We start from the raw sequence: 121,896 nt of genomic DNA, 5'->3' as shown, positions 1-121,896 counted from the left end.
ATGTCTCGTCATGTACGCGCGTACAAGGGACACGGATCAACTGATGAGAACGATAGAGAAGAAACGAGTCGAGTCGAAGCAGAGTCGCGAGGAAGTCGGAGAGAGAGGGAGGGAGGGAGAGAGAGAGAGAGAGAAAGAGAGAGAGAGAGATTGGTCCAAGCGCGTGGGATGCTGGTTGCAGTTAGGCTCGTGCCTACTCCCTCTCCTTCGGTCCTCTCTCCTGTTTCCTCTCGACGTTTCTTCTCCTTTTTCCCCTCGCGGTCGTTCTGACTTTGAATACCGGTCGGGTCTGTCGTGCGGTTGTGTTGCGGTCGTCGAGTTAACCGCGGTACTCACACGGGTTCTCCGCTTTCCACGCACGCTCCAATACCGAGACACGGGTACAGGGACACCATAGGGAGAGAGCACGCGCGTACCAACACCGCGACAGCCTCGAGGAGACTTCTTTTCCTATGCGTGAGCGCGTATGGTATGCCGTATGTAGATAGATTCGGATGGTGCGTGGACCAGTCCCGGCGTGCGCGAGCTGTACAGGCGGACAATGCCGGAGAGAGGTTCGTGCCACACCTCTTTTCTTCCTTCTTTTCCATCTTGGACCCTCGCCGCGCCCTTGCAGTAGATCTCTCCCTCGCCGTCTTCCTTTTCCTCCTCTTCCTACTCGGTTCTTCTTTGCTTTTCTCTCTGTATATCGCTTCCTTCTTCTTCCTCTTCTTCCTCCGCGTTTCCCTTCGGCTGCTTCGACGAGGTATCGGCACCGAGTCTTCCCGCTCGTATTTCGTCGCGTCTTTATGCGCCTTTCTTGGATTTACTCGCGTATTCCCCTCGAGCCCTTTCCAAGGGGTTACGGCAGAGTTTCGTTCGGTTCCGATAAACAGCTTCTCGCAGAACCGCGTTTCGATGCCGTTGTTTGCCTTTGAACAAAGCAGACGTAGCGTTCTTTTAAACACGCGTATTTTTTTTTTCTCGGTGGAACTTGACCCAATTAACCCGATTACGAGTCAACTATTTCCATGGAATAGGACGTTCCTTTCTCTCGATAAAGAGCGTCTTGGACGCATCGATAATCGATAACGCTCAACTCAGGGAACACCTCGACCGGTAAACGAGCTGGATACGCAAAAATAAACAGCTCGTCGCGAGGAGCCGTGATTAACACCGTGGTCGATCCTGAAACGGTCCGACGAAGATCGATGAGGATCGGAAAGGTGGTCGGGCAGTGTATCACGGTAGCCGGCTCGTTATTCGAATTCCTGGGATTCTCAAGCGTCGTCTGGCGCGGCCGGCACGCAAAGTCGCTCGGCTACGCCGTGCCGGATTCCCTGACGGTGCATCCTCGTCTCGGCGCAGCGGCCGACTCGCCTAACCGGATGGCACGATCACGGGGTCCAGGACCGCGTAATTAATTGATATAATAATCGTGACGGCCAGTCTTAATTTCATCGAGAGGCGGCACGTCCGTGCTTCACCACCGACGGCGTTCGTCCTGCGTCGTACGTACCTCTCCTCTCTCTTCCATATTTCTTCCTCTGTTGTATCTCTGCTTGCCTCTTTTCCCTTTCGCGTCAGTGACTCTACGTTGGATGACAACGACGACGACGACGACGACGACGAATCATCGACGTCCGCCGGCACGGTCTTACCGATAAGTTCTTCTCAAGGTTACCATCGTTGGACTACCATAATCCGCCTCGTAGATTATTATCGACGAGAGAAGAAACTTGCGACATACACTGGTCGCGCTCCTTATTCTCTCCTTCGTTCGTCGAGTTTGCCTCTCTTCGTTCCTCTTTCCCGCTTGCTACCTTTTTTTAAGACGCTCGAAGCACGGAATAATAAACTCTCCGCGGAGATCATTAAGAAGCGTTAGCCAGCTTATAGGTAACGTCGCGTATCCGCGTTTGATTCGCGTTTGCCGGGAGAGCATATCATTCCTTATCTTAATTGACCCGATTAGCATAGCGTTGGGGACGGGACGAGGCTCGTTTTAGACGCTCGTTGCACTCAATTCTGCGTGGCCCTTTACCGAAACATCGCGTGCGTGGAAGCCGAAAGGGAGTCTGACGCTACCGGAATTTCGTTCCCGGAGTCTCCCGTTGGTTAGCTTGTCGACGATGGACGGCTTTTCGCTCGAGAACGCGCCATTTTTGCTAGATTTTCGAAACATTTCTTTTCCTTCGATCGCAAAAGTAGCCAAACGGGCATAGTTTAAATTTCGTTTTGTTTGCATGCGCGTTGGATATGGGCGAGATATAAAAAAAAAAATTACGATTACACAGTCGACGATTTAAAAATATCAATGGACCATCCGTGTTTTAACTCGTCCATGGCTGCGAGGAGCTCGTCGTCTTTCTCTGAATGGCGAACGTCTCTGTGGAACAGCGGAGGTCTGGAGACTTTCACCGCGGCGCTCGGTTGTTCATTCATAAATTGATTATTAAAGGCTTGCCGGAGCCGTTCCACCGCGAAAGATACGTAGAGCGTATACAGTGGCACGAGCTACGCGATCCCTCTCGCTTTTTCGCCGCGTTCTCGCACCGAGATAAAATAATCAAAACGACCAAACGGAGAGGTAATCGAGTTTTCCCCGCGGTCTTTTATACGAGCTACTATGACCGGTAGCCACGGCTATTAATTTGTCGGCGGTAAAGCATACTTACCGTCGGCAAAGAGGGTTTTCATACTTTGGTTTTTCTTCGCTAGCGCGTTCCGTTCACGTGTTTACCTTTTTCGTCGGGCATCCGCATCGCGATAGGGTGTAATTATTGTCATTATTAACGGTATCAACGCGAGAAGCTGTTCGAGAATTTGTTCTCGAGTTTTTTTAATTTTTTATTCAACCTGGAGTTGAGCGAAAAATACGGAGCCCCGCATACTACGCGTTCCATTTCTAGAATTCTTCGAAGCACGGATTTATGAACGCGTTAAGTTTTATGGATGCTATATTTCAGGTGGAACACTTCTTAAAATGTCGGTCGCATCTTAATTAAAGAATATATCCGGCTATTAGGCGCGTCCATCGAGAGACGGAGACAAGATATCTCCGAAGGATCGGTCTCGGTGTTCCTTAGGCGACACGTCGCGCGTCGTGCGCGAGCATAAGCCCGGAGACACCGCTTGACTCATCGGTGAGACTGTCCAACAAACGCTGATTTAGAGAAACCTAAATTATGCAATCGTAAGCACTTTGGAAAGGTTTTCTTCGGGGTTCCGACTTGTTTGCGTTTCCACCAAAGAACGGTCGCGCAACGTAACGACCGTAGCTCCATTGGCCGTAACTAACGGGTGAAAAAGGAACGCGTTAAAAGGTGTCCATCCGGTCCCGTCCGCGATCATACCACGCGGTATCGATATCCCTCTTCTTCCTTGGGGATTTACGATCCTTCCGTAGGACGACGCGACGGTGCGAGGGGAGTACTCGCGTACGCAACCCTCCGACCGAGAGACACGCATACTGCCGAGACATCTCGTAGAGGAACAGAGAAGACTGGAAGGACGAGGAGCGGGCGAAAACGGAGGTAAAAAAATTAACAGAAACAACCACCTGGAGGGGAGAGGTTGAGAGATAGGGGAGAAACGGAAAGAGTGCGAGAGCAGGAGGTGGAGGAGGAGACATGCGGGGAATCGCGACACGGTGAAGGCAATGGATTCGCGTACAGCGATACCCCGCTTTACGACGTTCCGCACTCGCGACACTTTTCAATTACGCGTACAAAGTTACGAAAGGTAACTGTTGCGCGTATCAAGACGAGCGGAATCGCGATTACGCGTAGAGGTGGCTGCGGAAAAATCGGTATCGAACGTTCAGATGCGAGCAGCCGAAAACTGTAAAAAGTCGCGATCGATTAGAGAAAAATGGCGGCCGTTTGAGGAAAATGGCGCGGAATCGAATTTGTCGTAAGTTCGGGGCAAGCCTGCTAAGCGTAGAGCGAGGAGAAAGGAGAAGCGGGCCAAGAAGAAGCAGGAACGAAGAGGAAGGCGAGACGGAGAAATGGAAAAAAAGGTCGCACACGCGCTCCCGCGGATACACACGTGTCCTGGATCATGGATGCAAATATGGCATAGTATCCTGGGTCCGTGCGTGGCTCGAGCCTGGATATATACCTACCTAGACAGTTAATACGGGTAGGTAAGTCAAGCGAGGTGGGTTGGAGCCGCACCCTGTTCCTCGAGCATCCACCGTGGTGGCTTCGACGCGTGTACGTAGACGAGCGGAGCCGTGTGGCTGTGCGCGCGTTCCAGCGGTACAGGACGACCATATACACTGTACGCGTCTCCGCGCAACACAGCCACCAGACGATACTCGTTGCAACGCCTTGCACGGAAACGTACGGACACTACCTGGACGGTGTACACAGGCTCGCGTCCACTCACACGAGCTCGAGAACCACGAGGACCCGAGATGCGAGGTGAACGCCCCCCACAATATCTCAAATCTGTGCTCGAGTGTGCCGCTTGTCTCGTAAGTGTGGCTACACCACGACCAAAGATACGCGCGCACACGATCAGAGGCATCGCGCGAGTGTGTACACGTACATACGCTGAGGAGCGTATACGCGTCGCTGGAAAGAGAGGAGTGTGTTACCTCGAGTCTGGCTGGAGTAGAACCGTGTAGAGAGTAGAACCGCGTGTGCGTGCGTATTCTCTCGCTCACCGGTGTCTTATAGGTGGTAGAACGGGCCTGTCCAGTTTTCCCATGGGAACAATACCCCACGGGATATATAATAACAATGGTCACGGGCGTGGGAGACGGGTCGATCTTTATTTACCCGGTCGTTTTTCTTTTTTTATATTTTTTCCTACGGCACGGGCCCCTCTGCCACCTCCCTCTGGTTCCCTGTGTCTTTTCTCCTTCTCGTAGAGCCGTGGAGTCGAAAGCCCAACGACGCTTCGCGTCCACCCGTTCGTTCTTCTCTCTCCGTCTATCTCCTCGGCCAGGGGGATCCTCAACCCTCGCGATTCGCGCCGAAATTACGACTCCTTGGACCCGCCGCTTCCCTGGATTCCTTCGTCCGTTCTTTTCCACCTTCGTCCGTCCTTTTCTTCCTTTTTCTGCCGATTCAGTCGTAAACGGTGATATTCCGAGGCTCCGGCACGGTCCACGGTGCACTTATTTACGATTGCCGCGATTCGATGGATAAACCAGTCGATGTAAATTGCTCGGGGAAGTTTAATCGGCTGCCAATGTAAATCCATCGGGGAACGATCGCCGGAGACGGCTGGAGCCTCGGCCGCGTGGTTTTATTCGAACCTCGTACACTCGGACAAAATCATCGATACGCGACAAACGCTCGATAGTTTTGTTTTTTCGTTATCTTACCAAACAATGGGTCCAGTTGAAGGAATAGAAAATTTCATCTCTGTCAGCTCGTCGACTCGTAGCAAACATCGACTCGGTTGTTCCGAGTTAATCGATGGGTTCTAGGTTTCTCGGGCATTGCTTGTCCCTGACGATATGGGTATCGCGATTGTAAAAAGCTACGAATTACGCGCAAGCATGACGTAACACTGATTGCGGTCTAGGAGACGAGAATCGTTTAAACCAATCAAACCTGTACTACTTTACACAAATCATTTTCTTAGAACTCGGCGCGCCGCGCGACGGCTTGCATCCTACGTACTGCTTTCCCGGTAACTTTGTCTACCGTTGTTATTTACAACTAGACCTCGCCAGATTTTAGAACCGAATAAACTTTGGTAATTTGGCGGTGTTGGCGAGTTGACGACCGCTTACAACTGAAAAGGGGATAGAGCGGATGCTTTTTAAATGAAAAATGTCGATGGGGATTTTTTTGAAACTTTGTTCACGTATCGATTTTATACTCTCGACGCGACGACAGGCGCCGCGAAATAGAGAAACGCGACGCTTCACCGTCGATGGCCGCGTAAATATACAAACATCGATTAAAGGGAACAACCTGCAAAGAGTCTCGCGTCCCTCCTGATCTTAGGTGGCCGTCGTACTCCACCATTATCGTCATTAAGCGTCATCGAGCGGCACGGTTATTAAATTATATCATACCATTATTCAATATTACCATGATCTTCTCGGTGAAGCCGATTTCGCACGGTCGCTCTCTTCGACGCCCCTAAAAATCCGCTCGTGGCTTTCTTTTTCCGCTAGATGGTGGTGGCCAGAAGAGAAAACGAAAAACGAACCTAAAGGTGGGAGCTAAAGGGGAAAGAGGAAGGTGGTTTTAACGCCCGAATTCTCCTCTCGAAGGACGAACGAATCCTCGGTTTCTCGAGTACTTCGCGGTGGGTGGTGCGTATACAAGCCAGAAGAGTTGTTCTCGAGTGGTTCCGATGTACCGTTGGAATCTGGTCTCCGAAGAATTTCCCGCTCCGCAGCCTCTTTGGAGAAAAATGTATATGGCGGCCGACGAACGCTCGTTCGCACCGACGCCGACGCGGACGACAAGAATACACCAACGGCTTATCGATGAAAAATCTCCGACGATCTTGAAACGGTTTCCCCTGATAGTTTTCGTGCTCGACCAAGAAAGAAACTACCATCCGGTCGGGAATAAACTTGTCGACTTAATTTCCATCTTAATTCCGCGTTATCTCTGGGTTTGATCGTCGCGAGAAAAAGGAGAAGGAGAGAGCGATAACAGTACCAAGCGTGATTGCTCAATTTAACTGCGCGACAAGCGTACTCCGTCTCCGACGGAGACGAGCTACTCGAATCGTGCTAAAATTTTCTTTCTTACGAGAAACACGCTTCAGAAAAAACTACCGGTAGTTTGTGTGCGCGTAACATTGTTCTTTCGATTCGCGAAGGGTGGTTCTCCGTTGCGTTCCGATGCCTTGACCTGCCTCTAGCGAAACCTACGAGTCCAAACGGATCGACGAACCAATCAACGTGTACGCGTGGACGGATAAGTCGTCATTGCTATTTTTAAGCGCTACCTTTCTATTTCTCCATAGAGGCAACGCGACCGATACCCTTCGTAGAACTCGCGAGCTGCTTTGGGACCGTAGGATTTCAAACTCGTGCGGAAGATTCTCGGTGAGTGAACGCGTTGCGAACCACGCACTATTTCCTCGCGAACGGTTGAAAGGGTTGTGACTTTAAGAGCGAACGAATTCTCGGATAACGCTTAACGAAAGAAAAAAATGTATATTTCCAAAGATTCTCCACCGTATCGAGGATTTCTCTGCTTCGGCTTAGCGTGACGCCGTAACGTACGTACATCTTGCCTCCTTCCCTTTTTCTCGGTTTCCATTTTCCTCTCTTCCTCTCGGTACTCCAACCTCTCCTTCTCTCGCGGACGTTGTTCCTCTCTGAAAGTCCCTTCGAAGAGGTAGGGCACGCGAATGTGGGAGGGAGAGTTTCCGGTCGCCCACGCGCCTCTGCAACAACCACTTCGCCGGAGAAGTATCAGGGACAAAACACAGGCCGGCGGATATGTCTCTTCTCTTCTGCGCAAATGAAGAAGTCGCTTCTCGCTGTTCGGCAAATATCGCGGAAGCTTCCTTTTCTCGACCCCTTTCAGATCTTTCCGCGATCCCGCGGTCCTATTTAACCTCGTCGGGCTCCTCCGTGGCTTCTGCTTCCTTGGTTCTCGGCCCGACGATACCTGTTGCACGCGCTGTAATTCGTAACGATTCTTGTTTTCCGAGCAGTTTCGCTTCGTGGAAACAACCATGTTTAACGAATTAAACAACGTTGGTTTCTCGAAAAAAAGCGTAATACATCATTTTGTGTACGATTACGCCGCGAGAACAGCTGATGCAACCAAACGATCGCGTGGCACCATTTGTTTACAAACGACACAGACCACGTGGTTTTAATTACGGCCGTTGAACACCAGCGGTGGAGCCATTTTCTCCAACGTCCGAAACCTGAAATGAACTTAATTGACAGGTAAATTTATCACCCGCAGGATCGATCGACCCTTTGGGCCCTAGACCACTTTCACCTGAAATTTATTCCGATCTTAACTAATGGCGCTCGAACTCGTCCACGAGTCCAGGGTAATCGATTTCGTATCGACAATGGACGAAAATGAGTACGAAACGTATCATTAATCGTACGTCCCGCCGCGCAACAACGGCGTAAACGTTCGATCACAATGGCTCGAATCAACCCCTAGCGGTCTGCTCTCTTGATGCGTTCGCTTAAATACACGATGTAATACAATCTTAATTATATTGTAAAATACATTTAAAGCAGAGATAAGAAAAATCAGAGTAAAAGTACATCTCTAACGCCCAATCGGGATGGGAAACGAAATACGCGAGTCCTATCGTATCCGATGGTCGCGGTGACCGTGTCGCGTGTAATTATACAGTTTTCTACGCGATCCCAGGAGAAATGCCACTTTTATCGCCGGCGGACTTTACGGTCCAGCGCCGTATTACATCAGCAAAGTTGTCGTTCTGGTGAGACACTGGATAATCGGGACTATTTTTTTTATTAGGGATAGCGACTGGACAGGTTAAATATGACAAGTTTATCGCCGATAGAATACGAATGCGTTCAGCACTATTTTAAACTACGCTAAAATGTCACCGATAGTAACCCATAACCGTAATCTATTCCGTTTGACACTCGATGCTCCCTGGTTTACTCTAAACGATATTTACCCTTTGGATGTTGTGGATTCCGTGAAAATTTCTGGGCACCTGGAGCTGCAACGCGACCGTTTCTATACGCCGTCTTTGTATTTACTATCTCGGGTTTCAAGGGTGGATTTCTCGAATTCGCGTACTTTGGGTCGCCAGTAGTAGTATCTGTCATTTCTGCGTCCGCTGTTGGCGAGGAACCGAATGCACGTTGGGCGATGCTTCGTTTCCTCGTTTCCTACAATTATAGGAGCAACCAAACGTATATCTAAGTTAAACGATCGACGAATATTTGATTTTTCCTTTACACCGATTTCTTTGGAACGTGGCGTTCGACTCGTTTACCGGCTCGAGGCAACGTAGCCGTCGCAAAATTGTCTTTATTTCGTTAAACGCATAGATCGTTCCACGGGGAATAAAAGTCCAGCAATTGTTCTCTCCATCTTGACTTGGCGATGCCCCACCCCGGTCGAGCCCCTCCGCCGCGGAGGTAGGGTGTTGCGCCAGGTTTACCACTCCGTGAGCGCTTGTCCGAACACCTGAATCGAGAGAATTTTCACAACACCGCTGGCTGACGCGAGAGAGCTCCGGCTAGGTTGTCGCGTGGGCGACCGGAAACCGTACCTTCCTACCGTCTTTGGTCGTCACTCGACGACTCCGACTGTAGGACGGTGGAAGGGGGCCGGGGACCAGGGGGAGGAGAGAAAAGGCAGACCGACCGACCAAGAACTGGCGCAGCGTTCTCCTTCGACGTTCTCCAGCCAGTACCCGCGGCCGAGGGCGGATCTGTCTCCTCGTTGTCGCGCGATGCTTCGACGATGCAGGACCTACAGGGGATTCCCACTTACCGCCTAGATGCGAGGAGAAAAATTCGTTTCCGGAAACGGATTATTCGACGAAAAAGATGTATCTCGTTCTCCTCTGGTACGTTGGTCGAGCCAAGGGTTGTCCGGAAGTTGCCGGAGACGCGTCGCCGGAGGAACAGTAGTCGAGGACGTTTGGAAGAGACGATGACGAAACGCGTTGAAAAGAAGAGAGAAAAAATATGCTATCTAGGCTCTTCGGATGATAGAAAGGCGATGACCTCGATCCTACGCCTGCCGCGTATAAAACGCCGTTCCCGTCTTGCACCTCGTTCCGCCTGTTTCTGCTTGCCTGTTCTGACTGGCCTGCCCACGCCTGCCCTTCTGTCAATTATATTTACTATTTCATTCATACGGCCGCCGCTTGGTCCACGAGCCGTGCCCATTCACGAGAACGGCCGCGCATGCCAGATCGCTCGCGCCCGATGGCTATCCGATAGGGCAAGCGCCTCCATATATGATTCGGATAGAAGTGCACCACGGGCAAAAATCTAATTTGCTGTAATCTAGGATTATATATGGTTGCGTAACACCGACGTCAGATATATCACGACGCAGACCGTGTACACCGTTATACGAAGTGTCCCGCGTGGTATCTATACTCTTTGTCTCGTTTCGCTGGTTCATCCGAAACCAAAACGTTTCACTCGAAGTGGACGGGCGGCCGGGGTGGGGGTGGGGGGGGTGGGGGGAACGAATGTCTTTTACCTCGGAGCATCTCGCGTTGTCTACCACTGACATTTCATAGGAAGCGATCGAAGAGACGAGAATTACGGTGCCACCATCTGTACGCCGCGTTGCATAACATTGGAGCATTCGAGGATCTAACCTGACAGGATTAGGATTCAGAAAAGCACGCAACGCGACGTGGCGAAAATTACCTATGTAGATCTCCCCGATCGGTTGGCGATGCCTTAACGGACTTTGTGAAAATATATACCACGACCGTTTCGTTCTTTGCTTTCTCACCAGTTTTCTTCTCGATACACGCTGGACCGTGAGAATTTTTTCGGGCTCCCAAAGGGTTCGGTCACTAATCGGGCGCTAATTCGTTTCATGCGGTGAGAAAACAAACGGGAGAATCTCAGTGATTCCAGCCAGTAGGCCGTAAAAACCCGCTGCGTTCGGAATAGCACAACCTCGCGATTCGTTTAATGGGGAACACGGTCGCGGTATTTACGCGAAACTTTCGGTAGATGTTTATGTTTCCGACGTCACTTTCTTCTGCATTTTTTCCTCGTTACCGTGTTAGGTTCAATTTATTTTCGTATTAATTTTCACCTGGAAAAGGTACGGATAGTTGGCACGATCGATAAGCGTCGAACGAATCGAATCGTTCTAAAGACGCTGAAACACTTTTCGTATCGCGTCGAAAGAGATGAGGTCAACGTTATTTTCTAATAGATGAAACACTCGACGAAAGCACACGCACACGCGCACGATAACCCGAATAATTAAGTTTCCACGTTGATTCTCGTATTCCTATAAAGGCATCGCTTCACGCCTACGCTCAATTCCTTTTTGACTCTCACGCTACCACGGATCCGTGATTTCGAAGCCGTTTCCTCAGCGCCTAACGATGTTTTCTCTCGTAGTACGTGTGTAAAACTCGTTAACGATCGTTAAGCCGTTATCCTTGTTGTCGGCGATAATTCTACATGTATTTCGATACACTTTTCCGTGTTTTTTTCAATAAATCGAACGATTTTCTTTCAATAAATCCTCAACGAATTACCAAATGATCGATCAAGTAAGATGTAGTATGTATATAGGGAACGTAAAGAATATGTACCGCCTAGAATTATACCGCCTAGAAAACCTAAATTAAACCTCGCCGATCAATTTAATTCTCGGTTTATAATATAATTCGTAAGTTAAACCCGACAATCGACCTATATATTACCGCGCTCGTATCACGGGGTATGTGATGGTATCGCCATCTCGCGGCGAGAGGGTCGAACTAAAATTCCGACCTCCAATCAGCGCACCACCGGGAAAACGCCCAAGTTTGTCCTCGAATAGTTCCCCTTTTCACCGCTAGATGGCGCCATTTAAATAACGGTTTACCGACACGATGGTAATGTACCGATAGGTGTCGGTAAATGCCGTGTAAATGGCGCGATCTAGCGGTGAAAGGGGGAACTATTCGAGGACAAACTTGGGCGTTCTCCCGGTGGTGCGCTGATCAGAGGTCGGAATTTTAGTTCGACCCTCTCGCCGTGAGATGGCGATACCATCGCTTACCCCGTGAAAACCTATTTTTAAATAATTTTAAAATAAACTACACGAGGGAAGTCTTTATGATAAATTTAATGTATTTGCTTTTAAGAAATGGATTTGTACGTCCAACTAAGCATTTGCATAAACGTAAATCTTTGACATTCGTTTAAATACATAAATAAATAAACAAATATATATAACGAAAGTAACGAATATTTAAATAAACAAATATCGCATGGATTGTTCTACAATTAAAATCGCGAATAAATAAAAGACACATTTAATCGTGACAAATTTCCATAAGCGAAATACGATTAGCGCGTTCTATAAAAAACTGCGCTACGGAACAGTACTTGCTACGGCTATACTTCTTTTTCACGACCTCGAAAACGCAGTGCTTGTTATCGGAATCAATGATGCGTTTCGCCATCGCGACACGACATCGGCTAATTTCGTCAGTTTGAAACCTACGCAAAGAGAACACGGAAAACGGGTTCGTTGAAAGAAAACGGATTGTTAAATAATATTGTAGAGAAAAGAACCGACCTGCCAATAAAACGGGGAGACCCAGCGTAGAGTATACCCCTCCAGAACAGCCATCGAGGACGAGGGTTTTTGGCGACGTCGTCGAGAAGCAAACCGAGAACCAGTTCGGATGCCGCGATGGCGACTATTCCAGCCGACGTTCGACAAAACTCTTCGTCCAACAGTGTAACATCGATCTGGAAGAGCGGAGAAATGCAAAAGAATTCTATCTAGAATAAATGAAAATCGGAATCGCCATACCGCGTATCCACCGCAGTAATAGAGTTGCTTGGTCATCCCTTCGGAAACGTCAAAGTACCGTCTGAAATTGATCAAGCAAAAGGTCAAAAGCGAGTACGCGTCGGCGAACACTATGCCAAAGTTCAGAGTCAGCAAGATCATTCGCTCGTAAGACTTCAGCAAGTCTTCTCTATGGATGTACAAATCTTTGGCGAGGGCCAAGACCTTCGAAGCCTGCAAAAGAAAATGTAAAATATCGCAGTATAAAGATCAAGGAATGATTAAATTTGACTGGCACTCGCTTACGGAGGGTAACCTGTGAAAGATCTCGTGCTGTTTGAGGGCGATCCACAAGCTGGCCAGGGCCGTCAATTGAATGAACGATGTCTTCACAGACATTCGGTCTATCGCAGCGTCGAATATCTTCACCGCCTGATAGATAATGTAGGACGGGTATCGGCAGTGCGTCTACGAACGATCAAATCGGTTCGAGTCGATCCAAGGAAAAGCTTTTTCACCGGTTCTCGTACTTACCCCTAGATTTATCAGAAATGCCACCACCAGTCTTCTCTGCTCGGGGTTGACGTGCCGTTTCAAGAAGTTCACCGACAGTTTCGGGGATCGTTCTTCTCTTTCCAGTTCTACGATCGGCGTTTCGTTGTGATACTCCATGTTGTAGTACAGCTCGGGGGGTAAAGATTTCATCGCTTCGGACATCAGCTGTTCTGTTTCCACGGGTACACTGCTCGGGGAAGCCACAAGGTTCACACGGCGGACCATCGCCTGAAACGTGCATCGGTTTATCGGTTTAAAAATTGTTACATTTCTCCGAGTAAACGCAAACGGTTGAATACGCAAACCTTGAGAGGAATCAACGACGTTGGCAGAGTAGCTCCATCGGTGGGGGTCATCATGTTGTCGAATCGCGTATTCGAGGGCAAACATCTGTTAGAAAAAATAAAACCAATGGAATTTCTTTCAAGAGACATACATAGATACGAACGGTCGTACCTGTTCATCCTAGTTTTGAATTCGTTTCTATTGATCCCATTTCTAATTCCCTGAGCTTTTGTACTTAGACTCCGCATCTGACTTTCGAACGATACGAATTTTCCATTTTGCTTGGTCGCGACCTTGATCGAATCGATGCATTTTGTCTCTTTCGACGACCGAGAACACGACCTGCAAACGATGACCGTCGTTGTTACATTTCCAGGGAAGGCATAGAACGGAAACTTACGCGACGCGTCGAGGTATCTTCGACGGCAAAGGCTTTTTCGAGGTCCATGCTTCGTCATCCACCGAACGTACTCGAGAGATGTGACTCGGCGCGGGAATTTTTTCATGCGTCTAAAAAATGGGTCAAAAGTTGTTACCACGCAAACTAAAAACTTGGAAAAAGAGTCGTTCGATCGCATACCCGTTCGTTCTTCTTGGACACGATATCCGGGTCGCGATGGATGTGAAACGGAGTTTTCTTTGTCGCGAACGCTCTCCTTGACGAGGGACATCCACGTGCCGCTTGACATCCGTTCTTTGTTTTCACCTCTAAGATTTTAGTTTTGTTTAAGTCTTTAGCCGTGGAATTGGTACCGTGAAACGTATTTTCCTTTCCGTTTGAAATCTTTTTTGACGGACACACTGTTTTCGCGGTGGGCGTGTTTCGCGGTTTAACCGACAACTTGGACAGCATCGTGCGTTGAACGCGTCCGTCCATCTTCGTTTACGACGTTGAATCGACGCTTTCTAAATGGTACTGGGATCGCGAGACTACTGGGAAACGATCATTGCGTACAAACGATTTCGTCCGTGTCGTCGCAGACGTGCGTTCCGATTTCCGATTGGTGTAACACACGTCAACAAACTTGTTCGTTCCGACTCGTGGACAGAGTTTTTGCTTTGTTTGCGTCCTTGTAAACGATCGACACGGAACGGTTTCTGATTTATTTCCATGCATTTAGGAGGCTTTGGACGAAAGATTAATAATAATAGTAAAGAGAAAAATGGCTATTACAAAGCGTTTTATTAAACATGTTTACGAAAGGAACGAGGTCGCGCTCGTTCGAGCGGTCGTTTACACGAGTCAAGGTATAATACCGTTGCTACGTTGCGTCTCTTGCCATTCGTTCCACTTGTTCCACGATTTGTCGATGGAGACGAGACCCTTGGCGTCGTTCTGAAACGAAAGGAAAGAGTTAAGAAAGCTCGTCGTCGATCGAAGCGGTTGTCGGAAATCTCGACGTTACCCTGAACAGCGCGTCGGACATGCCCGCCCAGATGCCGAAAAGATTCAAGAGATCCGGTCGTTTCGCGTACAGAGAACTGGCCGCCAATGTGCCATGGGTGAGTTCATCCAGGGCGTTCACAGATTTTCCGGCGGAACTGAGAATCACTCTGGGGGGTTCGACGCCCAAGTTGCATCGCTGCCATTCGTTGGAAGGCGCGGTTCCGCCATCGGGACAGAGCAGCACCAAGTCCGAACTTTCCTTGCCCTCTTTCCGATTCGTTTCCTCTGAAAATTCACGAAATCACCGTGAATACATCCTTGCGAAATTTCAACGGAGAGTTTCCAATGAACGAACCGTACTCACCTAGGCTCGATAAAGCGGTCAGCGGTACGAACGCCACGTCTCCCTTGTTCGCGTTTAGGCACCTGAAACCGACATTTGCATACGATCGTTCGAACAACAATTGAAAAGTGTACTCGATACTACTCACGCTAAGGCTCCCTTTCCACCGCTGAAGGCTTCCCCGCCGTTACGTTTGCACTTGGCCGCGTTCTGAAGTTGATCGTTGTTCGATGCTGAGTTTCCGATGCATTGCTGACACAACTTTGAATCGATAGGCGCGCCCGGCGCGCAGGATCCCGAGAAAAAGTCCTCCGTGTCGTCCTCGGAGTTTATCAGTCCTTTTTTCTTCAATGTATTTACGGGAGCCGCCCAACCGGCAAAGTCGCCCTTGTATCCGCTGTGACAAGACTTCTTGCCCCTCAAACCATCTGAGTCGCGTAAAATGAAACACGTAAAAGATTAACAACGACTCTCGACGATCGAGCATCGATACGCCTACGAATTATAGGAAAGAACGCGTAAGCACCGCTTACCGAATCCGGTGATAGTGCCTTTTTTGACAACCGCGACCGCGGGTCTCTCGCCGAATTCCGTCGAGCCTGGTCCGTACGATTCCGCGATTATAGGTATGGCGTTGAAATCTTTGACCGCTCGGAGAACCGTACCGCCCTCGACCACCGTCATATCGGCCTTGTCCTCCTGGAGGGCTTTCAGGCACGCGTCCTGATCCTTTTCGAGCGAACACATTAGCTTCGGCCTTACGTCTCTGCGAAACGAGAAGAAGAATCGAGGCGAAATTAAGCTGTCGATGTATTTCGAGAATGTTTCCAAGATTTACGACGATTGCACACCTCGAGAACGCAGATTTGGAGAGAGCTTGGCATTTCTCGTAAGCTCCTTGGTCCGAGACGCACCAGCGGGCGCGTTTGCCGACGGATCCGGAATCCCTTTCGATCACGTCCAAGTATTTCGAGCTCTTGAGATGGTCCACGGGCGACACGGGTGGTGCTGCAACGGCCAAAGTTTTGTTGTCCAAAAGCATAATGTCCTTCCACCAAGGTGCCTTCTCTTGTTCTCCAAGTTTACCGAGATCCGTCAATTCCTGCGACAATTGGTAAGTGAAGCGGTCGTAACGAATCGAGAAACAGAGATCTGGAATACTCGATCTTTCGTGTACTTGTTTCGGAAATTGAACTCGAACGGGTTAATCGGCGGTACCTTTTGCAACGCCTGCACGTCACCGACGCCACCGTTGGTCATGTATCCTTGCCAAGGTCTGGCCGCCCAGGTGCACGGCTTCGTGTTCTCATCGATTGGCACTTTGCTGCCGTCGGGGCAAAAGTATCGATAGTCTGCGGGGTTCTCGGATGTGGGAACCGCCGGGGAGACGCCGACAGGCAAGCCGAAGAAACGCTTCACATAGATCACCTTGGTCCAGGCTACTTGGCCACCGTTGTGGACGAGACACCGCAGAGCACCCTCGTATCCCGAATAAATGTCCGGGTAGTTGCAGACGTCGGGTTTCTCGCAAAGAGCGCACATGTTCGAGTAGGTTTCCTCTGTGAAATAGAATCGATGGCATTAGTTAGACGCGAGCATAATCGTCGGGAAATCGAACGATGGCTTACTGAGTCTTTGGTTGATGGCGGGATCGGGCGACCAGTTGCCGACCAAGCATCCTTTGGAGAAGAGCGAGCTCAAGGCGCGCAGCTCGTTCTCGCGCGCCGAATACTGTGGATCGTGAACGTTGTTTAACACTCCCATGGCGGTAAGTTTGGTGATCGGTATCTTGTACCCGACGTTTCGTCCTACGCCGGTGTGACAGGACCTCAGTCCGCGCAATCCCTGCACGTTGTCAATGGGCAAGTCCTTGTGCACCACGCTCACGGCTTCGTATCGGTAGGTCGCGTCCGGTTCCTCTTTGGTCCTCACCTAACGAGCAAAGCCAAATCGAGAAATGAGATTCCTTTTTCGAGCTTTGATGATTCGCCGACAGCTCACCTGTTCGACGACGTTGTATCCCGCTTTCGCGGCCAACTCGTTGTTCTGCGCCGCCATGTACATATCTTCCGGATCGACGGCTACGACATCAGCCTCCTTCTTTCCAACCTTATCGATGCATTCCAACCGATCGCGTCCAGAGATACACGAAATGGGAATCCCTCTAACCGCGGACTCCTTGATCATTTCCGCGCACTCCTCCCAGTATATGTGGGGCACGCATATCGTAACTGTCCGTGAACAAAATCGAGATTAACGGAGAACTGTCGAGAAATATCGCAAGTACTTGGGCTCTGGGCTTGTCGACGCCGACGTCGTTAGGTGTGATCGAGGAGATGCGATCTAATTCGATTAGCCGTTTTCGCGTTACAGCGTTTTCGGGGACGTCCCAGAGCCCGAGTACGCGAACCGATGTTGCTTCGCTTACAGATTCGGCCAGGAGAAGCACCGCTTGTCCCAGCAGCGACGAAAGATGCGCTCGCGATCGCGAATGTCGCGAAAGCAACGAGCGAGGCGTGAAATCCGAACCGCATGGCTCGGGGCGAACAACGATCGACGCAACGGGTAGGCGAAAGTAGAGGATCGACTATGTTCGAACGCTTGGAAAAGTCGCGATACGATACACGAGCTACGAAACACCGGCACCGGTCTTATATAGGAGCGAGTATTTTTCTTTGTTGCGTTCTTGCCTACCTGGAGGGAGTAATCGGAGGAGGAGACTGATGACCTCGACGCGGCTATCGTTTTCTCTCCTATCGTCATTTCCTCTCTTTTTCTCGCGAACATCTGGTCGGTTCGCGAGTCTGCCTCTTTCGGAATTCACGGCGTTAATCGCGTTGCTTTTTTAAATTTATTTTTCCTCCTTCGGCCAACCGGGTCTATTTGTCTCCATGGTTTACGATTAGCGATGGGATCGAGTCCCCAACTAGTTGGATTTCTTTAGGACAAACGGCATGGTACAAGGTATGTACTCGACATCCCGTTGCTTTCCTGACATTAATCAAAATTGCGTATCTGCAAAATTATCGTTAACGTAAACTGTTTCTGCAAAAACAGTTCTTTGAAAACAATTCTCGAGTCAAACTCGTTTATTTATTTATTTGTTTCTTGTTATTTTTATAACGAAAAAGAGTGCAAGTTGTAATGTTATTTGCACGAAACAAAAGTGAACTTTTTCGAGCTCGAATCCATCCCTATTTACGAACGACCGCGCAAATGTTGAGAGTAGACGTTCGCTGATTGGTCCATCGAACGACGAGCTGCATGCAAACGACCTGTGCGATTCGCTGCGTGTCAAGGTTGCAACGCCAACCGAAGAAACTACTCTCTTCGATGCGACGCTATTATACGTTTCATTGACGAAAACAACAGCTGATAACTGATCTGACCTCTGGTCCACGAGGCTCTAAAGGCATTATCGCGAAGGGGATATCTGTCTTAGAGGAAAACACGACCGTCCCGTGGAAATCCCGCTAATCGAGATCGTTTACCATACGTTGACTGGGACTTCCCAGATCAACCGAGGTTAGATTAATCGCACGAATAATGGTCGAATGACCGACCTTCTATTTACTGTTGTTCGTTCCGACGTGCTCTACTCTTCCAGTGAATGTAATTGTCGAAACATCCATAACATTATTTCTCCGATTTTAATCTATGTATATTGTGAATATAAATCTCTGAGATCGACGTTACCGTGGCGCGGATGATATAATCGACCGAATAAACTGGAAACGTTCGCACGATTACCTAGCAACAGCGCTGACCTTAGGAATAGGTAATGGAGAAATTAACTGTCTTCAAAAATATAAAATGTAATCGGTTTTCAAGTTAAATTTTGAACCTCAACGTTGGGTAAGTTTTGAGCTTGGAAATTTCCAGCCTGCTGTGTAAAACCAGCAATTCTTCGAGGTTATCGCGGATTGTTTGCGCGAGACGAGTTTTCCGTCTTATAGCTCGCATCTTTTTTCGCTGAAACGCGGCGGCCTTCGAGCGAAGAGGATCGCGCGTCGCGACAACAAGCTTATCCCTTTCGGTCGTTGACCGTTCGATCTCGCGGACCAATTTTGCATTCGTTTCTCGCCACTTTCGCGCCTCGTTCGCGATCCGTCGCAATCTAGCCCTTTCTTCTTCCATCGCCTCCTCGAGTTTCTGTAAGGCGATACGATTTAATTTGCGAGTCAGCGATAAAGTTATTTTCTAGAAGTCGCTCACTGTTTGTCGCACACGGAAGTTCTTCTCGAGCGTTTCCATTTCCTTCTTTGGTATGGTCCCGCTCGGATAACGATCGACGCACTCTCGCACGATTCTGCTTACCTGCCAAACACAAAGGATACAACGAATCAAACGAGTCGTTTAGCGAGTACAAAAGTCCACGAGTTTGTAAATCACCTTGACGCTCGAAAGATCCTTCAGGCTTTCCTGCAAATCTTCCATGGTTTTTTTTACGAGCCTGTGTCGCCACTCCTCGAGAGACGTGGTTCTTTTGAGCCTCGCGACCTGTTGCAGAGCTGCCAATTTTTGCTCTCCGGCTTTTACGATAGCTTCTTTCACGCGATCGAGCTCTCGTCGCGGAATCAAAATAGCCTCTTCCCATTCGGAACTCGAGTCGCCGCGAGGTTGTTTCTGTAGCTGCCCAGTCTTCAGAACCAACGGAACTTCCCTGTCATCCGTCAGATCGACCAACGATTTTTCTAGGCGTTGCACCGTCTCTTTGCGTCGATTGACCGTCGCTCGGCCGACCAGACAGGCCTTTCGATAGAACGCGAGGCTCTGTTCCGCTTCCGCTAGCTCGATCGCGCAGCTCCTGACCTTGAAGGTTTGATTTGTTAGAGTTAGTTTAATTCGCACAAAGAAAAGTGAAAATTGTCGAGTCCACCTTGATCTCTGCTTCCACCTTCAGTCTTCTCAGCCGACAGGTTGTGCGCCAATGACAGGGGTCTATCCGAGAGGGCAGGCTGTCCGGCACCGCGTCGAGAGCTTCCAATGCCCTCAAGTAGTCCTGCCATTCTCGTGGTAAAATCTGAGATTCCCGATTACGATCTTCGATTACACGTTCGGCGAGTCCAGCGAGAAACACGAGAGACGTTCCGCAAACGGCTCCCGCGGTTCTGGGCCTTCGACGGTATTGCCTGAAGAGATGATCCACCATCGGTTGCTTCAACTCGGACTCGAATTCTACGCGAAATCTCCCTTCGAGCAGCTTGTCCCGCTTGCGGAGATTTTCGTACCGGTTTCTCAGCTCGACGATGCCAGCCTCGAACAACTCGCACTCCTCGGCGAGGCTGCGCGTCTGCTTCGTCGCGGGAATCAGTTCCATCTCGGTAACGCGTAGGATCTCGCGTCTTTGTCGAGCTATCCTTCGGTGTCCTATGATCATTTGTACCTTGGACAATTTTTCCAGAAGCACGGATCTCTCTACTCGAATCTTTTCCGCGGCGAGTTTGGCAAGTTTGTCGTCGAACGCTTTCCCACCATTCGAGAGTTGGTCTGGAACGTCAAACGTTGTTAAGTCGAGAAACGCAAAGTGCTAAAAACCATGAGCAGCACCTTTTACACGCTCGATTTCATCTTCCAGCATCGACCTGTATTCGGATCGATAAGCTTCCCGTGCTCGGACTTCCCTCTCGTACGACTCGATCGCAACGACTTCTTTCTTCGTGTAAATTGAAGGGTCCTTTTGGCCCAGACACTTGGGCTTTGGGATGAACCTCTTCGCGTTATCCTCTAACCTAGCGCGTTTCGAAATAAACGTAATAATTCTTACGATACAAAAATGAAAGTTTCTAGTACCATCGACGAAGCTTACCTGACTTCGAGGACACCGTTCATCATTTGCTCCAGCGTCTGCAATCGAAATCTAACGGTCCTGGAGCAAATTTCCTCTACCGGGGGACAGTCCTCTTCTTCCTTCGGGTTTATGGATTCGCTGCAAGGCGAAAGGAAGTCGTCGCAGTCGTCGACCGTTTCGATTCCGCGCCACCGTGAAATGTCTAGGATGTCCGAACTTGCATCGACGAGAAACATTTCTTTCAATTCGTCGACGCAACGACGCGTTTTCCCGACGCGTTCGATCGCCATTTTAGTTTCGTTCTTCTTCGCGGATCGCGTCTCCTCGAAATTTTCGTTGAATCGAATCTTCTCGAAAAAGAACAAGTAACTACTTGCATCATAAATCGATCGAAATCAATCGAATGTACCTTGAAATCGAGTTCGCGTTCCTCCGCGACAGCACACGCTTGAAGAACATCCACGTACCCGCGCCAGGGATAGAAAGGAGTCTGTTCTTTCAGTGTACCAGCCGAAATCTCCTCCTCGAATCTGAACAGGAAATGGGAAAAAATCTCGGTTAGATAAGAAACTTCTAACAACTAATAAAGTATTACCTGGACACGAGCTCCCTAATTTCCATGGAGAATCGACACCAGGATCGATGGTCGGCCTCTCTTGAGGCGATTTTCACGAGGGGATAGTTGGCGACTTTCGATTCACCGAATATAGAGGATATGGTTCTGGGTAGAACGAGCAAGGGCTCGACGAAACGTTTACGCAAAAAGGAAATCGCTCGTTCGCGACTCGCGATGCGTTCCTCGGAGTCCTTGATCAGCTGTTCTTGTATCGATTTCATTTCTATCAACTTGCATTCTCGAGCTGCCTGATCGAGATCGAACGCGCTGATCGGTAGCCGTGCATCCGATGACTCGTTCTCGTTCGAATCGAGCAGCGTCTTTACCTGTCGCGATCGTTAGAATATCAATTGCTATTGAAAATTTCAGCCACGTTGTCAACAAGTACTCACGCGACATCTTATCCCGTTTAAATCGCGAAGAATCGAGAGACGCGCCGATAGGTCTTGCTTTTTCTCGGTCATCGTTTTGTCGCGCATTATTGCTTCCATCCAGGTTTCCGTTGACCAATCGGCGGCTATCGTTTCTTGCTCGCCTCCGTTGTTCGTCCCTCCTGTTTCACTCCGAGCAGACTCATCCGAAATCAAATTCACAAAAATGCCCGGCGAGTTGGAACTAGCCGAAAGATAAAGAAAAACTGGCATTCGTTTACGCTGTATACAAATACAAGTAGCCGCACTTACGGGTTAAGAACGAATGGCTGACGTAGCCTGTTGGCGACCAGGTCTCCGTTCCTGCCGAGGGAAACGACAGAGTCGCCGACGATCGCAGCGCATCGAGTGCCCCCCTGGGTTCTGTGATGCCCAACAAATACCGCCAACACTCGTTGCGGTTCCGAGGCGTCTCTCAAAATGATCAATCCGTCGTAGCCGCAGCTGAGGAATCGGGAGAAGCTACGCGTCCCTGTGCGATGAAAGCCTATCTCGACGTTCCTCGTCAGGTGTAAAGAGGGAAGAGCATCCAAAACGACCGCGTCGCTAAAGTTTGCCTTAAACTGAATTCTATGTAGCTGCCGCGACAGATAAGGTGCTCCAAATATTTCTCCACTTCCTTCTCTGCCATAAAGAAGACTCTCAAACGAAGCCGTCAGCTTTATCGCACGATCGGCGGTCTCGCGATAAGCGCCGTTAAGTTCCGACGAGTACACCAGGATCTCGTCCCCGACTCGAGAATCCTTCGAATCGAAACATTCGACGAGAACCAAGACTTTGGCCGCGCGGCGCTCCTCCGTTTCGTAAACAAGAAAGTCGACTATCTAACAACGAATAATAGCCTCGAGGAGGGAAATTCGACCTACAGCGTCGTATCTGTACCGTTCCTACCTTTCGTTGAACGATTATCGTGGCCGTGACTTTTATGCTCGTTTCACCAGAGCATTTCGTCGCGACTAGGAGAAACAACCGCCCCGGTTGAGAAGACCCAACACCGAGAATTCGTCCTTCCTCTGAGAATTTCATGCGATTCAAGGGTTCGTTCTGCAAGTGAACGCAGCTCAAGATCTTCGGAGAAGAGGGCGCGGAAGCGTCTACGAAAACGCAGCTTCCCGTAGCGCTGCACGTTGCCAAAATCGACGTCGATGGATGCGAGATCAAGCAGACCACTGTACATTTATTCGCTTCGTTTAGGATTAAAAAGATCCAGAAATAAATCGCTTCTTTCTCTCACCGACCTTCGCCGTGATGCTTCAACGACAGGTGTTTTGTTACGGTGACGACATTTCCGGTAAACGTATCGAGAACGACCAGTCGCTGAGAGAGACCCATAGCTCCGAGATATTGATTAGAGAACGGAGCAATCGCTGTATAACTCGAACCTTCTCTCAGCAAAAAGTCGAGCCGCGGAGGTTTGTCGCGCGACGAACAAATCATTTCGAATATCTCGCCGTTCTCTCCGAGGATCAAAATCTTGTCGTCGTGCGGATGACTCCGCGCCCAGCTTGGGTACGACGGCAGCAAAGTCGTCCAGACTGCGCTCCAATTCTCGCTGCGTTCCTTCGACTCTTTTCTATAAAACTACGGAAATGACAAAGGTGAACATTTGATATAACGTTTTGATATAAAGTTTGCGTTAGTTTTTGGAAGAGAATCTACCGTTGCTCGAACTTTGTGATCCGTTTCTGCGTGAACTTGGACGATCAACGCACCTCCCTTGTGAGCCACCAGTACGGGATTCCTTTGCGAACGAAACGAGGCTTGAACGATCGTTTGCACGCGACGATTTTCATTCTCGTCCAAGTCGACGGACCAAATCGTGCCTAACTCGTCGCATAGAAGCAACGTCCCTCCCGTGGACCAAGAGAAGGCGACTGGCTTGCGGCTAGAGTCCATAGCAACCTCGATTGGAAACAGTCGAACGATCTTGGAGCAAACGAGAATACGATAGACGGAGAGAGTGCCACTGTCTGGCGCGAGTCGTCCTACCAGCTGGGGTGAATCGTTAGAACAACTATAGAGAACCGGGGGAAGAATAAATTAAATCATGTTTACGATGAATCAATGATCCAACTCACGCGATTGTCGTGCTACAAAGGTCGATCGTTCCCGCGTCTATCGTGATCACCCGATCGCCGGTTCTCCAATGCCAAAGAATTACGAGACAGTCAGGATAAATAGTTTGTCCGAGGAGATATTCGGTGCTTGTGAATGCGCAGCACGTGTATCCATTTGCATCTCTACTGTTTGCGCAGCATGCTATTCGTTGTATAGACGGATAACCGAAAATAGAGATTCTGGGATTCGGTCTCCTTTCCACCAGGGAAAAGATCGACGCTACCTGGTGACGCGGAAAATTACGTTTAGTCTCGATCTCTGATTTATTGTAACGTCTGAAGCAAACGAGTAAATTTCACCGAGTGTCCTGCGATGCAGGATGCGCCGTCTCCTCTTTCGTGGCCATCGAACCGCTCGATTCGCGACTCTCCGCTTCTCGCGTCGAAGAAACGCGCGTAAATTCCGGAGACGATTCCGATCGCGTCCCTTCCGATGTACGCGATGTCGCGGCTCTTTCCAAATATCGCCCACCTACGCGGACCATAAAGAACGAAGTAATTAAACGTACTCTCTTATGGTACTCTGATGTTTTGGGTAATACGTACGATGGCTCGACCGTCGTAAACCGCATGGTTTTGTCCGTAAACACAGTCGACGCGAAACAGAGGTGGAATTTCTCGATAACGGCAACGAAACGAACTCCTTTCCTGTGGTTGCTGGGAAACCTAGCCGTCTATCGATCACACCGCAGAGACTACGCGGTCGGTAGTAAATTCGCCACGAAGAATTTCACTTTCGTCGTGGCCGATTTATGAACGACCATTACGACTAATAAACCCTCGACTCGAAGCAAGAATGCGGGCGATGAGAGTAAGTGTGCCAGTGGATCGCGGCGAACGTAGGAGGTTCGACGAGTCGTGTGACCGTTACCGCGAACCTCGTCCAACGCATATCAATGGGCCGACGCCTTCTCGCGATCATGCGTCTACTTTGAATTTCGTTTAGACGATATCTCTGCGAGCAGAACAAGAGGCGCCAACATGTTGCGCATGGATGCTCGACACCCCTCGACAAGGTGTCTTTTGATGGGCATCGAAAACACTCGATTATGTTGTTGTTCAAGTCTACTCGAACGAACAGTGATTTTAACGAAACGTTATCCGTGATATGCTTTTCACCAGTCGTCAACGTTTGCCTCTACTTCGTTTCTCGCGATATCTGTGCAAACTCGCGGAAGTCGAAGATCGGCGTATCGATGGTCGCGGCGGATTCGAGATGCGCACGAATCTGTTTGTACTCACGATCGAATACGCGGCGAAATCGAAGATCGAATATAGGCCGAAGACCGCTAGTCGTTTAATATGCGGAAGACGCATCCGAGGGGAGGGCAAAAGCCTCGATGTTCCCTTGTTCGATGGTTCGTCGTCACTCGAAAACTTCGAGCCTCGAGGATCGTTTGATCCGACGACATTTTCGGTTGTTCGAAACGTGCGCGATACCTTCGGAGGTTTAACTAGGATTAGTGTTAAACGAGAATTCGAGCCTGCTAAGAATGTTCTTGGAGGTCGGAAAGGATTCGCGAGTTGCTCGCGTTTGCGGACTGCTGCTGTTGATTTCCGTCCTTGTCAGCGGTCAAGATTCGACGAGGACCTCTTCGACGATCGACGACGCCGTCAGGAATGCGACGACTAAGTTGGAGGACGATGCTCGTGAGTTGAAAAAACGTTGAATAATTGTTGTATCGACTATCTGCATATTTAATTTGAAATTGACAGACGAAGAGGTGATCGGCACGGTCGTTGTCGGTAAACCGGAGGCTAGATGGGAAGATTCGCCTGCGCCGAAATCGTCGAAGGGCGTCGAGTGGAAGAGCGGAAGGCAGCGGTGGTCCAAAGACAGTTATCTCGAAGCGTGGAGACACTCTCGGACCAGCACGGATCCTCGCGAAGGAGTGGTCGCGGCGGACGCGAGCAGTTCTGGATCCTCTCAGCGCAGAAGGGAATACACGCTAGGTCCCGTTTACTCGCCAAAAGACTCGGGGAGCACTTCGACGTCCTCGCGGATAGTTCACGGATCGATCGATCGAGACTCTTTCTCGATGGCCCCGAGCGACGCATACTCTCTTCCAACGCGGATGGCAGGTGACTTTGCCAGGATTCAGAACTCTTACGGACCACCGCAGCCGCAGCCTCAGCCGCCTCGGATCTCGTACGGTGTACCTTCCAACGTTCATTCTTCTTACGGAGACTACTCCGGCGGTACATACTTGCCGCCACAGCAAGGTGAGGGAAGAGGTATCGTATTGCTTTCGCGCTCTTTTTTTTCTTTTTTTTTTTTTTAAATAACTTTATCACATCAACATAAGCAGCTTGGTATCTATGCACCAAAAAAGAACAAATAGATAATAAAATACCTCCGCCGACCTTGCAGCGTACGGCCCGCCGACGCCGACGTCTGGGTACAGTCCCAGCGCTACCTACGAACACGGAGCTCCATACGGAGTATCCGCGACGCCTCAGTTCACGCTGCCGTCGATCGATTTCTCGTGGCCCTTCGCGCTCAAGCTGAACGCCTTTACTTTGGCCAAGATTCTCTTGAAGCTGGTCATCTTCAAGATGATCGTCAAGTTTATCGCGGTCATCTGTCTGCTGCTCTTCATTCCCAAGCTCGAAATCAAGAAGACCAGTCAGGGAGACATGGACGACGACGAGGGACGTCGTTTCCTCAATGGTAATCATACAAATTCTTTTGTTCTTTAATCGCGAATATGCTTTTCATCCTCTCACGTTTCTCCGTTTCTCTTTCCAGCGGATTCCAGGTTTTCGGATGGATTGAACGCTTTGACGTTGGTCGTGAGCAACGCTATGGACAAGTATCGAAATGTGAACGAGACTCGATCGCGTTCCACTTTGGACTACGAAACGTTCGAACGTCGAGCGCGAGGAGCTTTGAGCCAACGGGATACCTGGCAGGATTACGCCGATTTACTGAGAACCTATGTTTCGGAAGAGACGCGATTTGTTCGAACGAACTCTTAGCGCTAGCTCGTGCATCGCGATTGTCTACTTTTTTCGCGTATTTATACGTTTGCAGAAGCGTTCGGTTAAACGGAGAACGATGCTCACCTTTAAAGTTCGGCGAGCGGGCTTTATAGGTGCACGCTCCTCTCGATTCTTGAAACGAATTCCAGGTCAGATTATTCTCGTTTAACCAAACGCTACCGTACTTATATATCGTATTTATTTATTAGCGATGTACTAGTCTCTAGATTCTACAATAGTTCAATCATCGATGGCGTCGACGATACGTCGGCCATTGTTCTCCGTGAAACGAATAAATGGATATTAAACGCGTCTCGTAAAATCTTCCCTCTTGCCTTCCACTTCGTTCCAGTTCCAGCGAAATCGCAGCAGTTACCAATTCGCTCGGCGAGGAGCGGACGCACGGACAATTTCGAAAATTGCTGCTACGTGATCCTCTCGAGTTCTCTAAACAGGAGAACTTGGTGGGGGTGTATTCGTTTATAAGCACCATCGCGAGACGCGACGACGTTTCAGTCGTTGCGTCTTCGTACACGAATATTGTTGCAAGAATACTATCGTACTAGTACTCGTTAACCAAGAAGAAGACTATCGGCAAACTATAGCGACCATGAGGTCGGTCGTATTTGTGGGTAAGTAAAATCTATTCGAATTTCGTTTCTCGGCGGATACGCAAGCAAGGTCGTCGAGACGTGGGATTCGCGCGAGTCCCGTGACGACGAGGGGACGGATGATCGTTTAATGGATGGCCAAATTGAGGCCGCTTAAGAGACGCTTCCTCGAGACATTGAAACGAGGTTACGCGCGCGTTAACGTTGGTCGTCCGAGAGTATCAAACGAGACGTTTCGGTAATTGTAAGTTTGATTTTTCGCTGATCGTTTCTCGTAGCGTTGATTATCGCGTGCGCGTTTGCGCTTCTCGTCGAGAATGCGTACGCCAACACTTCGACCACAACCACCCCCAAGCAAGTTAAGGAACCAAAGGAGATCAAGGAGACCGCGACAGCCTCGAAGGACCTCAAGGATGCCGTCAAGGCAGCCAAAGAGGCTAAGAAAAATAAGAAAGACTGCTTGAAGGAGTGTGGAACCGAATACGAGCCGATTTGCGTTCACGACCCGAACGATGCCAACTACAAACCTAGAACCTTCGGTTCGCAGTGCGCTTTGGACGTTCACAACTGCGAGATGGGAACGAGTAAGTCCTCGATGTTGGATATGGATATTATCTAGATCGACAAATTATTTCAATAAAATTAAATTTCTTTCAATCCCTACAGAGCTGGCGGTGAAGGACAAGGGCAAGTGTCCTGGGACCGAGAACGAAAGACTTGGTTAGGACATGGCCGGTAAACCTTACCCGCTTCGCGTGTCCGCTTCCTTCGCCGCGTCGACGCTCGGACGAAGAATCCCAAAGCGATAAAACGTTGGACTCGCTTTCCGACTTGCAGCGTCGCGACGGACTACCGACCGACAGCGCTTCGAAATCATTTGATTCGCCGTCCATGTAATCGAGCTTTCATTTTGGCTTTAGCTTTAACGAAAATAAAACTCTTCAACAGAAAAAGAAACAAGAAGCTTAACCTTTGTCAGTCCTTGCCTGTTTAAACAAATCCACAAGAAGGGTAGGGGGTACGAGTTGTTCAATTTTAAATGAAGTCAACACCGCAAAAAGAGCAAAGAATGTCGCGTAGCAGGGAAGACAGAAATAGCGGGGAAAAAGATTGCGGTCGATCTATCGCGGCCGTTTCGCCATTGTTTGTCAATCTCGATCGTTACGTGAGCGTTTATGCCGAGCGTGACATCTAACGAGGATGCAGGTCGGAAGACGAGAGATAGATAGTTAACGCGAGCTAGTCGAGAGCGGTTCGCGACGAGTCGAAGGAGGTAGCTCGATTTAGTCCTCGAGAATGATCACTGCCGATCGAAGCTTATGGTTTTTGCTCCTTCTCTCGACGAAGCTGCCCGAGACTCGATCATGGTCGGAAACTTCTCGCGATTGCGCGCCCTCCGAATCGAATTTCGGGCGTACATCTGGATCGAGGGTGTCAGAGACGGAAGACGATCTCGCTCCGACGCTGCTCGAGGAACTCGAGAGTCGTTTGTCGCGTCTCGAGAGAAGACTCAGGGCCGTCGAGCAACCTGGTAAGCAGAAATGGGCAAAATTCTAATCTATCCTCAAATCTCGCGAACAAGTTGTCACACATTTGCTATACTATTCGAGTAAAATTGTCCCCATCGCTGCTGGTAAGTATAAGTTTCGTTGCGTCGAATCGACTTGACTCGACTCGACTCGACTCGACTCGACTCGTTTCCGGTGAGATTGATTCGCGGATCGTTCAGTTTGGCAGATGGGCGTGACCGAAGAAGACTGGGAGATTTGCGCGGAGGGACCGTGCAGATGTCAGCCGGAAATGAAAACTGTGTCCTGTTGGCGGCAAGAGTTGTTGGACCTTCCTGCCGCGCAGCTTGTTCCGAGGGACGTCTTAAAGTTGTAAGCCAAGTTAAGATCTTGCCAGAGATGGGCAGAATTATCCCCTATGATTACATCATTATATAATCATGTAATCATATCGTTATATAATCTTATAATCGTTTTTCACGTTAACGCGTATGTATAATTCGAAATTACGAACAAGGTCACGAGTATAAACGACGAGAGAGTCGTTGATAAAATACTTGGAAAGACATCGCGTAGCAACGATTTTGTTTTGTAATATAACGCTGCCCAACTTTGGCAAAACGCGAGGAAATCCAGTTTCCAAATCGGAGGGGTGATTTCAGAGATCTGGGTGGGAATCGATTGACGGCACTCCACAGGGATACGTTCCTGGATATGACTCGACTGAATCACTTGTGAGTAAAGACACGATCGATAACCCTTGGAACAGTTCTCATCTCGAAGGGTTCCGTTCGCTGGATCGTTTCAGAGACCTCAGCGACAATTCGATCGAACACCTTCCCTTGAATCTGTTCTTCTCGCTGCATGCCGTCACGCACGTCAGATTGAGCAAGAACATGCTCAGGGAGCTGCATCGGTCTCAATTTCTGAACATGCGAAATCTGCGCATTCTGTAAGTGACGTTCTAGTCAATTTTTAACGTTGAGAAAATTGCGTTTTCTATGACTTTCTCTTGGACGCAGCGACGCGTCTTCCAATAGATTAAGAACTCTGCCGGACAGCCTCTTCTTGAGCACCACTTCGATGATGATGCTCGATCTTTCCTGCAATCGCATCACGAGCTTAGCATCGGGAACATTTCACGGTCTAACGACGCTCGAGGAACTTTTGCTGGGAAAAAATCGTCTCTCGACTTTGGCGATCGACTTGTTTAGCGATTTGGTCAACCTAAAGTTTCTTCGTCTAGAAGAGAACCGATTGAAGGATCTACCGGACGAGGTGTTCCGGAGTCAAACATCGCTTCGGGAACTGAACGCGAGAGGCAATCAGCTCGCGACGATATCCGATGGTTTGCTGCTTCCTCTCCAACAGCTACAGTCTCTCGAGATGTCGAACAACAAGATAACTCGGGTAAATGATTCCTTTATACATGGCTGCTCGATTCTTGCATATCGAAGCATCGTTAACGAAGAGGGCTACAGTCTCGATCTAATCGTCTTTCTTACATTTCGTCGCTTATCTCGTAGATCGACCCGTCCGCCTTTCAAGGATTGCTCGCGCTAGAAGAGCTTCAGCTAGGCCATAATCAAATAAAAACCTTGACGCCAGGACTGTTCTCAACGACCGGGTCTTTGAAGCGGCTGGTGATTTACTCCAATGGCATAGAAAGCCTATCGCGTGGCGTTTTTCGTGGGCTAACCAACTTGACATCTCTGTTTCTGCACTCGAATCATCTGAGAATACTGCATCCTGAGCTATTCCAGGACACGCCCAATCTACGGAAACTGTAAGCGAAAGAGTTTAAGTGAAAGACGAGTCGAAATTTGGTTCTGGGAATGTAATACATTAATTTACTTGGTCAGGCAACTGGAATCCAATTACCTGTCCTCGTTACCGCCGCGAATACTGGACCCCGTACCCCACATCGAGCAGCTCCGGCTTGCTAGGAATCCTTGGCATTGCGATTGCGCAGCCTCCTACCTGGCCATGTGGTTGCAGAAAAAGTACCTAGCCTGCACGAATGGCTCCTCGGACGCGACGGAGAACGTGGGCGCCTGGGAATTTGGTGCTGGAGCGATATGCAGGGGTCCCGGCACTTTGGGAGGAAAGTCGTTGATGCGTTTAACGTTCCACGAGCTCTGCGAGGGTCAGTGGGCCTCGATGAGAGGTCTAGCCCCGCGAATCCCCGTCGACCACGTCGGGGGTAACAGCGGTCAGCCTCCCGGTCCTCCTGGCCCACCACACGATTTCCCATCGAAAGACTCTGTCTCGGGACAGTAATGCCGCGCGTAGCGTTAAAAAATCGTCAATGAACAACACGCAAATCACGGGTAGAAAATTTGTTCTCGGTACTGGTGAACTGATACGAACCGCTCGACAAGAACAGCCGAAAAAAACAAATAGTGGCGGGGATGAGTCCTGATCGCGAATTCGAACAACAAACTTTTATTAATATACCAGAGATTATCGTATCCACGTACCGTATTCGCTGTTCGCTCGCTTGCTTCGCAGCGATAACAAAGTTCTACGTCTCGGTTCGTTTGTGTTTTGTTTCGATGACAAGTTTTTTGAAGCGTATACGGAGACAGAGGGCAGTCGAGCGTGAAATATTGCCAGCGGATAACGTCGTTATCGCTGTTTAAAGTTTTAAAGAAATTTATTTCTCGTTGCCGATGCCGGTTCAGTCTGGTATACCCCTTCCAACGGGATTTCTTATCTGGAGCCTCTGTTACCTCTCGGTTAACGCAACTTATCTCTTTCGTGACATGTTGATCGCGTCGATTATGTCTCACCGATTACGCGACAATGTCTGTCGAAAAATGACGAACGACGTACGCGTACGCGTTGATCGTATTTTTGTGGGCATTTTCGCGGGTCGCCGAAACTTTACGAGTAAATGGCTGGGAAGCTGCCGTAACCAAACTAACGAGCGAATAGACAAAGAAAACTTGATTCGAGTGTGGTGGGGAAGGAGTTTGCTGCCTCTCGCACCGATTCGACCACGGTCGAGTACAGTACACAGCACGCAATGGACGCGACAGCATCTACCGAGGGAACTACGATGGAGCTGCTAAAACGACTGCTCGACATTCTCCAGGAAGAGCGAGCGTTCGATCGTTCGGGCAACGAACCCGTCGTGCGATTCCTTCAACCGGAGGAGCTGCAGGTAAATCTAACGATAAGCAGAACTTATATTTGCCGTCCGTGAAAGCGTTTTGCTCCCAAGAACGAAAGACTCTCACACGAGAAAGCGATGGAACTCTGCTTCTTTCGCAGAAACGAATGGCGATCGACTTGACCGAGGAACCAGCCACCGCGACGGAGATCGAGACAGCCATTCGCCAGACAATTCAATACTCGGTAAAAACGTTCAGCCCGCATTTCCACAATCAGCTCTACGCTGGGATCGACGAATACGGATTGGCTGGCTCCTGGTTGACGGACGTCTTGAACACTAGCCAGTAGGTCTTGCTACGCGTGTCGCGATTTCAATGGCTCGGTTTTGATAGCGAGACGAGCAATCTCTCGATAGAGATGTGCAAAAACTTACGAGTAATCTTGGATTTGTTAGATACACGTACGAGGTAGGCCCGGTGTTCTCGTTGATGGAACGGCAAATGATAGAGAAGTCGCTGGAACTGGTGGGGTATCCTCGGATGCCGGAAGGCGATGGTATTCTAAGTCCTGGAGGAAGTATCTCCAATATGTACGGTATGGTGTTAGCCAGGTATAAGAAGATACCGGACATCAAGACGAAGGGACTCGTAGGTCAGCCGAGGTTGATTGCTTTTACCAGCGAGGGTGGCCATTATTCGATCACGAAGGGAGCGCATTGGCTAGGTTTAGGAACCGATAGCATTTACAAGGTATTCTCTATGGCTGATTTTGTCAAAGTTTCAATCTAAACCTAAATGCAGAGTTCGTCCGTGTTTGCGACAGGTTAAATGCGACGAGTTGGGCCGCATGCGACCGGATATGCTAAAGGCCGCCGTTGCAGAGGTCAGAAGCCGAGGTCACTTACCGTTCTTTGTCAACGCCACGTGTGGAACCACGGTGCTAGGTGCTTTCGATCCCCTCCTAGAAATCGCAGCGATCTGCCGAGAAGAGAATCTATGGTTACACGTTGACGTTAGTACGAGTATGAAGGCTATCGAGGAGCTGGAAAGCGCGATACATGTAATTCGAATGGTTCCCTGTTGCAGGCTTGCCTGGGCGGTACCCTGTTGCTTTCGGAAAAGTATAGAACGCGATTACGAGGAATCGAGCTGTACGTAAACCTTGTTAATTTTCTCTTTCTTTGCTTTTTCCTTCTGTTAATCTCGACGAACGACTGATCTTTGATCGAATGATCTTTGCTCCTTTTGTTCGAGCACTATCGATTCGATGATACGTTGACACGGATGCAGCTCGAACTCCGTGTCCTGGAATCCGCACAAGATGCTCGGCGCACCGTTCCAGTGTTCGTTGTTCTTGATCAAGGGAAAGAACATTCTACACGAGGCGAATTGCGCGGGCGCGAGATACCTTTTCCAGCAGGACAAACACTACGACGTATCGTGGGACACGGGCGACAAGAGCGTACAGTGTGGGAGAAAGGTGCGAATAACAAAGTTTTCTTAATTCGTTTTGCTCGATATCTAATATTCGTGGCCTGCAGGTTGACGGTGCCAAGCTATGGCTGATGTGGAAAGCGCGAGGAACTCGAGGATTCCGCGAATCTGTAGATGTTGCGATGGCTGCGGCCGAGTACTTCTTCCAACGAATCAAAGACCGAGATGGTTTTCGACTGGTCCTTCCCAAATACGAAAGCTGCAACATTTGCTTCTGGTAAGCGGTTCAGTCGCGCGGTAATCCATCGATGCGCTATCGACGTAAAACGCTCCTGTGTTTTCTACGTTCCAGGTATATACCGCCCAGCATGCGTGGTCAAGAGGAAACCCAAGATTGGTGGGACAAATTGTACAAAGTCACCTCGAAAATCAAGGAACGAATGATGGTCGATGGATCGCTGATGGTTGGCTATACACCTCTCTCGTACAAGAATATCGGCAATTTCTTCCGTATGGTCGTTACGTGTCAACCACCTCCTACGGAAGCTTCGATGAATTTCGCTATTGAGAAAATCGAAGAATTAGCCTCCGATTTGTGAGCGGTCTATCGCGTCTAAAGATAATGTATCGCTTCGACGCGATTATACTTAATGGCCGTCATTATATTTTTTATCACACTTGATATGCCGAGACTTCCACGACGGCATTAACTTTAAAAAAAAAGAGAGAAAAGATCAGTCCGATCTTGAAACGTGCTCGGTTAATTTGTCGACTACACTTGAATCGAATCGGAGTCGGATATATCGGATCGTCTTTTTATTCCCGGCTATTCTTCGTACATGTAACTTGACACGATTCCGCGACTCAATGTGAGCCAATAAACAAATGCGATTCACGCGTATGTGCCTTGAACACGCAATGCAAACACACACATACACACACACACACATGCACGTGTTACACTCATTCCTAGGTACAAATCGATTCGCACACGCATTCGACGTAGTTTTTAAATTCATGTCATGGCACTAAATCGTTCGATATGAAACTCGAAGTCATCTTTCCTTAAAATAAAAAGAGTATACTGTTCTCCTTTGCGTATATTCGTTATATGCGCGCGTAGGTACGTATGTCCAAATATATGTACATCCTCTCCTCTCGCGTATTCGCCAATTCGCCAATTCGCCAATTCGCCACGGCACGTTTCACGCGAATTATCCTTCTTTAAATTATATTGCATCTTTCTCGAGGAGCTGGTGCGAGACGTTGCTTGCTTCTCGAATTTCGCTACTGGCTCGATCGCCTTCATAGCGTCGATTGTCGTCGATACAGCGACGTTCGATCGCGGTCTCGCGGGAAAGTAAAACATTGCTTGTCTTTATTATCCCGTGCATCATCGATCGGTACGTTCAATAGTATTTCTCTTGATCCAAGTCGACTCGTATGTGCTGTTGACCGTGGCTGTTCCGCTTCAACGTTGCGGACTCGTAATCGAGACTTTTAGGATACAATTTCGGACTACCGAGACCGTTCACGTTGGGATTGTTCTTTCCGCGAAGAGTCCCATTGCCGTTCGTACTACCGGAGAAGCTAGGCTGTCGCTTGGCGTTGGCGTTGGCCTGCAGAAAAGAACGAAATCGTTTATTAACACACCCCCAGCAGCTGATGTCATTTTTACGATATTTTTAAATTCGTGGCTGCTCGTCGCTGACGTATTTTCACGTAATTTTAAAGATATAGAAAGACTGATGACATTATGATCCCGCGTTTACGATTACGACAATTATCTGGTAATAAATTTACTTCAAGTTATCGAAACGAGCGTTTCAACGGAGATGAAATAATTTAGCTCGGTTGATTATGCATATTTGTTTACGTGTTTTTTGGTTTAAAATATAGAGTAGTCTGTTTCAATTTTACGAGGTATGCGATTACAAACATGACGCGACATGACGAACAAATTTTTCAATTTCTTCGAGAGACTGGCGCTCACCTCCTTTAACGGAACCGTGACGTAAGGGTTTTGCTTGCTGACGTAGTGAGGGCTGCCAGGTGCGCGTTGCTGTCGTCGCTTCAAATAGTAGAAACTCAAGACTGCCGTGAGTGCCAGGCCAACCAGGAATCCAACAACGCAGCTGCCTACTACCGCGCCGATCGTAACCCCTGAACGATCTATGCTCGATCGTAGAGCATTCACGTCTGAAAGATCGAACAAAAGATCGTTAAAGCTCTGGAGTTTTGGCGCACGGTGCATCGTCTAAAAGTGCTCGACTCACCGTTGTCCGTGCAATCGGGCAAGCAGTCACGAGTTTCTCGGTTCGATCCTTGACACATTCCGTTGCCGTGTCTAAGGCACTGCCGTTTTCGATGTTGTTGATGATCGTCGTCGCAGGGCGTCCATCGCGACCAAGAGTCCCAGCCTAGGAGCGACTCGCAGCTAGGCATCTCGCACGTCTCTCTCACGAGTCGCGGACCCTCGCAGCTTTCAGGACCCAAACATTCTCTCGTTCTGGTGCGGACGCCGACGCCACAGGACACGGAGCATTCGGACCAATCGGTCCAACAAGACCATTGACTTTCAGCACTCGCGCCAGTAGCAGTTGGAGCGGTGCTCGATCTGCACGGATGCGTGTTGCAGACTTTGGTTTGAAGCGTGACGCCGCCATCGCAAGGCGGTGATTCGCATTGCCTGACCTGTCGAACAAGTGTAACGCATTTAATACACGTACGATAACGCATTTCTTCAAAGAAAAACCAAGTTTTGCACGCTTACTCTATGTTGCGAGCCTCCCCCGCATGGACGATCGCACGCTCGCCAGGGTGACCACTCGCTCCAGCCGGTTTCAACAGCCAGATCCCCGTATCCATTTTGATTTCCGCTTCCTTTCATACAGGACCCGTCGTTTCTGCAGTAACGTTCTTCCTCTTTGGCCAGTTGCACCCTCACGCTCGACGGATCGTCCGTTTGGGCTCGACAACTAAATCGAAAACGTTTCTCGACGTATCCGACGTAACCGACGTTTCCACTTTGCAAAGTAGTGGCATTCGCCGCCAACCACGGCGTCCATCCCGAGTATCTTTTCGTCTCGACACACTGATGGGTATTGCACTCTTCGACCTGGAAATCGCATCCGATGCATTCGACGGTACCGGATTTACGCTGAGATTGGCTTTCGCACGTTCGCTTTCGTACTCGCATACCTGCGAAAAAATACATCCGTTATTGTCGTCACTCGTTGAGCGAAATAAATTTAATTTCGATGGTAAAGATGTTTTACCGCCGTTGCAGGATCGATTACAAGAGTTCCAGTTACTCCACGAGGACCACTGGCCGGTCTGCGGGGGTGGCGCGACTTTGGTAGGTGTAGGACACGGCGGTAGATCTATGCAAACGATGTCGTCGTGATCGTGACCGACGCAGACCCGACCTCCAAAAGCGGGCGCAGGATTCGTGCAGGACCGTCGACGGGCTTTCATGGCGAAACCACAAGTTTGCGAGCAGGCAGACCAAGCCGACCAGGCCGTCCATCCACCGTGCACCGTGCAGTTCGTCACCCTCACTTTGGCTCCCGAGCAATTTTCTCCGCCGTGCTGCGGTGGTGGATTGTTGCACTCTCGAGTTTGGCATTGGCAATTGTCCGTTGCCGTCTACGACAAAAGAATCGACGATCGGTATTTCCAGCACAAATACTGCGCACCATGGGTCGTAAAATTGTTGTTTTTCGATTAACCAACCTCCGCGTGCTCCGAATGCGAGTGAACGTGCGCGTGGGAGTGGGAATGGGAGTGAACGTGTTCAGCTGTTCCGTGCTGACAGGCCGACCAAGCACTCCATGCGCTCCATCCACCGTCGACGGGATCCGTGAGCACTGGACACTTGGTGACCTCTTGATGCCAATGATTCGCCAAGTGGTTTTGCTTCGGAGCCGGGGCGCACTTCATCAGATGCTCGTCCCAGCCACAGTATGGCTCTTGAGCGTTCAAACAGGCCTGACGGTTTCGATGACGATGACATTGTGCTGCGGGTAATCTGAAGACGTGAAACGTACAGTTACATCGAGCCGACGAGCAGTAACGTATTCTAGTTGTTTTAGCGATTTCGTACCTCAACAATCCAATCTCCGTGCCAACGTACAGACTCTGCGTGTCCTTCAAGAACTGCAAAGTGAGAGGCGGCGAAGGCATGGGACCCCAGACCTCGACGATGCACGTTTCCTGAGTTCTAGGCAACACGGAGATCTTTTTCACGAGTCCAACGTCGGTGGCAACGTACAGCACCGTGACGCCGCGATGCAACTTGGTCGGAGTGACGTCGAGCGCGATCAGCGTGAATCTCTCGAGAATCGCGGTGTGAAGCGGTTCGAGGTTCGTGCTTTGAACAGCGTCGTCCATCAATTGATACCTTTGGTTATCTATGATCTGATAGGGGGCGATATTCGACGAGGACCCGCACCGTTGTCTGTCCTGATGAGGGACGGACCTTCGTTCCCAGGCGGAGCCCGAGTTCTCCTGATGCTTGAACGGTCCGTTGAAGCTGGCTGTGATCGCTGACATGTTGAATGCGCAAATCGCCGAGCCGGCAATCCCGTTGCTAAAAATACAGCGTGGGGTTCAGAGTATCGTCGGGGCTCGCAGCTTCGGAGCGACGTAATCCACGCCTCCTCTAGGCCTTTAGTCACGCGACAAAATTCCGTAAATTGCGCGAATTCGTTACCTACCGTTCTCGTCCTCCCGTCTAATCGATCATCGAAAGCACAGACATAAAAGATCGTGAAAATTTCGAATGCTTGTCGATCAGATAAGATATTTGCCATCTCTGATGTTGATCATGCTTTTCGTAATTTCTGTCTCGATACTTACACGGGCGTGGTAAACGTCGCGTAAACAATGCCCTCCTCCGGATGATAAACCGCGCCTTGAATTTCGTCGTAGTAAAAGGGAAATTCACCGGGCAGGGAGCAATTTAAACGAGCTTTACTGAAAGTCGTCCAAACTTCCTTCATCATGATCTGTCCGCCGCGATCGTTCTTGCATACCCTCGCTATTCTCGAGTAAATTTTCTGAAATCACCAGAGACTCGGTTTCCGATGGAACGAAACGAAGAATCGATCGCCGACGCTTCATAGGTGCGAACATCGTCTTTCTTACCTTGCCGCAATTGATGTACTCGACGGCAGATTCGCGAAACAAGAAGTAGACGTGATCCTCGGTCTCGAAGCTGCCGACGAACTGTGGGTCGTTTAACCATCTGAAGATGCGCGGAAATTTCAAGTGGCGTTGCAATTACGATACTATATCGAATCAAGTTTATACGTCCGTGTCGCGTGTTGTTCGTTACCTGGAATCGTATTGGTGCGTGCGAAGATTCGGCGTGGCGAGTGTCCTACAGATCGCGGAATCAGCCCCGGAAAAGTCGGTCGGTGTTCCGGTGAAGAGTCCTCCGGACGGTCCTCTGGCCAACAGCGCGGTAACGTTCGCGTGCGGCGAGTAAGGACACATCGCGATGCCAGACATTTCGGTGGTAACGCTGCTGATGTTCTCGATCTACGCAACACGGAAATCGTCGGTCACCTGGTGTTTCGATTCGCCGACTCGCCGAAACCTACCTCTCTCCACGTGCACCAGGGGCTGAAGGCGTAGGTGCCGCAGGTGAACAGGCTCTTTCCATTGCTCAGGAGCACCTTAACGTAGTTGTGACAGTCCTCGACGCTCTGCCCCTTGTTTTGACACGTGTTGGTCTTGTCCTCTGGCGCGGACCAGCTGGCATGCTCGAGAGCTGTTAGCGACGTCAGAGTCAGCCGGTACAGGTTATCCCTGAAATAAAAATCGACGAAATCGTTTAGACGTATCGCGAGCGATGATAGCTTTTTCTAACGGATGATAGCCGCGGAGGTAACGAGACGAGAAAGAAGAATCTGGACGGAGAGTAAATAGTGGCGAACGAACAGTGGGTAAACCGAGCGTAGTCGCGATTCTTTCGTAAGAGTATCCCGTCGTCTCCGTTCGAATCGAAAGTTTCTGCGCTCCGCGAGCCGGAGCGATCTAGTCGAGCGTCTTTGAATTCGAAACAAGCCTAGGTCTCTCGTATCGATTGCGGACCGGTTGACGAGGCGCGTGGGACGCTCGCGGTGCCTATGGGATACGCGTAGAAAAGTCCTCTCGAGCGCAGACCGGTGCGAGAGCGGGCGGGACGAGATGGTAGAGAACGATCGCCGTCGCCGTCGCCGTCGCCGTTCCCGTCGCGAGATCTAGCCCCAGGAAACTCGCAGCGAAGCATAAACGGCGCCTACGTGGGCGCCCGCCGCGACTGCGCGCGATACTTTGACCGAGTAATTATTATTATTTAACCGAGGTGGAAGCATTGGTACGCTGCCGCGCCGAACGATACAGAGCCCTGGAACACCTGGACCAAACGATGAGGTTTCGCGCTTTACTCTCGTTCCAGCCGTCCCTTCTCTCTCGTATTCTCGGGGATCTTCTCCGCAGAAGCTCCCGTAAACCTTCGAGAGGATGTAACCGACTCGTAGATTCGAGTAGGTACACAAGTACTTGCGAACGGCCGAGTCGTTCGAGCAATCCCATTGAAACAGATTGTTTCCTGTTCGCTAAACGAACGACTGGCTCCCTCGCGCGACGACCTCTTTGTACGACAATTTACGACCATCTTTTCGCTCGAACAACGACCATCGCGTCCTGCCGTTCCTTCTAGAATTCTCTGCTCCCCTCGTGGCTAGAAAAACGAAAGAAAGAACGATCGCGGACCGAAGACGCTTTCTCTTCGCTGTAAACTTTAATTCGAAGTATAGCAGAAATAATAGTTTCTTGCATTCCTTAAGTCGTCGAAGGAGAATGATCGCAACTGTGAAAATCGGGCGGAGCAAGATAGAGGAAACGAATCGATCGTAAAAAAACAAAGTCAACCGATGTCGCGCGCGAAAGATACGAGGCGAGATAGGGTCCGTCGTCGAGCAGAAATATCGCGCAGAAGGCGAGGCGTGTTCGCGCGATAAATGTAATTATTTACGGCGGTGCAGAGGTTCGTTTCAGCGGGTTAGACACACGATCCTGGAAAGGAACGAAGAGGCGGGCGAGGCTAGGCTCTCCCCCTCTTCCTTCCTTTCCCGATTTATACACACAGGATATCTTAGTATGTGGGACCTACTGCAGCAGTTGACGAAGAGGGTCGCAAAAAGAATTTTAAAAAATTAGGTAAACTTGTACCTCGGTTTACAGCGTTACGAGCCGGTGCAGAGAATTCCATTAAATTGTTTGTTTATACGATGATCGATAACTCCTCGATCTCTTTCATGGAAGATTAACGAGTCAACCTTGCGTCTATTTCTCGAGCAATCGATTGCATAAGTTATCGGAATCAGTTTCGATAGATGGAACGCCGTCATTTCAGCTGTCGCATAGTTCTCGATCGACCGATTTCGTAACAGACGAATAAATCTAGGGCGGATATGTTTTAAAGATATCGAATTATCGTCGCGCTAATGTCTTTTCACGTTTCTGCTAGAATAAATTAATTTATTTCGAGCGACTAGTGTATCAGGTCTGTGGTAATGCCGTCGCTATTGTAATTTATATCGATATTTTTACGCCCTCGAGGGGTACGTACGACTATCGCATGCCAATAAATCTGTCTATCTACCTGTCGCGGTACGCTTTCGATAATCTCCGACTCGGTGACGTCACGATTGCCGCGCATGGGAATTAAAGTAGGAATGCAAATCGTGGCGCCGTGTCGCGTGCACGCGCCCAGATCGCCGCCGCGCTTTCCCTCTTGCATCTCGTTCAGCTTCCACGCTCGCGCTTTTGCTGCTCGCCCGCGAGCGAAACAAATGTTCGCGATGCAGATTTCCCAACTCAACGAGGCGACTGGCGTCTTGGTCTTCGTTTCTTCGAGGGTGGTTGTCGACAAACGTCGTTGGATTCGCGTCACGCGCGCCTACTCGGATCGCGCCAACGATTCGTTGACGTTTAGTAGATAGGATCACGAGTACGATCGTGTAAGCTACGAAGATATAAACAAAAATTACGTGGAAAGGTTTTAATTTTAAATGAATTTTGTCGATATCGATTTGCTTTTTCCGATAAAAAAGAAATCGATCGAGTCTCGAGCGGTTATCCGAGAACAAGAACGATTGCGTACGCGTGCGGGACACTTTGGCGCCGTCCCCGACATTCGCCTGTCTCTCCTTTCGCTATTTTTCGAGCGCCCCTGTTCGGACGAAAGAGATTGGAAGCAATCGACCCAATCCGTGCAAATTTCATGTCCAAATCGAGCAGAGATCGCCGGCACCAGCTGTTTCCACAGCGAAGGCCGGCCAGCGACGCCGATTTTTTGGATTTTTATCACGACCGAGATAAAAGGCCATACGAGCGCGTTCCTTCGTACGAGGCGCGAGCTCGTACGTAGGTCGCGACTAATAACTACCTTCTATTAATAGAAAGAGCACGGGGGCGTATTACTCTCCTTTCCACGGTCCGTTCGATCTTGGATCGTTTGGAACCAGAGATGGGCAGAGTTTTATTCGAATAACAGACGACGAAAGATACACTCTGCAAGGTAAACGTTCGGAACGGACGATCTTCCTTTTCCAAGCGGATTTCTGATGTTCGCGCGGACTAGACTGCGACCTTGGTAAACGTGCCAAAGGGTATCTACTCATTTTCGTTGAAACAGAGTGGTGAAATATCAGAGAAATTATCCGGCTGCTCGAAGCTCGCATCGCGCCACGAGACGAATCAAAGTCACGACCAATTTGGCAACCATCCAAAAAGAACGTTGCTCCTTCTAGTTCGTCTGGCGCGTATGTGCTCGCGATCCTAGGAAAAGCTTTCCGACGCGTCTTGTTCGCCGAGAAAAAATTGGCCCGACGACGCGACGGCGGCACCCTGGCAATATGCCAAGTCGCCTTCCAACGTTAGGACAGTTCGCGATTCGCGGTACCTCGGTCGTCCTCTCGGCGCGTTTCCGCGTTCGATAGGGGTCGTTCCTCGCATAGTAGTACAAAGGTTAAGCAGTGAAAATCGTTCAATTTACGCGACAAGAATGCGGTCTGGTCGTCGACGCGATTATCGTACGTACCGTGCTCCGACGACGACCTGTTGTCTGGCGACGTCGAACAGCAATTGGGAGTACGTCGTCACACCCTCTTGTTGGAACAGTTTGGTGTCCGCCAAATCTGAAACACGTTTACGTTGTATTCAGTTTTCGATCCACGATCGAACTATCGACTTTCCCTTGTAAGAGAGTTTGATCAAGGGTTAGGTCTGGGTCACTCTTCTAAACAAACGAACACATAGACCTAATATAAGAAATCTAGCTATATCGAGTTGAAACTCTGGACATTTAAAACACCCCAATTCGAGTAATAATTTTAGACATAGACGGAATAAAACTCCGGTTGACATTTTTCTGCTTCTTGTCTCCCGTGTTCTGCGCGCGGTCGCATCCAGGTTCTGCGAACCAGCGGACTTACGCTGAATCTTTCTTCTCTTCCGGACAAACTAGTTTGGCGACGTTAAAGGAGGGACACGCGCGATTCATGCCTCGCCATTCCACGCACGAAGTACGATACTTTTCGAATCTAAGGGTTTTCCAGTTTTTTGTTGCGGCGTTCCATCGACAGGCCTCGAGAACGAGCAGAAGAACAACATTGGCAATGAGAGATTCGCGGAAGACTCGATTCGAACCATGTCCCTTCTTTTCTTCGACCACGGCGGATGCAAGTCCCCGACTAACCGAGGAAAATCGGAATTTTTCGACTCGATTGGTACAAGTTCGTCGCACATTTTTTCCACAAATCGACTTGCGGTTTCGTATCACGACCGCTCGACAGCTTGATCTCGAATTCGAGAAAAGAAAGTTTCTAAATGTTATCGAATTTAAAGAGAGGAATAGCTAGGATGAACAACCGCGCTTTCTCTCGATACCTTAAAATTCAGCCGATAAGAGATTTACGGGTGAAGGGTCTCGCAAGATCGTTTTGTCGAGCAAACTTGGTTCCATCGTTCGCGATAGCGCGAGCTAGCTTCTTAAGCTTTTTCCTCGCTGGTTGCTCCGTCTCCTCTTTCAGTCGTCTTGGTCTTGTTGTTTTCAGCCGGTTTGCCGACGCGGAGAAACGATTCCGCAAAGGTAGCTACGCGGTTCGTCGTACCTCTCGCGTTTCCACGTATTCAGGTATGAGTTTACCTGTGTTGGGAGCTCGAGCGCGCGTCTCGAACGGACACAGTCGAGCTGCGAGCGTCCATGCAGCCACGTACGTGTGCTTATAAGTAGATACGTGTGGGACGAACGGGCCCCAGTTAGCATAACCTGATCTCGAAGGCCTCTCGGGTATCCTCCCTTCACTCTCCACCTTTTCATTTTCTCCCCGATCTCCTACCAGCACCTCCCCCTCGCGACGTACGCACACATTCTCGATCTCTCCGACAAACCCTTTTCTTCTCTACCCTTAGTTGTTGCAACTTCTTCGTTCGCCCTTTTATCTTTCATTCGTTTGTCCGTCTATCGACCTGTCCATTTAACGATCGATGTCCGTGTTTCGCGGAAACCTAACGAGCACGGACCGCGGTCTAACAATTTCAAATAACAAATAAAAGATAAGCTACCCGTGATGACGGAAAAACGCCAACTGCGGGCTAGCGAGAAATCGAATAAAACGCGCGGGGACTCGATTCTCAATTCGATCGGAGGCTGCTTCTCGATCGATCGAGCCATCGACGTTGTCGATTCGCGATAAACGTGATCCTGATACACGATTCTCGATGAAAACACAGTCTGGTTTCTGGGACCGCGACAGCTCGGTCGCGCCATCACGAAGAAGAAGAAGAACGCAGCCAGTCGAGGAACGCGGCGCGACGCTTTCAGCAAAAAAAAGCGGTACATCGATCGGAAGCAACGCCACGACCACAACGACGGCGACGTCTTCCCGAGTAGTTTTTCTCTGGACGTCGATTGGGTTTTCTTTCGAAGGCTGTCTTTGCAGAATTAAAGAAAAAGCGCTGACTCGAAGACAACGCGGAAGCGACGGCGATTCTAGTCGAGTGATCGGACCAGGAACGTCGCGTTCCTGCGCGCGTGCTCGACGCGCTTTTATACCACGAATCCAAACATACTTGGAATGCTCTAACACTCTTCGGTGAATCCTTTTTTCAAGTGCTGTTCGTTAGTTTCTCTCCTTATTTTAACGACGATAGGCAGCTTTAACAGAAATGGTTAATTGTGGCGTCGATAAAGACTCGCTTGAAAGCTTCGAGACGCGTTACAGTGTCACGGACGATGACGCAACACGATCAAAGCGCGAATCAAAAGTTTCCATCTAATCGTAGGATGACGTTCGAGGCCGATGAATTACGCGCGTTTGTAGTCTCGCGTGAGAAAGGAAATAAATTTGGTTCCCTATCGCATCCTATTTGCTCGTCCTGACAAGCAACGAGTCGAATGGTTATTATTAACAAAACCAAATTTGCTTAGATTTCAAGAAGTAATCGGAGAAGTTGCATACCGTGTAGATATACGTCTTCCGTGTACGCGGTATTTGCGCGATGCCTGTGTTACACGGTTTGTCGCGTGTGTTATCAGATACCATATGCTGCACAGCGTTAAACCATAAATTATGACACCATACGCCAGATTCCACGTAACACATATCATAAATACTATAAACACATCAACGGGCGTACGCAACGAACGCGCACCTACAATTTTCTCACTCGATATTCAAAAACTTCCTAAACATTGTTTTTGTTTCTCGTCCTCTGCAACTTGCCCGCTTTGTCCAACTATTTTTAACGATATTTTCCATTCGCAAACCCGTTTGCAGAGTTGCAGAGCTTTTTTCTACGTCTGTTCCATCGTGGGACGAAGAGAAATCGACGCGAGTGTCGCGAGCGCGAGTTGCGAGGATCGCGCGCGTGCCGACGCGTGCCACGTTCGACGCCTACGCGTCTCCAAGCCGATCGAAACCATTCCCGTGCACCAAATGGAACCGAGGAAAGTGCCCCTTCGGTCTCGAGAATCCATTCTTGCACGATTCGGCAATGTTTAGGTACTTGGAGAACCGACAATCGGCGAACACGCGATCGCAGCCATCGAGTCGATCGAACCGCGTAATAGGCACGCGTCCGACGTGCCTCGTCTCGCCTCGCCTCGCCTCGCCTCGCCTCGCCTTGCCACCTACGCTCCAAACGACGGCAACTTCTTTGCTCGAAAAGGATGAGCACGCGCGATCGTAGAATCCAATAGCGATTGTCGACGTGGGCGAATAGAAGCCCGCATCGAGAAGACGGGTTCTTCTTCCATTTCCTAGACGTACACCCGGGAATCGTTCGTCTCGAAAGCTGAGAAGATACAAAGCTATTCCCACAATGAAATCAAACACGTACAAAATTTTATTCGAACGAAAGACGAAGGAAAACTTGCAATCGTTTCGCGAACAATGCCCATCGATGCTACTCGATAAGATAAAATGTATTATTCGCTCGATCGCAGGCTAGAAGAAATCTCAATAAGAAAAGCTTATCGCGGCTGACTAGCGGTCGATACTCGCGTGTCGAACTCTTCGGATCTCCAGGCCGCTTACCTTCGTAGGATATTCGTCGAAAGTCGTCGGCGGCGCGCAGGCCTGTGACCAGCATCCCCAGTATCGCTAGACGTACAGGCCATTGGTCCATCTCGATTGAGCCCGTCGACTGTTCACCTGGAAAAGTAATATGTCATTATTATTAATAGAAATATCTAAGTCTACAGCGCAGTGCCTAATAATAAATTAGATCAGAATTTTGACCATTTCTTCTGAGACTCTTCTTTTGACTCCTCGGCAACTGTGGTTGCGAACCATTGTTCGCGAACACCTCGCGCCGCGATTAATTGGACGATCGCACGGCGTTCTCCAACGTCCAGGCTGTTAATTAACGTTTACCGATACCGTCGCGGCTGGCGTTTCGGCGCTCGTCGCCAAACCAGAGCGAAACGAGATCGGCGCCGCTGTCGATCCTCCGGTTCGAGGAAAAAAGACGTCGTTGAAACGCGAAACGAGAAGTCGCACTCGTTCGGCGGAACGGTGTAATCGCTGGGCTGATGGCTGGACCGCGTCGCGTACGAGAATCGACCGCCGGAAGGATAGCCAAGAACGCGCGAGGTCGACGACCTCAGCTACGTCTCCGTTTCCGTCTCGACCGCATCTTTACGTCATACTTGAAAGACTTTGCTTGTTTATCGCAACTACGGTGGACGTCCTTTTAAAAAGAACTTGAAAAAGATCTGCAACGAATATAATCGATACGCGCCTTATCTGGATTAATCGAGAAAGCAACGACGACAATCGATACCGATATTTGTTTCTTCTGTTTACCGATCGCAAGCACATTGCCAAGAATTTGCAGGTAAATAATTGCTCGGGCATCCTTGAAGATTCTACGATGTGCAACAACAGCGACGATTCAACGCGACGCTCCAAACGTTTCTCTTTTTGTCCGCTTTGTCTTCGAACGTCCGTCACCGTGACAGCTTGCTTTCTCGTCTATGAATAGACGATAGTGGGATAAAGGAGGACACGGGACGCCGAGAAACGCCAGCGGACCCACGTGGTTGCGCTACGTACGCGTATTTCTGCCTCGTTCGGAGCACCATGGAGGGACAAAGCCCTGTGCGAAAAAGAAATTAAACGAACGATCGTTTTTCCTCTATCGTCATTTTTTTAAATAAAAAACTTCGATTCGCGGTATCGACGATGTAATTAAAAATTTTTTAATTATTTTATATTTTCCAATTTGTAGAGATGTTATATTTGGTTAAAGTTTAACGTTTTCATGAGGATTAATGACTACGCGACTCGACTAGTTGGCTAGGGCGTCGTCTATCGAACGAAATTCCGCGGCTTTCGTTCGCGTTCCTTCATCCCACGTAAAATATTCCGGTCCGCGTTGCGGTGGTCTCGGTAGGGTAAACTTTTTAAAAGCCCCTCGGCCGCACGATAATACACGAACGCCACGGTGGTCCCGAAACTCTTTAAAAGGACGCAAGGCATTCTTCGAATATAAATATCGCGGCAGTCGGGGCTTTTGTTTGCCGCTTCGTTGCAATTGTGCCATCTTGGGAACGAAATAGTCGCGATCCACGTTTTGATCGCGCTCCGATCATCTTGGTGTTGTTTGCATTAGCGTCGATGTACGAGTTGCATCGTTTTCAAGTTCAGTCAGCCGAGGTTTGTATTCGCAGCTGTCGATGCGCTCGAGCCGAAGAAACAATCGATAGTGGGAACGTTTCTTTCGTATGCATAGATGCGGGGTGGAAGCTTGTCGCTTAGTCGGACACTCATGTACCGCGTTCTACATTGGATTCTACGTTCGATGCGACGACTGTCGATGGTGGCAATATTAATACAAAATATACGGTACTGCCACACCAGTAAGACAAATAAGGCCAACGAGAAGACAGTTTACCGTATTCGTCCACGAAGACGCGTACGCGTACGCGGACATCGAATAGCCGATAGTCGATTCTCCGTTAGGAGAGAAACAACCGTTCGCTTCGCCGTGCGCGATAAATCGGCAACGTTCCCGACGATACCGTTCGTTCTCGGCCTCTACACTTTTCTGTTTGTCCAGTAAGCGACAGATAACAGCTCTGGATAAATAAACGAGCGCTCGCGTTAATCATCTGGTCGCGCAAAGAAGATAGCCTGGAATCATCGATCTACCGCGAATCGAGGCGTAGGTGTCTCCTATCTCTCTCCGATCGGATAGAAACTAATGCGGTTTATCGCGACTTGGGAGAAAGGCTTTCACGCCTTGGAAATCCTACGTAGAGTCGCAGGAAATCGATCGTAACTCGAAATTGATTGTCTAGTAGGAAAGGTTTCGAAAGTACCTCGGAGTCATTTCACGCAAAATCGATCGAAACTAAAGTATAATGTAGCGTGTGCGAAATTTAGGGGGAAAGTAAGTCACCGTTTTACCAGTATCGAAACTGTCAACCGTATCGATTCGCTGTTTTTACGGTTCCGAAGTCCATACACGGTGAAACTATCGCGGACGTGCCGTTAGAGACGGGATCGACAAACAATGAACGGGAGCTGATCGATACGTTACGTCCATCAACCGGAAGCTCGAACAGTGGTCTGTCGAGGCACGTCTATTAGCGGTACTCTAAAAAACAGGGCTGTGGTAGCCGGTTGTCATCGGTGGTCCAAACTATCACGGATACCTATCGACGGGTGCCGACGCAGAGATTTACCGATAGCTGTTAAGCAAACTTCGATATACTAGATCCACCAGGGGCGGACTACCAGTTTTTGACACACATTTTGGAAAGAGAATCACGAGGAATTAAGGGGTGTAATAAATATCGGCACCATACTCGGAGGCTTACATTTATTTCCAAGACAAGAGGCAGTACCTGCTGCATCGTATGAAATTAAAAATCAAATGAAATTTTTGTTCGTTTATTCCTATCAACACCTGACGAATGAGTGGCGAGGCGCGCGTATCGCGAGCCGATACGAGTACCTTCCTATCAGTCGTGACATGTTTGGTTCCGATTATAAACGATAAGGGACAAACAAGTCGAACGATAAATACGTTTAAGGTACGTACACCAAGATCAGACGGTTTTCTTCTTTCCTCTTGGCAACCCTTCGTATAAAGAGAACTACGCGGTAAAGCGATCGCGACAGCCCTGACATCGAACGAAAGCCCAGGGGAAAAAGAATGCGCGAAACCAGCAACCTGGGAGCGCAACTCTCGCCTCTTTCCGTTCCTCGGCATCTCGGCAACATCTTAATACTCTCCCGATTTTCCAGCGACTCTCTTCGCAGGGTGTGGCTCTCGCGCTCTCTCTTTCTCTCCTCCTGACCGTCTCGTTTCCTAGTTCCACGGATAGAAGCATCGTAGCTCGTGCACTCGAGAGTCGAGCGAGCGCGTACGCGGTTCATTTACGTTAACTTCGACGGGATTTATCTTGGGACGGTAGGCGAGTAGGTTGCAAGTACGTCGAATAAAGTGTAGTTGCGTACATTCGTCGACTGCGAGCGCGAGCGCGAGCGCAAGCGGCTTGCGAGAAATTTTATGGGAGCGGGTCGCCAAACATGGTAACGCGACTGCGTTCGCGACTTACTTCGACCACGAGTGCTTCTCTTCGACGATATGATCGAAGAAGATGCATGTTTTTCTCTGTCGTCAGTGCTTTGGAAAATCGACGAGGTATCGATCTGCGGAACAGCCGCTATCGATCGACGGAGCTTCTCTCCCCTAGACAAAATTAACAGTTCCATTGTTTCAGTTGTTTCATTCTGAACTTGTAATCTTATTCGCAAAAGAAATTGCATCTCACCGTCACGGCGACAAAATACCTAGACGTGGCTGCGTTAGAGATCAAAACGAAACAGGTGGTTCGTCGATCGCTCGTTCGCTGTGCTTGTCACCGATAACGGGGGCATCTCGCTACTCGACCTCTGTCCGGAGCTTTAACCCTAGAACAGCGATTCTTACCATTGTGCCGCGTCACACGTGAAGCCAGTTACATCGTACCGCGATTGTTTGACAACGGAATTGATCGATTTTTTCGGTGTAGCTTTCGAAACGGTTAGAGGAACGACTAAAATTTGTAAAAAAGCAACTATCCGAACTTGATATTCAACCTCTCTACATTCGTGTTCGAGTGTTCAAATATCATGGTCGTTCAAGTTGCGCAAGAAAATAATTCAAGACAGAAGAGATTAAAGAGCTTGGATCGCGTTTCCCTGAAGAAAACGCGCAACACGTCCAAAACACGCCCATTTTGCACAGAAAGCGCGTGCATTTCCCGTTTTTTCTTTCACGCTAACGTCGGCGATGACTTGCTCCGAAGCGTGGCGGCCAGTTGGTCGATTAATCGCGTCCAATAAATCATAGTCTTTGGACGCGCGGCGCGAATCTCGGGCAAACGGTCGAGAGTGTCCGTGTTGAGCGATAAAGTCGCGCGTTCAGAACCGACTACGACGGCGAAAGCGAAACGGAGATTCACGATTCTCGCGAGAAGATTGGTGGAAGGAGTTCCAAAGATCCTTGACGTCGATAAGAGAAACGGCGTCACCCTGTCTCCTCGATCGGTAGGAAGACATTCCCGAGATTACGCGTACCTACAACACCCGGATAGAAATTCTCGGTACCCGGAGAAAAAATTGATTCTCTATCGAAAAGATTAGATTCGATCCCTGTAACATCGACACGACAGCCGAGGGAACGCCCCTGAATAGAATGTAGTATTAGTCGCGACCATATCTAATTGTAAGAATGGTTACTCGACTATCGTTCAAAATTCGGTCATGTACGTAGTAGCACGGCTTGGAGTTAGGATCTGGAGAAGCAAGCAAACACGCGAGTCGTTATCGCAGTGAGGAGACCTGTTATCTACGCGTCAGTCAACGCGCGCAGAGGAGCATCCGTGTGCAAGATGACCGTGTTGCTGAAACGGACAGTTGGAAGCGTGTATGTCCGTTCTCTAGGCCGATTCTCGTGTCTCGCGCATTGGACTATCGCCTCGGAGACGCAGCTCGGCAAGGTAACGTCGAGGCTGCCTTGCCGCGGGCGAGAAAGTACGGCTTTTACGCGACGCGTGTATGCACCGCGTTGGTTGTGCCTGTACTCGACGCGAATTCCGTTGGTACCGCGACACATGTCGTCGGAAGCGTAACGTAGAAACGGAGACGATCCGGATCGTCGATTCGCCAGGACGGGATCTTTTCTCCAAAATCGATTCTAAGCAGACGGACGCAGAGTCGCCCTTGCAAGAATCTACGCGCTAAACTGCGTTAACGAGAAATACCATCAGCTTCGCGCGACGACTAATTCGACTCAACTTTCCAATACGCAATTAGACTTGGCGCGATAACGAATAGTTTCGTTTCTTGTTTCTCCGATGACGCGACGCATTTTCAAATGACGCGGACCGCTTGATGGTTAAATAATTGAGATAAGTAGGTCCCTACCCGAAACATCGCAACGGCACAGTGCCATCGGGCATCCGCAAAGTGCCTAGCGGTTCGCGACTCGGAGACTGGACAAGAGCAGGCAAGAGCGAGTGGCAGCAGCAGGCCAGCTCCTTATACGGATCGTTCGTTCGCGCGCGGCACGTGAAGAGGTTGCTCGGATCGTTTGACGGTCCAAAAGGAAAGACGAGATGACCGCCGTCACGAATCCATGGACTCGAGAGTTCCATGCTTCGCTCTACGTTCCCGAGAACGCGATGGAGGCCGTGGACGCAACGACTTACCGCTCGAAAATTACAATTTATGCCACCTAATCGCTATCTTACAGTATGTTATTTTTCCTATAGCATTCTGACATTTCTTATAAAATTAACGCGATACAATTTCCAAAGGTAAGGAATTTTGGAGTTGTCACGGTTGCAGCAAACGAGTTTATCGAACGAGTCGTTACGACGGGTTGCAAGGATGGATGCGCCGCCGACTCGTCGCACGACCTTTTTCCCACGAACGCGAAGACCTGTTGTTCGACACACCTTATCGAAAAGTAGTACGCTTCGCTGTAATGGGGGCGACGGATGCAACAATTTTTCGTAACAATTTGCATACTTATGGTTGTCGCAACCGTTTGAAAAATAATTCCGATTGAGACCAGGGTGTAAAACTGCTTGTACGCTTGTTTCTCTTACTTCCTAGCAACGAAATAATGTTCGAATAACGTTCGAATAGCGAGGCGTTCGCAGTGTATTATAGTCGCCAGGTAATAAAGTTCGATAAGTAGTCCCAACCCTAGTTCCAACCTGTCGTTCGTCAAACCTGTACTACATAGTACGGATTGTATGGCAGGTACCGCCACCCAACTCGACCGCGCAGTACGACAGGTTGTCCAGCAACCCCGCTTTACAGTCGTTCAAAAATTGTATAACTTATCGCGCTATAAGTCGATACTTTTATGGACCTTGCAAACGTCGATTTTCCTTATCTCTTGCGGTTAGATCATGTGTAATCTCGGCAACAGTTCCCGGTTCGATATTTCCGCGTGAAAATTGAACGCCCAATGCCAGCGAAAAGCGTTCTTTCACGAACTGAAACGAGCTCGAATTACCGACAACGAGTCCGTGTTACCGGAGCCAGGTCAAAACATCGTTCGATGCGAGAACGCGACACGTACGTGACTGGAAGAAACGATTTACGGGCGTTTCAGAGGGAACGCGTGACGAAACAACGACCAAATCGGCTCGTAAAATGGCTGCAGAGACGTTTCGACAAAAATTCGTTTCGTTTCTTTTATTCGACCCTGTAGCCCGCGTGAGACGGAATACTTGGCGGCGACAAACTTCGATTCAAACGTACATATTTCTTTAAGTTTATTCTTCGAATTCTGTCCCTTTCCTTCGTTTTTCCCTCGTTATTGTATCTTGGATTAGTTCCCCGTTGAGAATGATACGAGAACAAGTCTCGAGAAGCGCCGACGAAGGGACTAGATGCTCGTCGAAGGTACAAGTCCCGGGTTTCGCTTTCCCGGTCGGGCAGAATTACGGTAATCCATCCGCTCGTAGGACCACGGCTGCTCGCCCATCTATTTTCGCTCCGGGATTCCCCTTAAGTCTGCTTCCGATGGAAGTTTTACGACTTCTCTCGAGACTGGTAGGTGCGAAAAAACAGGCCGATAGGAAATACCCTCTTGACGGGTTAAAAGCCGAAAAACGCAATCGTGCTAGTTTAATTTTACGTTCGTGCGTCGAACACGTGGTTCTTTGCGTTTATTATCTCTTCCTCATCTGTTATTCGAATAAAATTTCAGCCACCCCCGGTCGAAAACTAGTATCGAGATCGGGTGTGCCAGCACACCCTTGCGTATCGTCGAAAACGAATCTGCAGCCTCGTATCGTACAGGCAAGACACGCGTGGCTCGTTCGTCCTCTTCCAGCGGGACGATGGTACAACGTTCAATAAATAATTCATGCCTTCGATGGGACACGCTGCGCCAGGGCCAGAATCCAACACTCGGACGAATCTTTTTCGTAGGGGGCCCGAAAGTTTCGACTAGACTATCTTTCGTTTACGCTGGATCGCTACGTAACGCGTAGCGAGGTACGTATCTTACACTCAGACTAAATAGTTACGGTTATCCCGTTGGAGATAACGAACGCCAATCTTTTACGCGCACCAAAATACCCGAGAGTACTCGAGACGAGGACGTGCTTGCAAGACTCCGTTTCGATCGAACAGAGTCTTCTGTGTATCGATAGGGTGTAAATTTTAATTTAATTGTAATATCTGCGAGCTTTCCGATAAATCTAATAAACAGTGCTTCCTTTGAAACTACTGATCGTTCCACGAATTAACGACCGAATGTAGAGAGCGTCGAGTAAAATTGGAGCAGGGATGGATAAAATTAAATCGAATAATAGGCGACGAATAGAACGGTGATATTTATTTAATCAGACGATTATCGAGTTGATAATTTTACTCAGAAGCCGCTTATCGTTCAAACGTTACTCGAGATTTGTGTTTCGGTAAGACCTTTGCCGGAGAACGAGTCGAGTAAAGGCTTAACCGAAACGATTAGCTGAGGTCTTGTATACATGCACGAGTCGTTTGTAAAGTGGTCGTTAAAACGCCGAGGGAAGCGGTAGGTACTCACGTATTCCGAGAGAAGCGAAGCGATCACATATTCTCCGGCTTCGCAAAGCTTTTCTTTTCCTCCTTTCCGTTCATGGTGTCCGGTCCAGACTTGGACGAGTTCCAGACCACTCCAAGAGAACCCGTAGTTTCACAGATAACGTCCAGCTCCCATTTAACAGGACCAAGAAACGCTCCGGGAGAAAGTATCTTCTCGATGCGCCGATCGTTACGAACGTGTTGTCGAGACTGTCGTATACGCGGTCGGCAAAAGGACGCGATAGATTCTCGAAATGAAAACAGTAATCCTGTGTCGAAGGGGCTAGGCTCGGTCAATCCACACGAAACAAACAGCCAAACCCCGAAGAGATCGACTACCGCGGGACCACTGAACCACCGATTTGTTGTACCGCCCCACTCTTGCGTTCCCCTTCCCTAGAAGCCAGAGCGCACGTACGCGACGCGACGCGACGCGCTGAGAACACCGTTTAGCTTTCGTCGATCTTCCCTAGATGGCGGACTCGGCGCCCGTCGATTCGCGACGCGACTAACGCGGTTTTTTCAAATTCCTTCTCGACACGCAGCACGTTACCTTAGCCATTTAACGTTACCAATCTACCGACATCATTGTCTTCGGCAAAATAAATCCTCCCCAAGTATCTGCTATCGTGTACAATCGAAAGGTTCGCACCTAAAATGAACCTACGTAAATTGAATTATTTAACACGTTTACAGTCCCTGACCCGTATACGTGCCATAGATCTCTGTTATCAGATACGGCGATAGAAGACCAAATAGAGAACGCGTGGACTATGGTTAAGTACTTCGATCTGATAAAGACGGGCTGAAAAGACGTTTTCAATTCAGATAACCACGTACTCGTACCGTATGCAATAAATAATAACACGTTTCACCACGAATAAGTACGCAGTCTAGCGTACGAGTAAATAAATCATCGGTACCCGCCACCTTGTCGAGATCCCCGTCCTTGACGAAGGACGCAAAGCCCTTATGCGAGGGTCGACCGTCCAAGGTCGATCACCCTATCAAAAACTGAGCTCGATCGAGTTTTTTCTTCGTCCTTCTCGCGCCCTTTCGTTTCGAGTAGGACAAAGCAGAGGATAGAGATCGTGGAGGAGGAGCGAAACGATTACGCTTTTACGAGCCGGGTCCCTTGCTACCTGCTTCGCAGAGTCGGAGGTGAAAATATATGGGTAGAGGATCGAGAAGCGTTCGGGTATCGCTCGTGAATATACCGTGATGGCCCGAACGGTGGAGGAGAACCGAAGAAAATTAAGCGCAGAGCCGGACGTCGCTCGGAGGGAGAAGCAAAGGGAAGAGGAACAAGAGGGTTCAAGGACGAGAAGATGGAAGATGGAAGAAGCGTGTTTACCGTAGGACCGGTCGCGTGGGGGGTCGATACGTAGCTCGAAGCTGTTGTACGCGCATAGGACGCGAGTACAATTTCGGCCGCATAATCCGAATCCGAAACCAGTTTTTGCTCCGTAGGTCAACGAGACCGTCCTCCCTCAAATGCGGTCACCCACCACTCCATCCGACGCTCGTCCTAGTCCTTCCCTTTTTATCCGAATACCCCGGTGACCCGAGTCGCCCAATGCGATGCTCTACGCGGCCGTTAGGCGCGCTTTAAAGGGTTACTATTATTACTAGTCCTTTCCAAGTTACATGGAAACGCCTACGTATGTCTCGATTACCTGCCTCGCAAACGATTTCGTGAGGAATCGATCGAGGGAGTCGAGGACGAATATAGATGCAAAGCCATCCGAGATAAAGATGTTTTGCTCGCAGAATTTCATGACCACGATCGAATTAACCGATTTCGTCGTCGTGCCCTTTCCAACGAGCATTACACGTACCATAGATAACCCTGCGCCCTCTTATCAGACATGAGTTTACGACGAGTGTTCCGTTAGGACGCGACTCGGGATTCGGTCGACGTCATCGATTACACTCTCTCGTCGAACCGGCCAAGAAAGAACCAACGCGTGAATTCACAACGTGTTTTCGCTTTTCCTTTCTCGTGTCCAAGTCCGACGAACGTAATCGCCGTATCGTAGTAATGCCTCGCATAAAGTATAGAAAAAAAGACACGATTCTGTTACGACCTTCCGAATCGGATAGCCGATCGATGTTGTCCACTTGTTCGCAAAATATTGCGTTTACCTGTTGTTTCTTACGGTTACTATTTGTAAAAAATAAAAAGACATCAAATTCTTGGTATCGTTAATTACTTTACCTCGCATAACATTCAAATATAGAGATGACCAGAAGTTTGTCCAGCAGGTTTTTGTTTTCACAGCTGACGCTCGTTCGTTGCGAACAGAAGTAACCGGTAGCGGGGGACCCTTGATCCGGAATCCGAGCAACAAACTTTATCGATATCCGTGACATTACAGTATTTGTTTGAGCGATGATTCGACAATGCGATGATATATACGACGAGTGTGCAGTTTCCAATGCCACGAGTACAACACGTATGCAGGCACGCGTTCATGCACGAGCTGGACACAAAGAAGACAAGGAAAAGTAAACGTCGAACAACGTTCGTACACCGTCGTCGTTGGATAGATAGATCCAAGGGGGAAAACACGCTTCTACTGCGCGTTTCACCGCCATATATAATTCTCGCATTCGCCCGCATTTGTGTAGCGTTATCGAAGCGTTCTTCGTCCCACCAAGTCGAACGAAGGAAAGCGAGAAATCCGAAGAGGAAGAAGAAGAAGAAGAAGAAGAAGATTGGAACATTAAAAAAACGTTAGAAGAAAAGATGAGAGGACGAATCTGCGTCGCGATGCTCTTTGGAGCAATATTATGCAGGTTAGTCGATCGTTACGCTTAAGTCGCGTTACGACAGCGATAAGTTTACGTCAGCCACGTTTCCCTGGCGATTACGTCTGGACGCAGAAGAGTCGTTGCTGACATATTTTTTTTATTTTTTATTCATTATCCAAATTTCTATCGCTGTTTCGATTAACAGCGAATCCGTAGGACAACAGATGGGTTCCGGAATAGACTGGGTAAACGGACTATCCGACAATATCAACTGGCTAAATAGAAATATTCAGCAAAATGTGCAGCGGATACATCAACAGGTGAACGATAATTTGGAACAGGCTATGACACAGGGACGACGATTCTCGGATAATCTGAGCAAGCAAATAGGTAAGCGATCGACGGGTTCTTCGATCCCCTGCAACGGCCCCTCGATTTTTCCGACGCTCCGACATTTCGACGCCGTCTCAAAATTATAGCGTTCCTTTCACTATCGAAAACGAGAGATCCGTTCTCTAGGCTTCTCAAGGCGACCGCGCGGCGCATTTTTCACCGAATCGCCGCACGGTGTGTAATTTTGCCAATCTACTTGGCAACGTCATGATCCTTCGAATATTAAATTCGGTTATAAAATAGCGCACCGTGCGGTGTTTCTCAACTTATATCGCTCGATCTCGCGGGATACGTCGGTCAACTAACGATCGAAATTGTAGCAGCTGCTAGCGGCAACTCGCATTCGTTCTCAAGCGGCAGCACGCAAACGTTCTCAAGCGGTAACGTTCTCGTGACGGACAACGATGGGACAAGGCTCGTTCAATCTGGTCGCACGTCGGATGGAAGGCAGTACATTCGCGAAAGCACGGACAAACTCGAAGGCGATATGCTTCGACACGTCGACAGGATTTACGATCCTGCCACGAACACCACAAGAGTCTACGGCTACATCTTGAATCTAAAAGATCATAATGCCAAGCCTGTTTTGATTGAGGCGTGAGTGGTACCGGGAACGGCAGAAACAGCGATCCATGCGTTTACTTCGTTCAACTGGAATTCAAACAATATGTATTTTATTCGCAATAGAAAATTAATCCGACGACGATACTTCTTTCGTCGTTTTTTTTTCCTTTTTCTTCTATTTATTCGTGTTTGATAATAAATAACCGCTTGTAAATCGAAATCGTTCTTTTAAACAACCAACGAAATAGAAATCATCCCTGCTGTTTCCTATTCGAGTTCGCTCATTTTTTAGTATATGATGATTTTACCTAAATATAATATAATTTCTTCGAAAAAGTGCTCCTCGAACTTTACATCAGGTTTTTATAATTTCAACCAGTGTGCAGCGGTGGGGCAAAGGTTTCACGAATATGCGTGTCAAAGTGGCGCCGAGAGGAGCGAGAGATTGCACGCGGGGTGCCTTAAATGGAAATGCCTCTGGCTTGTCCTCGATCGCGATCTTTCTCCTTCTCCTGTTTTCTCTTCGCGACTTCCCTCACCTCGACTCGTCGGGTCCAGCTCCGTTTCGTTCTTTTCTACGGGACTTTCTTTTGCTCCCGATAGTCGTCGTTCGAGTCGTGCCGCTAATTTTCAACGTCGTCTGTCGCGTGTCGCCTTCTCCTCGCCCCGACACGCCCGCGCTGCCGATATGCCGAGAGCAACATATTTTTAATTGACCATACGTAATACGAATCACTTTTGAAATCTACAAAGGCGAGCGCCTTCGAACGAGTTTTCGACTGGAGCCAATTCCGCCAATCGATTGGCAATACTCTCGGCAATACGTTCAGATACAATGATTCGCGAAGCTCTTGCTTTCGTTCATGTTCTCGCGACTCTCGTTTTTTTTTTGTTGTTTCTGACCTTGCGAAAGATTTACAGGTCATCTGCATACAGCAACTGTAGTTGTCGCAAGTGGAAGCCGATAAATTAAATTCTAAATTCTAAAAATCCTAGGGTATCCCGCGCATAGTACTCGAGTGTCTTTAAAATGTAGCTAGATACCGAAAAGAGCGTATCGAATCTCAACGGAAATACGAGCACTTTTTCAGGAAACTCGAGGAATGTTGCACAAGTGGTTTTTGAAATGACGGATTCGGTTATATTACCGACACCTTGGGTTGCACCTCGAGGCTCGTAACCAGCGTTTCAAGAAGTACGATTGGTTGCATAGAACGAGGGTATACCTACATCCGTATATAAACGGTTCTCGCTATTTCCGTGGGTTTCTTCATCCTCTGGCGTTTCTCGAATGCGTTCTTTGTTGCGATTGTTATCGCCGGTTGATCATAGAGTCGAAAAGTCGCGACGACTTTGAATAGGGATGTATCGGCGAACATTTTTTCTATGTGTTTTGTGTTCTCTTTCTCATGGTCGTTTTATCTCCATCTATGACACCGATTCGAAGCGTAAGTACACTTATTTGTTTTATATACCGTTGCTGCCACGTCGATGAAATTTTAAAAGGCGACACGAATAGATACAGCGGAACTCCTCTCTCAGGATAGGAACCTTTTCGTCCGTTCAACCGTAAGTACGATCCATCAAACGTAGAATTCTCTTACGGCCAGACAGTACATGTCTTCTACGATATTAATATTCAGGTATCGTCGGCGTCTTCGAGTTGCGATGGACCGAGCGACAAAGGAGGACGCTGCGAGTATCTCGTCAAGTGTTTTATCGACGAGTACCACTCGAACTTTGAGCTCGCGATGAATCACTGTTGCACGATCGATGGGAGGTAAGTTTGCTCTCGACGGTTCTTCTCCTATTTTATTTTCACATCGTTCCACCTAGTCGGCGAATTCGAACAGGTACCTCGGCGCTTGTTGTCCCGATCGTCTGAATGGACCCAACGAAGAAAACTCTGTCGTTGAGGACAGTTTCACCAGCATTCTACCACTCGTTGCTGGTACGTATAAATCGCGCTTACCCAGTTTCCGAACTTTGTCGGATTCTTCTACGACGATTACTCCACTTTTTAGTCGTCGATGAAGAATCAAACGAGTCGAAAGTCGACGGGAACGCGGGCAGAATCGTTTGGCAGGAACCTGACGACGCGTCGACGTCAACGGAGGTGTACAAGAATTCCGAGAGATCCAGAGGATGCGGAACGAATATCAAAACACGAAGCAGATTGGTGGGCAGCCGACCAGCCGATCCCAAACAATGGCCCTGGATGGTAGCTCTTCTCAAGAAGGACGGCAACCGTTACTGCGGCGGGGTCCTTGTCACCGACCGGCACATTTTGACCGCCGCGCATTGCGTGTACAGGTAAACTCTATAAAACGGATAAAGCGTAGGAAGGCTTGTCGTCAAACATACGTTTCTCTTTTACGTCAGATACAGCCCCCGGGACATCAAAGTCAGACTCGGAGAATACGATTTCTCGACCGCGGAGGAGACCAGAGCTCTGGACTTGTTCGTGTCCGAAATACGCGTTCATCCCGACTTTGATTACACCACGTACGATAACGATATAGCGATACTAAAGTTGCATCGACCGACCGTGTTCAACGATTACATCTGGCCCATCTGTTTGCCGCCGATAGACCAGACCTTCGAAAATAAGACCGCCATCGTGACCGGTTCGTAGCATCGTCGTGTACGCATCTACCTCGTCGTACAGTATGTTGTTTACTTGTTTAACTGTCTTCTTCAGGTTGGGGTACTCGCTTCTACGGAGGTCCTGCTAGCGCGGTTTTGATGGAGGTCAGCGTTCCGATTTGGAAGCAAGAGAGGTGCGTTCAAAGTTTCGTTCGACGAATTCCCAGGACGGTGATCTGCGCTGGCGCGTACGAGGGTGGTCGCGATGCTTGTCAAGTAACGTATCCACCGTAGAGTCGCAACGATAGACGAGTTTTTTGATATTCACGTTTTGCACATTCGCGAGCAGGGTGACTCGGGCGGACCGCTCCTCCATCAGCTCGACAACGGGAGATGGGTCAACGTCGGGATCGTGTCTTGGGGGATGCGATGCGGTGTGGCAGGACGGCCTGGAATATACACGCGGGTCAGTTCTTACCTCGACTGGATATTCCAGAACGCCGTTTTCTGAGGATTTTCGCGGCATCGATGGCGGAGGAACAGGTACTAGGCGCGATACAACACCGGCTGACTTTCAAAAACGATGAAACTTTATTTCCGGAATACCGACCGTTACATCGTTACAAGAGATTGACACGAATAGAGAGAAATTCGATCGTTAAGAGACGCCGTGGCCAATCGCGCCACGGAGAGCGATTCCCGTACTTTCTTTTGCCGCGCATCGAGCGCGTAGCGAAGCGTTCAGTTCAGGGTGTCCCTCGCCCAAAGCTCCATCGTTCGGCAGGTGGTTCCCGTACGAGGTCCAGCCTCTATTCGCTGTAACGCTTTTGTACACCGATGCCTAACTTTAACTCGTCGTAAATATATATTTTGTTTTCTTCGACAAAGAAATACGCACGTACACGTGGGGCTTGGTCGGGCTGTTTCGGAGATAGGCAAAGTTTCACTCGAATAACCGCGCGACGCGTCGAATCGAATGTATCGCGATTCGCTCGCAAAGTAAAACCGATCGAGTGCTCGGCTTCGAGTTTATTTTACCGGAAACGAATAAAGAGTGGTGTATCTTCTGTTTTTGAATTTTTGCCCATCTCTCTTACCGTTTCTCGCTTTCTGCTTCGAATCCTTCTCCGTATCTCGGACTTTCATGCTACTTTTATGCTTCGACGAGAGTAGCGACGCGTTTCTATCGGACGCGAATGAAACAATCGTGCCCTCGCGTCTCTTTCCGCCGATCGACTTTAGCGCACGCCTAAAAGAAATCATTCACGCCCCGAATTCCAGATTTTAGCGGCGGTTTCTACTCCGCAGGCATGTCGACTGCAAGAGTTTGCGAGCTACGCTGCTAGCCTTGAAAGTTCGTCATCCACGCACACATATACATATACCCTCGATCTTAGAGTACGCCACCGCGATATCTTCGAGTCCAACATACTTGCTCTACCCGAAAGCGCTGGTCCTCGACAAGTATCGACGCGCTGTCCAAAAGACGGATGGCTACGAATCGACGAACCGTCCGGTGTCAAGGAACAAAGAAGATTTTCAACCGTTTTCGAATCGCGTCAAGGACAAACGAAATAAACGAGATAAAGTGTATTCCAGCGGATAGGAAATGTTTTGAGCGCCAGGGTACGAATAACGAACCGCTTACGCGACGCGATCGGGTCTCTCTTAGTTCCCCGACAGAACGAGCGATTCCGTGTTCCCGTGTTGATTTCTTAATTTTACTTCGAAAAGCGTTCTTTCGAACAAGTGGACCCAAAATGTCGATCGGGCTCGCCGATCGGAGCTCGCTGCTACTCTAGACGAAACAACGATACACGTATTAGGAATGAAATCGGTTCCCTCGACGAAACGCCGCGAAACGCTGGACGATGCGAGAATCGAGCCGAGCTAGACTCGAGGGAGAGGCGTCGCGGGGACAAGCAGAGGCGCGTTTGGACCGCTTTCCGTGTGATTAGGCAGACTCTCGCCGGCTTGATATGGCCGTCGAGCCTGCTGAACCGCGTTGTTGGACACCGGGCCGACGGACACGCGATTTCGAGACGGTGAGCCGTCTCCGACGGGGGTGCTGGATATCGTGCGAGCGCGATTTGGTGTCCCGTTTCCGGTCACGAAGCTACCGTTGCTGCCGTCGCCGCTCCTATCGCCATCGTTGCCACCCTTTCGACTTTGAATTTGACCCTCGTTTCGACTGGGGCTTTGCTGTCGAAGCTGCTGACTTTTCTGCTGACTCGACTGGAATCGCGACTGCTCCTCAAGTTTCTGCGACCCCTTGTGATTCGTATTTTGATCTTGGCAATGTTGCTGCGCGATCTGAGAGAATCGTTTCTCTTGCGGTTTCGCTTGATGCGGTGGTACATTTATCGTCTCGTCTCGTTTTCGATCGAACGTTGGCGTAGCTTGAGCAGTCATCGTCGTCATCGTCGCCGTAGTCGTTTGCGTCGTCGCTGCTATAGTTGTCATGGTTGTTGCTGGCGTTTCTATCGATACTCCTCCCGCTGCTGGCGCCGGGGGCGGCGGTGGAACCATAGCGATGGCTGGCGTCGGGAACGCGCTTCCCGGCTGAACGTTATTGTTCGTTGACTTCTCGCCCGTCAACCAGTAGGTGGTCATCTTGCCCTTGCCCTTTAGATTGACCTCCCCTCTGCAGACGAGTTCGAATGTGCCAAACGTGTCTAAGATTTCTTTCGTCTTGGGGCTGACGTGGATCATTAGAGCTACAGACGGAAGAACGTATTCGTATCGTACAATGCTCTCCTAACAAATAAATCAAAATAAAAAGACTACCGCGCAATTACCTTCTCCGTTGCTCTCCATTCTGGACGCTGTGTTGACGGTATCTCCGAAAAGGCAGTACCTTGGCATCTTCAAGCCGACCACTCCAGCCACGCAAGGTCCTGGAACGCGAAAAATCGACGGCTAGTACCGAATCAAAGCGTAAAGAGAAAAAAACTTTTGTACTTTTGTGCGACTCAAGTTTACCAGAATGCATTCCGATTCGAAGCTTCAGTTGTTCGCTCGGTCTATGACGGATACTAAAGGTCATCACGGTGTCTCTAAGCGCTAAGCTCATCCTTGCGATTTCCCTGGCGTGATTCGTCCCATTTCTTACAGGCAATCCCGATACTACCATGTAAGCGTCACCTATCGTTTCCACCTAGAAAAAGAATTGCGCTAGTCAGTTCCCTCGAAACATACTTTTCGGAACATAAAGGAAAACCTGTTCGGAGGTATAGTTCTCTCCTTCGTTCGACGGAAAGAAAAGCATCGAGTAAGCTCAAGATAAGGGATCGATCCGACGATAACGCGGACCGAATCGAATAACGTTTGGGATAGTAAAACCTCGAGCTTACCTTGTAGACGTCGAAATTCTCGATAATGGAATCGAAACACGTATAGAGATCGTTGAGTAAATCCACCACCTGAAGAGGTGTACTCTCGGCCGAGAGTTTTGTAAATCCTACGATATCGCTAAAGTAGATGGTCACTTGGTCGTAAGTTTCAGCTATTACGCTTTGGCCGAGTATCAACTGAGACGCAACAGACCTGAAAATTCAGACGAAAATTTTATTTCCAAATTAAAAACGTTCAATTTGCACGCGAACCAAATTTACACGGAATCCTGCTACGAATACGCTTACCTTGGCAGTAACTGGTAGAGAAGCTCCTCGCATTTTCGTTTTTCCTCGAGATAATCCGCGGTTCGCTCAGCCACCAGAGCCTCTAAGTTGGTGGCGTATTGCGTCATACGAGACAGCAGATTATCCATGATGTTGCTGCTCTCGTGATCTCTGAAAGAGTCAAACGAAAACATAGGCCAACATTCTAAATAACTGTAACTATGCTCGCTCGTATTGCTTACACAGTTCGGAACGAAACGAAAACAACAAGAAGAGGTCGCAGCACGAGGTCGTATCGGAAGAAAGATTTCCATCAAGGATCGCATCAAGGATAATGTGCGTCGTTGAAAATGTGTTTTCTCGTGCGCCTTGGAACTTGTTTACACGTGAATAAATGCATAGGAGCTGAGAACGAGTGTACGTAAACGGGGAGATTCGATGTCGGGAACTTTGGAATTTTATTTGTCGTCGAACGACTTAAATGGCGAATAACGCTATTCGATGGCATGCGCAACTATTCGTTTTTCCTTCTCGTCGAAGATCGAATCGATCGGATACGACGATAATCGTTATTTTGATTATCGTTGCCGCGGAAATTCCGGAAAAGGAATGGTACTCGTGCAACGAGAGGAAAATTAAGTGTGCACGGTTATCGACGAGTAAAGTTTAACGAACTCTCAGTTAGCCGGGGTTGATCGGCCAGGCTCGAAAAAGTCCGCGATAGGATATCGCGTTCAATTTTCGTTCGGGTCCGCAACTACGGAAATGGAGGAAACGCTGGAACATCTGCGCAGTATCCACAGTGCCGCGCAACAGGGCGCTCGTATCGATCGATGAAACGTTCGAAATACTTGTTACTAATGAAAAGATACGCTGGCAGATACGAGATAAATGTCAGTCGGTCACGGATATTCGAGAAACCCGTTCGTTACGGTCCAAGTACCTCTGAAACGCAATTGCCGAGATCCATTCTTGGATTTCGGAAAAATTGAAAGGATTTCGCGTTCCAGCGACGATCGTTAAAAGTTTCCAATTCGTTAAAAGATTACGCCACGTGATCGCTATAAGACTGATCAAAATGAACAAAATAGACGCGCAGAATTTGACCGAACGGCGAGCATCGTTTCTCGCTAGGTGATCGACCGATCGACCGGCAGGGTCCAATGTTCCTCGAATTCTTGGTGCAAGAGGTCACCGTAGGTCCTATCCGCTTGGCACGGAACCTCACAACTATGCCAATATCAGAGGCGATCGACCCCGGAACGAAGACGCAGGAACGAGAAAGTCGGAATCGAGGAGACAGAAAACGGGGCGGACGCGGTATGAGAAGAATCTCACGCAGACAGCAGGACTATTCGTCCCTTTGAGATTTTTATAACATCCCTTAAAGACAAGTTTTTTTATACAAATACTTTCTCACAAATTCTATACCGTCAACTATAACAGAATGTTGTTTTAACGAAGCTAAGGAAACATCGTCGAACCTAGCTGCCTGGCAAACAATCCTTCGTCGAACGCTCGTACACGTAAAACGAGCAAGGAAACGAGGAAAAGAGACTTCATTTCGAGCAAAGAAATCGGTTTCCCGCGACGCTACGAATAAAGAAGGTAATCTACGACACGAACAATCTTCGGCTTCGTAAAACTCTAGCTCGTAGCGGTAAAATTTTACGACTTTTCTCTCCCTCCCCTTGTCTGTGTAGTGCGTCGCAGATTTCCTACGGTTTCCAGAGTTTATTCGTCTACTAAAACGCTCTCCCGATATTTCGTTTCCTCTCTTTCAACTACCCGTTCCCATTTCTCAACGATCATAGGGTGCGTACTTGAAACGTAAAGAAAAGACGATAAGACCGGTTACTCACTTGTTCATTTTTCGTATAGTTTGTTTGAGCGCCGAAAAGTCTGGTCTGTCCGCGGCGTCCTCCGCCCAGCATCGTCTCATCAAAGTAGCCACCTTTTTGGAGATGCATTCGTTAACATTCGATGCTAGGCAATTCGGAAATTTAGAAAATTTAATTCCGCGCTTACCACCTCCTCGCCAGAGGATTCGCCAATCGCGGGCCTCATCGGAGACCCTCCACCCCTCTTCACCCCTTCCACGATCTCTGAAACATTAGTGCAAAAATTCGTTCATCTACTGCGACAAAGTCCTCGACGGTTGTGATACGTCAGAGGCTTCTCGCAACTTTTTTAATCTCGTCGCTCGTCTGAGAAAGTAAACAGTCCACGGAAACATTGTTTTCTCAACCGTTAAACGGTATAATACGGAATTTTTTCAGAGACTTTAATGTCCAACGTAACAGCGACCTAGAAACATATATCAGAGAACGCAAAAAGTTGACCGACCTCGAACGCAAAGTTCTCGAGGCTATACATTCCAAGAGCGTTAATTGTTAATTATTATATATTATCAATATGTTATTGAATATGTTATCAATTCTTGAGAGTAAAAAATAATGAAAAATATCTGACTAGTAAATATGACGGAGTAATTATTCGCTCGTGAGCTACGCCAACGATAACTACCGCGCTCCCGTCGGCCGAATCACGCCTCTTACCACTCGCTCGTGTATTTCAGTAGAATGATTCCGTTACTCGACAGGCGCCCACCGTCGCGTGTTCGAGCATTTCAAATTAAAAATATGCACGGTAATCTGGGACAAACTTTTGCTCTTTCCTAAGCGAAAATACAACGGAAAAAATGTAGAAATGGGAGCAATAGCGATGAAATATTCACGATAAAATCGGTTCGATCGTTATCAATGAAATAACATCATCGAAAGATAGTTTTTATTTTCTCTACAGAACGCTATCAATGTTCTGCGTAAGTTCTAACGTAAAATGATCTTCGAACGATCGAGTTAAACAAGATCCTGTTCGTTCTAGTTAGCATCGTAGTTCCGAGCGTGATTCATCGTGGCAAGGAAGCTCGTCGGAATGGCGTTAAATTCGATAAACGAGACCATTACCATTTTCGTTTAAAATTCCGACCGAGTCGCTGGTTGCGGTCGACGTACACAGTTTTTCTCGCCTCGGAACGAATCGATCGATCCGCGCGCACCTACACCTGCGAAACTTGATCGAGTTTCACCTGTAAGACTCGAAGCTACACGATAAAAGCTGTTATTGTCATTCGTGAAATTAATAAATCGATCTTTCCGACTTCTGATTCTTCGGTCTCGAGACATTTTACTCTGTTTTACTTGAGTCGGTATTAAAGAAGTTGCGCGCCACTGTGCTAAGAGAACCGGAGACAGGAATTTTGATCACAATGTACACAAGGGACTCAACGAGCAGACGGTATTCCCGAGAGTATTTTCAGGGAATGGAATTGAATATGTCGGGCCGCGTCGAGGGAAAGGTAAAGATTGAACCTACTGTTATGCCTGTACAAGTCCTCCAAGAAGGCGTTGCAATTTTCGCAGTTGAGGGTGCAGTGGGGCCTACGAACTTCGAGCAACGGGCTGACAGCCCTTCGAGGACTGGCACCGCCATCGGGACTGGCACCCGGTATCGCCGGCAACGTCAAGCTACTCGTGCTCGACGATTTGCTTCTCTCCGCCATTTTTCCTTTTCCTATCTGCCCCGATCACTCTATTTCTAGCACCAAACATTGCGATTTTACTGCTTCGTTCTTCGACCTCACTCTCTCTCTCTCTCTCTCTCTCTCTCCATCTCTCAACCACTCGCTCCTCGGTTCCTACGAGCCACTCTCGTTTACTACCGCTCCATGGTCGAGGAGAATCCCCCAAAAATTGCAAACAAATTCTCTTACGCGTCATCGTCGTATCACTTCTACGGTTATCGCTTAGTCGATGGGAACTACACGCGGGGAGAATTTCTTTCAACTCGTGCTCGTTATCGCGGCCATCGTTGAAAAAGTTAATACGTCCTCGTTTACGGTGGATGCAACTTGGAATTTTATCGGGTCAATGCGGAAATAAGTGCCCTTTTATTTTGATGAGAATTTCACGTATAATACGTGACCGAGAAATTACTCTAGAGATAGGATAAAATACATATCTGTCTAAAACGAAACGAACGCGATAAATCGTAAATATCGTTTACGTCGAGTTGGCGATGCTGACGTAAAATTTTCTGGATCGAATTTCGCTTTAACGACGTCACGCCGCTTTCGTAAGCGTGGGATGGTATCGCGATTTCCCATTCCCTCCTAATAGAACCGCGAAACGCTCCGTTAAAGCGTTCAACTTTAAGAAGTACACCCGAGTAGGTAAAAAATAGGTCGCCGTTTCGCAATTTTTTTAAGGAGAAGCTTTTGCGGATTACATCGTCTAGAAATAAAAACGTTTAAGCTGGTTTACTCTTTACCTCGTTGAAATCGAGTATAATATTAAAAAAATGTTGGCATAGTAAAGAGGAAAAAAGGTTTAACGGCATAGATCGATACGCAATTTACGAAACGTGACCTCGAAACTCTTTTCGGAAGCTTTCTAGCGCTCTATTCATGCTCTCGGTCGGATTCTATGCTCGAAATCGATGGCAGTTTCCTTTGGCGCGTGTGCGTATTTAAGGTCGAAGACTCTCTGTCGGGGATTTCCAAGACGGACGAATGATCTTTACAAGGATTTTTATACCACCGACCGTGCACGAGCACTCGTGCCACCAGGGGTGACTTTCGCGGAGGATTCAAACAATCCCCTTTCTACAGCCCTTCGTCCTTGGAACAATTTCACCGCTATTCCCTCGACTTACGTTTTCACGACTTTTACCACGGCCGCGACACAATGCGGCAATCAGAGGACAAAGATCGAGAAACCAAATGTACGACGGTATCAGACTTCTGTCGCGCGACGAATGTTTGAGAGTAGCTGTTCTTAACACGTGTTAGTAAACAAATTGATCGACGTCGATCGTTTGAGACATGCTCGACCGTTTCGACATTCCAGTTTAACTTTCTTTAGAATGAAAGTTGGATTACTCGTTCTACGTTTAGCCACTCGTGGAAATTGCCTGTATCGAACGTAAAACCAGAACACTCGGTACGTTACGCGACGCGCATTTTCAAGCGTGCCCCTTCGGCTCGAACAAGTAAATTGGATAACAGCTTCCTCGGGATGATTGATATTGCAGAGAGCAAAGGAAAGAACAGACTCGACGATCTTGATTTCGAAAAGTTGTGATCTCTGATGCGGTTGAACGAACTCCGTCGCACCCAGATCCCGGACGATCGCGTAAACGATCGAATAAACGTTACGGACGAAATTATACGAATAAAATATTACTCGTCTCGGGGTTCATCTAGTCGGTGTTTCTATACTGTTGCGTAACTCGCTCGCGCCAGCGTCTCTAAAAAGTTCGACGAACAACGTTTTCGTCCCGACGAAGACGATCGAATCTATCTTCCGACGCGAGAACAACGATATTCGCGGACCACCGAGATCGCGACTCGAGCAACTTCCGCGTAGGACTCCCTTATCGTTTACACTATCGGTTTACAGAGTCGAGTGGTCTCGTCGATGTTCCGGAAGTAATTGATTAAGTGTCGGATCTCGAATACAGAATCAGGGTAATTGGCTTCGAAAAAGACTCGAGTAAAGAAAGAGTGAATGAGAGCGGGAGGGAAGGGACGATGGCTAGGAGGAGGTTACGAGGGTGAATTATCGAACAAGAAGGAAAATCGGGCCGCGTAAATGGGACGGTCGAACGATTCGTAAACACAAGCACGTATCGAGATATAGGAACCCGTTGGGCACGTACTCTCGCAGACACGCAAACACACTCGATCAGCAGCACGCAGGCACGCAGGAACGCAGGCACGCAGCGAGGCACGCGTGAACGCACGTTCCTTTCGGCAACCGCCGAGGTTGGTTAATTAAACGACCGGTAGAAGCGGAGACCTACCGCGTCCTCACCCTTTTCGGGGTCTATTAAAGCGTCGCCTTTGCCATAATCACGTATCGGTGATTTCGCGTGCCGATGCAGGACTACGAACTCGAGAGAAGAAGAAGCAGCGAAAACTAGCGAGAGAGTATGAGCGACAGAGAGGGTAGGAAGAGAAGCGACGACGAAGCAGCGCGCGCGAAACCCGTGTGCGTTCCAGGACGCGTGAAAGCTTCGACTGAGCTTTCAACCCCCATCGAGAAACGCTCCTAGCCTACTTGTGGCACGTTCCATCCTGTCATCGATCCTCGACGCTCTCGACGAGACCGAGCTTGCGAAAGCTCCGTAAACTACGTTACCGAGCGATTCCGTTGCCCTGCGGGCTTTCGCTGCTCGATGACGCGCGGTCGATACGAAGCTTGCGGAACCTCCCTTACCGGCTAAAATCGCTGCCTTGCTCGTGTTTCACCGATACTCGATAACACTCGCTGGTCCTATGAAAACAATGTTGCCAGAAGGCGACGAGTACTCAAATTTTGACATCGTCTCAAACATCGCTTGTTTTGTAAGCACAATGTTAAATGGTCAAATATTTCCATCCGAATTGTTTCCACTGTTCTGGTGGGTGACTTTACCGAAGCTTTACACGCGGTACAAGTAAAACCGTATCGCGAAGAGTTCACTTACCCCTCGGGGAGAGATCACAGTTGTCACCCAAGTAAAACGGTCCCTGGCGTACCACGATCTCGTGGACGATCACGGCGAAGCTGTACACGTCGCCCTTCTGAGTACCCTCCGGCGGTCGCCTTTCCATCCTCAACAGTTCCGGGGCTGTCCACAGCTGTCCTGTTGAAACAAACATATTTCATTGTCTTGCGGTCGATCGCGTTAATTCGTCTCCCGTTTAGAGAGAAAATCAGCGGGGATCTTCGCCACGTGTACAGATTTTACATAACAATTGGCAGCTCACTTCTCCAATAGGCGTAACTATCCTTGTCGGCTTCCGCGTCGCACGGATTCAACTTCCTGAGCTCGTGGAGGCCGAAGTCGGTGATTTTCAAGACGAAGCGCGAATCGACCACGCAATTCGAGGATTTCAGATTGCCGTGGCTTTTTATCTCGGACGCGTGAAGGTACACCATACCTCGAACGATATCGTGTATCAGAGACCCTTGAAATACACCATCCAGCTTGATCTGTTCGTTTTCCAATATATCCTGTCGCAAAAGCACGGAATACGTTTGAAACGTGAGAGTGGTTGCCGGAGCTGAATCGAAGCGTGGACTTAGGGCTCGTGATGTAGCAGACCTTATCCGCTCAAGGTCCCTTATCGAAAAACTACTTAAAAGAATCATTGCATTTTTTCCATTTCTATGAAAAATTGTTCTAGTCAAGCATAGATATCTCTCGTTTTTTCATTTTTAAGACATACATGGTACCTACAGCCCGCATGCCCACGATATCTTAATTCAGCTCTTGCAATTTTGTGTACCTACGTGCAAAATCATTCTTTGTGTATCGGAAGATGGTTTGCCGACGACGTTGCAACCAAGTTCATTCGCAATTGAAACCGACGCGACGGCACGAAAGAACGAAACTTTAATCTCGGAATTCGATTACATTTTTAATCGAGCTCGGCAACGAAGGCAGCCGTGGACGCGAAACTCTATCGGACTCGGACAAAGTTCATCCGAACGGCCGTCTGTGCTCTCCACCGTGTATAGAAAATACAGGCCGTGAGATGGTTGCGCGTATCAACGGCGAAACAGCTTTCCATCGAGCGGCATTCGTTTCGCGCTCTGACAGTTCGATTACTATCCCGCTTATTCGCGGTACGCTCGGTTCTCCGCGAAGACGCGACAATTAGTGAGCAGCGTCGCGTGTTACGTCTATCCCGCGGATAGAATAGGTGTTGGTAGGTTGTTCCTTTTTTCCGTGCGGATGCTTTCTACCGCTTTCGTACGATAAAGGCGGCAAAAATCCGTTGAGAATACCCGTACGCGACGTTCTCGCAAACTATGAGATCGTTTGTTTAATTACGCGTTCAATTCTCTTTACGGTATCTCTGGCAAATATATTAGACGTGCTACGAGTGCGCAATCTTCTCCGCCTTTACCCTATTTAGCTCGACGAGCACGGTTCCTTCCTCCGGTTCCCGACAATTTTCCGAGATTGCGTGTACGCGTATGCAAAGTACTCGCGGGGATATCGACAAACCTGAAGAGATCCTCTGGGACAGTACTCGGTCAATAGACAGCAGTGCGGTGGCTCGACGCATGCACCGTAAAATCGTACCAAATGATCGTGCTGAAGGTCCTTCATCTAGGCAGGGGACGAGAAAAGTTATCGTTGAAAACGTTCCTTCGGTAGCGAATACGATATGTATGTCTAGATGACAAGGAAAAGCAAAAACAAGAGACTTTGCGGTCGTTGCGACTCGACGATCTGCAGTTTCAACGAGGCAGACAAGTTTACGACTAACTTTTCGCTCGTTTCTTTCCTTTCACGGAAAGAGACCGTATGTCCGTTCTCGTTTCACGGCGACAGATGCCTCGTTGAAAAGTCAAAGGAACGTCTCGATCGAGACGATCTTACTCACCCTCTTCAATTCGAGCAACAAGGGCCGCGAGATTTCCACCTTATTCCCTGGTATCAATTTTATGGCGACTTTCGAATCATTCTGCAATAAATCGAATATTTTCGTTTATTCGCCCAACGTTACGTCACTCGTGACATTCGATTTACGGATCACGAAGAAAACGAATGACGGAAGACGAGTCAAGTAGAGTAGACGTACGCGCGTATAAGAATAATACGGTACTTTATTATCGATAAAAGCCGAACCTTGTAAATACCCGTTGGAACGTATGCGTTTCTGTCCACTTCGTCTGGTAAACTCACATTCTCCTCCAAGTACATACTCTGAAACGTGAAACAGAAAAAAAGTATTCGTTTTAGATTACTTGGTTGGCTCGAAGTTAATCGACTGAATGGAATGAAAATATCGACGACCACAGGCAGAGTATGTCGTCGAGAAAACGACGAATAAAATTTCCAACGAAAATTCTTCTTTTTTAAAGAGCTTCCTCCTGTTCGAGTACCTCGACGATGAAAAATGGAATAAACCATACAAACTCGTTTCCCCTGATCTTCGTAGCTTCGAATATCCACGGTAAAGCGTAAAATCTAACCACCTCTCTGACAGAGATTCCAGATATCAAGTAACCGGATACGGACGAGTTTTTTACAGCGTCGCAAACACGCGCGTATTACATAATATTTCATAATCACCAGCTGACTACCGCGCATCTTGTTCGCGATCAACGAGTACATGGATCCTCTCGATTTCGCATTTGGCACGAGGCGGATGTCGTCCCAGTGTACCTTCCATGTCATGGAAGCTATTTCTGCTTCGAGCTTAAAGTGCCTGCAAGACCAAAGAAAAGATTATCGTCGGAAATGCGATCGTGCTTCTCGAAAGTGTCGAATGAACGGACAAAATTGTAAAAAGAATTGTTACGGTTTTGCGCGACGATACATGACTAGTTTATACGTATTCATTACTTGTATAGAAAATCGGGCAATCGTCCACCTTCTATCGTTCTGTTCTCGGGAAAAAAATATCGCTTAAGATTAAGCCCGTAGAAACGCGAATAAACGACTGTCTCGAGCCAGATGTTTTGCCGGCGATAGTTCCCGGAACGAGCGCGGATCCTACTCGATAGGATTACGAGAGCAAACCAAGCGCTTGGAGATGCCATTGTTGAACGTTTGCAGGTTACGCGCAAATATATGAGAACACTCGGAATAGAACGAGTCAATTAATTCGTTCGATCGATTCCATTTCTATCGCATGGTTGATTCTCAAAAGCAACTGAAAGGCGACGCGAGTGTCTGCGTCATTAGCTAACTCGATGGAATATTATAACGAGGGGACTGCCACGGCCTAACGTCATTCGGAATCGTTGTTCCGTAATTATTTCCTTATTAATACTATTATTATAAAAAGCTCAAACTGAAAGAATCGTTTCGATTGACTTACGTTTTACGATATCTACGTTAAAAAGGTCGACTCGTAAAGTCGTGAAACTCAAAATGTACTTGAAACGATAAACTTTGTTGCGCGAACGAGAAACTTTATATCCGATTAGCGTACCATCTCGACACATGATCCGTTCGAAACGGATAAAGAGCGAATCGCTCGCGCGAGCATAAACGTGGAAACGTTTCTCGGGATCCCCGACGACGTGGACTTTCGATCGTAACTTCATCAACGACGGTGAAACTCGAAGAAATAAGACGTTCCGGAAAGATCCACAGTAGCTTAAATCGAATATCTAATATCATGATTTACGCTCTATTCGTTGAAAATTGATAAAAGGATTGAAAAGAAAAGAAACGATAGCAATCGGAAGAGGAAATGAGTATCTTTTCGATGCTACTTGGACTTGGATGCTTTTCGAGACGGATTAAAATAGACAAAAAAACGAGTTCGTCTGGTGTCACTTACCTGTATATAAAGACCGAGGCAACGACGAGGACAACGACGATGGAGCTTAAAACCATGGAGAGAATCGCGTGTCCTGGAAGAGCTGTCGAACACAACCGATTTTAAATTTGCGAGCGGATTGGAAAAGTTTGGAAAAAGAATCGTCCAACGTTCGAAGGAGACGATTTGTAACTTTTGCGAGGAGTTTACGCGACGCGTTGACGCGCGGCGAGCGCGACGAGATAGCGAAGGTTTTAACAGACTTACAGTTGTCGGGACACAAGGAGCCGTCGAATCCGCAAGTGGGTGTGTCCGGCGGTGGCTCCGACCGACCACCCGACCAGTGGATTCTCTTCCCGGGGACGTACTCCAACGTTTTATTGGCACCGTAGTAATTGGCGACAATCTACGACAGAAACGACTCGGAATGATCGTCAAAGAACTGCGGTACGCGCTCATCATTTCCTACGCCAGCGATCTTTACCTCGAACTTTGACGTCTCTGGATTCATATCGAGCAGCGAATAGTCCGCTATTCGATCTCCGTTCTCGTCGATATTCACATCGCCCGTTATACCTGCAATCGAATGGATCGTGATCGTTCCTCGGAAGCAAAGCCGCGGAAATAAAAACGGCAAAGAGAGCGATAGTAAACGCTTAACGAGGCAAACTAAAGTTCCAGCGGAGAAAAAAAAGGGTTCCGGTTACCTTTAAAGCTTCTACCCCACATCCGCCGGGTGAGATTACCACCGTCTAAATAGACTTCGCCAGGATCCGCCGGCAGGCTCTCCTTGAGGGCGAGAGCATAAAGGAGGACGGCGTCGTAAAACGCAGTCACGAATGTCGACACCGAACTGTTTCCAAATGTGAAATTATATTTACTCTGCGCGAGGGACTTGACTTCCCGCGAAAAGTTCAAGTACTCGAAATTATCAGGGGTTCGCGCGGTCACCGTCAACAGCGCTTGGTAGGCTTTTCGCGCCTTCTCGTTCCTCTCTTCCGTGTCCGTATCCAACCTCCACGGATCTTTCGAATTGTTGTCGCTGAAACGAACCGGCAAACGTCGATACGTGTACATGGATTAATGGTATTATGTTCGTCCGATAAGATCAACGCGCGACGATTCAATTTCAAAATTAAGTTTCTAGCTGAATGTTTGTACGAGAGCCGTCTTCGGTTTAGCAGGTAACATCGCGTCCGGTCCAGATCAAGAAACACTTGATTGCGTCGCGTCGGAAGCCAGCAGCTAACACGCTCGTTGCTTTACGTATAACGTAGATTCGAGTCGGGAAACCGCGGTTTGCGGCTTTCGGTAGATCAAACCAAATTCGATCCGACGAGAATCGAGGCAATGCCTTCAGCCATTCGAACGAGCTCGAGAGACCAAGTTCTAGCTCGATCGATTCGAACATGGGCTGATTCTCCGACTGTGAACCATGCGTAATATCTATTTTACACCGATCAACCACCGAGTACATTTAAACACCAAGTTGCGTGACTAGAAAATTAGAACGAACGTAATCCAGATCCGCTAACGATAAGCGTAGCCTTGTAGCTAACGCGTAACTCGACGATCGCGAAAGTTTGTTGTCGACGCTAATTCAACGAGTGCAACGCATGAAAGATCGATCCAGGGGACCTCCGGAAAGTTACTATATTTGTTCCGCGTAAATGGCACGTGTATCGTGTATACGAACGGAGAATGCACGACCGCTCCACTAAACGCGATGTTCGGTCTGCAACGGAGACTGCAAACTGCGTTAGATAAGCTCGATCTCCACTTACCTGGACGAAAGCTCAATGGAGAAAAACACATATTCTCCGGAATCGACCATTCCGAGCTCCTCGGCAGCCAACAGGATCTCTCTAATGGTCGTTGCATTGGCACACATGACTACAACTGAAACCAAGGAAAAGGTTGTTCGTTTCGATTTCCGTGCATCGAGTTAATTGCACCCCGGAACGTTCCATCGACTAACCATCGCGTCGCGTGTAATTGCGCTATTAGAATCGCGTAGAATCGTTTTTCCTTTTTCTATAACGCATACCAATCTATGTTTCTATATTATCGTCTTCTAATTTTCACTCGTTATCGGTGTTATTATTCGAGGAATTGGTGAAACGAGCGCGCGAGTAGGACGACGGAGTGGTCCGACGATGAACTTACTCCGAGCAGATTTTGAGACGAAGGTGAGCAATTTTCTGTAATCTTCGGCGACGGTGGTTTCCTGGTTAAAGCTTCTGTGAACCGGCGTTTGATTCAAAGCTGTGAAAACCGCTCCCAAAGTGAAGTGACACTCCGAGTTGCCGCGGCTACTGGCCATCGCGTGATTATGAAAAATAAGTCCGGCGACTTTCCATTCGAATCGTCTCAGCATGTGCCTGAGGGCTTCGCCTACCAGCCGATGAGAACCCATCATCCTGGTCAGGGTGGGGTAGTGCTCGCCCTTGTATCGAAAAGCATCGGCTTGAGCGCCAGCCGTCAACACGGGTATACCCCAAACCCCCGCGTATCGCGCGACCGGCGCTATCACGTACTCGCACACAGGACCCAGGAAGGCATCTGCGTTCAAAAAAATCCAGGCTATTCGAACGATCGATCCTCGTATCTCTGGATTGGGTATCGAAACCGTCGCCGTCGGAAACTTTCCCAAGACCGGCCATCGTCCGGTTTCGTTCAACGTAACCGAATTCGATTTACGCCGGAAAAAACTAAGCTTCGAGACCGAAAATATGCTCGTCACGAGTTCAGACGCTTAATCCGACGATTCAATTTCATTGGGAACTTCCACCCTCGCTTACCACGGTACTCTCTCGTTCCGCCTTTTCTTCTGTCTTTCCCCGACAGAAATAATCTACCCTTCCGTTTTCTTTCGGACCCAATTGGGAAAACGCTAATTTCGACTGATTAAATTCATATCGGCTGGTTTACAACCCATATCGAAAATTGAAGTTTCTCGACCCTGGCCAGATAAACGTGTAGCACTTGTTCGCGAACGAATTGGCGTAGGCTCGGTTGCTAAATAGATTAAGAAAAGAAAATGGATTACGTCGCTTTCGTAATGAACGGATCGAGTAATTCTTCGCTTCCAACGGAATACCTCCCGCGATTGGAAATATTTCGTTCCAATGGTCGAACGACGGATGACGAAGGAATCGGGATCAAGTATAGCCAAAACCGAGGATATCGACCAGGGTGTACCGATATCCATCGGCGAACATTTGGTGGCTAAACGTATACGACCAAGCGGATCGGAGATTACCGCTATACACGTCGCGTCGCGTCGGTGAATAGCAATCCTTAGCGATCGCGAACCCCACCAGCACGGATACACGGACGGATAGTTGTCCATTAATATCGCGCGATATTCTCCGTCTTCTCAGAGATACGTATGTAATAGCTTCGTTGCCCAAAGAGAATTCCAAGCTTATCGAATGCTCATCAGATAACGTTTATCTCGCTACAAAGACTACAAGTTGTGTTAGAACTACTTCGAAGCGATTACGCCGTTTCGAGTGGCATCGCGGCGTTGTCAGGCGGCGGCGTGTATCAGAGAGATTTCCATTGGAAACGGGAAAAATTGGATGAAATTTTTGGAAAGTAAATCTATTTAGAAACAGGTATATTCCTTAATTCCAATAGTTATTTAGACAATCGCCTTTGTAAGAGGAATTCTGCCTTAAAATTGCGCGCGAAAGAAAAAGCGATACCGCGCCATATGTTCTCGCCGATGCGACCACCGTATCCTTGTAAAAATATGACACGTTGGAACGGTCGAGGCGGTAAACATTGCCAAAGTACCGACACGGATAAAGCGTCGACAAATATACGAGACAACGCGGTCACTGTTGCAAAGGATGATTTTCAAAAGAGATGGAAATTTGAATTCGATCGAAAGCACCTGCGCTCCATCAAAACGAGTTGCTCCGAAAAGGGAAATGTACCTTTCGAAGCGTCGTGCAATTCGAGAACACTCTTGTTTCTCGCGAGCAACGAAACAAAGAACGTTTCTCTTATTTTGATCCTTTGAATTCGGAGCTGAAATTTAGATCCGCGAAAGTAGGTCGAAAGTAGAGATTGCAGCCGAGAATTTCCCAAATATCAGAAAGTACGATATCCATTTCTTCAGAATACACTTTGAAACATTTCGGAATTCCAGATTGCTCAAAAAAGTTGTTCCGCAGTCTGCCAAAAAAGTTTTGCAATCCGACTAAACATCGAATGAAACCGAAGGAATCGATGAACACGTCGAAACGAGTATTCGTGGTCGAAGGAATCGGGAGCCAAGCTGATGACTCCCGCGTGTTTCGATCGTGGCCGCTTTACTGCCGCCGTTCGCATAAACACAGCCTAATAACACAACTGCTATCTACGAAACGACGACGCGACGTTTGGAACGTCGGCGTCGACGGGAAACTTTGATTTCAACGATATTTCCTAGGATCTCGTTTTATTTGTTTTCACTCAACGGTAGGATACCAACGATTACGGTATAAACAACCTCCGAAGCCGGATTAATTCTAAATCGATTTCACGACACAATTATGAAATTGCTATTTCTGTTGCCACGGATTGGTAGTAATGCGAAGCTGTCGCGTCTAATTATTTTCGTACCGTCATACATGTATTTTCGTAAATTAATTTTAATATATAACCTATCCGCGTTAAAAGAGCATTTTCAAACGTGACGTATCCGAGATCCATTTACGAATCAATTTCATTCGATGCGAAATTTTAATTCTTGGGTAATGAAATCTGTTACGATTCAAAGTATGTACTCCGCAGTAGAAGCAAATGTATGTTTTCCACGTAGAACAAGGTAGCTTTTATCGCATTGTTTATGCAGGGGCTGTACCGTCGTTTCCAGCCAAGGGTTGCGTATCGTGTAAGAGGATTTCGTCGGTATACGAACGACGTATTTGGCGTTTGGCGTGGCAGAATTCCATGGAAAACTTCGCCGAGGACAGAACGGAGCGATTCCTCGTTTGATAGAACGAATCGCTTTGCGGGTAACCAACACGAAGAAAGACGGCGATTCGGTTAATTCGCGGAGGGAGCGACGATGCTGCGGTACGGGAGAACTAATTAAGCAGAATTGAAGAGATATTTAACCATCTCGAGGTTGAGGGCACAGAAGACAAGAGACGAGAAAAACTGGCGCGAAAGTCACAAGCCGGCCTTTGGTTGACTGACCGGCCAAGTCTCGACGCTGTCGCAGCACGTCGACTTCGCAGCTGCATGTCAACCACGACGACGACCACGACGACGACGACGACGACGACGACGAATATGACGTCAACTATTCGCTACGACGCACAGTGTGTTATTTTAGTAATCTAGCTTTACCGAATTAGCAACATGGTAATTTTCAAAAAATTTAATTTAATTGGTTCCTTTATGTTTTTCGTCTATCGTGACACGGACCTGGAATTATGTTATTAAAAATAAAATTATACATTCCTCGAGCTTGCCAATTCCTTTTTTTTTTTCAACAAATTCGCTGATGCACGTTTCTGCCGAGCACGTCAGTCATAAAATTATACGGTATACTCTTAATTAAAGTGTGAATAAAAAATTTTCATTTCCGGCTTTTCTAAATTCAAAAGAACGTTACGGAAGTACGCGTTAAAATGTACTCCAAAACAAGTTACCCTGCAACAATAGGAGTTAACGTGTAAAATATTTTATCAAATATAACGGATATAATTTCTGCTCGCTCTGGAAAGAGCGAGGATTAAAATGATAACTTGGCGAGACTATTTTGTTTCGGAACAAAGTAAAGCGTGGTTCGTAAATTGGCACATGTGGACGGTGCGGAACGTTAACGACGAAACGAGGCTCGATTAAACCGCGTCGACTAATCGGTCCCGAGACCTTCTTCGAGCCACAGCCGCGTGCATCAATTAATCGGGAAACTCACCTTTCGTTTATGGCTGCGGTTTGATTCGCGTGTGTCTTTGATCGCTATCAGAGATCGACGCGATTCCGCTTGATAAAGTCCTCGATAAAATTATCGATGACCAAGCGAAAGAAAGAAACGATGACGTATGCGCGTAAACAATTCTAATTATAGACACCGATAAGAATTGTGTCCGTCAACGAGGACGACCATGGATGCCTTTCTGACGAAATCGGTACTAGTTGGTACCAAACTCTTAGTTTGCTTTTTTACGAACCGACATTCGTTCGGAGCAGTGGTCACGTGCACTGTAACCACGGGGTGATAATACAGAGGAAAGGGCTGGAAGAGAGAGAGAGCCGTTGAAAACGATGGAAAATAGCGGATGACCTGCCGTCCGGTTGATGTAGAACTCGAATGCAGCCAAAGGCCCGTAAGTGCTGGAACATCGAGAGTCCCGGTGATCGACCTTTATGTTCCATCCTGGCAGAGGTCCTTTCGCGGAGCTGACAGCCCTCACCGCCAGAAGGACGGCTGGCAGCACCCTTGGCAGACTCTGCTCGTGTCGAGGATCGGCTGGCGCTATCACCGCCAACTTTACTGGCTCCCTTCTCACCGGCAATTGCGCTTCGATGCACTCTTTCGATGACTGCATCAACGTCGAAGCGCTCGCGGTCGTATTCGCGCTCGCGCTGGCACACATTGTCGTCAGAAGTAACGTCAACCTCATCGACGCGTTCCCGCCGCGTCTACACGATTTTCCTCGTCGCGTCGCCATCGCAACTTTCGAAACTCGAACTTTGACTCGTTCCTTCGTTAGCGATCGTCGCTTTTCAACCACGGTCGTACCGCGACGCACACCTCGGAAACCTTTTATCCCTCGCGTTTACGGGTCTGCGCGCCGATCCCTCGGGGCTCACGCCCACGCGTCCCGCTCGCATTTTGCACCCTTCCAGAAAAACGAAACACTGATTTCCTTCTTCTGGCCTGGAGTTGGACGTTATTTCGATGAATGTTTGAAAGATTATTTAACAAACGACTCTAGATGACAAATTATTTTCTTTTGTCACATATTTTTACATCGCTCGGTTATCGCGGTGCGGTCTTTGGGGACTCGAATCGACGCCGAAACTTGGACGAATTAGGTCGACGGAAGTTACGATTCCATTGTCCCGCGACTCGCAACGAGTAACTCGAACTAGGAAATAATATTACGCGTATATCGAATTGGTCGGTTCGAAGGAAACGGTTGGTTCGTATTGGAAATTTCTCCGCTTCCGTACCTCAGCCCTCCATCGCAATGCTTTCGAAACATTTTGGAAGACGTTTCTCGTGTGATATTCCAAACGATGTAAGACAAATACATCGAAAGAATAGAATACGCTGTTAAATTCCTAAGCGGAGATAAAAGGATCGTTGTAAAAGCGGAACAACTTTACGTTGAAACAAAGTTATCTCGCTAGACGACGACTTCTAAACAGTCGGATGTCCCGAGAATTCACAATTACCGCCTCGGAACGGGATCATGATTTTACGATGTACGTATCGGAATACCAATACTACGCTCGAGCGAATATTGAGTGCGAAACTCCTTCCCTTGGGTATAAACAAAGCGCGAAATGGTGTTAGATACGAGGCAAAATTCATAAACGATCAATTAGTCGATGCTAATCAGGCGAAATATTCGTGGACCGAACGATTTAACGGGCAGCTAGAGGAAATGCCCCTGGAGTGAATATAGAATTATAAAACTTTATATAACGCTTGAAATTACAAAGTTTTAAGTTCAAGCTGCGTAAAGTTAGTCAGAACTACGAGGATGTCAAGTATATTTTCAAAAGCAAACTCTTATTTCGATCAATGTTTTGGGAACTGGTTATTTCATTATTTGTGTGTGTTTCGTATCGCATGAACGGAAGATAAATGCATCGACATCGTGAACACGCGATTTATGGGTGAAGAGATGAATTTCCCTCGCATCGCGTCCATCGGTCAGAGGCATTCTTTATACAGTAAAACCTCGATTTAACGGATTACGAATATAACAAATTCAATTTTACAATTTTATGTCCGATGCATTACCAAATTACACGTCGTTTGGTTCTTCCCGGCGTTGTATTAAAATTCTATAATTGTCCGTAGACTATCGCTTCGATCTAGGACCTTTGCAGCAAATGTCTTTTTGGTATCATAATCGAGGAAACGTCAAAAGCGACGAACTGTTCTTCAACAAACACCTTCCTCGCTGATTATTTTATTGAATCGAAGTTTTACTGCAAAGATCCTCGTCGTTGCCGGTGCTTCAAAGTCACGATACATCTTCTACCAGGAAAGTCATTCAGCGGAGTTGTCTCTTAGACGAAAGCATTTTCTTTTCATAAACTACGACAAAGCACGTCGTAGAAAATACTCGTTACGGTAAGAGAGAGAGAGAGAGAGAGAGAGAGAGAGAGAGAGAGAGAACTTACCCTGAAAACGTACACCTTTGAAACTAACTTTTAATTGGCTAGGAGCTGCGAGAAAATCTGTAGAAATCGAATTATTCTCCTCCTTCGAATAAGCTCGATGGCGCGATCGAATGCGATCGCGGAACCTAGGGCTAGAGTCGTTCTAATCGATAATATTTTCTATGCAATTTTTACGCATACAGACACCAGTCGTTACACAATCGTATTAGGAATAAAAATGAGTCCACGGCGATATTTCTTGGTTAATAAGCGTCCACCGCGATGCAACATTTCGACCATTTCTAGTGGTTCTCCTCGGACATGGTTTCATCGCATCAACCCGCGGCAATTAGCAAGTTAAATACTTGGTCTCCGGATACTTTTCTTCTAGCCAGGAGTTACTTTATATGCAGTCGAACGAACTGTTGGAGATACCAAGGGATAGCAGGTTTTTCAAAACTTTCCGAGCGATAAAAAATGCCCGAGTAATACGTATTATTGATCGGTGTAATGGAAATGTAGTACTGGCAACTTAAAAACGTTAATTAAAGGCACGGGTCTCGTATAACACCGGTATTGCCTTTCGAAAAAGATAAATCCTCTTTCCCCGGTATCTCCAGTAATTTGATCAGCGGTGAACATAAATTTTCATCTAAAAACAACGGTATATTAATATAACACTGTGTCCTAGGAGCGACGCGAGGGATGATCGAAACGTCGCAACGTTATAAATGACTTTAACGAAGAGACGTCAACGTCGACCCAGCCATTAATTCGTATAAATATCATTGTTCTCGAGCGCGGTTGTTACTGTGGTTTTCGCAATGGTCGAAAGAAGTTGATCGATTAATCTTAGTTTTTCAAGGGTTACGTAGCTTTTGAAATAATTCTTTTTCCATTAACGAGGTTAACCACAGGTGCCAACTCAATTTTCCTTGCTTCCTACGTTTTCCACGGATTACCCAAGAAAATAATGATACTTTCAACGAAAAATCGTATGGCTCGCAAAAACTAGCGGATCGAACCGTGCGTTTGACGTGTTTGGTGTAAAAAATCGGCTTCACCGCCTCGACTTACGAACGGTATGCGAAGTTTCTCGTGCGTCGATCAGGAAAACCACGTGGAAGCAACGATGGGCAAAATTCTTAACTAGAGAACAAATTCTAGGAAAGTTAATTTACGGTTCGTACAAATCCATGACTTTAATATCAAAACGATTTTCTCTTATATCGCATTTAGATAATTCTGTTTTTTATCGTATATTATTGCCATTCCATTAGAAAAAAAAAAAGAAACAGAAAAATAAACATTTCTATTTCATAGTTTTACTTGCGAACTATATCATCTGCTCGATGTGCTTTATAAAATTCTGGTTAAAACTCGAAGCCAATTTTTATTATTACAGATGTATCGTTATAGTCCCCTCCGAGGGGTTATAGTCTTCCTTTTTTATTCGTTTCCACTTTTATTCGTTGTTTGTTATTCGACTGAAAATTTTGCCCATCTCCGCGCGGGAGGTGTCGTCGCGGAGTCGTCGAAACCGAGCTGTAAATCTCGAACGCTTCTTTTTCCTTCGGAAACGGTCCAAAGAAGACGAAAGTAGCCGCGAATTAAAAACCCGTCGATGTTTTGAAAAAGGAAAGGGCTTTGCGTCCGAAACGAGCGAGCGAGCGAGCGAGCGAGCTCGGGACGCGCGATTGAAACTGAGGCGGCTCGAGCGCTCGAGAGGAACCAGCCCGCTCGGAAACGGCGCCGATAGTCCTCTTCCTTTTCATCTTCCTCCTCGTGGTCCTACTGTCTTTCTCTGACCCCGACACACGTTTAGAGAAGCTTCTGCACGTACATGTTCCGCGTCGATCACAAGGATAGGTGCGAGAGCAACGGGAACGCATGCGTCCGATCTTTGCACGCCCTCCGCGTTATATGCACCACGTTTTCGACACCTTCGTCCCGCGTCCAACCATCTTCTCGCGATCGAATGTTTTTCTGGGAGTTAACGTTCACACGACAACATCGTGTAAACAAAGTCAATCGCCCAAACTTACTTATTTGTTCATCGAACGCGTATATATCTATTACTGTACGCAAGCGCACATATCTCACGAAATATATAAAAATGAAACAACAGCAACGGAAATTATGATTACACGAAAGAAAAGAAAAAGAGACGATTAAGAAATTTATCAAATTTATCAAATTCTAATGCGAGACAGCAGCTAGAAAATTCCGAAACGTCAAGTTTTTTGTCAGTGATTACTTTGCGTTAGCTCAACTAATACATTTTAATACAAATGTTAGTTACTTGCAAGTAAATAATCGAAAGGATTTATGTCGCAAATGAAAAACGGATCGCGCTCTAGGATAGCAAGAGCGCAGAGTTGCCGATTACCGACAGAAGGTATTTTCCTGGTTGCCAACGACGAGGCGGTACGTTCGTTCGAAGAACGCGGCGTTTATATACGGTACATAGATTAATTATCACCAGGCTAACGTTTGAACAGTTTTCATTCATATTTCAGTGAAATATTATTTTTTCGAACGAGAAAAAAAGAAATATTGTACGTTCCTCAGCGTTTTCAGTGGCCCGAAAAATTTCGACGTAACCCTCCGAGGGGTCGCGACACATACTTTAAGAAGCTGTGATTTATCGCTCCAGGAACGTCTCCCCTAAGAACGTTAAACTACAATATAGACTATTACGTGGGTAAGCAGAACGCAAACTCGGCCGAAACACAAGTACAAGAATTTGCTTCTAAATCTGCTAAGAAAATTTTGTTTGTCTTTACTTGGCAATTTATGTTTCTCGACACTGGTACTCTACATCCATTAATATTTGTTTCGCGATACAAGTTTCTCAAACTATTGGTTTGTTATACTATTATAATTTGTCCGCGCTCGGAGACAATGATCGTCGCGTCGAATTCTTATCTGAGAGGAGAGAGGGACGAGCGTGGGCCCGGTCGAACGGGGAATCCTTGTAACGGTTTGCACAGATATCGATCGCGAACGTATTTTTCGTTTTCATCGAGGAAATGTATAAATATAGCCGTTGTGACGCGTCGAGATGCATCTTATGGTTACAGAGCAATAATAGAAACGCCTCGGTTCGACGATAACGAAGCCCGATAACGCGTGCGGAACAATGCGAGGAGATTAGGTGCACACAATTGCACGAGTGGTCTATCCTTTCGAGCGAAGCGAAGCATAGGGCGCAACCCGAGAGACGATTTGTTCGCCTAATTACGGATCATTCCTCGTGCGACGTATCGTACCTTCGAGATCAAACGAAATTTCGAATGGAATGAAAAACAATGTTACGAGACAACGAGAGACATAAATCGCGGAACGTAATTAAAAATATCGAGTGAACGTGTGAATTAAATCTGAAATCGAAGTATATAAACAAACGGTAAACGAGTTTTTGAAAGACTGTATTTAGGGCTTCCCGAAGCCCCGTAATTCTGTTTTCGAGAACTCGATAACGCGCGCACATGAAATCACAGGCGAGCACGGAAGCCCGAGTCGATAGCACCCGGAAGAAGAAAAAGGAAGGGTAAAGGGGATGTTAAAAGCCGAGAATTACTCTCGACGTGATCGATGCCCTTAATGTAGGCGCGTGTACAGTGTACATACCCGACGTACACACGGATCCGTGCGTATGCACGTACGCGCGAGTTACGTTCGTGCGCGAGGCATCAGCGCGCGAATCGGAGCTGTCGTTAAATTTGCGTAGCAATTTTCGGAGTCCCCTTTTAACGTCGGTTCGATTAACCCCGACGCGAGCAACGATAATCAAAAGTACTCTACGAACCGAAACGTTGAGATAAAAAGCGGAGCAAAAATTACTGTTCGTCGCTAATCTTTGGCTGCGCTCCTCTTATCCCTAATGTCCTCCAAGCAGAACCCCTTTTTTCTCGATCGCTCGTAATTTTTCTATTTCTCTATTGCAACAATATACGTGATCCAAATAAAAATAAGATAAAGTAAGAACATCGTGTTACAATTTATAGTTAGATTTGATTTTTGCGAGGAGAATAATCGGAGGACGTTCGACGCGTTTGTAAAATTCGTAGCGACGGTTAGTCGGCGGAACTTATTCAAGTCGAAAATAGACAAACGAGGATAGAAAAATGACAACTTACCGCTGTACCAGTTGCCCACGTGATTCCGCAACGCATTTGGATAACTTTCTTTGGTAGATTCAAGATCAAAATTACCAAACGTGATGTTTGGCTGTGTCTTGATAAATTCCACCATGGACTTCATCATAAGCTGACAAGTGTGTTTACCGGCTACAGAAGTCTGCTCGTTGGTGGCGTAAACCAGATGCACCCTCCGCCATTCGTAGCTGGTGGCGGAACGTTTCGAGACGTTAGACACGTAAAAACGTAACAAACTAACGGCTCGAGGCGCTACGGAGGAAGCGAAACACAGATACGTACCGATTCATCAGACTGACGAAAAACCTAGCGACATCCCTGAAAGCCAAGCTTCCGATCCTAGTCGTCATAAAGTACTCGTTTTCGCATGTTGTCTTGTTTTGTGTAAAGTCGTAGGTGAATCCACCGGTAGTGATCAAAGGTGCGCCAAAAAATTTCACCACTCTGCCGACGGCCGCTAAAACGCGTTTCATTTTATTTCATTCTAGGATCGAACTTTCGGACGGCTTACCAACGCAATAATCGCAAGCTGGTCCGAGAAAGAGATGCACACAGTTGGAGAAGCTGTCGATCGCGGCGATCTGAGCGTACGTCGCGTCGCAGTGGTCGTCCTGCGGATGAAGCGTCAACTTCAACCGGGGGGGTAGCAAGCCTCGCGATCGAGCTTCGTCGATGGCCAAATCTAACATTGAGAAATAATGAACGATAACGTTAACGATGATGTTTGAAATAAAAGGAGCAGTGATTTCTAGTAGACGCAACAAATTTTACAGATCTCCACGAAATTTGTTCGAAACGGTATCGGTGTCGTATCGATCGATCCTCGAGACTAGAAATTCCCAACTTACCGAGGACTGGGAGGACCTTGGGCAAGGAAATATCGTAGCTAGAGTTCGCTGGGAGAATGACGGCGATCCTGAGCTCGCAGGAAACGTCACCAGTGCTGTTCCTCTTGCAAAGAGCTTCGCAACTGCGAGGCAATTGCACCTCGCGACAGGTCAGCTCTCCGTTCACAGGACACGCGAACCACACGAACCACAGGAGCCACGCGAACCTCGTCAGGACGATCCAATTGGTACCCATGTATGCGTGCAGCTGGTTTCGCGTGGACGCGTTCTCTTACGACTTTAAACGAGACCGACTTGCCACCACCCCAAACTCTTTGACGACGAATCGTTCGCTTCGGATCCGGTACCGGCCACCCGGACGCCTCGCGACGAACCAAGCGTCGTCGCGTCCATTTTCATTCGATCCACCCGATACGCGCACCGATCGCCTCGCTCTTGGACCCTCGCATCGCCCAGAGATGCGCAAAATTCTTATTTCGATAAATAATTCAATTTCGAAGAACCAGGGATACAGGGCGAAACAGGAAACGATACTACTCGTTTCTGCGTTGTAATCCAACAAACGAGTAACGATGATGAACAAAAAAACAATAAAAGTCGTGTCACTGGCAATCACTCTTCACTTACGATAACGCGCTTACAACCGAGACGCTTATGCTATCAGTGCTAAAAATGCTTGAAAACAGTGATCGTGTACGGGTACGGAATCAATAATATTACGTTACTCCGTAAAGTTCACGGATACACTCGATATACTTCCTCGATACCGAGGAAAAGATTGTTCGGGTGTCCGATCACTGGAACGCCGCGACGTTTTATTCGTTATCTATTATTCGAATAAAATTTTGCCAATCTCTGGCGCCACCAATGGCGATTCTACGTAGATTCCACCACCGGATCACCGCACTCTTTCGAATCAGAACCGAACTCGGTACCATCGACACGATTCACCCTCTCGGACGCGTATTTGCTACGCTTGCTCGATTCCTTCTGTTCGTTTGTAAGGTTCACCGTAGCGTTTACTCGCCGACTAAAATGAGTAAATAAATAAAAACTTTTCGTCGCGTATCACGAGCGGACGTTCGACCGGAAACACGATTCGGAGCTAAACGAACGCATATTCATCGCGATACTATGGCAGATCTTTCGTTAAGAATCGATGTGCCGCTAGATAACTATTCTTAGACGTTAGGCACTCCAAGTAACACGCGTTTTACGCGGGTAGGTGGCGAGGGGCCGTTCGAACGCCTCGAGGTTTCCTCTCGAGTCGCGATCGTTCCGTTGGGCGCTTCGTAGGGCGCTCGCGGGATCCTTGATCGAACGATCCGATATCGAGGACGAACCGGTCGACCACCGATCGTTTATCGGCGATACTAGCGTAACTTTGTTCGTCGATGTTCCGGCTGGACGACGGAAAACGCGAAAATGGAAACGCAAACGGAACCAGGAGCAACAACGGCAAGTGTCGCGAAAGCGGAAGAGACGCGCGTCACCGAGATCGAAAAGAGTACTGACACTTCGTTCGATGATCTTGAGCCGCATTGCCCACTCACAAACACGTAAGTAGATTTCTCGTTGGCTCGTGTCGCGTTATCGCTGATTTTCTATCGCGTCGATTGATAATAGCTATCGAAAGCCTCGTCGCGCGTACCTGTCGCCTCCCGCTTCTTCTTTGAACGCTTGGAGGGTTTATTATTCGAACGATGCTCGTTCTTCGCGCATGCACGTACCGTGGAAACTCCTGTCCCGGGTCGTATATTCGAAAGGATTCTATTATTCTCTAATCGATCGTCGCCGTCTTTGTTTCGTTGCCTCGTACAGTGAGTAAAAAAAGTATCGACACCCTCGCTTTTATTCAAATATCTTTACGTATCAAAGTAATATACCGATGCAAATTAAAAACCCTGCTGACCTACGACATACGAAAGTACCCCATACCTTTTTCAATTTCAACGAATATATTTGAAGAAAGGTAAATGAGCCGATACTTTTTTTACTCACTGTACGAACTACGATACTTTTTCGTAGCGCCGAATTGAACGACCGTATCCTAATTGAGTTCGATCTTTGAAGCTCCTGATGTGTAGGTACGCGTCCCTCTTGTCCAAAGGTCCAACTGCCGAAAAATAACGGGAATTTCCATTCGTCGAACCGAATTTCAACCGTTTTTCAAAGATCCTCTTTGCTTATGCGTTTCCGCTGCGACGAGGACGACTAGACGCGATGACGCAGACAAGAGGTCGCGCGATGGCTAGTATGTAGCGAAATCTGCGAAACTATGATGTTTCCAATCGGCTTTCAAACATTCGAAAATTATGACCCATAATTGTTTACGTATCGCGTCCAAGTTTATCGATTTATCGTCGAAACGAAACTAACGTCGGAACCAACACGAGAATTTACGCATTTTCTTATCGATAACGGTCAAGTTTTAAAGTAATTGTAAAAAACATTTCATAGAATTATCGATTAGAAATTGATTACAGTGTCTAAACGCTCGAAAAACTCTGCAACAAACTATCGATTCGATGGCTCGAGGTCTTCTACTCTATCCGTCGTCGTAATCGAAACGCTTATCGTTTTTTTGCGACGATCTATTTTCAAATTAGACTGAATGTTATTGAAAAAGGTTATTGATAATCTCATTTTTTGTTTTTATTATGCCAACTATTGTATAGTCGATAGACTGAATTCGGTGGTGTTATTTACCGTGAACGGTACAAACTCGCTATTAACCGGTGGCGCCCTCGGCGGCAAAACGCTCAAACTTGTCGAGGAATAGTTCCCATCTCTCTCGCTAGATGTCGATATTTCGACGTCGGTAATGTTAGGTGTCTACAAGTAAGGTAATTAGTTTTGTTCGTTTGCCGCTAGATGGCAAGCCATTTGCTGTGTTCATGAATGCGTATGTTTGAAATTTAAATTATCTTATCTTACCAATTAAAACAATTCCACCCAATTCTTTATTAGAAAGATGCAGGAGACGTGTTTGGTGTATCGTATTCGAAGGGCTGCAGTCGTATAAGGGACACGTGTGATCCATCGACAGATCCAGATTTCGAATGTCTTCGAAACAATTCTTTGTGACGCGAAAATGGTCATGGGCTCGCGAACCTCGAAATCGTATGATAGAAACTAATCTTGAATGGTAGGTCTATCCGATACCTCGTGTATAGTTCTACGAACTCGAGCAGGCAGCGAATTCGAAAGTTTTGATGGAAATTGACGGAAAGTCCAACAGGAAGCGAGTCGTATCGATCGTATCGGTGTACGATTCGCGTATTAGACTCGTATCCAACGCGACTGATGCGACATCGGTAGATAGATACATATATGTATATCGCGGGTAAAAAGAGAGATCAGTTCCGACTGGAATTGGAAGTTGTATCGAGTCAGACTTGGCTCTATGTTCTACTTACTGAAGATACCGCGTATCCCTTAATTCGAGATTGATCTTCCTCTCAAGGTACGGTAGAACCCTGGTTATTAGAAGAAATCTAAGTTGAAAACTGTTACGATAAACGAGATAACAAATCGTAATTACAGCATACGAATATTGCAACGTTAAAGATATTTCTATAATGTGGATCAGATTATCTTTTCCCCTTTTGATAATTACAATCCTCGTACAGTAATGTCACTGTTTCATTAATGTAATGCGAGATTTAATTAACTCTATTGATCTAATAGAAATTCGGTAAACTGTAACGCGGTTGATGAAATACAAGCACCTGGCAACGCGACGCGGACCGCATAGGCCCAACTCGTTGATTAAAGAAATTTGACAACGATTCGTGTAAGCACAGTGTGCGTCGAAGACTACGCGCGACCATTTTAAGCGAATCGATTCGACGTATCGAATTCGCCAAAGGGAACTGGCGAATTTGATTTGGCATGTTCGGTTGTGCATTCATAATGCAATATCGCTGCGCCCGCTTTTGCCATACGTTTCGTTACTCCTTTTGAAAGGTATCGTGCAACTGAAAGCATGCATTGATTTTTTTTTGCACATGACGTTAAGCATTTCCCCTCCATCTTTCATTTACAATGTTCGTTTACGGACGTTTCAACTTGTGATTATTACGATCGACGGACATTTCGTTCGACGAGTCTATCGAATCATATTTCATCGCCTACCGTGCGAATAAGACCGTTCGATCAAAATACATTTCAAAATATTTACCAAAGGGATGGACGTTCGAAGAGAAAATGCAGAGAAGCGAACGTTGTAAAAAATTTCCGTCGAGTTTTCTGCTTTTCTATCTTCAACAAGAGGCGAAGACGATCGAGATTGAATTTCTCTGTTCTCAGGGATTCCTAGCTTCACACCTTCGCAAAAGATTCTCTCGCGTGTAAGCGTGTTTGTGTTCCGCGTACGTGCTACCAAGAAAAGTGTCTATCTTTCGATCTTTCGATCGTTCGATTGGCTTTAGATTGCGCGTCCTTTTTTCCGTTTGTTACGTAACTGATTCGCTAGCCGTTGATCCAACAAAAAGAATCGATCTTTTAGCGGATCGCCGACGGAACGTAATATTGCACGCATAGCGAAATCTCGTCGCGTAATTTTTTATAGAAATCCATTGGAATATTTCTTGCCGTTACACGGCCAAAGCGATCGTTTATCCCTCTACCGACTCGCTCCTTTTTCAACAGCGATTTTTATCCGACAGATTTTATGTCCGTAATGCAAAACTTTTTTAAACGGGAACTCTCCGAGTAGAGGAACTGAAAAATGGACCTAAAAAGGAAAGAAACACGACGGGTCACCGTTTCCGTTTTCTCGTTGAAAATTCTGGAGAATTTTTCCTAACATCGCGAATTATTCGTTTGCTCGAGATATTTTAATTATTTCCGGTGTTTCGCAATCCATTCCTTCGAACAACGTCATCGCGCGAATGATATCTCGCGTGTGTATACCGGAGATGTCTTATGATTTAGCGTAGATAAGTTTATCAACGACGAGAAAATATACGAGGAATGTAATTTACCGAATTGAGGAAAAAGTAAAAATAAAACTGACGGTGAAATTGGAAGATTGGCAAACGTATCTATAATTGTTTCATTTGTTTCTACAGTTTTTTGCGTTCATCTCGATTTGTTTGAGTCTGGTAAAAATCAGTCAAACGATTTTCTACGGAAGAACGCGAACGTGCATCCAGGACGAAGATGGATAGACGCTAGCGTGTAACGAAGTATAATAAATGGAAAGTCCCGAGAGAACTGGATACGTTTGACACATCGAGAGGTTCGTGTCAGCGCTCGGCTAGCGGGGTTCATAAATCATAATCCAAGCGACAAAGTATAGGGGTTTGAATATCGTTCTCACCTACGGTGATGGGTTTTACGGTACTTTTACTCGGTGTTTTGCGCAATCCATTCGCCATTCGTTCAGCCGCAGCCCCGTATTTCATACCTTACTGTTCGAACCGAAAACTTGTTCGTATGATCGATCGGGTGTACAAATTATTTCTTGGTCAACGACTTCGTTTGTTATATAAAAATAAAAATATAGTATAAATACAACAATGACGAGAACCTTAACCCTTTTACCGGCTAATTTTATCAATTTAACGAGAACGAAAAACAGACGGATAGTAAAATAACGACCACTGCCGTACCCAAACACGCGTTGCGAAATAAACGAGCGACTGGTGCGCTACAAGTTATTAACAAATTTCACGCGCGTAATTGCGACGAGACCGTTAATGGTCCTTCCCCCCTACACGCCCATGCGCGCTCTAATTTTTTCACAACTAATGAAAGTCGAAGACAGCAAGGGACGAAGCGCAAATTAGGCGACACGGTAGTTACCAACGTAACGAACGTAAATACTAACGAAAAAACACCGGAAGCGGGTTCCAATTACGAATCGTAATTACAGATTCCAGTGCACCGTGGAGGACTAGCTCGATGTTTGATTAGCCCGATACTCTTTCTTTCTTTCGGTTACTCGAGCGTTGCTGATGTTTGTAGTCGCGTCACTCTAGATTTAAATATACATGACGGGTTCAACATATTTTTATCAATTCGACCTTTTTTCCAGGGTATGATTTTATCGAGTCACCTAGCAGGTCACCTATAAAATATCCCACGATTATCGTGCACGGCTAATTCCTAAAAAAATAAAGATAAATAACTAAAGATAAAAGAACTATTTTTGCAATCGAATCCGTAATCACCAGACGATCGTTCGAGTAGGTTCGTTTCAAGTCGGAGAACTAACAAGCTAAACGTTGTTCACACGGTAGCTTGCGGAAAATAGCTTTGCAGAGAAAGTGAGAGGTGACGAGGTTGGACGGTGTCCTTTGGGAATACGACCGATAATGGGGTTGCGGGTCGACGGACTCGATGTATGTATCCAGCATTTGCTGTTTAGGCGGAAAACGATCAGAATTGCTGGCCAGAACAAGTTGTCCCGCGACGCGAACGCTGCCGCTGGCGAACGATTACACTTTCGAGGAAAATCGAACGAACGTTGGCAGCTCGGCCGTAGAGATTGAATTTTAAATCGACCCTTTTGTTTGTTTGTTTTTTTGGATGAACATTCGGTGGACACTGGCGAAGCGATAGGGCGAAATGTGCCGCGGTCGATGGCACATTGCGGTCTCTATATGCAAATCAAAATAGGCTCCGAATCGATATCGAACATAATTTACGAAGCGAAATCGAATCGTCCGAAAGTAACGGACGATTATCAAATTCGTAGCAATTAAAAAATTTTGTATCTTATCTCTCTCTAATAATAATTTTTGCGCAAATTAATATTTGACATTCTGCCCGGATTCCCAAGACCCTATAATTGCGAGTCGAGCCTTCTACCGAAAACAGCTGTATTCTGTTTTATAACGGATAAGGAAAAAATCGAAATATTCGGTCAAGAAGAAGAAATATTGTACTCGTGTATGCTCTATCGATAAATAAACAGAATGAAAGTGCGGTCTAGTATATTTTTGGACTGCGCCACAACTTTCACGAATCCACGATGCGTATTTTAACCACGAATTCATAAATCGTAAAGGCACGATTTAAAAAAAAATCTTGCCGTGGCACGTTTTCGGAATCGAGATAATAATTGTAATATCTACATAAAAAAAGAGGAAAATATTCTACGATTAGCCGACTTTTATAAAAATGGAAACAATTACGATAAACCCGTACGTTTACGTTTGTACAAGTTGCATAAATATGGTCGCAAATTATACCAGCCGTACCTGATATTTTCAAATGTTTATAAAATGCGGAAAATGAAACGTCACGTGTAAACATTTCCTCTATACTTTTCGTTGCTCGGTTCCTTTACGTATTCGTTGCTATATGGCGCCTACATTCGTTGACAAGTGAAATTTAAGACGTTAAGTACACCACTAAAAATTCCAACGTACAAGTTTCTTTCGCAAATATGAAATTACCCCAATGGTCTGTTGGTCTGTTGTATCTGGCACGTTTCCGAACAGGGACACCGTGGGTTTGGGCGTACAAGCGATTCGCGTAGAAAGGATCGGCCACTTGGCGTACGAGTCCAGAAATCATAGAGCATCGGCTCGAATTTACGACAAGTCCGCGTTCGTTCGTTTGGTTTAATTCATTTTCAACCGACGATCGATGGTGAATCCTCCAATGGTTTCAAGCCTTAACGTTCGTGTTTGAAAAGGTGTGCCCCGCTATGTGCCGTTTCGATGGCGTACTTAATATTTCCGTGAATTATTTCTTTCAAACGAACGAACCGATGCCGGTGGTTCCGCAGACTTTGCTTCGTTTGTTCGATCGTGGCAATATTGATTCTTCTCCCTACGTAAAAACGAGACGATGCGAAATAACGAATTAAAACAAGAGACACACGAATGTTAGAGATGGGTAAAATTGCAGTGGAAAGCGTACATTGAACTATTTAGTCATAAAAAAATAACAAAACATCGTTGAATAATTAGTATCGACGTGTGTCAAATGAGCGGAATTTCTGGCTTATATTTCGTTTCTAAAAAAATGTCTGACGATGACCTAGTATCGAAGCACTAAAATGAGAAAATCCGTTAACGTATTTATCGAAGACGTATGATCAAAGTTGCATCCGTTGTCGTTCGAAACGATACACGGCGAGCTCGAGAAGAAGATTGCGCGAGACTATCGAGCCGGTGGCGCCGAATAAATGATTCATGCATAGGCGCTATCGTGCGCACTTCGATGACGCGACTGCATTCTTTAACGAGGAGAAAACGGCGGAAGAGGAGGAACCCGGTACGGCCACGACACGTTCGTTTTTTAAGGAATATGTAGAACTCGAATTCCTCGAGGTAACACCTTGGTGGTCGAATGCCACTTGGATCGAGAAACCGCGACGCATAGGTACTTGAAACTCCTGACCGAGAATCACGATCGAAAAATAGTTTCAAACTATATTCGCGAATTCCTTCTAGTGTCTTGAACTCTCTCTACCGTTGAGTACATATTGCCAGACGTTTACAAAGTTCAAACCATTCTCAAGCTTTATGGCAGGCTTGCGAACCTCGAGCGCTCGAGACTAGGGTCGACGACGAATTCAATTTATAAGCAAGGATCTTCCGTGGAGCTTTATCTGTTTAGATTTACCGTGGAACGTATCTTGAACGTAATACATTGAATACACAGCGCGCTGCAAGGATCGCTGAAATAGAGAGATAGCCGTACACCTACGAGACTCGCGAAAAGTATTCGTTGATCGATCGATGCCAAGTTTTTTCGGTAAATTTAGTAAACGTCGATCTTTCCTTTCTCGGAAATATATGTATAGGCAGTCTGTCCGATGGTGGCAAGCTTTACCAAACTCTGCTGTTTTAATGAGTTTGATTTTAGAGCCCGCGGAATTCAATTAAACTAGCTCCAGGAAGAGACCCGAAGGATCGGGAGCGTCGCAGGTCTTGAAACCGATGCAAAGGTCAATTACGTAACTTGACATCGGATAATCACGAAGGCTGAAACGCTCGTGCTTCCAACTATGTACACATGTACCCATTTGGAAAGGTACTTCTAGTTCGAACAGTGTGGGTTACCTCTTTGCAGCCTGGCGACTAGTTCGGTTAACCATTTAGAAAATGGTCCATTCGAGCACAGCGATTAGCCTCGGTTGCTTTAACACTGTATCTCACACATTTGCATATTTTTATGCGAACGATAAAGCAAACAAATTACACAACGAATGCAAGAGAGACGTCTCACCGAGAATAACGATTCAGAAAAACTACACGTAGACGCGGAGAAATAGTTAATTCTTACCTACCGTCAGCGTTTCGTGTCAGAGTTTAAACGCGAGAATCCGAGAGGACGCTCGTAATTGTAATTCGCGAGGAATCTTGTGGTCGATCGTCTGGTCCGCGCAACTACGTGCTACTCTGGCTAATACGAGGCAAAAAATCCAAAGAAAATAAAAAGAGTCAAAGCAGTGAAGAGACACTGGCTAAAGAAGAACGAACAGGGATAAGGGGAGCGTTAATTCGTGTGGAAATCACTATAATTACGGTAAATCCTGAGCCATAAACGTGCACTGGATACGACACCGCACGATTCAGGTCTACGAGTTATTAGCGCTTCGCCGTTCGGGAAAATGTCCACCTTTTCCCCGACAATGGTAACGAGAAAATGTATTTTACGAACAATCGCGCGCGCGCAATTTTCCAGCGTGGATACTATTACATTTTTGAAATTGGTCAAAATTTGCGCTAGTTACCAGGAATCGCGTTTTCCAATCAACGAACGATCGTATCGATTGCAATTTTAATCATTGTCTACTTTTAATTTTACTCGCGATCTCGTTACTTGGACGAAATAGTAAACACCGTACGGTACGCTTTGCGATCGGTTAAAATTTCGTTGGTTGAAATGCAAATCGAATTAACGAAATTAACAAATAAGACTCGCCTTGTAAGCATTTATAAATGCTCGTAAAGAAAGAGTCGCGTTCAATTTTCCGAAGCATTGGAAAATTACTACAAAGTTGCTAGCCGGACGTGAATCGATTCATAAACCTTGAGAAAAAAGAAAGGTGAAACGCGAAGCGCGAGGTTCTTTGAATCGACTGCCGTTCCTGAGCGAAGATCAACAAGTAGTTAGTGGTGGGGAGAGAGATCTGTTTGTATGCTGGCGACGGGATTGGTAGAGCGGAGGGGATATTGGCGGTAGGTCGTCGCGTAGCTGGGGGGAGTGGAACGAGAGGGAGCGAGAGAGAAGGAGTATTCGGGGCAGGCGGGCAGACAAGCAAGCGGACAGGCAGGCAGCAGGCAGCGAGCAGGCAGGGTACCGCGAACAAATCGCGCGTTCTCGTCGTCGTTCAGTTGGGTAGGCGCGTTTGTACGGCGTCGGTCTTCGGGATACCGTATACGCGTGTTTGTGCTCGATTTGTCGTCCAGCGAGGTATTCGTTGTTCTAGGTGCGCAAGTGTGTCGTGTGTTTTGTTTCCTTGGATAGAGAAGGAGCCAAAGGGATCGTGAGAGCCATGTGCGTTGGTGATGTACTTTGGTGACTGTTGAAACTTGGGTGATCGTTACGGGGAAAATAGTTTGCATCGGTGAACACGAAGAGAACGACGAGAAGAAAGACGAGAACGTGCTCGCCGCGGCCGGTTATCCAGCCGAAAAGGCGAAAGCCGGTGCAGAGGAAGGAAGAAAAGAAACATGTCGCGAGAGCAACCTGGAGGATCCATCGTACGGGCCTGGGCGAGGCCTCGGCGTCTTTTATTGTGGTGTTTGCTGCTCTGTGGAACGCTAGGTGAGTTATAGTACGCATTTTTTAGGTTAATACGGGACACTCTGCGTGCGTGTATTCCATGTTCGTGTGTTTGTTTGTACTTATTTACGCGTTTGTGTGCGTTCGACAACGATGCGTGTGTAACGTTTCACTCCGCCGCGCATGCGCGTCGACGAGGCCAACCGTACAATAATGGTGGGGCAAAGTGGGACCTAAGGCCTCGTTCATAAGCACCGAGGGAACTCGACGCTTAAAAATTTTGCCATTTCTCGTACGAGATTCGAGTACGAATAAATTTGTTCGATCCGTGGATACAATGAAAATATCAGTGCACTCGACCACATATCCGAAGGTGAGACTTTTTAGTCCGTGCTTTTGGTTAAAAAGGAGGAATCTCCCGAGAATGCGACAAGATGCCGCCATGCCATCGGTTCGCACTGGACGCGCAAACCACGACGTCTTCTTTCCACTTTTGTAATCCAAAACCAGTAGCCCGGTTCTATTTTTCTTGGCGAAAGATATCGGATAGCAAGGTATCGGGTCGAGCGATACGAAACATGTACCCTGAGAAAACCGGGGACTGTTACTCGGAGCGATAGACTGTAAGCTACTTTTGTAGAAAGGTGTACCTCTGCTCGTGGGAATTTTCAAATATAGGATCAACTCGTATGTTTGCCGTCTCTAGTTTTTAGTATCGCGAGCTCTTTCCTCCGTCAGGGGACGTTGCTGTCGTAAAATTGGAAATTCATGGAAACCACGATCGCCCAATGAATTACATAGAACGCGTAGGCCAAAGGCTCGCTAGGAACGCTAGCTCTATCTTCGATTGGATTTCAATTTTTATTCGCGAGAACAAAGGACGTCGAAACATTTTCTACGACTTCGTTTTACGAGTTAATTTCCACGTTTTCGAAGGCGAGCATATTCGCAAACGCTATCAGAATTTTTAGCAAAGAGCCGATAACGTAGCCAGCAACGCCGATCGCGCGGAGACACGTTCGCGATTATTACATCGTTGTTACCGGTGCAAGAAGTTGACGGACAGGTCGAGAGAGACGTACGTTAGTTTTATTAGCGTTAATCGACGCGAGATTCGTTTGGACGTGGCTCCATCGAGCCAATCAGGGTCGCGTTCCATTTTGTCGAGTTGGCCTCATAAGGATTCGGCTTGAGGAGATTCGAGAGGCCTTCGAAGAACCTTACTCGGCGTAATCTTAAACCACTACCAGCCGATTTCAAAGTGCTCTCTTGGTACATTCCTCGGATTTTTCCCTTGCTCCCTCTCCCTATTCCCCTTCGTCTCTATCTCCCCCACCTTCTCGCTCGGTCGTTCCTGCTCTTTTCCTTCCCACGAAAGAATGCAGCTTTAGCTGCAGCAACAGCAACGGTGGCGGCATCGTGCGCGCCATGCAGTATGGCTTCCCCTTTCTTTTTCTCTCGTTTGTTTTATCCTCACCGCTCGAGATTCTCAAAGACGTTGGACCGTGAACGGACGTAAACAAGCCGATCTGGATTATGCAAAATGTCAGGCGGCAAAGGCCGATTCGAGAATTTTGCCGAGCAAAGTTCCGCTCTTTGCGAGAATCAAACCATCCGTCGAGAAAAAGCTTTCCAGGTTGTGCGTTCGCGGTGTATTTTTAACCGCAACGCTTCGAATTTGTTTACGTATCGGTAAGCTCGATTTTTTTTTAAACTCGGACCAACGATTATTATTTACGTTGAGCGCAGGTAACGCAACGTATAAATAAAATGCATAAAAATTACGAGCTTCTCAGGTTTATATTTGGTGTATATCGGACCACGTTTTCACATGAAATATCGTGTCGGTTTTTGTTTCCTCAGCGATCGTAATCACCGCGGAAGATTAATCGTAGTTCGAATCTCGTCATCTATTCTTTGGGTGAACGTGAACGTTTTAGCCAGTGTCGCGATACGATGATTCGGTCCGGTCCGAGCTGAAAGTTCCATAAAATGCTCGACGGTATCGTCGGTGTCGTATGTTGGAAATTTGACTAGAGATTTATTCTCCACCGAATATCAGTCATGCAATTACCGAGCTTTGTTCCTTTCGAGGAAGTCTGCGTAAAGACGGTTTCTTCGAAGGACCTAGCGGTAGCCTGTTTATTTTGTTTTCAAAGAACCGTCTCTCAACTGGGTCGAGATAACGTAACAAAGAATCCAGCCTCGGATATCAATCCTTTGCAAGTTCGTTCGGTCTTTATAGCAAAATTAAATGGTTTTGTTGTTGTTTATCGAGAATCTGACCAAGCACGAGACGCGTCTATAATATTCAACTTGGTCGACGCGTCTCTTGCTTTACGTCGAGAAATATTTTGCAACCATTTCCCTCAAAATTGTACCAGAAAAGTAAATTTGATTCGAACATCAGATGACGAATAAAACCACCGTAAAGCGATTTCGAAACGCTAATAAGACTTTATTCGTTTACCGACGAATGTAATTTCGCTTGGTTATTCAAACTGTAATTTGTATCGAAGAAGCGACAGATGAAAAGTTTAGCTTTCGTTTGCTATAGGAAATTTGTGTCTACGCAAGAATTTCGCCTGTCTCTGGTACTAACCAAGCAAATCGGTGCCCAGAAAGGGTTAAACAACGGAACTCGACGTTTCGCGAGTGGTCTACGAATAAAACGGTTTGCTTTACCTTTGGAAACTTTGCGGTTTTCACGAGAAATCCGGTTATAGAACGAGAGAGAAGACGGAAAAGGGATAAAGAGAGAGTTAGCAATGTAAATTGGCAGCAGCGAGCGCGCGGGACTCGATCGCAACTTCCGCCGTTCGGGTTACGTTTTCGCAGATTTATTAAAACTCGGTTTAGTCTTAGGACAAAATCATCGTGGTAAACTTTCGTTACCGAAGATGACTGAAATTTCATTGGAAAAGTTTGTACGAGTATAACGGGATGTACGCTCGTACGTGGTACTAGCAAACTGTTATTTCGATTACTATGTTTCCGAGAAGAGGTTTTGATACGCGTGGTCGGTGGTTGGTTTCGTGATTTCGAGTCGGTACGCGAACAATAGATTTTTGGGCGGGAACATTGGTCGATGGAAGTTGCGAGAAAATAAATTAGGAGAAGCAACGTGATCGGCGAAGAAAAGACCGGTCGCGTCTCGGCACGGGCAACAATAAAGACGCGGAGGGGGAAGGAGAGAGAGACGAAGGAAGACGCGGGACGACGGTTAGAAGGAAGAAGTGAAAGGGAGCGAGGAGCGAAGTCTAGAGGACAAAGAGCGAGCTGGGGTCGCCGGCCGTTTGTTGTAGGTGCAGCCTGTATATAGCAGTGTCTTTCAGTTTACGGGCCCGAACTAACGACCCTTCGCGGAACCTTTGAACCAACCTTCTTCGCTCTTCGCCTATGAAACCACGCCAAAAGCTTCCAGCAAATTTCAGTTATCGCACACCACGGAGAAGAGTAACTTTTCTTTGCGTTGGTTGACGTTCCGTCCTTCCCGCTAACCTCAAGGTTGTTACCACGCGAACGATAAACAATTCGAACGCGGGACAAAATGGACAAAGATTTGTTATTGGCGGTTGAAAGTATTGAGGGACACTGGCGTAGAACACGGGCCATAGACCCATGGGAAGACGTTCAGGTTCGCCTCGAGTGCTCAGAAGGCCCCGTTCTCGCACACCGCACTTTTTTCTCTTTCCCCTCGAAGAATCAAACCTAATCGCTCGCCCGTTGACGTAATCTTTCGCGATAAACTCGTATCGATACGGTGTCCGCGATAAAACCGAAACAGGCACACGTTCCACGGCGATATTGCTTTACCTTATCGCCATTCCGGACTAAATTGAACGTAAAATTCTATCGAGTCGGCAAGCCGCTTCGGAAGCCCGGAATCGAGTTTGAGTTCGTTTGTCCAATACTGGAAGATCGGAGAAATTTAATTGTTCCGCATTGGCCAAATATAGAGACAGACACAATTTTAATGGAATAATGCATAACCGATCAAAATAACACGGAGCTCTCAGTTTGCAGCTCCGTACCTGAAATAAAAAATTTATCGTCAATTTTTAGCTAAATAAGGATGTTACTCATCTCGGGTGAAAAATAGCGCAACGAAACTGAATCGGATTCCAAAGAATTGTCTCGAAACTTTGTACGATAGATTCGCATTTTTCTTTGAAATTTCCTCGGTATTTCTACTATTTAAGCGCCGCTAGAGGTATTTGAAACAGTCGCGAGGCTGTGTCAATGACAAAAGTACTCGTTCCAGTTCCTCGAACAGGGTTGGGCCAGACCGCGCCAAGTCGCGTTGGCTCGGAGAGGGGCGCAGGATTTAGCTGTGATTCATTCACCGGGATGTGCAATGCGTCTCTCTCGTTGCTTCGCATGAAACTGTCGGGAATGACGGAGATTTTATTTCTCGGTATTACTCATTCAACGAGTAGCCCCTACCACGCGTCTATCTTCCTTGAAATCACATGGGTCTTTAAACTATGTTAAAGCTGAACCACCATAAAGGAAAACGATATACCGTTAGGCAAGAAGAATCGTGTCGAATGTTTCGTCGATGGCCGGTCGATTCGTAGGGCAATTAAATGCACGGAAAATATGGAAGCGGGGGAGAAGAAAGGGCAGGAGAATGCGCGATGCGTGGCATGCGAAGAACGCGATAGTAATTCACGTCACCCATATTACATATCGCCGAATCCGTTCTAATTGGTTGGATTCAGCGATAGAGGCCATTGAGTTTAGAACTCTGCCGCTGGGCCGTCCGTCAGAGGCGACCGCTCGAAAACGATGCTGACGTTCAATCGCGAAGCGAAATACATTTGCATTTGGAAATCGTCCGCCGCGTCGACTGTCAGCCGTTTATGATGAACGCGATTCGTGACAAGCGCAGACAACCGATGTGAATCGCGTGCAGATTTTCAGACCGCGTTTCGCGTTCAACGATAGACCGCTTCGAATTTTGTCGACCAGCCGCGAAAATATTAGGTGCACGAGAGAGTACCGTGCTTTTGGTTGTACACTTCAATTTAAATAGGATGAACGAACCAATTTGGCATCGAAACGGCGAAGAAAAACTGCAAGACAAAATAACCGAACGAGAGTGCGACCGTTATAAATAGTGGTAACAATTTTTTTTTCCTACCCGAGAAGATAAAATGGTGCGTGGTCGTCGCGCAACGCGGGACGAAATTAATTTTAATTAATACAAGCGAGTCGAGAAAATACATTTCCCTGGACAGCCGATACTCCCGCGAGATAACTAGCAGCGATAGCGATAAAATACAAAGTACATTTTACCTCTCTATGGAGCACGGGAGAGCGGCTTTATTCGATGGTCGTGCCGCGGAGTGAATTCGAGACGTAATTATGTTTCACGAAACGCGTAAAAAGTCGCATTATCGAAACGTTTTTACCATTTATCCGCGGGTCCAGATAATCCTGGTGTTTGGAAGAAATACTTTTAGTGGTTCTACGTGAGATTTCCCGTTACGATAACAGTTTAACGTTGCGAACAGGAAGAAACGAAACGAACCGACCTACGAATTTCGACTCGCTCGGTAATGGTGAATGTTGTTCGTTACCGTGATAAAAGCTAACCGTGGAGGTAGCACGGCAGACCTTTAAATCTAGCACGCGTTAACGTCAAGTCAAAATTTTGATCGGACAAACGACGCAACTTCCTTCGAGACTTTGGAATTTTTAATCGCGCCACTTTTGAAACTTGGATGCGTTATGGTCACGGTATGACTCTTCTCGCAAAGTTTTGTTGTCTGGAAACGAAGCGAGCATTACGCGTCTCGTTGCATTTGTAGCTCTAATTACCCACGACTGCTGTCGGAGACGAAAGAAAGAGAGCGAGAGGGAAAGGGAGACAAAATTACTTTTCACGAGTTCTCATCGCCTCGTACTCGCGTTAATAACTTACAGACGCGTTTAATTTCTTACGCACGACACTCGTAGAGTTCCGTGTTTCATCGAAACATCCTAAATCGTTTCGCGATAAATTAATTTCCAGTTTCGCGCGTTCTTTCTCACTGTAAACCAGTGTCCTCTATTAGCGGGATATTAGGACGTTTTTAGGGAAAACAAGTTAAACATAATTTCTAACTTGGTTCGAATTGAATTGGTTGGGCAGACATGAGATTGACAGCGGTTTGGTGGGCTAAATTGCCTATTACAGCACCGTATTAGTTTGGATATAGCTATTTTACAATATCGATAGAATTAAATTAAACTAACCAAAATATGTTTAAATACCACCATGGTCGAACAACCTCGTCCAACCTATTTCGCTCGAATCGTATACGGGCGGAGAGGTTTTCTTTCTTGTAGGAGTACATAGTCGGGTTCCATCGAGTTTGAAAGATACCGCTTTAAACGGTAGTCGCTGCTTCAATGGAAGCGTTGCGTTACCGCGAGCAACGACTTTCCGTTCGACTAATTTCGAACGAAGGCACCGGTCGTAGATAAGCCCGAGAAACTCGTAAAGCCAATGGCCGGCATCGAGGTGGCATTTTTTCTCTATTCGATGCTTCTTTGTTCCCGTTGCGTGTTCGAAATCTGGTTCGGTAGAAACGCAAATGGAACCGCCTCGTTGCTCTGAACCTTACGGCTTGGTTCTTACGAGCGCTCTTTTTGTCCTGCGACAGCTTGCCTGCGCATAGTTGCACCGCAATTGCGCAACTTTTCCTACCGGAGAAGCTGCATCGTCGAAGGCTTTTGACGTTTCTTAATCTCCGTGAAAAATAACGGTATCACCGAAGCACTGTTCCCTTTAATCGAACGCCTTTATTATCTTCTTTAGTCTTCTGCCTCGACTGTTAACGCATTCAACCCCATTTACCTTGGACCTTTACGTTCTCGATATCCCTAAAGGAAGATGGAAGTTACATCTTTTATTACGGGTCTCGATAGTTTACCGCAGGAAAATGTTATTCGTCCAATCGTTAACGAACGCGAAACCGGAAAGGCAAACGGGCGATTCTCCCTTTGAAAATTGCTTCAACGTTTATCGAGTCGTTAGATAGGATCAAATTAAAAGTGCTCGCCAATCGCGGTCGACCGGCGGAATCGTAAGTCGATCCGGGCAAATTTTATTTGAAACGAAAATAAGAAATAACTATTCGAAATAATATTTTACTTTTTTATTCCCCGCAACGTTGTTCGAAAATAAATGAAATATCGATTTATTTGAAATATCAAGTGCTCGTATAAAATAAGCGTTACCCTTTACGCTACGAATAAATGTTCATTCGTCTATGTACACATTTATTCACCGTGAAACGAGACGGCGTTATTCGAAATGGTATTTCAAAGGTTCCAACCTCGAGACTGTGGTAAAAGTCCAACTTTTGTTTTCGATACTAATTTCCACATCGCGCTTGGATCATTCCCTCGAGGACCTCACCTAAGTTGTCGAGTTGTACACCTGCCAACATATACGCAAGCATCGAAAACCAAGTTTGAATTTATTGCGATAATGAATCATTCAGAAAAGAGAAATAGGTATTTCCGGGTGGCTCGTAGCCGAAAACTAAAAAGTTGCGCGAGAGTGGAAAACGTTAAGATATCACCGTTGCTCGAAAGCGCCAACTTTTAATCGAAAGCACGCCAAGGACTAGCGAAGACGTAAAAGGATGCTCCGCGTTTCGTTACAATTCTCGCGGATCGAGTGGAGCGGAACGACTTTAAATTTCGATACAGCTCTTCGCTATCGGAACATTTGTCGAAAACAGCTTGTTTCCTCTCCGCACACCTTTCTCATTCCTGCTAACAAGTTGGAAGTTTGTTCGATTTATCGATATCGGCACGTATTTACCCCGTAAATACGTATTTCCTCACCAGTTGCCCTTTGGACGATTTAAGCGTCTTTTATTCCAGGCCGATCAACCTCGAATACACTCGATGATCGCGAGCTCGGAAACTGTCGATAAACAGCCATTCCTCGAACTTTATGTTCCGCTGGTCGATTCGTAGAGATGGTATACATCGAACCGTGAATACCACGAAACACCGTTGCGGCTGTAACTATTCGCCGTTGCAGGAGTACTCGATGATGCCTACTCGACACCACCCGTCTTGCCCAACCGTGAATATCGCTTGTCTCTGCAGAATTTCCACGTCTTTACGCTCTCAGTGTTCTTCCCTCGTCTCTGGCTTCCTTTCTTTCTCCCCAGCCCCTTTCTCTTCTCTCCTCGCCTCTTCGAGCTCGCGCGAGATGTCTCATTCGTTAACAAGTTCACCGTCGAGTGGTGCTTAGCGATCGATTTATCGGGACGCAATTGTTCGTAGATTTGTATTCTCCATTTTTAATCGTTACTCGAGTATCGATCGAATTAGTGCGACGAGAGCTCGAAAAATATTATGGTCCAAGGTCTTATTCGCTACAGACCCGGCAGCAATAAAATTGTACGACCGCGATAAAAGGAAAGAGGAACTGAAGATACGACGATACGCGTTAGAGACGATCAACGCGACGCGACGGCGGTTGCAAGCGCATCGATGAATCGCTCGTCTTCCTGGATTAGTCATCCTGTAATCGAGGAGGGTCTTTCATCGGCGACAGGAAATTCGTTCGCCTCGACTGACAGAAGAAACGAGCTCGAAAAGCATCGAGCGCCCACCTCCCTTCTCCCATTGCGCTCGCTCTTTCTACTATTACGAAGCAACCCCTTAATCGCCTTTCTTTCGTACGCTCGTTCTGATTAAATGAACGACGGGTTGGTCGCGACTAGTCGCAAAGCGTCGAGTAGACGAGAGGGAAGCGTCACGGCGGCGGTGCCAGTCTCAAAGAAAAACTGTGCACCCGTATCGATGCAACGTATCGAAAACTCTCTTGCCCTTTGACATTTCCGTGCGAACCCCTCGTAAACGACAAATCGATACAAAAAATGTATGCGATCGTACACAGGAAATTTTTACTCGGCCAAGAGAACTCCGATATGGATGCGACCGCGAAAGTACACGTTAATTAATTTTACGAGCCGCGATCGAGGACAAATTTGCTTTCCAATTTACGACTCATCCAGATACTCGGTCGATGAAAAATAGCACACGGAAACGGATGAACCGAAGTTTCATTGTTCTAAAACAGTTTAAAAATTTCTATTCGCGTAAACGTCGAATTCGTAGGGCACGCGAGAGGGTACGAGAGAAGGTCGCGCGCATGCAACAGCAACGGAACAAGTATCACTGCGAAGATTACGTCCCGAGCGAGTCGCATTCTACTGTAACCGCATACCCTGTACAACCGGCTTCTTCGCCATCGTCTTCTTCTTTTCTTCATCTCGTCGCGTACGCGCGGCACTACTCGGCCTGCGATACAAACACCCGCTGGTTTTCACGCAGAGCCGTATAATCCTTTCCACTATTGCTGATAGACTGGTACGTTCTGAAACGCGCGTCATCCTCGGAGCCCTCTAGCTTATCCGTTGCGATGCTCCCGCGTCCTTTTCGAAACTCGAGATATACTTATCCGTACGCTTGGCGATCCATCCAAATTTGTTATTATCGAGGGGAAAAGCGACGGTTGAGAAACGCTGGAGTGGAAGTTTAAAATCGAACAAAAAGTCGATTCGACGCCAAGCTAAACGGATCAGATTCGCCCGTCGAATTTTGTAACGAAGTTTTCCGTCGCCCGAGCTCTAGTCATGGAAACTGTACTTTTTCCCTCTGCCGGTTCTGCTAGTTCTGGTTTGTTCGTAGAAAACGTGCTCGCTGTGTACCGTGCGAGTACGCCGAGCGATGGAGAGAACGCGTCTAGCAGAAGTAAGATGGAAGAAAGAAGAGTCGAGGTCGCGAGCTGAAAGGAAAAAGAGCAAAGCGAGACGGAGCGATGCGTCGCCATGTTGGCATGAGTACGCGACGCGAGTTAACTTCTATATTTCTAGTCTCGCTAGCAGTCGTTCTCTCAGGCTCGAGTACTTACTACTCCGTCTCGCGTACTACAGCCGCGTCAGTCGCTGACCTTCCACTTACTTTCGAGCGCGCGATCCTGCGAACGGTATCGCGAAAGGAAGTGGGTATCGGATACCCGTACGGTGAGCAATAGCCGACTTAATCGCTTCGATACCTTGGAACGAAATCGTCGCTTTCGGGAAGTCTTCCCGTCACTTCCGCCGCGATGAGTCAAAGGGGTTTTACCAGAGAAAAATGAGCCTCTAGTAGTTGCGTCGAAGGCTGAAAGTGGAAAACTAAAGTTAATGACAATGGCAGTTTCGTACAATAGGAAACGAGTACCTCGTCGAATCGCGACTACACTTTCATCTGTAAAGGGATAATTCTAGAATCGAATAACGCGTGGAATGACCTTATCGCATTTTCACACCTTCGGCAACTTTAAGGAGGAACGATCCTTTACGAGCGTAATCGACTCGCGCGAAAGGAAAAAGCTCTCGGCGTACAAGAGGTGATTCCATTGCAGTGGTCGTATCTCGCGATTACGATTTTACGGTTAACCGACCCCGGGAATGCGAGATAGTCGCTGCATCTTGTTCGCATCGGTGCTTAAATTTTGTTCGCATGCATTTAGAAAGCGGATATTAAACGCAGGAACGAGAGGAATAGTTTTCCTTTTGCGGGAACCTTCTTCCGTTGCTTTACTCGGGACGAATTCGTAAATATGCATTCGAACGGCAATACCCGAGCAAGGATGAGATCGCCAACCAAATACTCCCGCATTAGCATCGGCATTAGCATTATTACGTTATCGTTTTGTCGTTAAACAAGTTCCTATGAAAATAACTTGGCGGCGCTGGCATCGCTGTAGTGTAATTCGCTGGTAGATATCTGTACGCTTAGCAGCCGGAGAGGAACGAACCTGTCACTCAAACGTCGCGAATATTAGTTCACCAGAGAGCATATTGCTTGGGAATACGGAGAATTAGTGCGTTGAGGTAATTGCACACCGCGCGTTACGTTTCAGATACACCGAATCCGTTGCTGGGACTAATTCGAAACAGCGATCTGTTTAGACACGGTACAAACAATTCCATTCGATGTAACGGTTACCGATGGGTAGGTGCGCGAAGAAAGAAATAAAACGTAGGCGTAGACAAATTTGAATTAGCATAATGCAGGAAATTTCGCGGAGGAAAAAGTTGAGCGGGACGTATCTAGTTCCCTGATTTATAGGTTGGGTCGTCTGGAGGTTTTGCTAATTTCGTGGACTGTACTCGAGATTAATTACAGTAACCCACATAACGTAGCATGCATGTAGTCTCCGCGGTCGAAGTCGAGAATACCGAAATTCTCCGTTTCCAAGACGAAACGCTCCTCTTGCTCTCGTCGCGCATCCTCCTGAAACGAAATTTACGGTCGCCTTGTCATCCACGACGGGGATCCACTCCTCGCTGTATCCAGCCTGAGAACGAGGACCAAAGAAACTTCCGCAGCTGCTGCTTTCGCGTAGAACGCGTTATTTTTGGTGTGTTTCTATTATTTTGACAAAGGAAGGTTCCGTAGAGAGATTCCTACGCGCGCTATTTTTGCCCAGAGTAGCTTTTCTAAATCTTTTGTCGTCGATTTCTAGCTCCGAGTACGATGTTTACATCCAGCCGAAGAAGTTGCTTTTGTGAAAACGTTTGACCGCACGGGCCTCTAACAGGTGTAACAAACATACTCCCGCGAAATCCGTTTCTCCCGATCGAGCGCGTTGCCTCGAGCTTACCCTTGTTTCTTTTAACGTCTTTCGTCCTTACGCAGCGCGCGAAACTCGCATCCTTTGGTTTATCCACTTTCCTCTTCCTTTTACGCGAATACGTCGAAGGGAATCACAAAAAATAACCGTAACGAAAGAATCTCGAAAATTCAAAATCGTAACGGTGAGAAATATTTTCCGTCGTGTATCGGTATTTGATCAAATTTTCACTTACCGATCATTTAGTTTTGTTTGTTAATTTCCACGAAAGTATCGATATCGAAAATAGTAAAACAGCGTGCGTCGATAAGAAACACTTTGTACACGCTACTCGAGCGATGCTTTTACAACTGATCTGTTGAAAAAATAATCGTGGACAAGGTATAATTTGTCGACACTATGATCCCTTAATTGCGACCTAATTTTTTTACAAATTGCCCTAGCCCCTGAAAGAGGTCGATCAGTTTCTACGGGAATGAGCTACAGAGAATGCCCCTGAGCGATGTTCGCGATGCGGGAGAAATTCGTCGTTTCGTTCATAAATTGCGTTTTTATGATAATAACGCTATCACTCGTTGATTTACGCGACACGTAGCTTTGGCCAATAGCGAAATAGCCTGCTTCAAAAATTCTCGTTAAATCTTAATCAAGATTTAGGGGTGTTATCTTCAGTTTCCTTCTCGTTTTTCGTCGCAAATCGAAGCAACGTTTCGGGTCAGGACCATTTTAATTTTCAACTGTCGCGTACGCATATCTTTTTAAGACGCGAGTTTTTTGTTCATCTCTGCCTCGTTTTCGCGCGGCCTTTTCCTCGCGAGCGGCAAAGCGCAACAAATACGCGTCGTCCGTGCCGTTTCGTAGCTCGAAATGTTCCCAGCCTGTACGTGTTGGCACGTACCCCGTGTTTAGAACGGAGACGTGGCTTGCACCTCTAACGAACCGGTCCGGAGAAATTAAATATTTCTCCTCGTACTTTTTAACACGACACCTCGCTACACCCGCCTCTTCCTCTCGGTGTTCGTTCACGATTTCTTCGTAACTCGACGCACCGAATCGTTTTTGCCTCGAGTTCGAGCAAAAAGGAACCCTGCGTGTGTTCGAAGAGAGTAACGAGGAGAGAATTTAATCTCCGGAAGTTGGTCAGGTTGGAAGAAACAAGGGGCTGCTCGATTATTTTTGGATCTTCCGCCTAAAATAGTCGAGGACCAGATATCCATCCGCACGCGGCACATCGCGCGTTGCTCGAGTCTTTAGCCGCGATGCTAATGGTAAATCGATACTCGTGGAAGCATTCGAAGGAAACAGCCGTACCTCGAAACAAATCTGGAGACGGAAAAACGCTAAATGGGAAAGATCCGACGTTGGCGTGGTGCTTGTTGAACCACGAGAGGTATCGCACACCGATTCTTGTGGGTGTAATGCGATGCGCATAAGTAACGAAGCGTGAAAAGTTTGGTCCAAAAAGATTAAATCGAATCTTATTCGATCTTATTTTTTATGTGCATTCAAAGTGCAAGAATAAGACAATCGCGAGTTGGAAGGTCCAACTGTTAAGTTACTATCCGACTGGAAGGACGCTTCGAGTCGAGTGCTTTATCGTAGCAGTGGTAGATTACAATCTTTTATCGTTAATTCCCTCGTAAACCATTAGTCATCCACTGTTACGGCGGAAGATGAATGAAATACTATTTTGGTTCGTCGCCCACCTACGAACTTTCATTAAAAACGAAGCGTAACATTGTACGCGCAACATCTTGTTAGTCATCGCATTCCTTGGAGCGCATTCCTTCCGTCTCGCGTGGCCTCGGACGAAGATGAGCTGAATGGTGTTGGACCGACACACTGCGAATAAAAGCTCCGCGTAACATATTCATTCGCACGTTTAGTCGAGCGAACGGTTCTTCGGGTAAGCTTCTGGAAGAGAATTCCTTTCGTCCTTTGACTTGGAAACGATTAGAGTCGTCGCCAACGCGTCACCTTGGAGATTTCTCGAGAATTGCGACGGTTGCGTTTATATCGTCCATCGATGATCACGTTTATCGAATTGCTTCAACGGTTGCGATGCGTTTATCAGGGTGTGGCACTCGATTCGTAACTGTACGCCAGACAACGTTACCGATATCGCGACGCCTCACAAACTTCGCGATTAAGCGCAATACTCGATCGAAGAGAGAAGCTAGCGTTCGATCCGATTCTTCTCAACGACTCATTCTGTCGCACTCGCATCATAATTTATCGTCGTAGTCATTAGCGGTCTCTGCGAGTTTCGCGTTCACTGTGTATATCCTCGCACGCACGGTACAATTTACGCGCTGGCGTAAATTATCGACGCGGTTGTTGTCGCGGTGCAACGGTAAGGTCGCATAGCCAATGTATTTGTTTACGTTTTCGAAAGTCGTTTTCGTTTACAATTTCGCTCAATCCTTGAACAAATAAGCTCTGTCGTCGATTGTTTATATTATTCGTTGTGCCACGGTAGAATTAGTTTTTTTTGAAAGTGTCAGAGGGAAGGCGATGCCTTGATCTGGCATCGCGCCTTTGGATTATTGCAACCAGCACAGGATAATTTGTTTTGATTCGATATACGGTATCGCCCAATCGACTAGCACTACTCTACTTTCAATTACGAAACGCATTAAGATGACGTGTAACAGGAAAAACGAATGACCAATTCCCGTGGTGGATGTTACGTACGGTTATCGTCGTTTGGTCTTTGGCAGCGTGTGCGTCAAAGGCAGCCAAGGCGCTCGCCCTTTTCGTTCGAGCAGCGTTATCCGAATCCGTCTCTCCCCTCGATGATAACGCTTAGCTCGCGGGTGCCTATCCATCCGGTTATCCATACGGCAGCTGCCTCGAACGAATCCTACGTATTTATTAATAGATTACTTGCGAGACGTGCCCGGTCACGTATACGCGTACAATCGAATGACGGGGACGCGGGTGATAATCGAACCAACCAACCGACCAATCGAGGAACGTACGTGTAGGTTCGTTCGTGGAACTCCGTTTCTCTTCGGAGTTGACTCACATGCGATATACCTGCGGCGGTGGTGATGACGTCACCGACATTCTTGTCGGTCTTGTCACGCGTACGATCGTTAGGCTCTTGTACGAGTTCCTTCGCTGGTCTCGAGTTCTATGCATACGGATTCTCGAATACGCGACGCTCGAGCGTGCTCGTGCCATCGTTCTTCGCCCGAACCAGAAACGGTTCATCGGTTGCCCGATTATCTACGAACCGATACCCGGTTCACGGAGTGCAAGCAATTTTTCGTCGACGAATTTTCTCGAAAGACGCGCAATTTTCTAGTCAAACTGGTTCTCGAAGAACGCCTCGGGCGTGTCGCGGGGACGAATTGTCTCTTGGATCGAGTGTCTCGGTTATTGATCAAGTTTGTTAGAGAAAGACTTATTCGTTGAACTTTTCAGACCATGTACGACGACATGTACAATAAATTTTTCCCTTTACAACTTGCTTCGGGTGCACCGCCTCGCGTTGCTTCTCGACGAACAACGTGCACGCGTATATATTTACTCGCGAATTTTGTTTAATTTTCTAGAACCTTTCTGGAATGCGAGTAACATTTATTAATCGTGGATAACCGTTGCAACCGTTGGTCTTTATCTGTATACGTTGCTAGCTCCTGTGTTGAATTATTTCCATCCATAGCTAGTGTATTGATAATTGACGGTTCCAATCTTGGAACATATTACGCGAGGCACCACTGTAATCGGAACGATAAGAGCGCAATCGAAGCAGAAGGAGGGAACGTCTTGCGGTGACGCGCATTATTCGCCGATCGATCCCAACGAGGCGTTGTTATTTTAACGAGGAACGACCTTGACGAAAGGCGGAGGAACACGAGAATCGATGAACTCTATAATTGGTCGCGACGTTTCTCACGAAATTGGTCCGACTCGGTGAACAAATCGACGCGTCAGCGGACCGAGACCGTAGAGTATAGTTTACCGAACGGACCGACGAACGCGAGCGATTGCCAACGCGGTTCACCGTTCGTCCTGTCCGACGATTTACGTTTTCTCGTAATCGCTCGTAACCGCGATTGAAATGGACAAGTGCCAGAACGATTCGCGGTCCTTTGAAAATTCCCCGAACGAGAGCAAACTCGAGTAACTCGATAATCGCTAAACCGCCCCGACGCGACGCGACGCGACGCGTCGCGGAAACAAACGAGATCGTCGTTAATCGCGAACACGAGCTGCCCGATTATTTGCAAAGGAAACAATGCCGTGTCCAGCCAGGCTAGGTGATTAAACGAGGAGTCGAATATTATCCAACCCTATGCTGGCAACCAGAGGATCGCGCGATCATGCGGACCATCGCGGTCGCATCGGTCGCGGTCGATGAGTAGCGAATAATATCGGAGTCTGACGAAAACCGGTATTCCTCGTTCCTCCGCGGATAGGGTTACCATCCCTGGATCGCGTAAAAAGTGTACGCGAGATGTCAATCTTGCACCGAGAATACATTTCTCGTACGCGTTAAAGGCGACTGACGCGCCGCAAAACGAAACAACATTAACAGTTTATTTTTATTTAGGGAACGTGGTACTGTTGCGGCTTTGTAACGAGTATTTATTTTAAATTATATAATGGGAGTTTCTCCAATGGGAAACGTTACGCGATATTTGCGTAGAGGAACCATGCATCGTGTATGAAATTTCGATTACAACATACTTTTCCGACTGTGTACTAAACATCGAGCGTTCATATCTCGTTCTTTCCGGTGCAAACAGAAATCCTACCTGAAAAAATATTTCCATCGCAATCCTCGTGTTTTCTTTTTTCTTTCCCGTTTGTTACGGCGTCGATCGTTTATTATCTTTTCGCGCCGCAGATGGTGCGGAACGGTGCGGAATCACCGAGTGGACGCCGAAGCGTTACTCGAGACTGCACGCACCTGTTACAGCTCTCGCTGCTCGGGGTAGCTCGACGACTCCTCGTTTCCCATCGACGAGGTGAAGGTGGGAAATTAAACGTCGAGGCAAAAGAAGAGTCATGAGATAGTTCTTGAAGCTTTGTCGAGCATGCGCGCTCAATCTCTGTGTCGTGGCCTCTTGGCCGATGCTCTCGAGGGGGAGTAGCTACTTAATTGTCCCTTAGTCCCTCGGCATAACGTGAGAACGAGGAACAAAGGGCTAGTCGCGTTCGTGAGAAACGCGTTCGATGCGCCACTCGAGCCGCGGTCGAACCGTACCGTCGATGGCTTGACCTCGTTAACACCAGAAGGTGCATCGGACTCTTCAACGTATGACCGAGTCGAGTGTTTTAGCACGACGAAGCCCGCGCCTCGTTTGCGCACGAAACAATTTCATTGCCGTAAGAAAGCTTAACAGTCGCGGATTAAAAATACGATTCACGGTTGCAAGGTGAAAATCGAATTAAATACGCGGCCGGTCGGTACTCGCGTATTCGATTCGCGTAGCCCTCCTGTGTTGTTAATTTGGCTGCGGTTTTAGTCTTTCGCGGCATACAAAATTAGACTTTGGGATAGCGGTCGCGAAATTCTGTACTTTTCGTTCCCTATTTCCATGGTTGGAAACGTCGACTCGCGTAGCTAGGTAGAGCGCGAGAATGCCTTCGCATTGTTGAGGTAAGAGGTTGCTTTCGGGAAGATGCAGTTCTCGCGATAACGAGTACCCAGCTGGAGAGGATGGTTCATCTTCTCGAATGCGCTATCGGTGCATTAAAATACATTTTTGAGCGGTTAGAGAAAAAGATCGGATAATGGGTCCCACTCGCGTTCCGGCGTACAGGTGCAAGGAAAAGGGAGGTATAGCCGGCGGAAGTGGATGGAGAGGAGCGAGAAAGGCGATACTTAGATGGGTAGTAGTTAGAAGGTAAGGTGCGGTGTCTCGTGGCAGAGCGGCGTAACGAGGTAAAGTAATGGAGATTGGTGTGGACCGTGAGCTCGCGCTAAAGGGGTTGCCCGTTTCATACGTCTACTTGGTGTCGCTCGCGCGCGCGCGCGACGTAGGACGGCGCGGCAGCGGCAGCGGCGTCGGAAACCGCGAGCGCGACTGCTTCTCGCGCTAGCCAGCCAAGTTCTCGTTCGCTGCTAACTCATTAATGTAAGTATGTAGCCGCCTGAGAATAGAGAAGCCACTCTCCGGAGGTGCGGGTGGAGCTCGGTCGCGAGGTCGCAACGCCGGTGGATACCTTGCTCTCTGGCTAGCCATTGTGAACTAAGGTAACTCGATTAGTCTCCGCGGAATCGGGTCGTTCCGAGACAACGGATACCTTCAGAGACGGATGTGACATTCCGCGACGAGACGCGTCGCTATTTGATCGACGGACCTAAGGATGTTTGATCTTTTTTACCAAAATTTAGATGCAACGAATATGTTCCGACAACGAGGGGTAAACTATCTTCGGTATTTTCCGAGTAATTTCGACAGGAATTTTCAACTATTTTCTAGAATACCGCCCGGGAATCGAAAATCTCCAGCCGACGCGAGGCTATCTTCGAAGGCGAATCTTTCGATTCGCAAAGGTTGCCGTGGCGTTCGATAAATATTCCAAAGACAAATATTTGGACACCGACGCGCGACGTCTCGAACGCGAAAACAAATTTCATTTACTTTCCAAGTTCGAGATCTTGGGTCGTGACGATTCCCACCGTCGAGCGCCCGATAAATTAATGCGGCGTCGGCGTCATTGTCGCGAACGGTCTTCGTCGATCCGTGAAATTTCGTTTATTTCCTAGCCAGAGTCGATCTGCGAGAACGGACAATGTACGATCTACGGATTCATCGTCGCGCCTTAACGCTCCGGCCAATTTTCCTCGATTCTTAATTGAATTTCGCCCAATCCGATTTCCAATTGACGTCCGCTCGTCTCCACGTATTACTTCCTTTGTTTACCGAGGACTCTGGCCGCTATTCTTTTCGCTAGCTGTGCGAGGCTAGCGTGCCCCGCGACTTTCGTCCTGTCTGACGGAAAATGCTCGAACCAGCGTTTAACGAATAGTGTCTCGGGTCCGATATCTTATTCAAATGATTAGTGTTTACCGGAACCTGAAACGGAATTTCAAATTATCGCTTAGAGATTATCTACTCCTCGTTCCTGGCAGCCCAATTTCGCATTCGTCTCGGTTCTCGCGAATAATATTTTTTCCTACTATTCCACAGACCTTCGAAACCAGGGTAGTTTTCCGATGAAACATATTTCAATACCTTTTGTAATTTACGAGCTACACAATAGGCACGAATAAATGGTTGGTTCAGATACAATTATACAAGGTCGGAACGAAATATTCTACAGAATAAACGCTGAAATTAAGTCTTTCAAGCGCGATGTATGCACCCACGCTATCGGTGTGTTTGACCATACGCTGGCCACGTTCAAACACCGATGAAAAATTCAATTTTTACAACGCACACATTACAGATGAGACTACCTCGCGTTTGCTTTATTCTACGGAATGTTATCGTTTGATTGGTAAATTGAACCAACCGAGTGTCGTGGAAAGCTTGGACGGGACAGCTGCAGGGTCTCCTCGCGAATCGCTTATGTTAGATCGGTTTGCATCGGGAACGATCGAAACGATAGAAAACGCGAAGAGAATCAAGAAAGAAACGGTATAATGGTGAACGCCGATGCATTAGCTTTTCAGCATCGTTTAGCTAAACGCCACGCTCGGCTTTTAGCTTTAAAAATTTATTAACGAAATTACGCCCGGTCGTTTGTCGACGTTGTCTGAAATTGTGCGCGAATTTAAAATTCAAAATGGTGCAGAGTAGCGAGAGGCTCGTTGGACCAGAAATTTTCTTTCGTCGCACGTAATAAACGCGTCGTCGATACCCTGGTCGCGATGATGTCGATATTCGCTCGTCAAATTTTCTGGGAATAAATTCCGTCTCATTTTCGCCAGCCTTTGAGATGCTGCATTTACGCGAAATGCCTTTTATTAACCGTTTTCGATACAAAACGCGTTCGCCGATACCGCTCCAGTGCATATTATTTAATTAGGCAAGGCGTGTACGCCAGAGCGTGCGGAAAATCGTGGAAATTTGAAAGGTAGCAGTTACAAAGTCTCGTGGCAGACCGTGCGCTGCTCTTGTTGATTGAGAGGTTCTAGAAATTGTGCTCTTTCGTTTTCATTCTCGAATTTCAAAAGTCCGGCATATTGATAATTAGATACATTTTTGATTAAATTGACTCACCGACAAAGCGTGCGTTCAGGTACAAATTAATCGCATGATCTTGCAAACAAATGCAAATCGTACATAACTCCTCGAGTCCTCTACCTTTTCATGTACTTGGCGTAATTTTTTTTACTTTTTTCAAGTTTTTTTATCGGTATCGTATAATATCGATAGCCATCCAGCTGGCCTTTCTAGCACGACAATGCGTCCACTCGCGAGCGATTTCTGGCTCGAAAACACATCTGCGTGCTCGCCCACCTTCCGTGTACCGCTGATCCGATCTCGTCTCGACCAGTCTCGAAACCTTGCTGACACGTAACAGCATATACGCGAAGACTTTTATTAATTTATTACCGTCTATCGTCCTTTCGATGCATCTTGCGACGGATTCGTTATTCTCGCTCGTACGTAGCAACGAAGACGATACCGTCGCAACGTCGCGTTCTACTTTTACGCGAGTCGCTCGATAGTTGTTCCAATATTATCGCCAACATTAATTACGTTCCATCGTGTTATCATGTATTTCTAGGCAAATACATCTTCGTTTGGATGATAACGCGATAATTGCATCGTAGAGCGTCGGTGTCGTTCGAGGAGCATGCGAGATTTGCAACGACTCGAGAACCCTTCGGTTTCCCTAATTGGAGTCGTCTAGATTTCAGTTTGTCCGCTTATAGGAGAAGTGTATCGTCTCCTTAGCCGAGCGAGACGTAAACGCGTCGACTATTCGTCCGTTTCTTGAAATGTCTGTGTAATCAGAGGCAACGACCGCGACGAGACAACGACGATTTATTACACGCCGCGACGACACATTCGCTTAGGATTGTCTAGATGCTAACCATTCATGTAGAGCTATGGGTTAGCTTTTTATAGCTCGATGAACACAATTAATTGAACACAATAGGTCTTGTGCCATCGATATGGAAAAATTAGGAGCTATACTTTTTAAGTAGAATTTTCGTGAAAAATGAACTAAAAAGGAACTCGGGCCTGCGCGTTCGTTACGGATGCGAGAATCTCGGCCTAAACGGATTCGGGCGAGCCCGTCGCGGACCTTTCGCGGGAAATGTCTCTCGAACTATTAATTACTTACCCGTTGGCGCGTAAATCACTGCACACCGAACTCTAGACTATTGATTTTTTTTCAGCAATTATTCAAGCGGCGTCGACGGGGCGTAATACTTTATTATTAATACTTTCCTGCAGTGCGACGATACGTGGATGGGTGCGCGGGTGGGCAAAGGAATCGGGAAACAGGAGAAAAGCGAGGAGAACGAGGCGGCCCGCTTTAAATAGTGGAAATCGGGAATGTCAAGTAGATGCAAATGCCGCGAAAAGCCAGTCGTTGCTTCGACGTGAGAGTAATTCGACGGGAAACTTTTTCTTCGTCGGATCAACGACGCTACTCTGTTGTTTAGGCGGAGATGGAAGTCGCCAATTCGTCCCGCTCATTTTTTGTAAGCCGATCGCGGGTCCGTTCTCTGCGGTAGTTGTCTTCGCAAACTTGAATACATATACCGTATACGGATCAATTATGTTGTACTCGATGTAACAATGACACGTTTAATCGCAGGAAAAAACGTTTCTAACGTATTGCAAAACGAGAAAAACTTATTAATTCGTTAACTCGAATTTGAGGTTTTGCGAAAACCTCGCCATTGGAACCATTTTTTTCCTTACCTCGAGGGATACGATGAATGATCACGTGCCGAGAATTAACCCCCGGCTTTCATCTTTCCGTTCGACTGCATCCCCGATTCATCGCCGAAAATAACATACGGCGATGTTTTCCTGCCATAAACACGGGGCTGAAAACTATTAAGCGCAGCTGTTGCGCGATAACCAGGATACATTGTACGCATGGGTGTGTTCTTTCTGGGGTACCGGCGCTTCCTAGTCTCCACGACTACACTTAAAATACACGACCATACCGGTAGAACGGAGTACAGCAGCTTTACGTTCCTCCAAAAATATTTTTTCCACGTTAATCCTTTCGTTGCGTCGCGTTTCTATAAAAGAACAAAAAAGTTCCATGCGCGCGCGAGAAAATTCGTTTTCGAGTCCCCGGGGCAGAGTACCCGAGGCAGAACCTAATTGTGAATTGAAACGCCGTTTGCGCGATGCGCGTTTAACTTTTTTGCGTTAATTTCAAACCATAAACGACGAAGCTGAAATTAAACGTAGCATTTGTTGCGAGAGTCGTAAAACATCGAAGGGCGATCTTCTTTCGGTATCGTCGTTGCGATCGCTAAAAATGTTTCTCGCGTGCAACGATGGCCGCTTTCATCGTGCACGCACTCGTGCACAACTATGCGAAACCCGATCGCGTTTTCTCGTGCGCGTCAATCATCTTGAAAAAAAGTTGCTCGAATTTGCAACGGAAATGCGCTATTGCCGCCATCCGTTCGTGTTACATCGATATCCATATTTAATTTTTCTACCTTGCCAATTCCGTGTCTCGGGTTTGGAATCGAATCAGGGCCAAAAGACGCTCTATACAAATAAAGCGTTGTTTACCACTGACTCGTAACAGAACGTTGTAACGCGACGTGAGTATTCGATCAGCGATCAGGAGCAGCGAGCGACGAACCAATAAATTAATCGCTGGAACAACAATTCATCTTACCAATTCCATCGACCATCCCGAAATCTGCCCGCGCAATTTAGTTTCAACGAGATAATTGCAATTGTCTCCCCGAACAAAACTCATTTCTGTTCGCAAAAATGTTTGTAACGCGACTCGCGAGTCTGGTCCCGTACTGGTCCAGACGTAATAATAATACGACAATTTCATTTATTTTTCGAGACGTACCTTTCGACAAAGGCAAGAGAAGCGAACATAAACGGCACGCACAGATGAAAAAGCCATCGGTATACAAAGAAGTATTATTATAAATAAAGTATCGCAGAGGGTAGAGTAACAAATAGCATAAGAGTATTCACTGCAGTATCTCCACGCGATGGAAACTCTTTTCCAAACAAAGTGTCTTCGTTAATTTACTAGAAATTTTTTCGCACCACACCCACGCTCTTTTCACGGTACAGCAGTGTGTCGCGTCACACCTGTTGGGAAGCACTGGACTAACAAACGCTCGATAAGCAAGCATGACGTCGAAATCGCGATTGTAGCCAATTTTGCCTGCGTGCCGACGCCGACGTTAGTTAAATACTTTTTGTTGTTCGATAAATCTGCAAAAAAATATCGGTTTTTCCGTAGCGCCTGGAATAATTTGATCAACGTCGAACGCTACACTGTTTGGCTCGAAATTTGCTTCTCGAGTTTGGTTTTTTGTTTCAGCCTCGTATTCGTCGACTCGTTGCGATCGATTCTTCTCTTCGGCAAACTGCGCGAAGCAATCGAAGAAATGGAAGCCACCGCGATTGTAGTTAACGCGGCGTGTTTACTTCTCGTTTCTGAAACGTTACGGCGGCGGCGCGGCGGCGAGCACACCAGATTCGACGGACAGGTGCGCCGACGACGTCGTCGCACAATGCGACGAGTACCCAATAGATTGCTATCAGGGGGGAAAGATGAATTCGGTGTGAACGCCCCTTTG

At 47.4% G+C, this 121,896-nt stretch overlaps 12 protein-coding genes across 21 annotated transcripts in view; 7 read left to right on the top strand and 5 right to left on the bottom strand.

The window, feature by feature from the left end:
- Positions 1–11,726: 11,726 nt before the first annotated feature.
- LOC128875628 (uncharacterized) lies at positions 11,727–14,255 on the bottom strand. Its single transcript, XM_054121371.1, has 9 exons — positions 13,837–14,255; positions 13,657–13,766; positions 13,428–13,598; positions 13,277–13,361; positions 12,951–13,199; positions 12,723–12,884; positions 12,438–12,650; positions 12,198–12,373; positions 11,727–12,118 (listed from the first exon to the last, which is right to left on the bottom strand). The coding sequence occupies exons 1-9, from the start codon at positions 14,131–14,133 to the stop codon at positions 11,932–11,934; spliced, it is 1,650 nt and encodes a 549-aa protein (XP_053977346.1). The 5' UTR covers positions 14,134–14,255; the 3' UTR covers positions 11,727–11,931.
- Positions 14,256–14,420: 165 nt separating this feature from the next.
- LOC128875624 (transferrin) lies at positions 14,421–17,615 on the bottom strand. The gene is made up of 10 exons (XM_054121366.1): positions 17,415–17,615; positions 16,988–17,217; positions 16,615–16,918; positions 16,205–16,545; positions 15,838–16,088; positions 15,520–15,752; positions 15,135–15,414; positions 15,008–15,069; positions 14,663–14,928; positions 14,421–14,592 (listed from the first exon to the last, which is right to left on the bottom strand). Exons 1-10 carry the CDS (start codon positions 17,518–17,520, stop codon positions 14,500–14,502), a joined length of 2,166 nt encoding a protein of 721 aa, XP_053977341.1. The 5' UTR covers positions 17,521–17,615; the 3' UTR covers positions 14,421–14,499.
- Positions 17,616–17,748: 133 nt separating this feature from the next.
- On the bottom strand, positions 17,749–24,624 carry LOC128875619 (cilia- and flagella-associated protein 43-like). Of its 2 annotated transcripts, XM_054121356.1 has the most exons (16): positions 24,488–24,624; positions 24,242–24,413; positions 23,903–24,165; positions 23,484–23,838; positions 23,063–23,405; positions 22,716–22,993; positions 22,077–22,648; positions 21,786–22,008; positions 21,373–21,719; positions 21,187–21,307; positions 20,796–21,124; positions 20,537–20,718; positions 19,866–20,476; positions 19,379–19,798; positions 19,202–19,303; positions 17,749–19,138 (listed from the first exon to the last, which is right to left on the bottom strand). In XM_054121356.1, exons 1-16 carry the CDS (start codon positions 24,511–24,513, stop codon positions 18,818–18,820), a joined length of 4,665 nt encoding a protein of 1,554 aa, XP_053977331.1. In that variant the 5' UTR covers positions 24,514–24,624; the 3' UTR covers positions 17,749–18,817. The 2 variants fall into 2 exon arrangements, with proteins under 2 accessions (XP_053977331.1, XP_053977332.1); XM_054121357.1 differs by lacking the exon at positions 19,202–19,303 and having other exon boundaries at positions 17,749–18,001.
- Positions 23,733–27,235, top strand: LOC128875638 (uncharacterized). Its single transcript, XM_054121388.1, has 4 exons — positions 23,733–25,591; positions 25,658–26,164; positions 26,313–26,612; positions 26,691–27,235. The coding sequence occupies exons 1-4, from the start codon at positions 25,435–25,437 to the stop codon at positions 26,918–26,920; spliced, it is 1,194 nt and encodes a 397-aa protein (XP_053977363.1). The 5' UTR covers positions 23,733–25,434; the 3' UTR covers positions 26,921–27,235.
- A 197-nt stretch (positions 27,236–27,432) lies between these two features.
- LOC128875644 (uncharacterized) lies at positions 27,433–28,497 on the top strand. The gene is made up of 3 exons (XM_054121401.1): positions 27,433–27,555; positions 27,813–28,118; positions 28,201–28,497. Exons 1-3 carry the CDS (start codon positions 27,534–27,536, stop codon positions 28,257–28,259), a joined length of 387 nt encoding a protein of 128 aa, XP_053977376.1. The 5' UTR covers positions 27,433–27,533; the 3' UTR covers positions 28,260–28,497.
- Positions 28,498–28,617: 120 nt separating this feature from the next.
- Positions 28,618–31,725, top strand: LOC128875626 (platelet glycoprotein V-like). 3 transcript variants are annotated; one of them, XM_054121368.1, is made up of 7 exons: positions 28,618–29,065; positions 29,264–29,414; positions 29,705–29,776; positions 29,851–29,994; positions 30,065–30,452; positions 30,569–30,828; positions 30,905–31,725. In XM_054121368.1, exons 1-7 carry the CDS (start codon positions 28,831–28,833, stop codon positions 31,320–31,322), a joined length of 1,668 nt encoding a protein of 555 aa, XP_053977343.1. In that variant the 5' UTR covers positions 28,618–28,830; the 3' UTR covers positions 31,323–31,725. The 3 variants fall into 3 exon arrangements, with proteins under 3 accessions (XP_053977343.1, XP_053977345.1, XP_053977344.1); XM_054121370.1 differs by having other exon boundaries at positions 28,929–29,167; XM_054121369.1 differs by having other exon boundaries at positions 28,929–29,167; positions 29,705–29,994.
- A 193-nt stretch (positions 31,726–31,918) lies between these two features.
- LOC128875629 (glutamate decarboxylase 2) lies at positions 31,919–34,681 on the top strand. Its single transcript, XM_054121372.1, has 8 exons — positions 31,919–32,208; positions 32,319–32,503; positions 32,614–32,908; positions 32,982–33,170; positions 33,245–33,309; positions 33,449–33,638; positions 33,700–33,869; positions 33,945–34,681. Exons 1-8 carry the CDS (start codon positions 32,071–32,073, stop codon positions 34,189–34,191), a joined length of 1,479 nt encoding a protein of 492 aa, XP_053977347.1. The 5' UTR covers positions 31,919–32,070; the 3' UTR covers positions 34,192–34,681.
- On the bottom strand, positions 34,394–55,180 carry LOC128875621 (semaphorin-5A). Its single transcript, XM_054121361.1, has 14 exons — positions 54,215–55,180; positions 46,186–46,302; positions 42,687–42,783; positions 39,199–39,406; positions 38,931–39,136; positions 38,741–38,840; positions 38,453–38,652; positions 37,698–38,183; positions 37,328–37,622; positions 36,871–37,240; positions 36,366–36,793; positions 35,869–36,286; positions 35,586–35,791; positions 34,394–35,211 (listed from the first exon to the last, which is right to left on the bottom strand). Exons 2-14 carry the CDS (start codon positions 46,274–46,276, stop codon positions 35,002–35,004), a joined length of 3,315 nt encoding a protein of 1,104 aa, XP_053977336.1. The 5' UTR covers positions 46,277–46,302; positions 54,215–55,180; the 3' UTR covers positions 34,394–35,001.
- A 1,606-nt stretch (positions 55,181–56,786) lies between these two features.
- LOC128875642 (uncharacterized) lies at positions 56,787–58,162 on the top strand. Of its 2 annotated transcripts, none has more exons than XM_054121398.1 (3): positions 56,787–57,030; positions 57,191–57,375; positions 57,702–58,162. In XM_054121398.1, exons 1-3 carry the CDS (start codon positions 56,981–56,983, stop codon positions 57,977–57,979), a joined length of 513 nt encoding a protein of 170 aa, XP_053977373.1. In that variant the 5' UTR covers positions 56,787–56,980; the 3' UTR covers positions 57,980–58,162. The 2 variants fall into 2 exon arrangements, with proteins under 2 accessions (XP_053977373.1, XP_053977372.1); XM_054121397.1 differs by having other exon boundaries at positions 56,811–57,030; positions 57,699–58,162.
- An 846-nt stretch (positions 58,163–59,008) lies between these two features.
- Positions 59,009–61,386, top strand: LOC128875637 (proclotting enzyme-like). Of its 2 annotated transcripts, none has more exons than XM_054121386.1 (8): positions 59,009–59,390; positions 59,468–59,511; positions 59,586–59,722; positions 59,796–59,893; positions 59,967–60,255; positions 60,325–60,569; positions 60,644–60,804; positions 60,878–61,386. In XM_054121386.1, the coding sequence occupies exons 1-8, from the start codon at positions 59,306–59,308 to the stop codon at positions 61,037–61,039; spliced, it is 1,221 nt and encodes a 406-aa protein (XP_053977361.1). In that variant the 5' UTR covers positions 59,009–59,305; the 3' UTR covers positions 61,040–61,386. The 2 variants fall into 2 exon arrangements, with proteins under 2 accessions (XP_053977361.1, XP_053977360.1); XM_054121385.1 differs by having other exon boundaries at positions 59,462–59,511.
- On the bottom strand, positions 61,099–89,297 carry LOC128875620 (atrial natriuretic peptide receptor 1-like). 3 transcript variants are annotated; one of them, XM_054121358.1, is made up of 22 exons: positions 87,836–89,297; positions 87,499–87,669; positions 87,270–87,444; positions 86,970–87,175; positions 76,266–76,380; positions 75,189–75,523; positions 74,966–75,057; positions 74,749–74,887; positions 74,503–74,584; positions 73,284–73,419; positions 72,837–72,914; positions 72,592–72,672; positions 72,210–72,314; positions 70,963–71,209; positions 70,680–70,838; positions 66,177–66,253; positions 66,011–66,102; positions 64,170–64,319; positions 63,882–64,074; positions 63,511–63,685; positions 63,327–63,425; positions 61,099–63,245 (listed from the first exon to the last, which is right to left on the bottom strand). In XM_054121358.1, exons 1-22 carry the CDS (start codon positions 88,068–88,070, stop codon positions 62,419–62,421), a joined length of 3,969 nt encoding a protein of 1,322 aa, XP_053977333.1. In that variant the 5' UTR covers positions 88,071–89,297; the 3' UTR covers positions 61,099–62,418. The 3 variants fall into 3 exon arrangements, with proteins under 3 accessions (XP_053977333.1, XP_053977334.1, XP_053977335.1); XM_054121359.1 differs by lacking the exons at positions 86,970–87,175; positions 87,270–87,444; positions 87,499–87,669; positions 87,836–89,297 and adding exons at positions 76,648–77,043; positions 80,771–81,454; XM_054121360.1 differs by lacking the exons at positions 86,970–87,175; positions 87,270–87,444; positions 87,499–87,669; positions 87,836–89,297 and adding an exon at positions 83,905–83,947.
- An 8,761-nt stretch (positions 89,298–98,058) lies between these two features.
- The window catches only part of LOC128875910 (DE-cadherin), a 64,287-nt gene continuing 40,449 nt past the window's right edge, over positions 98,059–121,896 (top strand). For all 3 annotated transcript variants that reach the window (XM_054121929.1, XM_054121928.1, XM_054121927.1), the window contains exon 1: positions 98,059–98,572. In XM_054121929.1, the coding sequence (XP_053977904.1) occupies positions 98,479–98,572 (94 nt within the window). In that variant the 5' untranslated portion in view covers positions 98,059–98,478. The remainder of the gene's footprint in view (positions 98,573–121,896) is intronic.

This window comes from Hylaeus volcanicus, chromosome 4, assembly GCF_026283585.1.
Source record: "Hylaeus volcanicus isolate JK05 chromosome 4, UHH_iyHylVolc1.0_haploid, whole genome shotgun sequence".
NCBI lineage: Eukaryota > Metazoa > Arthropoda > Insecta > Hymenoptera > Colletidae > Hylaeus > Hylaeus volcanicus.
The sequence above is the reverse complement of the archived record's forward strand: the minus strand, read 5'-3'. Positions and strand labels throughout refer to the sequence as shown.

Excerpts from the sequence above, each read along its gene's own strand:
- LOC128875628 (XM_054121371.1), bottom strand. The coding sequence starts at position 14,133 with ATGGACGGACGCGTTCAACGCACGATGCTGTCCAAGTTGTCGGTTAAA. Across the intron at positions 13,200-13,276 it reads CGTCGTTGATTCCTCTCAAG|GCGATGGTCCGCCGTGTGAA; the intron begins GTTTGCGTATTC and ends TGCACGTTTCAG. Across the intron at positions 12,119-12,197 it reads TCTCCCCGTTTTATTGGCAG|GTTTCAAACTGACGAAATTA; the intron begins GTCGGTTCTTTT and ends CTCTTTGCGTAG.
- LOC128875624 (XM_054121366.1), bottom strand. The coding sequence starts at position 17,520 with ATGCGGTTCGGATTTCACGCCTCGCTCGTTGCTTTCGCGACATTCGCG. Across the intron at positions 17,218-17,414 it reads TGCTTCTCCTGGCCGAATCT|TTACGATATGCGTGCCCCAC; the intron begins GTAAGCGAAGCA and ends GTTCACGGACAG. Across the intron at positions 16,089-16,204 it reads ACGTGCAGGCGTTGCAAAAG|GAATTGACGGATCTCGGTAA; the intron begins GTACCGCCGATT and ends CAATTGTCGCAG.
- LOC128875619 (XM_054121356.1), bottom strand. The coding sequence starts at position 24,513 with ATGCGGTTTACGACGGTCGAGCCATC. Across the intron at positions 24,414-24,487 it reads TTTACGACGGTCGAGCCATC|GTGGGCGATATTTGGAAAGA; the intron begins GTACGTATTACC and ends TGGTCCGCGTAG. Across the intron at positions 24,166-24,241 it reads CCTGCATCGCAGGACACTCG|GTAGCGTCGATCTTTTCCCT; the intron begins GTGAAATTTACT and ends CCGCGTCACCAG.
- LOC128875638 (XM_054121388.1), top strand. The coding sequence starts at position 25,435 with ATGTTCTTGGAGGTCGGAAAGGATTCGCGAGTTGCTCGCGTTTGCGGA. Across the intron at positions 26,165-26,312 it reads ATACTTGCCGCCACAGCAAG|CGTACGGCCCGCCGACGCCG; the intron begins GTGAGGGAAGAG and ends CCGACCTTGCAG. Across the intron at positions 26,613-26,690 it reads GGGACGTCGTTTCCTCAATG|CGGATTCCAGGTTTTCGGAT; the intron begins GTAATCATACAA and ends TTCTCTTTCCAG.
- LOC128875644 (XM_054121401.1), top strand. The coding sequence starts at position 27,534 with ATGAGGTCGGTCGTATTTGTGG. Across the intron at positions 27,556-27,812 it reads GAGGTCGGTCGTATTTGTGG|CGTTGATTATCGCGTGCGCG; the intron begins GTAAGTAAAATC and ends CGTTTCTCGTAG. Across the intron at positions 28,119-28,200 it reads CAACTGCGAGATGGGAACGA|AGCTGGCGGTGAAGGACAAG; the intron begins GTAAGTCCTCGA and ends CAATCCCTACAG.
- LOC128875626 (XM_054121368.1), top strand. The coding sequence starts at position 28,831 with ATGATCACTGCCGATCGAAGCTTATGGTTTTTGCTCCTTCTCTCGACG. Across the intron at positions 29,066-29,263 it reads CAGGGCCGTCGAGCAACCTG|TTTGGCAGATGGGCGTGACC; the intron begins GTAAGCAGAAAT and ends CGGATCGTTCAG. Across the intron at positions 29,995-30,064 it reads ATGCGAAATCTGCGCATTCT|CGACGCGTCTTCCAATAGAT; the intron begins GTAAGTGACGTT and ends TCTTGGACGCAG.
- LOC128875629 (XM_054121372.1), top strand. The coding sequence starts at position 32,071 with ATGGACGCGACAGCATCTACCGAGGGAACTACGATGGAGCTGCTAAAA. Across the intron at positions 32,209-32,318 it reads TTCAACCGGAGGAGCTGCAG|AAACGAATGGCGATCGACTT; the intron begins GTAAATCTAACG and ends CTTCTTTCGCAG. Across the intron at positions 33,639-33,699 it reads GCGTACAGTGTGGGAGAAAG|GTTGACGGTGCCAAGCTATG; the intron begins GTGCGAATAACA and ends CGTGGCCTGCAG.
- LOC128875621 (XM_054121361.1), bottom strand. The coding sequence starts at position 46,276 with ATGGACCAATGGCCTGTACGTCTAGCGATACTGGGGATGCTGGTCACA. Across the intron at positions 38,841-38,930 it reads ACGCACCAATACGATTCCAG|ATGGTTAAACGACCCACAGT; the intron begins GTAACGAACAAC and ends GCGCATCTTCAG. Across the intron at positions 36,287-36,365 it reads GGGGAGGCTCGCAACATAGA|GTCAGGCAATGCGAATCACC; the intron begins GTAAGCGTGCAA and ends CTTGTTCGACAG.
- LOC128875642 (XM_054121397.1), top strand. The coding sequence starts at position 56,981 with ATGAGAGGACGAATCTGCGTCGCGATGCTCTTTGGAGCAATATTATGC. Across the intron at positions 57,031-57,190 it reads TTTGGAGCAATATTATGCAG|CGAATCCGTAGGACAACAGA; the intron begins GTTAGTCGATCG and ends TTCGATTAACAG. Across the intron at positions 57,376-57,698 it reads TAATCTGAGCAAGCAAATAG|CAGCTGCTAGCGGCAACTCG; the intron begins GTAAGCGATCGA and ends TCGAAATTGTAG.
- LOC128875637 (XM_054121385.1), top strand. The coding sequence starts at position 59,306 with ATGTATCGGCGAACATTTTTTCTATGTGTTTTGTGTTCTCTTTCTCAT. Across the intron at positions 59,391-59,461 it reads CTATGACACCGATTCGAAGC|ATACAGCGGAACTCCTCTCT; the intron begins GTAAGTACACTT and ends CGACACGAATAG. Across the intron at positions 59,894-59,966 it reads CATTCTACCACTCGTTGCTG|TCGTCGATGAAGAATCAAAC; the intron begins GTACGTATAAAT and ends TCCACTTTTTAG.
- LOC128875620 (XM_054121358.1), bottom strand. The coding sequence starts at position 88,070 with ATGGGTACCAATTGGATCGTCCTGACGAGGTTCGCGTGGCTCCTGTGG. Across the intron at positions 87,670-87,835 it reads CAAGGTCCTCCCAGTCCTCG|ATTTGGCCATCGACGAAGCT; the intron begins GTAAGTTGGGAA and ends TCTCAATGTTAG. Across the intron at positions 72,315-72,591 it reads TGTTGCTCGAATTGAAGAGG|ATGAAGGACCTTCAGCACGA; the intron begins GTGAGTAAGATC and ends TCCCCTGCCTAG.